This window comes from Chamaea fasciata, unplaced genomic scaffold (genome assembly GCF_029207755.1).
Source record: "Chamaea fasciata isolate MVZ Bird 193981 ecotype frontalis unplaced genomic scaffold, bChaFas1.0.hap1 SCAF_10, whole genome shotgun sequence".
Classification (NCBI taxonomy): domain Eukaryota; kingdom Metazoa; phylum Chordata; class Aves; order Passeriformes; family Sylviidae; genus Chamaea; species Chamaea fasciata.
In genome coordinates, this window is record NW_027094095.1 from 8,942,841 (window position 1) to 9,063,951 (window position 121,111).

General features: G+C 48.4%; 3 protein-coding genes across 3 annotated transcripts; 1 reads left to right on the top strand and 2 right to left on the bottom strand.

Moving 5' to 3' along the window:
• Positions 1-1,422: 1,422 nt before the first annotated feature.
• Positions 1,423-26,839, top strand: NMNAT2 (nicotinamide nucleotide adenylyltransferase 2). The gene is made up of 11 exons (XM_066192233.1): positions 1,423-1,560; positions 17,534-17,622; positions 18,392-18,459; positions 19,134-19,212; positions 20,209-20,338; positions 20,966-21,046; positions 21,158-21,202; positions 21,990-22,066; positions 23,322-23,423; positions 23,655-23,722; positions 23,845-26,839. The coding sequence occupies exons 1-11, from the start codon at positions 1,476-1,478 to the stop codon at positions 23,945-23,947; spliced, it is 927 nt and encodes a 308-aa protein (XP_066048330.1). The 5' UTR covers positions 1,423-1,475; the 3' UTR covers positions 23,948-26,839.
• Positions 26,755-39,205, bottom strand: LAMC2 (laminin subunit gamma 2). Its single transcript, XM_066192234.1, has 22 exons — positions 39,022-39,205; positions 38,716-38,845; positions 37,733-37,831; positions 37,140-37,276; positions 36,583-36,705; positions 36,282-36,471; positions 35,820-35,932; positions 35,313-35,531; positions 34,354-34,533; positions 33,658-33,891; positions 33,310-33,446; positions 32,868-33,021; positions 32,540-32,745; positions 32,189-32,268; positions 31,620-31,745; positions 30,725-30,869; positions 30,362-30,511; positions 29,803-29,917; positions 29,518-29,717; positions 28,807-28,965; positions 28,619-28,718; positions 26,755-28,413 (listed from the first exon to the last, which is right to left on the bottom strand). Exons 1-22 carry the CDS (start codon positions 39,191-39,193, stop codon positions 28,163-28,165), a joined length of 3,420 nt encoding a protein of 1,139 aa, XP_066048331.1. The 5' UTR covers positions 39,194-39,205; the 3' UTR covers positions 26,755-28,162.
• Positions 39,206-48,431: 9,226 nt separating this feature from the next.
• On the bottom strand, positions 48,432-115,048 carry LAMC1 (laminin subunit gamma 1). The gene is made up of 28 exons (XM_066192231.1): positions 114,658-115,048; positions 72,152-72,456; positions 70,414-70,544; positions 68,828-68,994; positions 67,735-67,923; positions 65,669-65,786; positions 65,472-65,570; positions 65,229-65,365; positions 64,220-64,342; positions 63,943-64,132; positions 63,636-63,748; positions 62,150-62,371; positions 61,866-62,054; positions 60,319-60,564; positions 59,875-60,028; positions 59,287-59,429; positions 58,406-58,584; positions 58,095-58,251; positions 55,561-55,766; positions 55,091-55,170; positions 54,610-54,747; positions 54,278-54,422; positions 53,787-53,936; positions 53,280-53,394; positions 52,737-52,936; positions 52,358-52,516; positions 51,828-51,927; positions 48,432-51,448 (listed from the first exon to the last, which is right to left on the bottom strand). The coding sequence occupies exons 1-28, from the start codon at positions 115,046-115,048 to the stop codon at positions 51,192-51,194; spliced, it is 4,803 nt and encodes a 1,600-aa protein (XP_066048328.1). The 3' UTR covers positions 48,432-51,191.
• Between the last annotated feature and the right edge of the window lie 6,063 nt (positions 115,049-121,111).

The window sequence follows — 121,111 nt, forward strand, 5'->3', positions numbered from 1 at the left end:
TCTTGCTTCTTCATACCACTCAGGCTGATGAGTATCTCAACACCTGGCTGAGCTGGGAGGGAAAAAGTTTTCAAGTAAAGGACTGTGAATAATTAATCTTAGTAGGACAAGGAGAAGCATAGCACATTGCTGTGGGTAGGGATAAAAGCCTCTGCCATGAGAAGGCAGAAATGAGTGTCTGTGGAGTCTCCTCTTAAGGACAGAGGAGGAAGACAGACGAAAGTAGCAAGGGAGACCTGTTGGTAGCAAAAATCTCCCTGCTGAGAGGAAAATCTGTGTGTAGGAGACAGATAAGGCCAGGACATCCTTTGGGAAGGGGCTGAAGGCAGCTGCATGCAGCTCTTCTTCAGTGGCTGTAAGCAGAGAGGGCTCTGCTGGCCCTTGCTCAGGGCAAGGAGCTTCTTTAGTGGAGAACATCAATGTTGCAGTCCTAAAAATGAGAAATTTAGAGAATTAGACAGTTGGGCAGTCTGGTACTAGTTTACCTTGCAGTAAAGACTGGGTTTTGGTGAATGCATAGCATCTATTTGACATTGGTTTCTTTCAGGCAATGAAATGGTTATATTGGGTGAAGCTGAAGCCCCACAAGTTATTTTCCCCATAGACCCCCAGAAGAAGGTGCTGCTGCAATGTTGTACTGGGGCTGGAGCAGCTGGGAAACCTATGCAGGTCCCAGGCTGGGACCACCTGAGCAGCCACCAAAGGGGAACACACTGCTGCTCATGAGCACTGAGTTGTGCAGATCAGAGAATCAGTGAGGCTGGAAAAGACCTCTGAGGTCATCAGGTCCAACCTGTGGCTGATAATCACCTTGTCAACTCTGTCATGGCATTAAGTGCCACATCCTGTCTTTCCTTAAACACCTCCAGGGAAGGTGACTCCACTGCCTCTCTGGGCAGCCCATCCCAATGTCTGATCACCCTTTCTGTGAAAAAATTCCTGCTGATGTCTGTTGGCCTAAGACTATGCCTCCTTGTCCTGTCACTGGTTGCCTGGGAGAAAATGCTGACCCCCTCCTTGTTACACCCCCCTTTCAGGGAGTTGTAGGGCTTGATAAGGTCACCCTTCAGCCTCCTCACCTGCAGGCTAAACCTCCTGCTATATCTCCTCAGTCCTGGGGATGCCAGTGCCTCCGTGCTGCACCTCTGTGAGTGCACACAGAGCGGATGTGGATGCGTGCCCACCGCTGTGTGTGTGCATGGGCGCATCTGTGCCGGGGCGTGTGCCCCTCTCCGTGCCGCGGGGATGGAGGTGTACCCGTGGGGTGTGCACATGAGTGTACACGCACACACGCGTGTGTAGGACCCCGCGGGGAGAGCGCCCCGGGCCGTGCTGGCGAGGGGCGGCCCCGGCCCGGCTCCCGCAGCCGCGGCGCCGCCCCCGCTCCCGCCCGGCCCCGCTCCATCCCTCCGCCCTCCTCCCTCCCGCAGCCGCACCGAGCCACAGACCGCGGCGGGGCCGGGCAGGGCCGCACCATGACCGAGACCACCAAGACCCACGTTATCCTGCTGGCCTGCGGCAGCTTCAACCCCATCACCAAGGGGCACATCCAGATGTTCGGTCAGTGTCCGCGGCGGCGGGGCGGGCCCGGGGAGGGGGCGGGGGGAGGCCAGGGAGGACCCCTGGGGCTGCACCCCAGGGTGGGGATGGGGGCGTTGTGGGGGTTCGGGGCGAGTTTGGGGGCGCAGCTCCGCTGCCGGGGACCGCGGCGGGGCCGGGCGCTGTCCGCGGCGGGTGGTGCTGAAGGCGCCGCGGGCGGGGACCGCCCGGGCCTCCCGTACCTGTTCTCCATTCCTGGCAGCTGCCCCCAGTGCTTTGGGGTTGTCCCCCTCGGATGGCCGGATACCCTGCTCTGCGCTCATCCTCAGGCTCCCGCCCCCGCAGCCCCCGGGGTCGGTTCTGGCGCTGTTTGTCCGCTGCTGTTCGTCCTCGGGTCTGAGAGACTGCAGCCGCTGCAGCACTTCCATTTCCTCTGACCAGGGAGGAGATAGAGCCAAGCAGCTACAGCTAGGTACAAAAGTCAACAAAAATACAGGCACTTAATGGAGATACTGGAGTACTCAACCATTAGATTGATACTAGGTTGAAGGAACAGGAAACGTTCGTGTGAGATGATGGGCATTACTGAGAGTCCCTGCGATGGTACAGATCATGGGGATGCTAGAATCACTGCTACAGCCTGCTTAGGCAAGACAAGAGGGAGGGAAGCAGGGAGAGAGAGAGGGCAGTCTCCATCAAAGGCAGTCTGACATGCCATAAATACTGTTTGGGTAAAGCTCAAAATGCCTGGAAATCCCTATGCAAACAGTGGCTCACTTGGCTGGGGAGGAGTCCTGTGAGGGTGAAGTGTCCACTGCAGACCACCTCGGAGTGCAGACAGGATTCATCCTTTATGTCTGAGAGGAGATTTAAGGCTGGGAAGCAGATACTGAAGGTCTTACGCTACCAGTGGAGATGCATCCCTGGGGTTTCAAAAGCTGTATATAAGTTTCTAAATATATAAACCGCACAAAAATAATTGAAATCAGCTTGGGGTATTTCTGCATCAGACCTTGTTTTTGTAGAACATAGTGAGTCGCATATCAGAAATGTTGCACGTTAGAAAATGATGATTTTCTAGATGCAATGGATCACATTGTTATTCCATCTCTTAGGTGCCAGCAAAATGCAGGCCTGGACACCAATATGTTTGATATTTTTTTTTAAAAAAAATCCTATTCCCTAAGCAAAAATAAATTGACAACAACGATCAAGAAGAACTATTTAAGAATAAAAACAATTATTAAATTAAATTACAGGGACTTGGTTGATGGAAGCAACCACTGATGAAAAAGATTCCTGTAATTCACATTTAGTTTTATTTTGATTAAATAACACTAAAGATATCCATGAGGCCCTTATTCAGTGGACTAACAACAAGTAACAAAATGCATTTTAGAAAATAAAGATCAGTGAGATATTAGTATGCAGTGCATGTTCTTACAGACTCACAATAAGATTTTCTTTTTGCTCAGTACTCTTCAGTATCTTTATCAAAGATATGAAAGAAAATATATAATCCCTGACGGTAAAAAAGGGTCATGATCCCAAAGTGGGCAGAATAGCAATTCCTGCTGGTAATGAGTCAGTTGTGTTGCCTGACTCGGGTTTTTTGATAAAAAGGGCTTGTTCAACAGCAAAGTCAAAGGCAAAGTCATATGTCCGGCAAGGAAGAACGCACATCATATATAAACAAAAGGCAAATGTCTTCTCCCAAACAGCCGTGGTGTCAAGGACTGAGGGGGGATTGTGCACAACCCACTGAATGCAAACTCTGTGTGGTGCTGTAAATAAAGCAGCAAATGTGATCCTTGTAGATATGAGCAGGGGAATATTAAGCGGAAGAAGAAAGGGTTGTATTATTTTTGTGTACCATATTAGCAAAACCCTTCTCTGAGGAACAGTGACAAGAATTACATTAGTTTTGGAAACCAGGTTTTGTAGCAAGAGACTAGAGAGGGTCAGGCTAGATCCATCCTTAAATATGTCAAGGGGCATCTTGATCTGCTTGTGGGAGGGATACGTGATATGTGATGAAAGTGGGCAACTTTATTCAGCAGAATAAGTACTGGTGAGATGGAAGAGTGGATCCTGCACCACTTCAGACTACACATCCGTTGTGTGGGTTTGAGTGAAGGTAATCAAGAAATATGAGAACATACCCAGGTACCTGATGGATTCTCTGTCACATGAAGGCTGTAAATGAACACTCAGACATCTTTCAGGAAGACAGGTTTTAGCTCACATAGGGTGGCTTGATGTGGAAAATTTCTATGCATGCGTCCTGTAGAGCTCCTGGAATACAATACTTGAGATACCTGATAGGGACAAATGAGAGTTCCACGAGGAAATGACACAGAATTTAGCTTCTGAATCCCTCATAATTTTTGTTTGAGGAACATTTCTCCCCAGGTCTAAAAGTGTAATCCTGTGAAGCCATAGGAATCTCAACCATAATCTGTGTTACTCTTCTAGCTCTGCACTTTAGAGTCCAACCAAAACAGTGCTCTACCCTCTAAATGATGCATTTCAAACAGCTGAATTTGAGCAAAAGTATTGTCTTTATCATTCAGACAAATATTTGAGCTTTGAGAACTTATTAAGAGGATTTTTTTCTTAACATAGAGACAATTTATCTCTTTAACATATGGCATTAATTAAACCAAAAGGAAGTACAATATTTGCTCAGGTATGTCACTGTAAACACACCATTGTATGTCAACCATCATTTTTATCAGTGTGGATTTAACCATGTTTTATTCAGACCAAAACCCAACCTTTTCCCATAAGATTTTTGCTTGAATAGGAGATTAGTTAATTACGTGGAAGTCTCTTCTAGTGGGGGAAAGATTCCCTTTGAGTTATTCTTTCTATCAGTCATATGAAGTTAAGACTCCTCATTATCACTGAGATTCCAGAAAACTGGGGTTCTTCTTACAACCCCAAATCTGCATCCCACCACTGAACCTTGTGAGCAGCTGAACTTACTGCAACAGAGCTCCCCGCTTTGTCTGCCAGTGATAATTCTGGATCACTGGGGCTCCCCAAATGATTCTGTATCCACAGAATCATGTCTGTGGATACAAAATGAATATCATACATAAAAATTAATACTTTGCCTAAGATATATAACATACAACAAAAAAGTAGGTGAGACACAGTCATGTACAGCCATCCCTACCAAGGGGTTGAGGCAAACACCCACACAGTCCTGAAGACACTCCGAGTTATTTGTGGTATCAGCTGTGCTTTGAGAGGTGTTCTGAATCATAATTTTCCGTTGTATTTTCTAGCTTTATGTGGCTGGAAAAAAAAGTTTGGGATGTTACTGTGGTAGGGAGGAAAGATGGAAGGACAGAGAGGGCAAAATTTGTTTCCAAAGCTTGACACAAACATCGGTGGCCTTTAATCCAAAGTGAAACTCCATTTATAGCCTAAGGAGGTACTGAGAAGAAAAAGCAGAGCCCAAGCAAGAAGTCTTAATAATTGAAGAAAAACAAGATTCAGAACAAAGTCCTGCATTAAAGCCACATGAAACCCCCACCACTGTTTGCTGCAGGCAGCCCACCTGCTCACCTCAGCCAACACACTCCAAACCCCAAGCAGTTCACTTTCATTTCTTGCTGCCACTCAGAGAAGCACTAGCATGGGCCACTGTTTAACCCTCCTGCCCTGCAGCAGCTCAGGAGGGGAACCTGAGACATCCCCACGCCAGCTTTGGATCTCAGCATGAAGCACTGGGACACTGCCGAGTGGCACAGACACCCAGCAGTGGGATCTGCCATCTAAAATGCATCTTCTCCATCTCAGCTTCCTCACAGTTTGCCTCCTCCTTCCTTCCCATGCAAGCAATACCACCCAAAGGACAAAAGCCAAGGCACCAATGTCAAAAGCAAAACCTAATCCATGCAGCTCTGCTAACACACCAAAGCCCACGCTGGCGCTCTGCCAGACAGTGAGCTTGTGCTTGCTTTGACAATTAAATCACTTCCCCATGTGGCCCCAGCTCAGGGAGCCCTAATACAACTGTGTCCAGAGCTTGAAAACCAAAAGGCAGCTCTGTAGAGCAAGGTAGAAAGCAAATTTTTGCAATCAAAAAAAATATAGTTCATTTTGAAGACGGTCTTGGGTAAAATACTGGGATTAAAGGCATCACCAAACAAGGTCAGAGGCTCCAGGTTCTCTGTCATAGTGTTTCAGACTGGGAGACAGAGCCAACAAATAGCTGGATTTGGAAGAAAGATGCCAAGAGTAGTTTCTTTGTAGGCTCTGCAGAGGAAAGGGCTCGTACTCTCCTGTGGATATGTGAGAATCGGAGGATTGTTCTGATGATTTCTTCGAACTGAAATTAAGGCTTTGGTGGGGTGAAATAGTATCTGGTTGAACAATGTGCTGTGAGATTTGTGTGATGTCATTCAGATGTGGCCCTCTCATAGGGAGTTTTGGTACCTGAGATATTGTAAACCTGTTTGACCACGGAGTTTCCCCACCTACCTCATTTCAAACAGTGCCCAGCACCTGCACTTGCACAGGAAAACACTGCCTGTAAATAACCTGAATCCTGAAAGTCAGCAAATCCCCATTATTCTTCCCTTTTTGTGTAATTAAATTTTCCTTAGGTCCTATGTACATCTGTTATTGAAAAGAGTTAATATCCCAACCAACAGCTGGGTAAAAACCATTTCTGGTGGAAAACAATGAAAGAGAACTCTGCTATCAAACATAAAACCCTCTTACTTGGTTCTTAAGAAAACTTGAACAATTAAAAATCTCAGCAGGCTGCTCTTTGATTATCCACTGCAATCCTCGTAGAGGAGGACACTGGGGGCTACTGCATCCCATAGCAAGGGATTTGAGATGAAAGGATGGAGTTCTCGAAGTAAAGAGGGATGAAGAGGCAGGAGCTGAGGCTTTTGTTAATGATGTATTGTTTTTACATCCTGAATTTCAAGAATCACTTTTTCTTATTTGATTGAGATGACTGAACTGCAGAGCAGTTTAATGAGAGCGTCGCTGCCTGGGACAGAGCTGGGAGAAATGCCTGAGCGGCATGACAGCTTCACCCTTTCCCCTTTGCTTAAATAGGAATACATCGGCAAATGTCCAGAAGCAAAATTCCTTCCCCCTCCATCTAACAAAAGCTTGTCAGGAGCTTGAGAGAGACTTTGCTCTGCAACATGAGTAAGAAGTGCGGGCCCCTGTGAGGCTGCCTCTTGGTTCCATTTCATCCTCGGCTGAAATCTGAATGCGTAATTAGCTGGAGGGATCGATCGATGGAACGGGAGGTGTAATGGGGCTCTGGGAGGATGTGACAGACAGGGAGAGGCTGCCTGAACTGCAGCCTGGCTCTGCACGGCACTGGAGCTCAGCAGCACCGGCAGAGAGCAGTGGGAATGACCAGGACAGAGCCAGGACAGATCTCACTTAAAACACCCGGGGTGATATATGGGACACGGAGAGCTGCGGCACAGCTGCTCATCCCTCTGTAACACAGCGGAGGAGCTTCCACTGACATCCAAGCCGCTGAAATCACAGCAAAGAGCCAAAACCTTTCCTCGGTACAAGGGCTCTAAGAAGGGAAGTTGTTCCCCTGGCTCAGCGTGGCAGTGACACCCGCCAGCTCAGCCCTGGTGCTGCTGTGGCTGGGTCACCAACACACCACCACGCCCAGCACTTGCCCCAAACACACTGAAACTGCAGATACTTGGGTGCTGTGCTGGGAGGACAAAGCAGCACTGGCAGGACTGCAGCACCCATGGCCCTTCTGAGGACCACTATGTACCAATCGATGCCACATTCCCATCACTGTACCCCATACAGACTCATTTTTCACAGCCTTTGTCATCAGCTTCCTGCATTTCAAGCATCTCCTCCTCATGACCCAGAGTGAGGAGGAGCTTTACTGAGCATGAGACTAAACTCCATCAATTACTATTCAGGGATTCTTTTAAAACATTTATAAGCTCTTAAATATTTAGCAGTATTTATTACAGTCTCTGAGACGTCACATTGGCTCTATGATAATGCCACCTCCCAAATTACCTTCTTTTACTTCCACCAACTATAAACAAACCTAGCAGTGAGAAATCCAGTCCTACAACCTCATTCAAGAAGGAAACAGGGGCTCTGCTTCTATTTAAAAACCATTTGCACTCACTGTGATGCTCTCACCTCTTGCATTGTTTCCTCTGATGCTTTTTAACAACATCAGCCTGTGCAGTTCCAAGGGTATTAATTAGCTGCATGCTAAACACCAGCAGCCCACATCTCTCATGTAACCTTGGGCAGTTCATTTAACTGCTTGAGTGGTGCAATGGGGGGAGCCACATCCTTTCCTGCCAGGCTGCTGTGGGTTGGGTACCAGTGTTGGGGGCCAGGGATAGGAGTGGGTCATGACCGTGCTGATCTTCATGCAACTGAGCAGCAACTGGGCATCCTCACCTCTGCACACTTTGGTTTCCAAAATCCCTTCTGGCAGCAAGACTGGGGGGTTGCAAGAGGCCCTCTGAGCCAAGGAAGTCCACCTGTGTTGAAATGTAGCACAAATAGCTCCAACCTTAACCCTAACCTCAACCTCCACTTCAGACCAGGGAGCCAAAAGCAGCTCTGGGAAGACCCAACAACCTCTAAAGACTGAAAAATCAGCATAAGATAGAGACAAAGCCAGGGCACCTCTGGATTTTGATGTGAGCATGCCCTCTCTGGTATTTGTAACTCCTCAATCCAAGCACTTCCATGATGCCATCAGTGCCCAGCCAAGCAGGGATAGATTTTTGGGATGCCCTGTGTGGAGAAAGTCAATAGTGCTCATCACAAGCCCAAAAATAAACCTGGGCCAGGGCACAAGCTCTCATTCCACTGAAACACCATTGCTGTTGGAAAAGGCAATCTGGCTCAGAAACACTGTTTTTTTTCTTCCCCCTTTTCAGCATCAACTAGTTTTCTTCAGTAAGCCCGAGCCACTGGATGTATCTCAGTCATAACAGCAGAAATTTGCTAAACCAATATTTGGGAACAGAAAAGCCTAGATTCTTCAGAAATACACATTTTCAAGAGCCACTGTAGGGTTTGCCTCAGGAGAAGATTAACTGAGATAAGTCTGTTTCAGGGCTGAAACAGAAAGCACAGGCAGAGGAGATCCCCATGGGGCGGGTGGAGAACCCATCTGTGAGCCAGGCAAGGAAGAACTTGCACAGCCCCTGCTACACAAAGGTTTCTGTTTCCACTGAAAATCCAACAGCCCCTAACTGAACTTAAGCCTTCCCTGAGGAGATGACATTTCTCTGTGGTTCATTGGCAAGGGAAAGCAGAAAATCCACTTTCCCCAGGACAAGCTGGGCTGGGGACACTTAAACACAAAACTGTGCTTCTGGCGTCTTTGCTTTGTGCAAAGACATGGCTGATGTTTCTTTTTGGGGAAAATTGGGTCTTGGGATTGGGTCTGCTAAGAGATAGGGTTTCACTGACACACAGCTGCAGAAATGGGAATGTGACATCCCTCTGGCATCACCTTGAGCCTGAAATCCTACCATGGCTGTCACCCCATGCCCTCACCAGCTTCCCCCCAGCCTTTCTGCCTCTGTTGGTGGGATGTTTTCTGCCTGCACAGTCCTGGTTCAGCCAACACAGATCCCAGACAAGGTCAGCCTCTTCAGATGCTTTTCCAGCAAAGGCAAGCCATGGGTCAGACACACAGGGATCAGCTCCATGTGGAGGCAGCCCAAGACCAGCAAAGGGCTGCTGGGCAAAGGCTCCTCATCCCTGCTACGTGGGGAACTGAGAACCATGAATCCTCTACTCCCAGTAGGATTGTGATCTTGCCACGTGTCAGTCCAAAGGAGCAGCACAGCACATGCCAGGACGTAAAAAGCACTGCCTTTGATGCCTACAACAGCTTGGAAATGAAAACAAACAGAGTGCTTCCACAGGGAAATTAGGGCACTGGAAAACAAGTGTGGAAATCTGTTGGAGCTTTATTTCCCCTTCATTTTTTTTTTTAAAGGCACTGTGTGACACCAATTTCCCTGACTGAGATGGGGACTGGGACCTCTCCAGGGATGTACATTAAGGTGCCTGTCCTATTTTTGGATGTTCCATCCACATTTCAATGAAAGTGACATAAATGCTTGGGAGAATAGTGAAAATCCTGCCTTTTGCTGCTACCCTTTTGCTATGTGACTCTATCCATGGGCCCAGGATAACAAAAATCACTTCAAAGCAGAGCAGTTGGGACTATGTGGAATACTCTCCCATTTGCTTGCCAAACAGTTTATTTTTGCTCCTGATATTTAGACTCTCATCAAAGTTGACATACAACCACAAAATTCCAGCTCTGTGCCAGATTCACACCACAAATTGATGTTGCTTTACTGTGGGTGGCATGTTACATCACCTTACACCAGCTGGAGAACAATTAGCCTCAAAAATCTTAGAGGAGAGACAGATTTCAGCCGAAGTAGCTCTGACTGTTTTCTCCCAGCCCAGCCACAGTGATGTTAACTGTCCTGGTTTATATTTAAATAGATCCTGGCATTCAGAGGAGCATTTTACACTGAGCACCTGCAAATCCACATTTTGGCGTATTTCTTCCTAAAAACAAGGAAAATACTACACTAGAAGAGGAAAACTCTCTCCCCTCAACCACAATACACCATGGACAGTTCTTACTGATTTGTGGGGTGACAGCTAATGCACCAGACAGGGAAAGGTACATGACCTTTCGCTTTCCACTTCAGAGTCACACATACAGAAAATCATCTCACCTAGAGATGCTTAATCCTTCTCCAAGGGCTTCTAAGCAAGTTGTTTCAGTGCTGTCCTGCAGAATAGAGCTCAAAAAACCTTCTCTAGGTGAAGGCTTCTTCTTCATCCATTTTTATAATCACAGAATGGTTTGGAAGAGACCTTAAAGATCATCTTGTTACAACATCCTGCCACAGGCAGGGACACCATTCCCTAGACCAGGTTGCTCCAAGCCCCATCCAAGTATCTGGTAAGAGTTGCTTTTACCTCATTAGATGCTTTCTCTTACCTCTTTAGCCCCAAGACCTCTAAGATACCTAGGTAGTAGCCCTGGATATTGGAAACCCTGTGGAGGTATTTAACATGTCCACCCAGTCAGCTGCCCACACCTTAGGTGAGATCCAGCATGGTGTTGAGAACATTCCTGCTCTCCCTGCAATACCACAGTGGAGATCTCCAAGCAATAAGTTATATTGCTCCTCTGTAGAAGTGGAGAGAGGGGCAGCGCTGTGCTGATCACCCATCTGACAGAAAAGTAGGTCCAGTCCCTGCCTGGAGGAGCTGGTGGCACTTCAACTCAAGAAGCAGCTCTCTGTACTTCTCCTCATGTTGCTCACCTGATGGGCATTGCCTGCTCCCTACCACTCTATTGCGGCAGGATTAGCAGCTACAGGAGGGAAAAGCATCTTATCCTGGGTTGTTTGGCCATGCTTTTCCTCAGATGCTCCTTCTCAAGGTCTGGAACCTGAGAGCTCTTCTTCCTGGAGCCCTGTGTAACTTCTCAGACACACTGACCCTTGCAATAAAAGAGGGGGAAATAGGAGGTCTTCCCTTTCAATTTCAATTATATCAAATAGGCTGTCCCTCTACAGCTTCATAGAAGAAACCCAGATTCCCTGGGACCAGCCAGGTCCCCTGCCCAGGCCCCATCTAGCTGGGGCTCCAGGAAATGCTCTGCTATTTCTAGATCAGCTTGCTGTGACTCAGTCTCCTACTTTTATTATTCTTAATTAGTTTTAAACATCTAGTTTCACCTCTCTGCCTGAAGCCAGGAGCGGTCAACAGATGGTGATAGCACGAGTCTCATTAGTCACCACCTGTGTGGCTCTGAGCTGGGCACCAGTAGGAACCTGGGTGGGCTGGCAGGGTCAGGTCCTGCAGCGTCATCTCTCAGGGTCTTTCACAGCCTCTGCTTCCACCACAAATCTTGAGGCATTGGGTGGCCAGTGCTTTTTTTGTGCTCATGAAAAGCTGATAAAACTAATGCACAGCAACACCTGAAGCCTTTCCCATATTTGTTAGTTCCACAGTGGCTGGATACAGCTATGGACTAATGGGGTGGGGGAAAGTATAACAGAGCATTTAGCTTTGAGATTAAAATCATTAAGCATTAGGGGGCTTAAAGGGATTTTTCTACCAATCATAATTCTCCAAGAATCTGACTAAAATTGTCTAAGAGGCACTGAGCATGAAGTAGGACAGGCTGTTTGGGTCACTGGGATCTCCCCAGGCTTGCCTTGGGAAGGGTCAACCCATGGTGAAGAATCACTCTCCTACTTCAACCCAAAGGAGGGACCTCTCTTGAAGAGCAGCCAGGGCTTGCTCCAGTACAAATGTCTCTTCTAGGAGCCCAGGGAAGGCAGATGCTGATAGTTTCCCCAGTTCTAACCAAGATCTGACTGTGGCTGAAGACACTGGTTGGGACCCAGAACAAGGCTCTGGGGTAGGCAGGAGAGCTGAGCTCTGGGAAAAGGATATCTCTGATACATACATTCCTGATCTGGCATTCAGGGAGCTTTTTTTAAAAAAATATATCTATTGGCAGAAGAGGTACAACTGACATCAAAGAAGGCTTCAAACATCAGCACCTTGTTATCTAAAAGTCTCTCATACCTTTTCTATGTAGCCTCCCATGGGCAGCTCTGGCTCTTTCTCTCCTTCTTCTCTCTTCCTTCTGCAGTTCCAGCTCGCTCCTTCCTGTCCCCACCACGGCCACCTAACCTTGTCTGTGCCTTGTACAACATCTGACCCTTTCTGTCCCCTGTACAACCTCCCATCCCTTCCTCCTCACAGCACAGCCAACAGACTCCAACCAACCCCCTACCACCTAACTCAGACTTTTATCACACCCATGGCTGTGAGGGCAAGGCTGTTCCCACTCTTTGGTAATAAATACAGCTGCAATATATCAGGGGCAGGATTGCCTTCAGCACCGTCTCTGACTTCCCACAATCTATCTATACCATCTATAGCTATATCTATAGCTATCTGTATCTATATCCATACACATCATTCAATTAGACTGAGAGTAACTGCTGGCTCCTTGCCCACACTGAGCTCTGGAAGCACCATTTAGGTCCTGCAAGTGCTGCTAGACAGAGAATAAAACAAAGAGTGCTGGCGTATCTGGGTCACTCTCTCCTGCAGAAGAAGGGATTTCAGACAGTGGGAAAGTGCCTCCCTCGCCCTTGGCACCTCATGGCCATGTTCCACCTCCTGTCCAAGGATGTCATAGGCCAAATTGCTCAAAATAGAAATGAGACACTTGGGAAATGGTTTTGTCTTCTCCATCACCTGTGGCTGCGCAACTTCTCTGTCCCAGCTCTCAGGGACATGCAGTGAAGGCTGTGCAAAGCTTTCTTGCCTCCCTGCTACCTTGTGTGTGTTTTCAGAGAGCTGGCACAGTGTGAGCAAGCTGCAGCTTCAATCCCCTGTGGAGAGAAGGGCATAAATCAGAGCTGGCCTGTGGCTTTACTCTGTGAGAAGAAAAAAAGAGAGAGAAAAAAGGAGGTCTTAAGGGTGCAGATGAGCCAGATACAAAGGCAAAGGAAATACAATTTGAAATTACATCTTGAAAAATTGAACATGAGGAATATTTGATTTCATTAATGTCAGCTTAGCTGATGGAGCAGTGCCAGAGGAGCCCAAACATTGCTATTAAATGTACTCAGTGAGAACCTCCAAAAAGAAACATCTCTTAAATAAGCCCTGATTTCCTACTGGGGCAGTGGGGCGCTATTTTTTTCGTTCAAACTGGACAAATCCATCACCTTTCAGTTTTGTAGCCCTGGAGCATATCCTCTGATTGGTCATTCCCTAGCACCATCTCCCAGGAAAGCAGCAGACAGAAAAAATACTTGAAGTCCATTTGCAGGGCAGGCAAGCAAAGCTGGACTGGGAAAGCAGGAAAGTGTCACCAGTGCTTGGGATGGGTCCAAGTGTCACCCCTGTCCCTTCCCTTCCCAACACAGCAAGGCTATGGTCATCCAGCAGCTGCCAGGCACAGAGCCAGGGCTGAAATCTTCCCATCCCACAAATAGACTGCCAGGGGGCTAATGCATGTCTTGGCAGGGCCATCGCCCCGAGTTTATTTATGTCAACAATGTTTAAAAGCCATCCAGTCTGCCTGGAGCATTACAGACAATTTATGCCAGAAAAGGAAAGAGCTCTTCTTTTACAAGCTGACATCCTTGCATTGGTGTGGCAGGATATAAAGTGCTCGTAGAAAATGAAAATATTGGAGGGGGTTTTCTGTGGTCTGGCGTAATCTCTGGACATCACAGGTATTCAACAGGCAAGAAATGGCCTGGGAAGCCATGACAAGGGGCTGAGCTGAAGGACAACAAATGGGCCGGACACCCAGCTAATTGTCAGAGAAGTGGAACTAAGACGGCAAAGACTTAGGACTTTACAGACCAAAATCTACTTTTACCCAGGAAAAAGTGTTTGAACAAGCAGGCAAGGAAGGTTGGGAGCTGCAGACCGGTGACCATAAGGAAGACGAGTGAGAAGAGGAATACAAAGCTGCTGCAATGTCTTTGGCCTTAGCCATGTCTACAAGGAGACCATGAACCTGATCCCCACAAGCAGCATATTTTAAATGAAAGGCATAACAAATTTTGTGAAAGAAAAAGGTCTTTTCTGAGAAAGTGTACCTGAAGGCTTGGAAGCAAGAACTGCAAGATCAAAGCAGCCACAGCATTTGAAGCAATGACCCACCAAATCCAGTGTCCTGTTGCTAGATCCCCAGAGGAATGACTGCTGCTAGGATCCAGAGCTCCAGCTTGTGCCAGGGGCACACAGCATGGCAGGAGGCACTGCACCCTCAGCCCACGGCGGGCCATGAGCCACCAACATCCCTGAGGTCTCTTACAAGAGCTAAAGCAGTTTTGTCTGGCCTTGTGCAGAGGGGAGGACTCAAGGCCTGATGAACTAACGTGTCAGGACAGGCTTAGCTACCACGATCTATTGTGCTCTCCATCTAGCCACTGAAGAGTGCATCAGTCTAAGGAGATTCAAACTGTACAAAAATAAAAATGAGCCTTAAACACAGCAGAATGATTGCAGTGAGGACACATGTAGACGCTGCAAACTAACACTGCAGTTTTAGAATCACGTAATCATGGAATCATCTAGGTTGGAAAATGCCCTTTAGATTGAGTACAGCTCTTAATCTAGCACCAACACATGTCCCCAGGTGCCACCTCCACATGGCTTTTAAATCCCTCCAGGGGCAGGGACTCCACCACTGCCCAGGGCTTGACAACCATTTATCATTTACATGAAGAAATTTTTCCCAATATCCAATCTAAATCCATTTCCTCTTGTCCTATCCCTTGTCGCCTAGAAGCAGAGCCTGACTCTCACCTGGCTCCACCTCCAGGGAATTGTGGAGAGCCAGAAGGTCCCTCTTGAGCCTTCTTTTCTCCAGGTTGATCCCCACCCAGTTCCCTCAGCCACTCCAGGTGCTCCAGACCCTTCCCCAGCTCTGTTCTCTTCTCTGGACATACCAGCATCTGAGTTCTTCTTGTGCCACCCTGAAGCCACGGTGCTCCCTGCCCCAAATCCTCTGCCACCATCCCAGCAGTAAGGACATCTGCTCCTGTCACCATGCCAGCCCTATCAGCGACACAGCGCCTCTCCAAACAGGATTTGATGTGTTAAGAAAATGCAATCCTTTTAAAGGCTTTTGTGTTGAAGTGGATAACTGTGAAGGACTGGCTTAGCTGATGGTTGTATGAACAAACGAGAGTGCAGAGTTTCCTGATGGGGACAGCCCTACAAGCAATGTGCTCTGCCCCAAAACCAAGTGAGAACAGACTGGTTTTGAATGTGAAAGGGTGCTCTGCAAGTTGTTGGCAAGACAGAACCAGGGGGCAGGTTTTCCCATTCCCTACACCATACTGCTGCTTCTTAGCCCACATTTGCCCAAATACCTCCCTTGCAGGGATCTAATTGTCAATAAATGCGTTACTTTTTTCATGCATATATAAATCATATGTGGTGTTTCTGAGGTAGACAACAAACTCTTGGAAATGCAGATCCCAGCTTAGAAAGCAGCCTCATTTTTACAGGTTTCTCTAAAGATCGTGCAGGTTAAGACCCAAATGAACGGTTTTGATGGCAATACAGAGCAGCAGCCCCCCTCCCTTGCCAGCAGCTGAGCCCTCCCTGAGTGCTGCAAGGCCATCAGCAGCCCCTCAGATCCATGCCATGGGCAGTGACACCTTCCACTAGTGCAGGTTGCTCCAAGCCTCAGCCTACCTGGTCTTTGACACTTCCAAGGATGAGGTATCCAAAATTTCTCTGGGCATCCTGTGCCAGTGCCTGTTTTCTGCAGAAGGAAGGTTTTATTAAGGCACAAGGTGGTGGATATTTGGTGGGAGCTCCTGGAGCTGGAGTTGAGATGACATGCCAGCAGCATGGGTCACGTTGCCTGAAGATGTGGTGATGGTACCAGACTGTTTAAATACAGACCTTGAGATATTGGTAGCCAGGAAAAACCTTTGGCTTTTGCCACCAAGAACTCAAGGCAAATTAATATCATCAGCCACCCTCAAGAGCTTGAAGCAGGGTTTACATGCAAAGAGTTCAGCTCCTCTGAAAGATGAACTTTATGAGGGGCCATACATGAAGATGGACAGATCAATGTTTGTAATCTTCTTTTGGCAAGGAAAATCAAGTCAGGGCAAATCAGGAAATAATGAAACTCAATGGCATCTTTTTTTGTTAAGGAATTTCCTTTTTATTTTAATTCGCATTTTAAACTGCATTATGATATAAAGGTAAATGCTGATCCATCAATCTTCACTTCTCTCTGCCTATTCAAAATAGCCAAACCCAAGCATCCTGTGTTTTGCTGCATGTGCTCTCATGGGATTTTGAGGGCAGGAAAGATAATTTTGGTGTATCCAATTCAGGCATTCAAATTTTACTCCCTGCACCCATCAAATAATTTAAGCCCACTTTTCCCTCTCTGGAGGCTGGTGTGTCCAAGGTACAAGAGCTGGGAAGGCAGCCAGAGTGAGAATTTCAGGTGAGTCTGAGGAAGAGGCTGTATTAAGGCTGGCAAATTTCCCACAGGCTGTCACAGAGGCCTGAGGCTGCTCAATGCCCCTGAGGAGGAAAAAAGGTCCATGGCAATTATATTTCCTTAATTTATTTTTAACTGATAGTAACTGAATAATATTCCCTAGCAGAAATCTCAAAATTTGGAGGAAAAAAAAAATTGCCCAAGTGACTTAGAATCCTGGAATGATTTGGGTTGAAGGGGACCTTAAAGCTCATCCTGTTCCAGCCCCTACCATGGGCAGGAACATGTTCCACTAACCCAGACTGCTTCAAGGCCCAACCAGCCTGACCTTGGACACTTCCACAAGGATGTGGCAGCCACTGCTCCACTGGGAACACCCGCCCTTCAGGTAGGACCTCTCAGCATCCCCCAGGGCAGTGCCGGATGCTAAGTTCGGTGTCTGAAGGATGTGATGCACAGTGACATCTTGGGGTGCCTGATGGATCCTGAAATCACCACCTCAGTTTCAGAAACGCTCCTTTTATTTGCAAATCCAAAATATTTTCTAGATCCTCCACTTGAAGAAAAAATGATCCTTCTAATGGCTCATCATTCTTATCTGCTTTTGTGCTTGTACCTTCCCTATCTTCTTTTCCCTTGCTACTATCTCAACAGCTGGGGTAGATATGTAGGAGTCCAGCTGAGTTGGGCAGTTTGTCACCAGCATTTTTATCCTTAAATATCACCTTTAGGAAATACCAGCCTGAAACTGAACATCTCTCAGCATAGTTGGGACACGGGCGGCACAAGGTGTTGACACAGGCCAGGGAGGAGGGGTGTAACAGCTGTGTGGCTGTGGAGGGACTGGCTGGGCCGTGGCTGGTGGCTGCCATGGCGTTGCAGGGTTCAGTGGGTCCTGCTAAATCCCCCTCCACCCTTTTCCTTGTGCTCCCCCTCCAGAGCGAGCCCGGGATTACCTGCACAAGACCGGACGCTTCATCGTCATTGGCGGCATCGTCTCGCCCGTACACGACTCCTATGGGAAAACGGTGGGGCGTCCCCATTTCCTCTGTCTGCCTCCTGTGTGAGATGGTATCTCTGAAATTAGGGCTGAGCACTGGGCAGCACTGCCTGACCTGTGGTCCCTTCATGGCTCTCTTCTTCCTGGGGCAGCTCCTGACCTTGGGAAAGAGTCAGAGAGAAGGGAGAGTATGAAACCTCTGGCTCTTTACATAAAAACTGCAGTGAGACCCCAAAATGAGCCAAAGTACTAGACAGCAAAGAGAAACATTCCTACCCAAAACAGCAGTGGTGGTGATGCCTTAAGTGGGGGTCGATGGGGTTTTTTTAGTTTGAATTATTTCAAAGTCAATTGGGGTTTGGGGTTTTTTGTTGTTGCTGGGTTTTTTGGGTTGTTTGGGGGTTTTTTTGGGGGGGGGGAAGTGGTGATCAAAATCATGCAAATGAATGACCTTTAGAAGCACTTGTCAAATTAGGAGCGGTGAGCTCACTTTTCTCCTGAAAGCTGGAGGAATTTCATCAAGAAACCACCCCTTCAGGTTGGCCCCTTTGGAGCACAGGTCTGGGAGTGGTAGTGCTGAGCAAATCTCACCACCCAAGCACGTAGACAGGGTTAAACCCAACAGACTCCTCCCCTCCAGCAAACAGGAGCTTAAATAAATTTCTGTGGACAGGAAGGAGTCCTTCTGGCCTGTCTCACATGAGTGAGCCTGATGTTCTGCCCCAGAAAGGTTTGCAAGCCCAGGCTGGCCAGAGCACAAGGCTTCCTAACTGTTCTTCCTTCACCTTCTCGTGCAGGGGCTGGTCTCCAGCCGGCACCGCCTGACCATGTGCCAGCTGGCCGTGCAGTCCTCCGACTGGATCAGGTGGGTGGCACAGCTGGCACCTGCCGTGGCACCAGCAGCCCCTGCCCCTTCCCTGCACCCTGGGGGCAAAGTCCTGCATGATGAGTGGAGATGCCACCGGCTGGTAGAGCTCCAGGATGACCTTCCCCTCCCAATCCAGCAGAGAACAGATGAGGAGGGTTACCCTACCCTTCAAGGGAGCCCTCAGGATTCAGGGAGTCATTCAAGCCCCTCACTGAGCCTATGGTGTCTGGGTGATACCCAAAGTCACTGGGCTCACTCCAGCCTTGTGCTGTGTTACCTTCCCTGTCCACACATGTAGCACCAGTCTGCAGACTTTCACCTTCCCAGTACTGCCACGTGGCATCTGGTGGTGGAAGTGACTCCAGAAGCATCTTGGGCTGCCCTCAGAAAGAGGGTTATGACACACATAGTTGCATCCAAGCCAAACAAAAGCTGGTTAGTCGGGTACCAAGCATGGAAAGATGCCCAGGCACACATTCAGGTCTCCAGAGCTGTTAGGGATGATTGTGTAGCAGGGCTGGAGAAGGGACATGGCCCATGCCAGGGCTGAGGCATGGATGATAGCTGCTCTCATGGCGCCGCTGGCCAGCCCAGTGGGGAGGAGCCGGCACGGGCAGGAGGTCCAGGCAATGGCCATGAGCAACACTGTTGCCTTGTTGTGCTTCTGGCAGGGTGGACCCCTGGGAGTGCTACCAGGACACCTGGCAGACCACCTGCAGCGTGCTGGAGCACCACCGTGACCTGATGAAGGTGAGGCAGCCCCTACACCACGGGCGCACCAGGGTGAGGGCATGGGGAGAGTGCAGGGGTGGGGGTGCTCTTCCACCAGCCCATGGCCAGCAACAGTCAAAGTGCATCAGAGACTGACAGCGAGAAGCCTTGCAGGAGCACAGCGAGATCCTGACCTGGAAGGGGTGAGACCTTTTCACAGCTGCTTTGAGGTCTGGGCCCTGATGGTGGAAGGAAATGGAGCTGGAGCCAGCAGCCATCCTGGACCCAGGAACACCAGGAGGGCAGCAGGGCTAAAGGCAGATTCAAAGCTGGGGTGGGCATAAACCACGTTATTAGTGACACCCTGCACGGGGTGGATGGGGCCTCCCCGTTCACCAGCTGAGCCACAACTACTGTATGAATCTGTCAGAGAGATTTGACAGGAAAACTCAGCATCTGGAAAGTCCCCAGGGAGCACAGCCCCAGGAGGAAATGTTTCAGGCAGGCCAAAAAGCCAAGGAGGAAGGTGACTGCCCTTGGGTGACCACGGGGACAGGGGTAGCAGAGCTGCTGGTACACTCAGATATAGGAAGAAAACCAAAGATAGGAAAGGGATAAAAGAGCATTGTTCAAGCTCACAGACAGCCCAGACAGGAGGAACAGGAGTGGCATTAGTCAGCCCAGCGAGATGTTCAGTACATCCAGGGACTGTGGTGATGAAGCCATGGAGTTGCTGGTGATATCTTCCTTCTCCTGCAGGGATGAGTAGAGAAGAGAACATGTTTGCTCCTTGCTAGCCCACACAAAAAAGTTGATACCACCTTAAACACGAGTCGTTATCCACAGGGTCCTGATAGCCTCAGGCCCGTTTGGTGAGGTCAGATGGGACTGGGCACCCTAAAGTGATCTGGGATGTACCTGTCACGAAAGATGACCTTGAACCAGGGATGCAGAGGATTGTTACAGGGTCAGAAAGGTTTTGTGAGGATGCTGGGATGAAGACACTCTTTCAACTACATCCTTGCCTGATTGCAGAGAGTGACTGGCTGCATCCTCTCCAATGTCAACACACCCTCCATCACCCCTGTGATCGGCCAGCCCCAGAACGAGTCCTCGCAGAACATCTACCAGAATAACAACAATGTTTCCAGCAAGCCCACCGCGGGTAGGTGACAGTGGAGTAGAGAACAGAGGGATGACTACTCACCCCACACCTCCCAGCCAGGGCTGCCAAATATTAGAGCAGTGCTCTGTCACCATTTTTTTGGATACGTGTCTCATCAGTCTTGGTGCGCCAAGTCCAGGGTGGGGCAAGGGTGTGATGCAGGAATCAGCATCCAGCACAGCGAGGGGAGAAGCCAAGAACAGCTTAAAATGGCTGTGAAATCTCCCTGGACTTCAGCTGGATGATGTCTAGGCAGTGAGACCAGCAAAAGGAAAGGCTACCTGGTACCAAGGGATGAACTGGCAGGAGACATGATGTAGTGGGATTCCCTACAAGACAGAGGGATGTGGACCATAAAGGTATTAGCTGAGAAGCGGTAACATTACTTAAATCCCATAAAAATGGATATCTTATGATTTTCTTCATGATTTTAGCCATCTAGCTGGTCCCTTTGAGGCACAGTGGAGCACTCTTGGGAGTTAAGATGACAAGAGGAGGTGTTGGGAGATGCTGGGAGTAGTTGCACACCTGGGCACAGGAGCATTTTACAGAACCAGGGTGGCTGAAGCGCTTGGACGGGTTAATCACACAGCCTCTCTCCCCTTCATTTTCCTTCTTCCCCTTTAGCAAAGATCTTGGGGAAGGTGGGAGAAAGCCTGAGCCGGATTTGCTGTGTTCGCCCGCCCATGGAGCGCTTCACCTTTGTGGGTATGTAGAGAAAATGTCCAGCACCACCTCTAGAGATCCACTCCCCACCCTTCCTCCCAACCCCTCTTGGAGGCTGGGCAACAGAACCTCTCTTTTGCTGCCCTTTCTCAGATGAAAATGCCAACTTGGGGACAGTGATGAGATACGAGGAGATCGGTGAGTACACGGCCCCTGGCCCCTCTCCACATTGCTCCCACTTCTCTGGGACAGTGCTGCATGACTTGGGAGCATCTGCATGACAGCTCTGGCAAATACACAATCATCTCACCTTGGTGCCAGATACTGGGGCTCAGGAATGCAACAGAAACAGCTCTAACGGGGCTGAGCCTGGTCCTGTTGACAGACAACAGCCTGAAATAAGGGAGTGTGCAATGGGGACACAGCTCCCAACACTGGCACAGACCTACCATGGCATCCTGTCCTGAGAGTCCCCTCAAGTGCCATCAAACTTGGCCTCCCATGGTGGTGTCACTTCATCCCCACATTGCCTCCAGCCCTGCAGAGCCTCACACAGCAGCAGGAGAGATTTTGGCTGCCTACCAGCCATGGTGCCCCTTGCTCTAAAGACTTTTAGGGGGCCAAAAATCACCCACAGCTCTGCATGGGGAGCTTGCTGTTGGTTTTGAGACCCTTTCCAGGTACAGCCTGGCACTACAGCCATCCTAGCACCACACAGAGCCTAAAGGCTTTGGGCACCTGGGAATGCCGAACGGAGGCATTTTCCCATGTAGCCACCTCTTCTCACTCCTCCGGGGGTTTTATGACTTTTGTCTGGCAGTTGTGCAAATAAATAAATTTTTATGGGCCTGTCAGAGCAGAAAACTCCTTCCCACAACAATTTTCTTGCTGAGTTGCAAAGCCAACCCTCAAAGTTGTGGGGGCATGGGGGATGCCAGGGAGCCCCCGTGCCCCCACCTCTGAGTTTCTCTCCTCTGTTTTCCAGAGCTTCGCATCTTGCTGCTCTGTGGCAGTGACCTGCTGGAGTCCTTCTGCATCCCTGGCCTCTGGAATGAGGCAGATGTGAGTCAGGCACCCCTCCATGCTCCTCCTCTGCTTCCCACAGCCAGTGCTCCTGGGAGCCACTAGGTCCCTCGGGATGACAGGAGCTGTGCCCACCATCTCCACTGCCTCCTCCATCCCAAACATGACATCTCCCCTACACATTTCCACAGGGCTTCCATGGTCCCAAGCCCTGTACACTGTTTACTGTTCATGCACAGGATGTCACCTGGGGTGGCAGGATAAGCCTGTCCCAGGGGGTTTCCAAAGGCTCTGCTCCCACTCCTTGCCCCTTGGAAGAAGCAGGTATCAAGAAGTTGTCAATCCCAGCAGAGTGAGGTATGCAAGTAGGAAATAAGGTATTTACAGGAGTGGTCCAGATGTTAGGAATTAAACATGTTTAAAGCCAAATCAACATCTTTCACTGCTAGTCCTTTCTGGAAGAAGCCATATTTTCATGGGAGAATACCAGCCCTGGAGAGGGCCTGGGCTACCGACCCTTCAGCTGCTCCCAGCAGTTGGAGCCATGGTGGCTGGTTCGTCATTGAAATCAGTCAGTCAGTCAACACAAACCTCCCTCCTTGAACTTCTCAGCCTTCAAAAATCAGTTACCACATCTTCAATCCTTACCTTTTTAAAGCATTTAGGCAGCAGGCATCTCCTTGGAAGGGCTGGAAAAACTGAAATGAGCCAAGCCCTGAAGCCCAGCACAAAGGATGCAGAAATGACATCTAAGCACAGGCAGAAGATGCATTCTGCAGCAGAACCTCCTCACAGCCTCCTACTGCCTGAGTTTGCTGACCCAAAGCTCTTTTGGATGAGCCTGATTTGTCTCACCTGAGATAGGCGTGAGCACTATGAGTGGTTCCCATGCAGTAGCAAATTTGGCCAAGCCACCTTGGAAGAACAATCCTCCCAGACCTCTGTCAGGAATAACGCATCCATCCGGCTCATGAACCCATCCAGCGAGGCAGAGGTCGCATTCACCTTGGGCAACTGCTTCTGCTGTGACCTCCTTCTGCCCCAAGTTCTCCTCAAAGCCTGACTTCAACATCTACTAATAGGATATAACCCTGTGCCTTTTATTTGATCTACTGCCAACCACTTGCCTGCATAATTCCATGTTTCTGCCAAAGGCTGTTGCCATAGCCTCAAAATCACTCCCCATCTCCCTCCAAACCGTGGTCCAGCTTTCAGGGGGCAGGGTGGGGTTGGCAGACAGTGGCAGGTTTTGCATGGGGTGGCAATGAAGCTCTCCACACTCTGTTGCTCCCAGATGGAGGTGATTGTCGGGGAGTTTGGGATCGTGGTGGTGCCCCGGGACGGAGCAGACCCTGAGCGGATCATGAACCACTCCTCCATACTCCGCAAGTACAAAGTGAGTGACTGGGTGCACGTGTGGCCAGGGAAGGCTGTGAGAGGACTGGCAGTCTCTCTCTGCCCAGGGGGACATTTTTGTCATGGGACACAAAGAATCTCAGGGTCAGCTGCTCTCAGCTGATGGGTGGGATGAGCAATGGGTCACCACACAGCAGGGTGGGGAGGCTGGAAGGGCAGATATCTGCTTTCAAGCCATCCCTTCGCTCCTGTTTTCCTCTTTCCCCTGCAGAACAACATCCTGGTGGTGAAGGACGACTCAAACCACCCCATGTCAGTTGTCAGCTCCACCAAAAGCAGGTGGGTGAAGCAGGGCTACTCCCACTACAGAGCGGGGTGTCCCCAGCCAGCCTCTCCATTTGCAGGGGCACCTGACCCACCCAAGTGGGCTCTGACCCCTTTCTCTCTCCCCACACCCCCAGACTGGCCCTGCAGCACGGGGATGGACACGTTGTGGATTACCTCTGCCAGCCCGTGATTGACTACATCCTCAAGAGCCAGCTCTACATCAACGCCTCTGGCTAAGTGCCCGAGATCCTGCAGCGAGACAGCCCTCATGTCCCTCCTGCCTACAGCTCTCCATCACTCTTTTCTCTCTCTCAGTCCGTGTCTCCATCTCTCTCCCCACCCCATGGCCTCCTGCCTGTGTCTGCCTCTCACCCCCAGCACCAACGCTCTGTTGTGCACGTCCAGGGAATGGTTTGGTCTCTTTTTCTGGGGTGCTGCCCTGCCCTGCGTGCATGGGGAGGGTGGAGAGGCTGGTCAGGGAGCGACATGCTCCATGTGCTCCCAGCATGTCCCTGGGAAATGGTCCCTTCAGTCCATCTTCCCAACATGCTCAGAGCAGGGGCTGCCTATTCTGCATCATCTTACACAACTTAAGCTCAATAAATCTGGGTGGGGTTGGGTTTTTTTTTAAATTAAGTAGCTTTAGTGTGAGCCCTTTGAGCCTCTCAACACGGTGACCAACCAAACCCTGGTGGGCAGCAGGCGGTTCTAACACAACCAGCTTGGTGCCCCACAGCAGGGGAACATCCTCAGGCCAGCCATGAGATAATCCAGCTAACAAAATCCTCCTCCTGCCCCCCAAAAGTCATGGAGAGGGCATTTCTAAAGGGGAGCAGAGGCCTACGTAAGTACTGCTGCCGAAGCATTACAGGGAGAATGTCATGTCTCACCTTCCCTTTGCTGCAAGAACTCAAGCCACTCCCTAGGCAAGTGAAGTTGGGGTGATCTACTCTTACTCAGTGTCAGGGGGCAGCCCCCACCACCTAGAAAGGGATCTGCTATTTATGGGGCCAAGAAATTGGGTAGAAAGAAGCAGGGGGTGAGCCAAAGCCTCTGGTGAGGATTTGCCCCAAACCTGGCCATGTCCATCCCCACCCTCTACCCTCCAGATCTCCATCTCTGCTCCATCCATCTTCTCCCGCCACTCCTACTCTCTTCCTCTCCTTGAAGAGTTCATTAAATGCATGATAACCTCCCCCTCCCAACTGCCCCTGGCTACTTTGCACATTCCTTGGGACAAACCAGGCTCCTGCTCCTGCTTGTGACATGCCCCCCGATGCCGGGGCTGGACCCTAGTGGAGATGCTCACAGTAAAAGCAGGACAGGTAACGTGGAGCAGTTATTAAAGTCTTGTGGAAAGGAGGGTTGCTGGAGCAGGGCCTTGTCCTGCTGAGCATCCCTAGGGCACAAGGACTCTGAACAGCTCCTGGGGAGGGTCACAGCCAAGAGGAAAGTTTAGCCCTCATCTTCTCCTCTCCCTTTGCTCTCTGTAACCTTATATCACTTTGGGTAGAGTCCTTCTGCCCGTGGCTGAGAATCCTCCTTGGTCTTTCAAGGAAAGATGCGAAATTTATTTTGTCCCTTAAAATTCCACAAAGGGTCACAGGTAGCTCTCAGACAAGCCCCGAAGGTGGGACTTTGTGCTAAATTTTGTGACCTGCTGGGTGCTGCTGCCATCCCTGGAACAGCAAGCTGTTTTGGACAAGCAAGGAAATCCACAGCCACAGGGTCCTTGCAGCAGACAGGATTTCAGGAGCAGTAGTTGACAACTTCTCAGGAGGGCACAGCCCTTCCCAAAAGGACAGAAGTGATGTGACCCACCCAAAGGCCAGAAGAGGTCTTTCCTTGTCAGGAATTTCCCTTTGCACAGAGAGATTTGTTTGGGAACTGTTCTAAATTTGGCAGCTGAGTCCCTCAGTGCCAGCTCTGGCATCTCCAGGTGGTTGAGTACACATCGCATAGGATGAGGAGATATGGAGATGCCAAAGCAGAGAAGGTGGCGTGTGTGTGGTGGCACTCTGCTCCAGGGAGGCCCTGAGCCAGTCTGAGCACCACCATCCACCCCACTGAGCTCCCTGATGGTGACGCCTCATCCTGAGACACCCAGTGTATGTCAGCCACTCGCTGGACTCCTCTCTGCCTGCTGTTCTCACGTTCTGTTTGTCAGCCTCCCTTCCCTCTCCCCTCCAACACACAGGTTACCCCAGACAGCAGCCTCCCCTCCTTGCCAGATGTCCCGTGTTTCTTAGCTCCAAACCAGAGAAACAGCAATGGTGGCAATCAGCCCCCAAAACACACAGAGGGACTGAACTTCCTGGGGAGCGACACCTCTGAAGTGGGAGCAAAGACGGTGGGTTTTCCCCAAGCAAAGACACAGAAAATTAATCAATGGAGATGGAGAAAGAAAGAGTCACGTCTGAGAGCCATCTCTGATCCTCCTTCCCTCCCTCTGGTACGTGGAAGGGGACGTGGGAATGCCACGGCCTCCTGATCCACGTGGCTGGGACGGTGAAGCTTAGCTGTGGTGGGGATGATGAGTTTGTTCTGTCCTACTGCTCTTACCTTCGTGTATCTGCTCAGTAAAACTCACAGGATGGGGGGAGGGACGGGGGTTTTTAATGGGGCCTTCAGCTCTGGGACTGGTTTGGAAAAATGTCTTTGGGTGGGCATGGGAAGAAAATAATCATCTGTGATGATCCATGTGACCACTGGGGAGGTGAGGATGGGGGTTTCCAGGGTGCAGGGGAGGTGTGGGAAGAAGCTCGTGGGTTTTGGTCTTTGAACCTCCACTTTTTAACAGTCAATTTGCTGAAAGTGAAATGAACTTCAAATGTCTTTTGGGGAAAGAAAATAAACAAAGGGGGGGAGGGAAAGGGGTTGAAGTTGCCATGCCACCAATTTCACCTTTGTCAAAAGTTTCTGAGCCTTTTTTTTTCTTTTTTTCTGTTGCTATATGAAAAAATGGTCATTGACGAAAAAATACTTTATCAGCAAAATGTTTAAATTATGTAATAAACAAAACAAAACAAAACAGAGATGTTACTGGTGTGACTTTAAAGCAGCCCCAAGACCAAGTCAGAACAATAGAGCAAACGCCTGCACTGCTGGGATAACCCATGGCCAAATTCCCCCAAAAGAGGAAGCCTGAAAAAATAAAGTGGTAGGCAAGATCTAGCCAAGAGTATTTATCATTTATTGACCTCCTACCTTTCAAAAATCCCAACTCACAGAAAAACAGGTCCCTAACAGCTGTTCCTGTGCTGTACAACAGGAGAAGGGACATATGCCAGGGGCTAAAATACATCTCACTTAAATAAAAGTGTAAAGCAGACATAATACTTGGTATATCATGAAGCAAAAGCACAGATGCTGCTTTATCAGAGACTCAAGAGATAAAGAGGGGTGCGTGAGTCCCCAGTGTCCTTCTCCATCTGGGACCTCCTCTTTCACCACCACGCACAGCAGGGGCTTCAGCAGAGTTTCAGCTTCCAGCACGTGGTGGCACTTATCTCCCCATTTCCCTTTTCCCCCTGCATGGCATCCGAAGGAAGGTGGGAGCAGTGCCAGAATGCAGCTGGACCCACACGAAAGCTGCAGTGAAGGGTGAAGGGAGCGCTGTGGTCTTTGGCTCATCCCAGCTCTGTTGAGATGAACAGTGGGAAACCCCTGTGGAGAGCTACCGTAGCGGTGATGGTGGCCTCTGAGAAACATACAGCACCATGAGGGAGGGACGGGGGACAGGCAGCACCAAACCAGAAGTGGAGACACATGGAAGACATTTTCAATATTTTCAAAGTAATGAAATCAGGTTACAGGCACTGCAGCAGGATGGGACAGGGTTCTCAAGTACAAGAACCACAGCACTCCCAGCAAGGGGAGGGCTGCCAGCCTGGGAAGAGACACCACATGAAGCATCACCAGCGCCACAACTCAGAATTCATCGCCCCCAGCAGCCTCTCATGCTGTTTGCTCCCTGTCTCCTGAGCTGCTGAAGGTGAGGAAAACCTCACGGAGAACAGGAGGAGAAGCTGGTGGTGGCAGTGTCAAAAGTATGGACAGAGACTCTAGTTCTTCTGTGTGTGCTGGACTGGGACAAGGCATCCACAGGTGATGGAGAACCTCTCGCTTATGAGCTTCAGGGTTTGAATTCTGCAAACTCACAAGGTTGACACCTAACCCTGCGCCTCAGAGATATATTGTAGGAATGGGCTGTTCTTCGGACAGTAGCACCTTCACAAACCAGGAGTCTCCTTCCTCCCATGAGCAAGGGACGGAGCACTTTGAAAATTTAGGGACTTTCCAGGGCCAGCGGGACACTGTGAACTTCATCTGCCACACTGATCTTGAGGGCAAGGATCAGTTTAACACAACCAAACACGGCCAGTTCTGCCAGATTTGGGGAGGCCCTCCTGCCTTCAGCCTGGCAGGTGCTGCAGCCTTTCCAGAACTGGCTCACGGCAATTCAATGGCTTTTGTGTTGTAGCATCCAGGAGGGAGACTCTTCTGGATATCCTCCAGGTTCCTAATATCGGCCAGGATGCCATCAATGCTGCTCTCCAGCATGCGCACATGGGCCTTCTGCTGCGCAGCCTTCTGCTCCAGCTCCGCCATCTCCGCCTTCAGCTGCTGGCTTCTGTTTTTGACTCTGCTGAAGTTCTCCTCAAGCTGCCTCAGGCCATCCTCATCCACAGCGCCAGGCTGGTCTTTTGCACAGAAGGAAAACAAGGGATAGGAAAGCATGCATGGAGGCTGAGGACGAGATCTTTCTAGATGCTTCTCCACCCTGCTGCCCAGCCTCTTCACAGGCATCATGTAATTTAGCTTCCCACTAAACACCCAGAAGCCCTGCCTAGCCCCCAGTGGGGACCTGTCTCTATCCACACCCCACAGTGGCATCACAAAACCTACTCAAGAGACGCAGCAGCTCTTCCAGGGCACTCAGCGTCTGCTGCACAGCTGCCTCTGCCTGGCCAGCCTTGTCATGGACCCTCTGAGCCTCCTGAGCTGTCTGAAGGAGGAAAGGCAGCAGCTGTGAGGTGAGATCAAGCCCACAAGTCAACAGGGAAGGAGACAAGGCAAGGGAGATGGGGACACACCTTCTCTATCACAGCAGCATCCTCCTCGACCTCGGAGAGTTTCCTCTCAAATGTGTCATCCACTTCCTTGGCCTCGTGTCGCAGGGTGGCCACGGCCTTCTCCAGGGCAAGGACACCATCAGCCGTCTTGTTGGCTTCCCCCTTCAGCCGGGCAATGTCCTGGATGGTGAGTACAGGAAAAGGCACTTTCAGAGGGGCAGAGCACAGCCAAAATCATTCTGAGTACACTGGAATAGGGAACTCGTAGAAACTGGTTCCCTCTACAAGGGACACAAAAGTATCACAAGCTGTCTTCATGCTCTCCCACCAATTGCTCCAGAGACTTGTTTCTATGTCCATGGCTCAATCCCTCCCTCACACATCAGCAAATCCCTGGGGAATTACAGCACACATCTGGGAGGTGAACACACAAACACCAGTTTTGGGACCTCACAAGCCTGCCGGTGACTCTGGCTGCAGGAGTGAAAAAATCCCCTTGGTCACTGAAAGGTGGCTACAGTGAGACGCCACAGAGATCCTCATGGAAGGAAAGTGCCTCTAGAGATCATCTACAGCCAAACTGGTATCTGCAGGACCCACTGTAGAGAAACTTCAGCCCAAAAATCAGCCCGTCAGGTCCACCATGAGGTTGCTAACTATCTCCTCTTCCTCCATGTTTTTCCCCCTTCCAAATCCTTTTCTGACAGCAATAGCACCAGAGTCTGTCCTCACCTCTTGGATCCCCGTGGTGATTTCCTTCACCTCCTCCACCAGGATGCTGCCTGCCTTTGATTCGGAAGCAGCACTATCCACGATCCCTTTGGCTCGGTCTGTCTTCTCCCTGGCACTGGTGACCATGCTGCTGATAAGGGGCAGCCTCCTCATGGCATCTTTGGCTTCTCTCCTCTTGTCTTCTGCTTGCAGGTTGAACTCTGGATGAAACATGTGGAAATGAAGCCATACTGCCTTTGCGAGATCCCACATGGAAAGGACAAGGAAGGGTTTCTAGGACGCTACCTCTGAGGCTCTTGAGGATCTGCTCCACCTCGTAGAAGGTGGCATTGCCAGCGCTGGCAGCTTGCAGGGCTGTGCTCCTGGCAAGGGTGGCTCGGGACAGCAGCTGTGTCAGCTTCTGCAATGTATCAAGGGACACAAAGGGTAGGTGAAGGACGTGGTATGGGAGCATCACACGCTCCCAGAGCAGTCTGGGAGGAGCTGGGCTCGAAGAGACCCATCAGTCTGTTCCCAAATGCTTGCTCGTGCCCCTTAATCAAGACTCCCACAGGCTGATCTGCCGTCAGAAGCTTGTGCTGGTGCTCCTCAACCAGCTCCAGCTATACCCCGAGTCAGCTCTAATCTTTGCAGGATCAGGTCTTCAACTCCTTACATGGAGGAGTTGTGCAGGTGAGATCCTGCACCAGCAGCTCCCTGCACACCCTGAGGTCTGGAGACCAGCCCCGAGGAAGGGTCCAATCCTGCACCAGGCAGGCAGAGCTGCCTTTTACAGCCCTGCAAGGACAGTGGTGGGGCCACAGGCATCCCCCCAAGGCTGCAGCTCCTGCTGGGGTGGTCTTACCGCTCTCTCGCCCTCTTGCCCCTGTAGCAGCTGCTTGGCTTCCTCCTCCCACTGCCCCACACGGCTCTGCAGGCCCCGGTACTGGGCCAGGGACGTGTCTGCCAGGCCCAGCAGGGCACTTGAGTCCTGCTTCAGCCTCGAGGCTTCCTCCTGAAACAGAGACACGGTGGGGTCCCCAGCATCTCTCCAGTTGCCCCCCAGGAATCAGAGGCAAAAGGGGGAAAAGGGTAGGAAGATGCCTATCTAGTGTCTCTCCAATGGGCATGGAGCCCTGGGAAGGGCTGGGCTGGTGGTAGGATAAGCAGGGAGGGCATCAGGAAGAGCAAGAGGGGATCTCCTGTCTGACAGACGCAAAGTCCTCACCTTAAAGGACCCAATGTCCATCTCTGTCAGGCGGGACAGGGAACTGAGGAGCACCAGGCTGCCCTGATAAGCTTTATCTGCCATCAAAGCCATTCCATCAGCATCAGCCTTCAGCCCTCCAGCCAGTGACTTGAGCTCCTCATACCTGTACACATGTGAGGTTGGAGAGCCTGGTACCAGCCAAGCTGCCAGCCTCCCATCCCAGCACTAATACTACCATCTACATTGACTCGTCCACATTCCCCAAGGCCCCACGCAGATTTATCACGCATAAAAAGTCATTTGCAAACATTCCCTGCATCCCAGTCCCTCCAATGAGCAGGGCATCTGCTGGCTCCTTACTGCTGCTCCAAAATTAGAGGTTGTTTCACACAGCTGAACCCTCACGGGCTCCATGGTGGCTCTGCTAATCCCTGCCCTACAGCTGCATGTTTTCTCCTGCACATCCCTGTTCAACTTTCTAACTTCCTTCAAGGCTGCTGCTCACATCCCACCCATGATGTGCAAAGTCCCAGCACCACTGTGGTGGGCTCTGGAGAGCCCAAGTCTGACCAAAGGAGCTACCATGGGCTCAAATTCACCCCTGGGCTGAACCCAACCCAGATTTTCAACCACATGTGGAAAACATCCCCAGAAACTTGTTCACACGTGTGGTGTTAAACCCCTTTGCCCCGCTGCAGACAGGACCCCAGGAGCATTGAGGGCTGTGAGGTGGGAAGCAAATGCTCCACAGAGCTGCCGACCCTCCATCTCCACCCCTCAGACACGCCAGCGAATTCCTTGCCTCCAGCTGCACATTCCTGCAGCTCAGATAGGGAGGCAAGGATTCTCGGCCATCCCCCTCCTCCTTCCCACGTCCACACAGGACACTGAGGCCAAGGCAGCCTGTGCTCACCTCCTGGGCAGGGAGCCCAGGGCAGCCTCTCCACCGGCGGCTGCTCGCAGCAGCTCCAGAGCCTGCTCCGCATCCTCCCGCGCCACCTTGGCAGCCTGGTCGATGGCATTGGCTGCCTGTGTGTGGCTGCAGAGCACAGAGGGGGCTTGTCACAAAGGGGTCCCACCCAGGTTTCCTCCACCAACTTCCTTGACTGTTGCATTCACTGATGCTAGATCACACCCCCTCGGGAAACACAGCGTGTCTGGGAAGGGAACCCGTATTTCGCTTGATCCTCCTGCATCTCCCAAGGACAGAGGAGCATTGGGGAGGGCAGAAATTCTCTGTTCCAACTGGACATCCAAGGGCAAAACTGATCCCAAAGATGCTTCCAAATCACATCCAATTACTTCCTCAAAGACAGCTGAGGACAACTCTATAGGGCAGCAAAGACAGCCCAGCAGCTGCATCTTCCCCTGCTCCAGGGCTGGCAGATGTCAACTAGAACTCTCTAGAAAGGATCTTCTGGGCACCTAGTAGGACCTCAGTCCTCCTCTCCTCTCTCTTGGCTAACAGTGGGAGCAACTCACCTGTTGGCCAGTCTCAGAGCCTCCTGGGCCAGCAGCAAGAACTGATTTAACCCCCCGGGAAAGCTTGAAACAGGAATGCTCTGAGGAGGGAGGAAGGAAGAGAGTTGTGAGTGCTCTTCCCTGCTCTCCACCCCATTAGGCAGTAAAAGAGGCAACTACAGCACGTTAAACCTCCACCGCCCCCAAAGACCTCTGCCAGCTCCTCTCAAGGTCCCAACTCCAAAGAAAGGACCATCAGAACACCTACATTCACAAAACAACACCTGTAATTCTTCAAATCCTTGCTTTCTCTGTTGGTTTTCTCCCCAGCCCTGAGCTGGACTAGGGGCGTGTCCCACGGGATGCCCTTACCACCCGACGGAGAGCGGCACCGCTGCGATCCAGGTCCAGCCTGGCCCTCTCCAGCAGCTGACGGGTCTCCTGCACCTGCCTCTCATACTGGCTCCCCAGAGACCTCAGTCTCTCCACCGTTGCCTTGACCTCATCCAAGCGACCCTGGGAGCTGGACCCTTGCCCCTTCATCCTGGCCACACGGCCTTCCAGAGACCTGTCGGAGGCTGGTGAGAAGGAAAGAGAAAGGCTGAAGAGAAACTCGCTGCTGTGCAAAAAGGCCCAGGCAGCAAAACCCTCCCTGATACAACCCAGACGGACCCAACAAAGGCCAGTGGGCAGGTGGTACCTTGAAGGCTCAGGGCTTCCCTGAGGATGGTCCGCAGCATCTCCTCAGCCACCAGCATCCTCCTCTCCAGCTCCTGACTCTCAGTCCCACCACCAGCTCGCACCTCTGACAAGAGCAGCTCCAGCTCTGCCAGCTGCTGCAGGTACAGCCCCACCTGCAAGCACAGACCAGGCCATCAGCCAGCAGGACACTAAACCCACGGGGAAAGACCAAGGTGGGAACCAGGGCCACAGTCAGGCCCAAGAACAGAGACCAAAATGAGGGCTCATTTTAAGATGGGGCACAAAGGATCAGTTGAATCAGGTACAAAGCCAAGGTTTGAATTCACATTTCACTTGCACCAGGAGTAGATGCTTGAGGAAGACAGGAGGAGACACTGAGCGTGAGTGAATCACTGCACTCCTTGCTGCTCAGTGGCCCTGGGGCTGGCACAGATGCTCACCTGCTCTTTCACCTGGCCATAGCAAGCTGGGCACTCACTCTCCTCACAGCGGGGCCCCTCAAAGCCAGGTTTGCAGATGCAGCTCCCGTCACTCCTGCACTTCAGGGGCTCGGCACCAACTGAGTCGCAGTCACAGGCTGCAGGTCAGAGCGACACGGATTCAGGGGGACCTGGCGCTGCCTCAAGCCACAGCACATCTCTCTCTGCTTTTCTGCCACCATTTAGCCCTGTGCCTTGGTTCCTGCCCACCATTCCCACCTTCCAGCATCCTCCTTCCCATCCAACCACTCCATCGTCAGTCATGGGTTTTCTTACTCATCCCCAGCTCAGACAGTGCCCGGCCCTCACCTTTGCACTTGTCAGAGGGGTCGGGGGCCAGGGGGTTCCCGAAGAAGCCGTCCTTGCAGCGGTCGCAGTAGAAGCCGGCGGTGTTGTAGAGGCACTTGAGGCACTGGCCGGTGCGCCGGTCGCAGTTGCCCACGGCGTTGGGCTCCACATTGCCGTTGCACCGGCACAGCTGGCAGGGCTGGGAAGCTGCTGGATCTCCAAAATAGCCATCAGCACAGTACTCACAACTGGCACCTGGGAAAGGAGACATAAACAGGAGTTAATGCTTGCACCCATGAGGCAGAGGCTGACTCGCTGCTTGTGCCCCACAGAAATGGGGGTGTTCAGCCCCATCGGGGTTGGCACAACAGCTGCTCTGCTGTCATCACCACCACGGCCAACACACAATGCCCCACACACGCTCTTGAAAGCTGGGTGCCTCAACTGACCTTCTACAAGCCGTTTCCAATTTGTTTTTTCCTTATTTTTTGTTCCCCTCTCTTTCCCACCCGTCCTTTCTCCATGCATGTTACATTTAGATGAGAACTTTTCCCAGAGCAGGACATGGTGTGTTTACCCAACCCCTGGGGCCCAAACACCCCACCGCAGGCAGGAGTGGCAGTGTTGCAGGCAAGCCGGGCTGAGAGGATGGTTGCACCTGCCCAGCTGCAAGCACAGCTGTAGAAAAAGGCAGAGCAGAAGCAAGAAGGGCTTTACCAGCAGCTCCAGGAGGGCAGTGGTCACAGACAACCTCCTCACTGCCCGGCCCCAAGGAGCAGCCCTGGCCGGGCCCGCAGGGGCAGGTCCTGCAGCTGTATGGCTGCCGAGGGTCTCGGTAGGAGCCGAAGGGGCAGCTGACAGCATTGTCCACATTTTCATCTCCTGAGTAGCATTCACCTGGAGGAGCAAGGAAAGGGCTTAGGGCAGTTTATTCACATTCCCGGTGGGACATCCTCCACCCCACCAGCCACATCAAAACAAGTACCCATGGTCCAGCAACCTCCACAAGATCTCTTCAGACCCTCACCATGCCCACATCATGTACCACATAAAATCATGAAATGGTCAGCATTGGAAAAGATCTTTAAAGGTCATTCAGTCCAGCTCCCCTGCAATAGGCAAGGACTTCTTCAACTAAACAAGCTTGCTCAAGCTCTGTCCAACCTGAGGCATTGCCATGCTTCACTTTCAAATAATAAATCAGAAGTGAAGAAATATTGCTACCTGGGTAGCTGGAGATGTTTTTTCTCTCTCTAACATGCATCCAGTTTGTTCCAAATGCATTTGACTGCAATGCTTCTAGGCTCTGGGGAGTTTTGTCTTGGATGGTCCCCACATTTCAGACCCAGGTCACAGAATCATGATCACAGACAGGATCTCAGAATCACGGAGTCATTAAGGTTGGAAGAGCCCTCCAAGACCATTGAGTCCAATCTGTGGCAGATCCCCACCTTGTAAACCAGCCCAGAGCCCTGAGTGACATGTCTAGTCCTTCCCTGGACACCTCCAGGGGTGATGACTCCTCCCTGGGCAGCCCCTTACAATATCTAATGACCCCTTCCATGAAGAAATTTCTGTGAAGTCAGTGGTCTCGACTCCCCACAGCTCCATTCTCGGGACACGGGCCGCTTCCCGCCATTCCCACGCAAGCACAGCGTGGTGGCGGCTTCTCTCACCGGTGTCAGGATCACAGATTCCTCCCCCCTGGCAGTTGCAGGGCACGCAGGTGCTGAAGGGCCCCTGGCCGGGGCTGTCCCTGCGGTATCCAGGGGCACAGCTCTCGCAGAACTGGCCACGGTACGGCGCCGGGCACTGGCAGCGCTCCACCCAGGGCGCGGGCACGCCGGGCACGGGCTGTGCTGACACCAGGGTCACGTTGTCGATGTAGCCGGTGCCTGCAGGGAAGGACGGACTGTCACCTACCTACAGGGGACAGCAGCGTCACCTGCGTGACCCCCAGAGCCAGGACCTGCGCAGGTCACGTGTCCTATTGCAATGCCCATGGGCAAACGGAGCAGCCAAACCAGTTGCTATCCTGCTCAATCTCTTTGCTATTTAATTTTGCCCCCTCGGAGCACTTGCTATTTTTATCTTTTAATAAACTTTAGCAAAGGTGCATCCATCCAGAGACTTGTCACCAACAACTAGGAGAAGCGAGCCTCCCAAGCTCTCTGTGCACTCACTGTATTCCCCAAAGGTGGCTCGGATCCGGAGGGCTGTCAGGTTTCCCAGCAGCCTGCGAAATTCAAAGTGATTCAGTCTCGGGCTCCACTTGCTGCTTGGGTGCTCATCCAGCCTGCCATGGGAGAGGGGGAAGTGGAACTGATATCACAAAAATGATACGCCTCCTTCAAAACCACAACAGCTCATCCACCTCCCTCCTGGGAGCTCAAGGCTTTGGGCAATGACCTCCACGCATGCAACTGTTCCAGAGCCGAGAACTCAACCCAACCTGAAGCCACATCTTCTGCTGCCCTTCTCACAAAGTGACCTCCTTATCCAGGACAGAAGCGCCTGAGATGCATCCAGCCCAGACCAGGCAGGCATTTGCCACCTCCAAGGAACCATGGCTGAACCCAGGACCTCCCTAAAGCCACAACCATTCTTGCTCCCCCTGCTCCAAACACCCCAGCTCCCCACTTTACCTGAACGTGTACGTCTGGCTGATGCCACAGGGCAGGTCCTTTCCCAGGGGCAAGAAGGGGGCAGTGACTCTCAGGCCATGTCCTTCCAGGACCACATCGTGTGGGGATGGCTGGCGTCCCCCTCGGTCCAGGCGGTAGTCAAAGGAGAGCGTCTGCCCATAGCTCAGCTGCTGGTTCCCAAGGAATTTTGCTGCAAAGGGAAAACCCAAGGCTTAAAATCTTTCCTTCCTCCTAAAAGCTCAGTTCATGGGATCCGAGCAAGCAAAGGGTTCACTCTGCCCACCACTGACCCCACACCTACCAGGTGCCATGAAGTATATTGGCTCCTCGCTCCTGGCTGCTATGAAGGCATCCTGGTGGCGTGGGGACCACTGGAGCTGGGCTGGGGAGCCACTTTCATGGACACCTCGCCAGCCCTCAGTACCTGGAGCACAAACAGGGAGCAGACAGTGTGGACAGGGAAGGTGTTTCTAGGATTCCAGTAACCTCCCTGAGATGTGTCTTATCAAAACTCTCCAGCTTCCTACTCCGACCTCTGAGGGGGCAGCACAGTTATCCCTGTGCTCACACGTCTGTAAATCAGCCTGGCTGGGCACAGAGGCCTCCTTCCAAGAGGCAGGAAAGACATAAGGTAGAAATCCTAAGCCCCCCTCAACCCTTGGACCCTCCTTCTGCCTAGGACCAAGCCATCCCATCAAAGCAAGGTTGCTGCAGCCACAGGCAGGTTGGATGAGCGCCCAAGAGGCAAGCACAGCCCAAGGCTGACTTCCAGCACAGTTGTGAACCACGGGGGTCCTCCAGCCCACTGAAGAGAAGGGATGGCCCAGGAGCCATGGGGAAGTCCTGCTTGGGCTTCACCTTGCTGGAAGGTAGAGGTGATGTTGTGGACACTGTGGTTGTCGGCACTGATGCAACTGGCTGAGTGCCCGTAGCAGAAGCAGGGGGAGCACCCTGCAGGGTTTCTGGCATCCAGGTTATAGAAGTGTCGCTTGCACCTGGGAAAATGCAAGAAGGTGACAATGTTCAAGTTGTTTTCTCCTTTTACTGGCCTACACAACCATCCCTCTGATGCAATACAGCCATCAGCAGGGTTCAGGGTCATCACTGGGCTGGGATGGCCAGATGGGCGTGAGTAATGGTTCAACCTGACAGAGGGCAGGGCCACACTGAATACTGGGAAGAAACTGTCCTGTGAGGGTGGTGAGGGACTGGCCCAGGTTGCCCAGAGAAGCTGTAGCTGCCCTATCCCTGGAAGTGTCCAAGGCCAGGCTAGATGGGGCTTGGAGTAACCCGGGGTAGTGGAAGGTGTCCCTGCCCATGGCTGGGGGTAGAATAGGATGAGCTCTAACATCCTTTCCAACCCAAACCACTCTGAGACTTGGTGAACTGCCAGGGAATTGCAGAGAGGAGGCTGTGCCAAGCAGTGCCCAGCACGTCCTCCCGACACCCACCTCTGGCACTGCTCTCCAGTGGTGCTCTCCTTGCAGACGCAGTGGCCGAAGTGACAGTCTCCCATGCTGCCTGCTGGGTCACACTCACACTGCAGGCTCCTGCAAAGGTACACCAGGAACCTCTACCTGGAGTTCCAGCTTGGCCTGGGAGCTCAGTGCTTCCTGCTACTACACAAGACAGTGGAGAACCCTCCCAGCTACCATTCCCGTGCAAGACGTGGGGAAATAATCTGCATATCCACCTCTTTCTGAAATCTGCAGCACTGTGGGTGCCAGGTTGAGCCAGTGCCCATTGCTACTGCTCCAGGGCATCCCAAAGCACCAGACCTGCCTACAAGTGCAAAGTGAAGCTCCACTGAGCTTAATAAACCCTGGCTGAGTTTAATAGACCTTGACTGAGCTCCACCAAGCAGCAGCACTCCAGGGAGGCCTGGGCAGGGGGCCAGACCCAGCAGCAGGACTGCAGGCAGCATCTCTTGCTTGGCACCCTTTGCCTGCCAGCAGCCCCAAAGGAGCAATGTGGGGGGTGAGGTGAGGAAAAAGAGGACACAGCTGAGGAAGTCAGATCAGAAGTGTTTCTAAAGGTGTTTAAACAGGGCGTCATGAAAAGGAAGGGGTTGATTTTTGCATGCACATCTCCTTGTGAGTGGCACCAACATGAGGCAGTCCCACAACTGGCAGGTTTGTTTTACACGGCTGTCGCTTGTGGGGAATTATCTGGGTAATGAAACCATCACCTCAGAGTGCGGCTAAGTTCAGATTTTGATGGTGTTGCAGGACACCAAGCCCCGCAGGTTAGCACAGAGGTCCAGCCTCACTCAAGCCCACTCTCTCCTAGCATGGTTGGCTTAAGGCTGTCCATGAGCTGCCATGAAACCGAGCCTGCCTTTGCAGGGGGCGTTTTCAGCCAGCACAGCCCCAGGAGAGCTCTGGAGGCTGGCCCTCCCACTGGCCCCATGCCACTGATGGTGGCCAGCACTCACTGCCCGCTCCTCCAGCACCCAGCCTCGGACAGGGACTCGAAGCCCGGCTGGCACTGGTCGCATTTGTCCCCCATCGCTCCGGGTTTGCAGCTGCACCGGCCATCGTTGTCACACTGTGTGCTGAGGGAACCTGCAGAAAGACAGGAGGGAGACGCTGGGATGGGCACCCTCCTACCCCAATCACTCCGTGAGTTTGTGACGATTTCAGAGGGCAGGTGGGTGTTGAAACCTGTGGTCTGGTATGTCGGGGCTCAGAGCCGGGCCCGCCCAGGCACTCCCTACCCCAGCCGGCAGCCGTGCACCTACCCCAGGGGTGGCAGAGGCAGGGCAGGCAGCACTGCTGTCCCTGCCGGCGGAAGAAGCCGTCCTTGCAGCGCTCGCAGCGCACGCCCTCCGTGTTGCCCAGGCAGCCGAGGCAGCGGTACCCGTTCCCCGTCTCCCTCAGGAGCTGCCAGTCAAAGACGCACTGCCTGGACATCCCATTGCAGTCACAGACTGGGGAGAGGAGAGCAGAGACACATCTCAGATGATGCCTAGAGATGAAGGCACCAGCAGCAATCCCACCCTGAGGGGCAAGGAACAGGGGGCAGGTGGTGTGAACCTCCCCTTCCTGCTCTGCTAACAGTGAGCTGCTCCCCACATCCCTGGGTTTGCCCCCATGTCCGTGTCCATCAGCCACCCCAGTGCCACCAGTGCCCACACCGTGCCCTGCATCCCCACACTGGGGAGGAATGCCCCACTTCACTGCTGAGGGTGGACAAACCCAAGCCAAGCAGCCGCAATCCACACAACAGTATTGCCAGGGCTGCTCCCCGTTCTTTCACAGGTCTTGCAACACAAACAGGACATGGAATAAGCAGAGATGGTTTAAAAAAAAAAACCCAGTCTTGTCCTGAGAAAAGCATGGGTAACTATCCCATTACACCGTAGGTTGGAGACAGACAGGACTCACTGAGGGTCAGCGACAAACAGCCCAGATTTATTATGGCCACCCCCTTTTACAGTGGGTTCAAAACTCCCAGGCTTAGACAACTGATTGTTCGGGGTCCCAGCACCACCCAGCTCCCTGAGCAGTGATGTGTCTGCATTCGGGATTGAATAGGATTGGCAAGGATCCCTGTTTGGGTTCAAACATATCCTATTCTTGCTCACCCAGGGACTTGTTTAATTCTAGGCTGGTGGAGTTTGGGGATCTGCTATGGCCAAATTTATCTTTGCAGCTACAGCCCAGCTACAGCTGCGAGAGGTAACTTTACTGGAGACTTTGGGGAAAAGGGAAAGTTTCCTGAGGCTATCCTTTGTAACACTCAGCCAGGAGTGAGTTGAGTAGGAAAAGCTCAACCAACTTCTGTTGCTGGTAGGGACACGAAAGAACTACACTCACCCAACAGGTTGAAGCGAGGAAAGACAAGGGACGTTTATTGTCGTTTTGGGTTTAAATAGGATTTGGAGTTTGGTCCAGGATTGGAGGACAAAGGGGACACCCCTCTGACTCCAATGGTCATCTCAGAAGTCCATCACACATTGGTATGTGAAAACAATCTACTTGTTTATGTGACATCTGTGAGAAACCCCACTAGAAATATGTAAACAGTTATCAGAAGGCTGAAAATCAGAGCGACAAACTTCCACCAGGTCTCCCCACCCAGGTCTGCAGTGCAGGGTGATGAGGACTGGTCTGTGATCCAAGGAGTTTGGCAGAAGTGTGCTGGCTAAGAGGGGGATTAACAAAAAAGGTTTGGGCGGAATTGGACAGGTCACCTCACCCCACCCTCCCTCACTGTGAAGAAAAGCTGCAGCTGCCCACAGTGCTGCATGAGGGATGGCAGGAAGAACAGGCATGAGATTCTGCATTCCTCTATAGCCAAGACAGATGAACCCTATAGCCTCGACAGCTCCCTCTAAGGAGCTCTGCTCACTGCTGGCCTCCGTGGGACAGGAAAGGCCATCCCCAGTTACCCAACCTGTGCTCATGTCACCTCTGAGAGCACGGGAGGTGGAGGGAGCCCAAAAATGGGCAGAAGCCTGCTGCATGGATGCAGACAGTGCCTTGTACTCACACACAATGAGCCTCCTCCTTCCCAGCTCTCTTCTGGCATAGCTCAGCCCCAGGGTACAACGTCCCTGTCCTCCGCACATGTGATTCCTGGGACCAGGCAAAGCCTCCTGCTCCGTGCTCACACCTGGGCGCCGCCCTCCCACACACCCATCGGCTCCCGCATTCCAGAGGGAGGCACTCAGTGCAGCCTCTGCCAAGAGCAGAGATGACCTCATGCGCCAGCAAACAGGGAGAGAGATTTTTCCAACTCCGGCAAGCACAGCCTCGCAATCTGGCTCCTAGGAGACCAAGACAGAGCTCAGGAGATCTTCTGCCACCCTAGCCAGCTGGGAGGGGATCTGTGGGCACAGAATTCCTGCCTCTAGGGTCTGGGAAAGTAACTCCAGCCTCAGAGAAGGTCAGCAGTGACCAAAGGGCATGGACAACACAAAGGACCAATGGAGAACAGCAGCGTGAGACTTTCTTCAAGTATTTGTGCCCACCCTCACAGCAGCAAGATCTCACTTGGATTGATCCCACTCCCCATGCCTTTACACTCCAGCTAGATCTCAAGCTGGAAGTGACCCGTAAGGATCTTTGAGTTGAACTCCACCCATGCATCACCCTACGCAATCTAGAGGATTTACTGGGTTGCTAAATTACAGGCATGAGCACCATTCCCCCAGGGAATGAAAATCTTTCTTTGAGTGTTGCTCTACTGCTGCAGCATGTTAGGAACCAGCTCTTCAGCCCTGGAACAAATTCCTGTCTTGCTCATTCAAAGCCATTTAAGGTGCTGTGCAGGTTAGTGCCACCGCTGCACTGGTATGTGTGCTCCTGGTCATCTCCCAGAAACTCAGGAGCTCAGGCAGGATAGTCCTTCCCAAGAACAAGGCACTGGAATTGATAATCAGATGGAGCAGGAAGGACTGCTGGAGGATGAGGACCAACTGAGGACAGGATCACTTCTGTATCCAGGTGCCCTGAGGCTCTGCTCTGAGATCATCCATGGAAAAGAGCAGGTTCCATTGAGGAGAAGCTTTGCGGCTGGATTTTTTCAGCACTACGTCAGGATGCAGGAGATCCATGGCACATCCAGCAGGATGTCATTCCCCCAGCTCCCACCAGCAGAATAAAGCACGAAAAATGCTTGATGGCTATGCTGAGATGAACTCTCACATCAGAAAGGCTTGGAGAAGAAGACAGTCAGCTTCAGGGTTCTTAAACTGTCTCCCTGAATTCACAAAACCAGACAATGAGGGTGGCCCTGGGTCTGTGAGGATCCAACAGCCCTGTACGCGTGAGCCAACCTGCAAAGATCCCTCCTTCCATCAGGAGAACAACAGAGCTTTGCATGCAATGAAGGCTCCATGTCAACAGAGGCCATTCCCTGCTCTGTGCTCTTGGGACAGTGACCCACAAGACTGTCCCATCTGCTGCTCCACGGCTGGGTGTCCCCATTGCCCAGCTTCTCATTGCAGGAAGACCTGCCTGGGGCTTCTGGGCCTCCATCAGCAGGCTACGTTACACCACTGAACCCACTCAAAGTCTGCTGCAGCATGGAAACAGCCCTTATCGACCATCGGCTTTACATACACACAGAAACGGGTTCAAGAGTCCCTGGGAAAGCAGCACTTTCCCACACACTGCCAGGAAGGAGCAGAGGAAGAATCTATACCAGTATTTTAAAACTTGCATGTAATTAAGGCTGATGTAATAATTAACCCAAGGAGCATGTAAAGCAAAGCAGATCTTTTCTTTCTTTTGAAAAAAGCCCCAACAAAAACATTATTCAGCACTTATTTCCCTTTGCACCAAACTTAAAACTGATAAAATTCAACTTCAAGCCCAGCAAGCTTATTTCAGAACATCAGTACTGGAGACAAAAAAAAAAAATTAAATCATTCAGTATTTACAAAATACATGCGAAACCCTGATTTTGGTCAAACTTACCCATCTCCAGACTATAGGCCAATGAAACTGAAATTCAGATAGCTGAATTACCACTGGGCTGAATACATTTAAATCTCCCTCCATGACACTCTCCACTAGGTGAGATTTGCATGTGCAAGAGGATCTGCTGGATTTTTAAACACGTGGACTGCAGGAGACTCCGGTCTCCCATAGAGCGGCAGGGCTGCGGCACCTTGTAAGCCCCACAGACTCACACAAAATCCAAACACTGCCATGTCATTACAGCAAACCGCGTCCTGGATGCTTCCAGCTCTTCTTCAGGCTCGGGGAAGGTTTTGGTTCCAGCAGTGATGGGCAGATCAGCCACTGCCTGGGCAATGCTTGTGCTCACACCCGCATCCCACCCCGGGAGCAAAGCTCTACACAGACAGCAATGAGGTAATTGCATATAAATACGTTATCGAAAGGGGATGCCAGTGGAAAAACCAAGACCAACTCCTCGTGGCATATTTAACCTCGGAGGGAAACTAAGAAGCACCTACAGATCCAGTATCAATCCCGAAGGCAGGAGGGGAAGAGTGCCCTAGCAGGATGCCACGCTCCCGAGTTACCAGCACTTCCAGTTACCGGCGCTCTCCAGCACAGGGGAGCGAGCTGCGAGCCAATCTTCCGGCGGGACGGGAGCACGAACAGCCGCCCCACCCGCAGCCTCACCTTCTCCGCTGCGTGTGCTCCGGCCCGCGGGCAGGAGGGACGCGGCCAGGCAGGCGAGGGGCAGCAGCCAGCACTCGGCCATTTCTTGTGCCGGGGAGCACCAGGCGCCCGTCCCGGCGGGGCTCCACACCGGCTGCCTGGTGCCTTTTTTTGGTGCGTGTTTTATCGGCTGCTCCACCTGAGTCACTCCCAACAGGAAGAGCGCGTGTGCCGTGGGCTGACTCACAGCGAGACCCAGCCCAGGGAGCGCAGACAGGCGCCTGCCCCATCCACAGACAGGCACTGTCGAGGCACAGCACCCCGAGGACCTCCTGCATGCGCCTCTTAGGGAAATAGAATTTATCTGCAGCTCCTGAAGACAGCCCTGCTGCCCGTCCCGCTCGCCCAGCTCCATCTCCCCGGCCGCCGCTGCCTCCACAGGCCGGGCAGAGGTGCGGCTGGGGAGAGCCGGGCTGTCCGGGCACGCCGGAGGCTTGCAGGGAACAAAATGCAACAGGATGAGCTCACAGGAAGCCTGGGGAGGGTGGATGGGGGCCGCCTGCCCGCAAGCCAGGTCCAGCCAGCCAACCTGCAAGAGCAAGGCTCGTTTCAGGTGACTAGCAGGACTGGGGATGCAAAGTGACCCAAGGTCAGCTTGAATAAATGCCCAGAAAGCAGATCGATTGGGATTTACCAGATAAGCATCAAGTTCAGGAAATCCCCAGACCTAGAGATGAGGTGGAGGCGGAAATCATCACACGTTTGCCTGCCTTTGCTCCTGAGATGGAAAACAAGCTTAGATGCGTCCTTGGCCTCACCTACTACGTCATTTTTATGCCCGAAGAAGGATGAGGAGTGGGGACAGAGATGGGGAAAATGCTTGTCTGAGGCTGCTGATAGAGCCAGGAAGATGCCAGGCTCCACAGCCCAGGTCCATCACCACTTTTTTCTCAAGGGCAGCTGACAAGCCACACAAGGCATGAAGGCCAGTTCCACCTCACTCCTTGCCTTTGCCTTGCAGGATGACATGACCATTTCTACAGGGGCACAGAGGCTGGGGTTCTCCACATCCTGCACACACCAGGACAAGCAGGACTCCAGCATATCCACCTGCCCTGAGGAAGCAGCTCATCAGAGGGGCACAGTGAAGGACGGGCCCTCATGATGAATCACAGCACCTCCCCTGCCTAATGCCATGACACTCCTAATGCCACAGGGACTGCGGGTAATCCAGGAGCACCTTTAAATAGAAGGAAAACACCTAACAAGTTCATGCTTGACATGTCAAGAGACACAAGTTGCCTATAGGTCCCCTTCTCCAATTAGGGATACAAGCTCAATCCAAGGATTGACATGCTGCTCACTTCAGGCCTGACAGACCAGGGTGATTAACACTGAGTTCCTTGTCTGAGCCTCTTACACTCCCCAAGAGCCTCCAGACACTCCAGACACCTGGAGCTGACTCACAGGGCTTTCCTCTGTAGCTCCTGGTGATCTCATGGGCGCAGCCAGCCCAAACTCACCACAGCTCTGCACCTCCCTTTGCCAACTGTACCTGCCTCTGCTGATTGAGTCAACTCACTTTGCTAAACAGGAGGTTTCCTTTTCATTTCACTTGCTGGATCTTAATACAGCTCACAACAAGGAACACAGCATCCTAGACATGATAGTGGCATGGTGGGTTTGGCATCTAATGTTGTTTTACCTGGTTTTCATTACTGTTTTTTTAAGTGAGATAAAATTATTTGTGGTGTTCCCACCAATTCAAAAGCTCTTAGGATCCACTCATACCTCTAAGGAGACACAATCCCTTCTGCTCTTGAGTACATCACTGGCCCACAACACCTCTGCTGTGTCCTTCCTACCTGCTGACACCCCTCTGCTCAGGAAGGTCATCTCCAGCAGCTTGGTCCTTAACAGCAGTTCCCTTAGATCTCACCCAGGCCACATCCTCGGCTGACTTCTCTCTTGGAAAACCAGCCCTCCTCATCAGGAAGCTTTTCCCTTATCTGTCTCCTCCATGTTATCCCTTTTATCTCACTGTTGCCACCCCACCTCTCACTCCACTTGTGCAAACAAGGCCGTTACTCAGTCATCTCTGCTTATTGACTCAGATTACTCTCACCTTGTCATCTGCCACTATGCTTCAAGATGACCTCTGAAAACCACAAGCCATGAGGCTACCAAAAATGTATTTCCTGGGGCCCTGATTTTCTAAACACATCCGATCTGGAATGAGCAGCTGACCCCACCCTCCACAGAGTCATGTCCCACTGCAACCTGTCGCTGTGGCAGCACCCTTGAGAAAAGGTCTCACACCAACATGATCAACAGAGATGTTTCACCTCTTAGTAAACAGAAGTGTGAGCAAAGAGAGGCATAAAGAACAGCTGTGCTCCTCAGACACCACAACAAAACAGTTTTGTTTTACTGGAAAACCCCTCTCTTTTACTCTGCAACACAAGAAAAAGTCCTTCTGAAGATGTTTTTTGTTCACTCACAACAGAGCCAAAAAAGCTGTTCCTGCAGGCAGACCACTGTGGCTCACAGGTTCATCAGTCCTTGAGGATGTGGTCGTGGCAGAATTAAGTGCTCCAAAATCAGTCTGAAACAACATAATAACCTAAATTTTGATGACAGTTGCTGGTGAAAAGTGATGGATGTGTAAAAAACTCTGAAGTGATGGTTTCATTAATGCAAGCAAGGGAGGAAACCCATTTTGGTGACACGTCAGATGAACACCATTGATGCTGTGAGTCCTTGCAGCCCAGGTCAATCCTCGCATCCCCAAGCCTCCTTCTGCAAGGGGCCATCTGATCTGCCACCTCCTCCAGGAGGAAATCCTCTGGGATTTCCTCAGTGTGGAAAATCAGTGATCATGATGTGCTGGTATCACCAACCACCAGTGCAGCAATGGAGCCTGGACTTCAGTCTCTCCTCTCACAGTTGGGTGCCCTGGGAAAAAGTCCTTGTGACAGCCAGAGCCACCTGGAGCAGAGATGGTTCAGGCAGCAGCTTTGCTGGGATGGGCAGAGGCAGGCAGGGAGCAGGCAGTGAGCAAGCAGGGCAGGGCAGGGCAGCAGCAGTGGCACAGCAAGGAAGTGCTGTCATGTCCGGCCGTGCTTTGCCTGTGCCCTGCCCGGGCCAGCGAGGGGTGAGACAAACAGGGATGAAGGAAGAAGACATTGCCATCCCACTGCATTCCCCTCTCATCCCCATGCCCAGCCTCTATGGGGTAATTTTACATGGCATTCCTGATGTTTCTGGGATGGGGGCACATTGAAGGTGTCAAGCCAGCAGCCAACTAGAGAAAATAACTCACCAGAATGTGGTCCAACATGTCATGAGTGTAGATGGGGAGCATGGGACACTGCCAGCTCAATGTGACAGCTATTTGACCTCCTTCACTTCCTCTGATCCAGGCAAACACAGCAGAGATGTCTCCTCCAGGCCGCTGTTCCCAGCACTTTTTAACTTGTAACAATATCCTGTACTCCCCACAAGTGAGAGGGAACCCAGCTCAGCTCTGTCCAAGCCCACCCCACTGCTCACCAGACCCCTTGCCCCCTGCCAGCCTCCTGCTTCTCCAGAGAACACAGGAGACATGATGGGGTTTGAACCTGGGCAGTGAGAAGAAACGCAGGGAACTGAAGAATAAAGGCTGCCAGGCTTGGTCACTGCTCAGCAAGGTGCCTCCTCACCCACCTTGATGTCAGGTACTGGGCACACTGAGCAGATATCCGAGGAGGGCATCTCTACTTGGGCTTCAAAATATTGGTAGAACAATTTGGCAACCTGTAAGCCATTATCATGGTCCCCTGGAGCTGGGTCTGCTCCTCCCTGTTACAGATTTCTGAATATCTACTTAGGTTACTCTTACCCCATCACCCTCCACTATCCTCCAGCATTACCTCTGAAAACCACATGAATGCGAGGCTCACCCTCCTTCAAGATCACCTGTGAGACACATTTGCACAATGCCCACAAGAAACTTCTGGAGATAAAAATCCTGAAGATAAAAAAAAAAGACACAGCTTCCTAATCTAAGCATTTTAAGACTTGCTTCCTAATCTAAGCATTTTTGCCTCAAAATGGTAAGAGGCTCCATGTCAACCTACAGCCCATACAAGACCAGAACTGTCCCACCACCCAACAGATGGCTCCCTGACTGCTCCCCACTGAAATCTGTTTCTGAGGTTTCTGGCTGAAACCTCAGCCAGATTTTAACAGCTGAGATTTGCTTCATGAAAACACTGGCAAGAAAAAAAAACCAAACAACCAACCAAACAAAAAAAACCAAAAAAACAAACAAAAAAAAGCCCCACCACCAAAACCCCATATTTTAGAAAACAAATCCATTAGTGACAACTGAAGAATGAAAAACTGAAGTGCAAAAATAGTAAGAATTTACCAGCTGAGATGGGATTAGCTCTGATGCAAGTTAATGAGACCTGTGCGTTTTCCTCTGCTGAGAAAAATAACAGAAATCCAGCTGGAGCTGTAAAACAAGTGTGAATGCTGAACAGCCTAGTCTCTTATCACTACAGTATGTCCTTAAAAATTTGCTTAATTTAGGCCAGGCTCTGGGAGACAGGACCCAGGAGCAACACAGAGCACCCAGATGTGTGGCAGTTGCCAGTAATTTCAGCTTCTTTATTCAGTCTGTTTTTTTTCCTTTTCCCAGGAGCCCCATCCTTTTCTACCTGTTAAGTGAAAAGGATTTTACCCTTACAATGTAAATAAACTCCCCCCAGTTCCTCAGGGCTTTCCAGGAAGACAGTGCCACTGTCAACAGCATCAGCACCAACAACACAGTACGTTTTTAAGTCCTGGAAAACCAGCAGCTTAAGATCCATCACAGCCATGGACGTGGAGCAGTGCACACAAGGAAAAACCATCATCCTTGCCCTCTGTATCCCACCACATGCATTTCCGAGTTTCTTCTCCCTTTTTCCCATCCCGAACCAGGTTGTCTAAGGAGAGAGCAAGAGGTGAGTCTTGCAACTGAGACACATCACCATCAACATCCTACCACCAAAAATAAAGTAATACTCAACAGAATACCCAGGTATAAGGGGTTACAAATATTCAGACTTTATTATAAATAAGAAATACTGTTTTATACATAAAAACTGCAAGTGTTGCATTTTGTTCACCGCCCCAGACAGCAAGACCACAGATTAAGGCAAAAAAAGCTGGAGTGAAGGCACATACTGAGGGGGCCACAGTCAGGAATAAGGTGATGAAGGGATGTCACATGTCATCCATGACACCCAGCACTCCACCAGCAGCTGTCACATCATCACATTATGTAAAGAAATAACTGGACTTATACAATGAATAATGGCTGTAATGCAGTACTGATTAACAGATCGCTTATAAAGATTCTTTTTTATTTAAAAATAAAATTCTGTTAAAAACGGCTTAAGAAAAAAAAAAAACAAAACCACAAGAAAGCAGGAAACCTTAGGCCTGAGGTCAGCCAGGGCATGAGCACACCTTCGCATCTGCTCTTCTCACAGCCTTGGCAGAGGTGATGTGGTCACAGCTATCTTCCCAGAGCAACCCAATGTCCCTGTGCGTGCAGGCACAGGGAGCTCTCCTCCAGAGGTGTTTCCAGGCAGAAGGGAAATCCCACAATCATTAAGGGAAGGGATACAAGAGCCATGCAGAGTTTGGGAGACCAAACAGCCCCTGCCCAGCAGCACTGTGTGCACCAAGCCTCCTGCCATGCACAGTGGTATCAAGATGTCCCCAAATGCAGCTCTCTGAGCACCTCAGCGCTGGTCTGGTGTCCCAACAGTGCTACAGCTCCTCACGGCCCAGCTGCAAAACCACAGCCCCTGTTCCACTCCAGGCACAGCATCCCAGGGGACAAGGGACACACCTGGGTGCTGCAGGCATCGTGGGGGGCAGGGCTGGCTTTGGAGACAGGGCTGGAAAGCATCCACCAGACAGGCAAAGTGGTTATGGATGGGTGCTGGGGATACAGCAGAGGGAAGCAAGCAGGAGCCCAGCCAGGAGAAATCCCAAGTTTGAAGGGAATGATACAGAGAGAAGCGATACACGGTGCACATGCCCCAATGGCTACAGGGGAAAGCACATAGAGGAGGCCAGGCTGTGCCACTCTGGAAATATGGCTGAGTATATTTACACACACATACACACACACACGAGAGACTTCCTCACACTATAATCATGATAAAAAAAAACTGGAAAAAAAAATCACATTCACACAAAAAACATAAATTTGAAATAATTAATAGCACCAGTGTGTGTCAGATAATAAGTTCTTCCCCGCTACGCAAACGTACAAAGTTGCATAGTGTTTAAGGATAGATATATACTGGATCTCAGGGAAAGGGGGGAGGGATGCCAGGCTGGAGGCAAGAAGGAAAATGCAGAGGATACTCTGGTCTGGGAGAGAGGGGCTCCCCGCCACTCCCCCCAGCACCAGGGAGCACTGCCTGGGGAGGGAGCCAGCAGGGAGGCAGTGGGAGTGGTGTAAAGGCAGAGCTGCCACCTGAGCCTGGCCTGAGGTCCCTGTGCTGCAGTAGCTTTATGGTGACTGGGAGATCCGGAGGGAAAAAGGAAAGGAGGGCACCAGGAAATTTCAGCTCTTCCTCCCAGCTTTAAAATTGGCAAAAGGCCAGAGCAATGGCAGGAGAGATAAAAATCCCACGGCCCACCTTCAGAAAAAAAGATGGGGAGAAAAAAAAAAGATCTTTCCATTTCCACTCATGTGCTCCCTTCCTTCCCCACCCAAAGCCATTCAGCATGGAGGCCAGTGCAGCTGTCAGAGCTCTCTGGGTGGCAGCTCTCCTCTTCAGCAAGCTTGTCCCGCTTCAACAAACTCATCTGTCAGCCACATTCCAAGCATAGAAAACCAGATCCTCTGGAAATTCAGTAGCAACAGATGGGAATGCAGCTTGGGGCTTCCACACTCTGGCAGTCTGGACTACCCAGCAGGGAGCAGCTTTCAGACTAGACCCAAAACTTCTCCAGAGAACAGAAGTGGGGCTGGCAAGACCCACCACTCCACCAGTATCCCATCTTCCCAAAGAGTTCCAATCAGAGGCTGCCTTTTTCTCACAGCGATGCATCATCACAGAAAGCATTTCAGAAAGAGGCTTCAGCTATTTTGTCAAAGGCTACCAACACTGTTGGATTGGCCACTAGGTAATGATGAAAAAAATAAATTCACAGGGTTAGAAGTTGGGAAGAAGGATCTGAATTGAATGCAGCTATACTGGCCATTACAGTAATACTTTGGTAGCCATCCCCTTCCTTCATAGAGACAAAGAGCTCCAGGACTGAGGATTTTACAGTCAAAGGGAGAAGACAGGAGAGAAAGTTGTGTTAGTTTTGCCTTGCTGTATACAGCTCACATGGTTATTTCTGAACCACAGTATAAAGAGTCCAGAGCATCTCTCATCCTTGCGCTAATCAAAGGGAAACTGTGTCTGAGGAAGGGGCAAAGGTGGAGTGCTCAGAAAAACAATCTATATAAAAAAACCCCTTTGATGCCCAAAGACGGATATTTAATTAATTTGCTTCTCAAAAAAAACCCCCAAACAAACCAACAAAGAAAACCAAAACGAAACAAAAAAGAAAAAAAAAAACAAAATAAAACAAAAACCCCCAAACAAAAAATGAAACAAAACAAAAAAACACCAAACCAACAACAACAACAAAACCTTTCAACTTATCCTGATTTGACAAGAAAACAGTGGCTGCGAGCAGCGAAGAGTTGGGGATTTGGAGAAGGTAATGTGTGTTAAGGCACTCCATGGCCGAACCACCACTCACCAGGGCGATTCCCCCCACCCCCTCAGGGTTTCTCAATGGACGGGGTGTTGAAGCAGCCAGATGGCAAGGTCTTCCTGATGTCTTCCAGGTTGCTAATGTCCTTCAGGATCTCTTCAATGTCCCTGTTGTAGGCCTGTATCGCATCATCTTGCTTCTTGGCTTCTCTCTCAAGGAAAGACATTTTCTGGTCCAGGTCACTATCTTTCATCTGGTCTTTGGCACTGTTCAGGCTACCTTCAATTTCATTCAGTTTGTTCAAATCCACTGTCTCCAGTTGCCCTGAAAAGCCAGAAGCAAACAGTGAAGTGCATTAAAACCTCTTTGTCACCCTGGGTGCTCACGTGGCTGAACCCACAGCAGACCTCCATCAGGTCATCTCTGCAGCAGAGACAGCATCTGAAACAGGACCAGCCATAGGGGTGACATCTCCACTGCCTCAGGAAGTCTTCAGTTTGCAGAAAACCAACACAGAACATTGCCCACCAAGCTCTGAGGCTACTTGGGAAAGAAAAAAAACCCGAAGTCCTTGCCAAAACCACACAAACCCCATTTCAAGAGATCAACGGATCCATCAGGTTCCTCAAACAATATTGGGAGAAAAGCCAGCACACATCAGGAAAACACTCAAAGGCATAGATTACACTAAAGACAGTCCTACCTAGTTGATCCAACAGGTCATTAATGACAGTGAGTAGGCTGTTCACAGAATTCTTAGCTTTTCTTGCGTTGTCTTCCGCCTCCTGGGCAGCCTGTGAGGCCTGTAGGATATAAAAAAAAATAAGTGAGAGCACAAAAAAGGTGCAGGGATAACAAAACTTTTGCCTCTCCTCTGCACTTAGTCACTACATCGCTGCCTCCTCAGTCCAGGATAACAACCCTGCACAAAGATCTTTATCACAGGGCTGGGGAGAAGACTGACCATCTTCAAGTAATCGGTTTTCTGAATATTTCAGGATGGGGATCCCTGAAAACTGAGCAGGATTTTGCAGTAAAAGCCAGGATGGAATCAATAGGGCTATACAGTCAAGTTTCAGTCAAAATAAAAGGAGAAGTAGCTCTCAAATTCCAGCAGGGAGCCGAGGCTAACACACCAGAACTTGTCTCCTTTTCAGTCCCACTTAAAACTTGGAGGAGTCAGAATACTGGCTGGACACAGCACTGTCTTTGCAAGAGGACAACAGAACTTACCTCGCCTGCCATCATCATATCCTGCTCAGCATCGGCCTGCTTCCGCTTCAGCTCTTTTTCTGCATCCTGCAGCTGTTTCATCATGTCATCCACTTCCTTGGCCAGTCCTGCCACATCAGCAAAGGTCTTGTCGGCTTCAGCTCTGGTAGCAGCAGCACTCTGCAGCCAACAGGTGGGAGAGGATGGAAGAAGGTGGTGAGGGTGCAGAACTCCCTTCAATCCTTCTCATCAAAATGCACTGACTTCCTATCTTGCCGTATTTTGCAATTGCAGCGGGGAATACAGCAGAGAGCACACGGGGCTCACCAGGACATACTGTAACAGGAGTTCATGCAGTCCCACAGCAGGACCTCAGTGGGGTGAGCTGCAGCAGACCCACCTTCTGAACGGAGCTGGCGATTTTCTCAGCATCATCTGCTCTGGCCTTGGCGTCGCGGGCGTCGGCAGCAGCATTGCCCAGGGCCAGCTCTGCCTGGTGGGTCTTGTTGTTGGCCTCTGCAATGGTCTGGCTGATGGCAGGGATCTTCTTCAGCGCCTCCTCTGCCGCCGTCTTGTTATCGTTCACCCGCTTATCAAAGTCTAAGGGAGCAAAGCAGATCCTTATCACGTGCTCCAGCAGAGCCTCGGGATGCTCCTTTGACCAAGCTACCCAAGGTTTTGCTGCCCTGACATTGGAGGATGAAGAGAAAACTGGGATCAGCACTCTCTATTGCACATCTTCTGATGCTAAATAAGGAAGTTAAAAGGAAATTTCCAGTCCCTGAAAACACTTGCATTTTTGCCTTGAAGGAAAACGAGCCAAAGGAACACACCCAACGCTCAGGTTAGGGCAATAGCAGGGCCTCTCTAACCAGAATATTCTACTGCCAAGTGACTGGTCACACTGGAACTGAAGGATTCACTCCAAGTGCTTCCTCTTTACCTTTCAGGTTGCTGAGAATGGTATTGGCCTCCTGTAGTGTGCCACTGCTCTTCCGAGCAGCTTCTTCAGCCAGGGCCTTCGCTGCATCTGCTCGAGCCAAGAGCTGGTCTGCAGTCTGAGGAGACATGACATATATCAATGTATTCCCACTTTCTGAAGGACAATCATGTAGGTGTATGAAAAAGCACTGTTAAGCCTCAAACAACAATGCCATCCGCAGCAGCAGTGCTTCCTCTGAGACCAGATGAGTGTATGTACTTTGGGAATACTGTTCTGAAAACAAAGTTGGCACCATATCTGGCAAATATCTCCTATTCTCCCATACAGTGTCAAAGCCATTGCTTCCAATAGCTTTCTGCATCTCCTTTCTGGGGCCATTCTTCAGCATTCTTATAATCAATAAGTAACACTGAGTAAGATGAAATCATTTGCATCTGGCAAGTTACTTGTCTTTCTTGCTGGTTTTTTTTTCCCAGGGAACAAAAGCCTGCACAACACAGAACTGACCTGCTGCTCTGTCTTCCCTTTCTCCAAGAGGTTCTTTACTTCTAGCTCCTTTCCTTTCATATCTTCTCTCAAGTCCTCGTAATCTTTTAGCTTCCTGGCAATTAGTTGATCCAGTTCCTCTGCTTCCTTCTTGATCTTATTTGCTTCATTCTGCAGGTGGAAATCACACACACAGATTCGTGAAGGTTAAAGAATTCCTGAACAGGTGGTAAATTTTTCCACTTCTACATTCAAGCCAAGATGATTGGCAAACATTTCACTCAGATTTCTGTCCTTCAGAAACTGGGGGAGGTGGGGTTTTTGTAGGTGGTTTTCTGCATTTAAATCTCCTGCATAAATGTTAGAATTGCATAAAAGCTGGATTATGCCTAGATGGACAAAAACCCCACAAAACGTTCTTATGCAGCAAACATTAGCAGAGCACATGTAAGGTATGCCAGCCAGCTAGCAGTCTTCAGGAAATACCATCACATGATAGTGCCCAAATGTACCTCTAGCCCCGTGGAATCCACAGTAGGCAGGCTGGTGAGATTAGCATAGATCTGCAGGGCTCTGTTTCCAGCTTCCTCTGCCTCCGCAAGTACCTTGGTGGCCTGTTTCTCTAGGTCTCGAGAAATATTCCTTGCCTGATTGTACCTAAAAAATCCCCAAGGATCCAGTTATGTAACAGTATTTTTTGTAGAACTGAACTTAGTAAGAGAGTGCAGAAGCTAAGAAATTGAAAATCACCTCCCGCAAAATCCAAAGCATACAGAGGGTTGTCTTAGTTTTAAACAATGCTCTAAAGTCAGGAAATAAAAACAGCTTTCTGTTACTGACTCACTTCTGGTTGAGCTCATCAATATCGATTGCAGTTTGGTTTTCTCCAGCCAGGGTCTTCAGCAGCAGCTGATATGCTTCCGTGGAAGTATCATTTGCAGCCTTGGCTGTGCGAACAATCTCATCAGCTTCTTTTTTGTGCCTGGACAAAATGACAAAATTAAAATAATGCCATTAGATTTGTCAGCCAATGGTTTTTATCCTCAGTTCTTGATTATATTCTCTCTTAGTTTTCCTCTTTCCTTCCCCCAGATTTACATATAGGAGATACTGAAACATTTGCAAAGGAAAATGGTTGCCACATCTGTCATCCACATCAGTCATGCTTGCCCCCAGTGCTGCACAGCCATCATCCCACAGCACCAGTCTCCTAAGCAGCAAAGGCTGTGTGTTTCCTACCCAGCAAAAGAAATTCTGTTTCCCCCTTGTAGGGAAGAGCAGGGCCCTGATGTAGGCCACAATGAGTGTGTCTTGCCACAGCCTACCTTTCTGCCAGCTTACGGGCCTCTTCTGCCAATAGAGTCATGTTGTTGGGGTCCCCACTTTGCTCTGGAGGTGTAATGGACTGGAAAAGAAAGGAAAAAAACAACTCCTTAAAGCTCTTCTTTCATTTTTTATTCATCTTTGCTTTAAATATTTATTGTCATGATCTAAATGCTTAGAGATGTATCTAAACTACTTCTTGCTTCTCAGTATGTTTTTCTTAAGCCCATGCAGTTTCCACCACTGGTTATCCCTTGAAAAACAATAGTGCTAATATTTATTTAGGACTTTTTATGTTGGTTTGGGCTAAGATACAATCTGTGACTGACAGTGGTGAACTTCATTGATTTCCCATGATCTTGATGCAAATTTGCTGTATGAAGGAGAGAGCAAGTGGAGAAACACACCAGAGGCACAGAAGGAAAGGCCCTCCCCCTCTCCCAGCTGTGTGGGACCTCCGCAGCACACTCACCACGTTGTCAGCTGCTGCCTTGGCCTTCTCCAGCATATCAGAAGCCAAGCTGATCAGGTCCTCAGTGTCCTCCACCCGCACCCGGGCCTGCTCCGCCAGGTTCTCTGTGTCCTGCACTGTGCCCTGGATGTTCCTCAGCCTGTTGAGTTGACTCACTAAGGTGCTGTTGATGTCTCTGAGACGATCCATGAGGCCCTGATCTACGTCTGAAACACACGACACAAAAGAGAGGAAGCCAAATTAATTAGAGCAGGAAGAGAAGCTGGAGCAGCAGCTTACCACTGGAGGCACCATGTTGGTAGGTTAATCCCCGACTGAAAGGGAACCAGGCAAAGCCATTTCACAACTCACTTAGCTTGAGATCAAAGTCATAATCAGAATGAGCACCAGGAGAAATGAAAAGCCATTAACTGTTAATAAGACAATCCCGCTGGGTGCTGGAACTGACTCTGATGGGAGATTTTGTGTTCAGAATCACGTTTTACCTCTCATTGACCTAAAATGACAACAGAGCTGCTCCTCAATGAGTGCGAAATGTCTGTTTTGTGAATTCTCTTTAGCTTATCTCCTAGAAATTAAGCAGAGATGCAGGAATAGTGCAGACATGCATTTTTCCACACTCAGGCTATTCAGAAGAAAGACAGAAGGTGCTCCATATGGAGCAGCTAGGAGCTGCTGTGGAATAGTAAACCCACTCCAAACTCTCCCCAAACCAAAGGGCTGACAAAAGCTGACAGGATAGAGCCTTGGTTCTCGCATATGTAGGATGTATAAGGCACCCAAATTCCACCAAACTTCTGGACCATCAGGTTAACTCCCCACAACAGCATTTAATAATGGAGGCATCACAGCACAGGTATGTGCTTCAAAACCAAGGCAAAAAAACCAAAACAACCCACCTTTTACTTTCAAAAAGCTGAGAATGTTACCAAGAGTTAAAGTGCAAGCAGAAGCTCACAGAACTCCAAAATTAAGATTAATAATACCTTGGACCTTGCAGCACTCCTTAAGTATTGAACATGAACATTTGACACATTTCAAAAACATACTACCACAGAGAAACAAAAATAACTTCTACAGGTGTGCACAGATTTTTGCAAGGGTAGTTTTTGTTTCATTTACCTCATACTCTTAGTAAGAGAAGAACGTGGAGCTGGGAAAGGGTCTGGAGCACAAGTCTCATGAGGAGCAGCTGAAGGAGCTGGGAAGGGTTGAGCCTGAAGAAAAGGAGGCTTGGGGGGACCTTCTGGCTATCCTCCCTTACAGGAGGGTGCACCCAGGAGGGTTGGGCTCTGCTCCCAAGGAACAGGGACAGGATGAGAAGAAACAGCTTCAAGCTGTGCCTGGGGAGGTTTTGGTTGTATAGCAGGAAAAATTTCTTCACTTAAAGGGCTGTCCAGCCCTGGCACAGCTGCCCAGGGAAATGGTGGAATTACCATCCTTGGAGGGATTTAAAACCTGGGTGGATGTGGCGCTTGGGAACATGGGTTAGTGGTGGCCTTGGCAGTGCTGTGGGGCAGGGAACAGTTGGACTTGATCTTAAGGGTCTTTTCAAATTAAATGATTCTATGATTCCAAGACAGAGAGAGATATCAAAAATTCCACCACAAAACCAAATCTATTCCCTCATCTTTCTCCAACCCCCACCCTGCTACCCCCTTATGTGGGGCTATTATCCAGGCACAGATGCCAAGCAGGCAGTATAAATGTACCTCAGCTAAAGCTGAGAAAAGCTTAAACAACCGTTTCCAACTGGCAGGAATCTTCCCAAGCAAATCCCAGCATTAGACGCACGTTAGCTTTTTCCCAGCTTCACACAAAGAGGACAAATTTTCCCAAAGTGGCCTGAAATCACTGAACCAACTCCCAGGGGAACATCTTTTACCGCTAAGTCAATAGTCTTCTTCAGGGCTCTCTTTTCCAAAACATGCATCATCTTATACATTAAAGAGACCCTAAGGGCAAACCACTGCCACAGACATGACAAACATCCTGCTCACAGACATCCTGTGGTAGGGGGTGACAACACAAGAATAAATTCGAAACAGAGGTTAACAGGAAAAATAGCACTCTTCAAAATATGCTACTCTTATGCTGGGATAATTAAGTTTGACATCAGGATTTTGAAGCCTTAATTCTGATTGCTGATGATATCCCAACAAGAATTACCTGATCCTAAGATGTCTGAGCAAATTTAAAGCATAATAGGTATTCTGCAAAGTTTTCTGCTTTTTTAATAAAACCCTCCTTTGCATCAAGAAAAGAGGGTAACACATAAAAGACTTCCATCCATACAGAGCCAGAGGCAGATCTTTACTTCCATGTACAACAAAGACCGCTGGTAGACCAGCATGGATAAAAGCACAGCCACTATTGTTTTGATAAAAACATTCACTGACTCAATGCTGCCTGAAATTGCTGTCAATCTTGCAGCACAGCACTGGTTTGAAATAAAACATGCTGTCTCCAAAGGGAACAGGAACATCAGGCAAAGAACTCATTTACTTGGTCCATGTCTGATCAGGTCAACTCACCTTTGCTCTTTTGTGCTTCATGGAGCAACTCCATAACTTCTCTTTCTGCCTGCCTCAACCGCTCTTCGAAGGCTTCATCAGTTACAGTGTCTTCTCTGGTACCCAGATTTCCTATAAGATTTTCCAGTTCCTGCAGCCTTTGACGTTGCTCTGCCACCTACAAGGGAGGAACAGAGCACAGCTATGACACAGCAAAGCGCCTTGAGCCTCTGTGCTTTCAGTAACCACCAACAGCCACGGGCCAGAATGCTGCACAAGTGGACATGTGCCACCATCTCCAGTGGTACCAACAGCAGTGTCTGTGGCCTTACCTTATCTTTCACTAATCTGTAACAGGCTGGACACTCCTGGCAGCCTGGCCACGAGCGGTTGTAGAAATAGTTCTCCTCACACTGGTTGCAGCGGCTCCCCACGAAGCCTTCCTTGCACTCACAGTGCCCATTCTCCCGGCACTGCAGGGACCGCGAGCCCTCGGGATCACAGTCGCAGGCTGCAGGGAAGTTAAACCTCAGTCAGACTGCAGGAGAGGCAGAAATACCCTGAAACTCACAGGATAAGAGGATATCCTTAATACCCTAAAACATCTGCAAGAGCAATGGGGCACAAACCCACAGCTAGACTCGCTCCTGATCGCAGTGCTTCTACTCACAAGCAGGATCCAACATTCACTGTGTGTGTTCAGTGTTGCTATTACCTCTCCCACAAAGCACCATTCTACTCCACTGCACTGTAACCAACTGCAGTTGGTTTTCCTGCTCTTTACAGGCAGGGATATCAATAAGGAAAGTTTGGATCATCCTACTTTGCAATCATGAGGAGCAGCTGCTCTTGTAAACAAGACAGAACCTGTATGCTGACGACACCTGCAGAGTGACTGTGCAGGAACACATTAGGAAACAGGGCTGCTGGAGGCCAAGATCCAGAGAATATATTTACACCAAGGAGAAGTAGGCATCTACTAAGTTGGATATCTAGTAAGTCAGACAAGGAAAAGGTAACAAAAGAAGAAGGGAATAAGATATAGTACAGAAATCAAACTTCGTCACGCACAGTGCGGACATAGAAGTGCCAACTTCTGCTGTGATGAGGAGCGAGGTGACAAAGTACCTTCCCAGAGGCAGAAGGAAAGCAAAGGCAAGGCTGGGTGTGCAATGTCCTTCCCATCTGCCTCGCCCTGGCCCCTCAGACTTACGTTTACAGCCTTCAGAGCCGAAGCCGAAGTGGTTGCCCTCACATGTGTCACAGTGCTGGCCGGTGACGCCTGGCTGGCACTCGCACTGCCCAGTTCGGATGTCACACTGCCCGCTGGTGGAGCCCAGAGCGTGGCAGTTGCACCTGGGGGAGAGGCAGGCACACATCAGATGTGACACAGAAGGGACACGTGGGGCAAAGTGCCTCTCTGAAGAGCACAGCTCGAAATTTCCATTTGCCAAAAGCCGCTTTTCTCGCTGTGAAGATGCAGCAGGAGAGGCACTGAGCTTTTGAACCATGGAAGGTCACTTGCTGTCTGCACTAAAAAAGGAACCCAAGAGCCCCAGCTACAGTCACAAAGTCATGCGGCAGTTTTCTATTTAAAACCCTGATTCAGAGCTCTTTATAAAGCTATTTATAAGTCAGGCTTTTTTGTACAGCCTTAGTAGCTGCTCCTTGACCACTGCTCTTCCCCAGCCACAGCAGCAGAGGCACACCTGTTACTTGTGACAAACATCACATTCCTGTGCAATGTAAGCACAGACCCTCCAAAACCAGGACCTCTGCCCCAAGCCAAGACAAACCTCACCTCTCACAGCCACGTCCACTCTGGAGGTTGAAGTATCCAGGCTCACAGGCACTGCAGTCTCTCCCAGTGACGTGAGACAAGCATTCACACTGCCCAGTCACTTGATTGCAGATCGTCTGCTGATTCACTGTGCCATAGGGATTGCAGTGACAAGCTGCAAAAATAAAAAGGTATGAAAAAACATGCACAAAGTTAGAAATCCCTTGTGATGTTGGTACTTACCCTAATGGGCCTGGATCCAAACCACATGGCCACTCAGCCCCTGCATCACACAATGCTTTTGCTTTGATAGCACTAAGTGCCCACAAACACAAGGAATTCAGCAATCTCCAACCACCAAACCAGGGTAAAGCCACACATTGCTGCTGACAGGCACAAGTGACAGCCTGACAGCAGTTCTTGGGGACAAAACCATTTTTAAACGCAAGAAGCAGCAAGTCTCACCTCTGCACTTGTCAGAGGGGTCGGGGGCCAGGGGGTTCCCGAAGAAGCCGTCCTTGCAGCGGTCGCAGTAGAAGCCGGCGGTGTTGTAGATGCACTTGAGGCACTCGCCGGTCTCGCGGTCGCAGTTGCCCACGGCGTTGGGGTCGATGTTGTTGTTGCACTGGCACAGGCGGCAGGGCCTCACGGCACCATTTCTGCCCAGCGGGTCTCCGAAATAGGCATCATCACACAGCTCACACCTCTTGCCTGGGACACAACACAGACACAGGTGCTGCAGCAGAAAGCCCCTTGCTGCCATCTCACATGGATTCCCTTTGCAGTCCCTTCTTCCCTTTCATCCTTCTGTTGGCAGCAGACACAAATCCTTCCTCATCTCTAAATTCAAGCTGATTTCTCACTTTGCATTATGAACAATTTCCATTCTTCCTTGCCCTCCTATCCCTTTAAGCCAAACCTATTTGCCACAAGTTCTTGTTAATTTAAGAATCTGAATAGGTAGAGTTCTGTGGGGCATCACTGCGCCAGGAAGCTCCTCTGCCAATGAGACCTGCCAAACCTCTACAGGCAGCCACTGAAGCATCCAATTCAGCGGCTTCCTACATTTACTGCAGATCTGACTTCCCCAGCCAGTTATGAGCTCCATTCCTTAGGCAGTTCTTGCACAAACCCCTTTTTTCCTCACATCCCAAAAAGGTGGTGTGAGACAGGAGGAACTCTTCTGCAATCACATAGCTAGCTACAAGAAAGATCAGCTGCTACAGACACCTGAGCTGAAGGGAACCTGGGGCCTGGACTCTGCTTTGGTTCACAATGCAGTGGCACCCACAGGAACCCCCATGAGCTGTCATGTGCTTGGTCAGAGGCTTTCCTAAGCACTCAAGAATTTACAGGTATTCCGCACTTTGGACTCTGCCATGTCAAGCATAAAATCAGCAGAGAAGCATGAAGGCCGCAAACCATCCTATGGCTTCCTTGCTGTTAGCAGGCAGAACAAAAGTTTCTGCTTAACAACTCATGCTTGGACTTCACAGCTTATTGCTAAGAAAAAAAGATCTGTACCTGTTCACATATTGCTCCTGAAAATTGCTGAGCACTGGTTTGATCTTGTATTTTTGGGCAGTGTTCATGAGTCACTGCAGCCTTCCTGCTCTTCCTAGGAAGCATCCTGTAGTGCCTCACTTGCTGGCAAACTGCACTTTCTAATTTTATTTCAGTCTGGCCTGCCTTCCTGGCTCTTTTAAATCTATTTTCTGCCCAACACCAAGCCATCATCAGAGCTCTACTGGAAGGCAGCATGGCTCTCCTATACAGCACACAAATGGTCAGACTTTGCAGATTAAGCCTTTTGTTCTCAAGAAACAGGCATGAAAAATATGTGACACCCCAAGCCTCACACAGGACAAGTAGGGCTGAGGAAGGGAGAAGGATTTGAACCTGAAGACACAGCAGCTTTCAGAGCTACTCACTGCGGATCAGAGAACAAGAACTAGCAGGAGACACATTTCCACAAGCATGTGGATGTAGAAAAAGATGTTTTGTGTACATACCTGTAGTGCCAGCCTGACAGCTGGTGCACACAACCTCCTTGGTGCGGGGCACGATGGCACAGCTGGAGGTGCCTGGGCACGGGCAGGGCTGGCAGTCCGAGGCTGTGCCGGCCGTGGCATCACCATAAAACCCATCACTGCACTTCTCACAGTGAGTCCCCGCCGTGTTATCCCTGCAATTGCACATGCCTGGAATAGAAAGGGACGTGAGTTTTGCTTCATTGCCCAATCCACAAAAGAAGAACCGCCCTCTTGCTGCTCCCTGTTTGCTCAGCCCCTCTTACCTGTCTCGGGATCACACGTCTCGCTGTGCCCGTTGCACGTGCAGGGCACGCAGGGGCTGTAGGGCCCGAGACTTGGGGTCTCTCGCCGGTACCCAGAAGTGCAGCGCTCACAGAACTGCCCCTCGTATCCCACTGGACACGAGCAGCTCTCCACCCAGGCCACAGGCACACCAGGTCCGGGTCGAGCACTTGTGATGGTGACATCATCCAGGTGACCGGCACCTAGAAAGCACCAAGGGGCAAACCCTGTGTAACCACAGAGGCTGTCATCCCCGCTTCCCCAAACACAGCTGAATGGTACGAGGGACAGACAGGCGGGTGCTTGCAGGTGGTAAGGTGAATCAAGATGTAAAACCCTCCAGGAAGGTTTAGAGAGATGAGAAAAGATGCACTAGAGCTCAGCGAGGGAACATGCAGGACAGGAAAGCTGAGAATGACAATGTAGAGGAGAATCTGAGAACAGCAGGTGAGCAAGTACAGTCAATTAAAATTAAGTTATATTTTACATGTGCATGGTTTCCATTTCCAAATCAAATACCAAAACCAATTCCTGTCTTTCAAGACGGAACAGACCGTGTGTCTAGCAATTTTAACACACTGTCTGCAAACCACACCTCGGGACAAACTCTTCAACTATTTCTCTCAAGCCATTCCTTCCTCTGGCATTTCAGCACTTCCCTCCTCTACTCCCAGCCCTTTCCCTGGAGCAAAACATAGCCCAGACACAACATAGCTGGCTTTTAACTTATGCCATTGTGTTTGCAGCACTGCAGCAGCTCCAGTGCACTGAGCAGAGCCTCAACTCCTACATATTAGCAGGGGCTACAGCACTCAGAAATGGTTTGCTCCACACCTTTCTTCCCCTCCATTTCTTGCAGTTTTCCCACCTTTCCCAAATGCAGATTCATCCTTTGCATCTTTCTGCAAAAATTCTTCATTACACAGGGCACTAAGCTGATATTTTAGCTTGTAATTCATGCCTTTTTTATAAATCTTCATTATGAGGAACTTTCAGTCAGGTTCTGCACAGGCAACACTTTACACCTTGTCCTTTCCATTTCTCATGTCAAGGCAAGACCCAGAAAGAGGAGGGATGTAGCCATTTCCAGTGTAGTGAAACTTAAAGCCAAGCGTTGTAAACTTCCTACATCCTACTGTGTCCTTCAATACTCTGTAGTATGTATTTTTACCAATAGGAGAATAGTGGCTATAAAACAAAGCAAAATTCCCATGTCTAGAGCAAGGAAACAGCAGTTGATAAGTGTTCAGCTTTCAGACATTCAAAGACAACACTTTTCTTTCCCATATCCTCTTCAGAAGGCCTGGGAGAAGATGCTACACAGGAAAGCCAGGTGGAAAGCTACTGGCACAAGCTTTGCCAAATAAGTTGCCACAGCTGTTTACAGCTGGGCCCTACAATGAAGGAATCCAACACTAGACAAATGAGTTTGCCCCCTCTTCTGTGACCTTCTGCTCAGAGACTTACTTCTCTCACTGTATGTCCCACGGATCTTGATGGAAGTCAAGTTGTGGAGAAGCTTTTGGAATTCAAATGTTGTAAGAGCAGGCCTCCAAGGGTAATCTGCAGCCTCATGGAGCCTGGGGAGAAGAGTCAAGCATCATCAGCACAGCTTTCAGCTGCTAACAGCTGCACCCTCTCAAAAGCTCCCTTTGCAACAGCGCCGTGGTATTGCAACATCACCCACAAAAGTTTAAATCTAATGATCTCTGCTTCCTCAAGAGCTCAGAGGCCAAAGGCAGCCCAGGCCAGGTGACAGCTGCTGCCACTGTACCTGAAGGTGTAGGTCTGCACATTCTCACTGGGGTAGGAGTTGCCCTGGGCAATGAGAGGCACCGACACTCTCAGCCCAGCCCCTTCCAGCACCAGGTCCTCTGCAGAGAGGCGTGTGTCCCGCCTGTCCACACGGAAGGAGAAGGTCAGGTTTTGCCCGTAACTCAAAACCTGGTTGCCCAGGAACTTGCCTGAAAGGGGAAGAAATCCTTACAGTTAGGGAACAGAACACAAAGGGCACAAGCAGCACAGAAAGCCATGCTGTTAGAATGACCTACGTGGTGCAACGAAGTACATGGGGAAGTAGGTGTCTGAGATAACGGAGATATCCTGGGTCTCGGCGCTCCACTGGAGCAAGACTTCCGAGCCATCACGCTGCTCAGCACGCCACTCATCCTCTCCTGAAGAATCAGACAGGCAAGAATTAACACCCTTGGGAGATGAAGATTTGCACACACTTCTCGCGTCATGTTGTTCACATCTCAGTTAATCTAATGTGCATGGGCACTGACAGGCTGCAGAAAGCAGCTGTGCAGAAGAATTCAGATAGTAAACACCATCTTTCCAATTTAAGCCCCTAACTCAAGTGCTGACTTGAAACCTCTGACGACTACTTGTCCAAAACCTCCTTTTCTAAAGAGCTTAAGCAGAGATAGAAAAACCTACAGTTTTTCTAAAGAGCTTAAGCAGAGACAAAAACCTACCTACTTGCAGTCCCCTACAACTTGTTGAGAGTTGCACCCTTTGTATGAACTGTTCTCCAGTGGAATTTTAATTAAAAAGATGTTCTTTTCAGACTGTGCAGCATGAAAACATGCATACACATGAAACTGACTGCATGAAAAAACAGATTTTTCCTGGGCTTACAGACTCATTGGAAACACAACTGTGTTTTATTCAGAGCCATGTAAACCCTGAATCTAAAGTGATTTTGATCCTCTCAATCAGAAAGTTCTGATTTGGTTCTAGAACTGAAGAAACTCTGCTTTGTCAGCACATCTTTCAGGCTAGAAAAGGTTTCTATTTGCAATTCCCACTTGCACCTGCACAGCGTACAATAACTGTGTGCCTGAGGCCAGAGCTGTGAATTCATTCCTCCCCATCTGAACAAACAAGCTGCAGACATGGAAGCTCCAGGTAGCTTCAGCACTTCCAAAAGAGGGATCCTAGACTTGCCTGCCCAAGGTTTGCAGTCTTGCACAGAAAGGAAGGAGTTGGGTTTTTTTAATCACTTCTGACTCAAGTCTACAACCCAACCTGAAATAACAAAGGAAAACTCAATTTTACCAAACTCAAAGTTGGAGGTGATGCTATAGATACTGTAGCCCACAGCATTGGTGCAGACTGAGGAGTGTCCAAAACAGAAGCAGGGGGTACAGCCTCTTGGATTGGAGGAATCCAGATGGAAAAATCCAGGTTTGCATCTGAAGATGCGAAGGAAAGAGAATTAATTTCCCTGATGCTTAACCCCAGGTCCTCACTCAAATGTTTTTCATTCTTGAAACAAAGCCATGGGAAGAAAAAACTCACCTCTCACAGTGGAATCCTTCCACGTGGTCCTTGCACGCACACCGCCCTGTCTCGACGTTGCATTCCCCTGTGCTGCCAGCAGCATTGCAAGAACAGGGCCTGGGAGAGGCAGGAGAGAGGTTAGTTCAGTAAGAGCCACATAGAGAAAGCTTTAAAAAAAACTAGTTTTCCTTTCAGAGAGCTGCAATCCTCCTTACCTGCACCCAGCTTCGGAGAGGGAGTGGAAGCCTGGCTGGCACCGGTCACACTTGTCCCCCATCACACCGGGTTTGCAGCTGCACTGGCCATAGCTGTCACACTGTGTGCTGAGGGAGCCTGTGGGGACAGCAGGGACAGGCACCTCAGCACTCACGTATGGCTCCATCAGCTATTCAAACTTGACAAAACGGCCAAGAAATAAGGATGATGAAAGAGGGAAGCACAGCCTCTGTCTGATGAGAGACAGCTTACCTAAAGACTGCCTCTAGTTCGCAGGGATTTTTCTCCTGGCAGCTCTAGACAGATGAACTGTTATCTAGTCTTCCCAAATTATATTCAGCCTTTTATTCCTACCAACCTACCTTTTTATATATAAAATATAATTTTAACTTCAAATTGCTTTCTCCTGCTTCATCCTCAGCGCTACAATTGCATGCCTCCCATTCCACATCTGTTTTACTCTGCGAGAGGTAATTTCCAAGATTTTATTCCCTGAATCCCTTGTATTCCACCTAATCAGCATCTCCCCTTTCCCTGACCTCTCCCTTTCACACTTCAATTTCCTTCCTTGATTCCTAAGCTGCATTTGAAGACTAAACTGCCTCTTTGGAGTGAGGCTGCAAATGCCACTACGAACCTAGTAAACTCTTGGGCAAACCCCTCATTTTTGGAAGAATGCCTTCCTCACTACTGCTCCATTAAAGTGGTCTTGCACAAAAAGCAGTAGTAGGTCTCCTTAATCCACAGCGGACAAAATGCTTTCTCCCAAGCATCCATGTAGCTGCCAGTCTCAGAGCTGCCAGCACTTTAAGAGTTAACTATCAGGAGAAAAATACTTTAATATACAGAAATAGTTGCTTGTTTCCACTTCAATCCACACCAGAAGATTACAGCAAAGTGAAGAGTTATAAGATGATTAAGCTGGACAGAACAGAACAACTCACAAAACTTTACCATATACAGCCGAAGTCCAAATCCCCTTTGCAGTCCCACTTAGGATTATTTAGGAAGAAAAGAGTACTTGACAAAAACTACCATTCCAAACATAGCCAGGAGATTCAAATACAGCCTGGGTGTCAGCGAATCATGGCATACAATGGCTAAGTTATAAAGGCCTTTGAAAACTGTCCTTAAAGACCTGAGAAGTCACCTCCCTGCATCTTTTCGACTGTCTCAGCTGACACCGACCCTCAACCCCTCTTAAAATAAGGCCTAACACAAGGACCCAGAAGAAAAAAGGACCTTTATTGGTCAAAAGTTTCACAACTGAATGACTCCCTGACAAAATTAGATGGGAGATGCATCCTGGCAGACCTCTCCCTGGCTGCTTTTAGGGCATGCTGCAAGCAACGACTTATGCCAGCTACTCTTTTGAAACTCACATCATATCCTACTCTGTATTACCCTTTCCCCTCCTTCTACCTTACTTGCTGTGGGCTGGTGCAGTTATGAGATCACTCCTTACAGGTTAAGTGGTTCCCTTCACAACAAAAGATTTATTCTCCTGCCGTAATTACCCCCATCCCCCTTTTTTTAAAATGGAGTTTAACTACATATTTTGAGTTTACTTTGTTTTATCTCACCCCACCCCCTTTTGTGTTTAATGTTTCACTTGTTTGTATTTATAGTGCTTGGATACTCAGTAGGAGAAACTGATGCAGCAGCTAAAGTTCACTACAATTTCTCAGCATGAACAACTTCCAGAAATATCCACTCACATCATCTTGGTTATTAAGAATTTAAATGAGTTCTTTCGTACTGGGAGCATCCAGGGCAAGACATACACAGTGGAAAAAGAGATCTATTTCAGAATATATTTGAAGAAGTGCGTGCTTCAGAGGAGACCCATCTGCCCCCTGCCACCCTAACCCCATTTAGATCCAAGGATAACTTAAAACAAAACAGAACCCAATAAACATTTCCTACATGTAGGGGGAAAAAAAATAAATCCAAACAACCCCTCCCTCTTTTTAGCGCGGAGTTTGCAATGAGCTGCACGATGGAAAGGAGAGGTGGTTTCTGCGCGCGGAAGTTTGCAAGCAGCCCTGTCTGCAGCAGTGCTCACCGACGGGGTTGCAGCTGCAGGGCAGGCAGGCCTGGTCGCTGGCCGGGCGGTAGAAGCTGTGGCGGCAGCGCTCGCAGTGCGGCCCGTCCGTGTTGCCGGCGCAGGCGGTGCAGTGCCCGCCGTGGCCCGTGGCGCGGTACAGCTCGGGGTCGAAGTAGCACTCCTGGGAACGCCCGTTGCAGTCACACGCTGCAAAAAGAAATGTCAGTGACCAGCCTGACCCCACAGCACAAAACCCACCCTGCACAGTTCAGCGTAGAGGAGTTCGAGTAGGAGCTTTTAACCACTCCAAGACCTGAAACAAACTTGAGACCATTCTCATCAATGCCAAAAGAAAACCAGCATTTTCTACCCCGCTTCTTTCAATGTCATCCTCCCACACAGCACCACCAATCTCTGTCATCCAAACAAGCATGAAAAGGTAACATGAGGCTACTCCACGCTGTAATGAGAGATTCTCCCCTGGATTGCAAATCCCTAGACAGGCAGACATCCCAATTTCACCAGCCCATTGAGGGAAGCCACAGACAGCTGGGACCTATCTAGACACACAGAAGTCAGACAGGAAGAAAACTTTTCTGTCTGAAAAAGCTTCCCCATAAAGTAAACTACCAGGAGCTGTGGTCGGGACAAAACACCAAGCAAACTGGTGCTCCGTGACAGAAATCTGGATCTGTAGTCCAGATATTAGATTAAATAATCAACAAGTAATTGTAAAAACCAATAACCCAAACACAAAAATCAGCTGATGCTAAATGAGGAGCTTTTGAAAGGGCAATTATCCTCCGGCATAGTAAACAGATTTCTCTTCCCATGAGTCTCATAAAGTACAAGCCAGTACATTTTTGCAGGACACCTCTTTCCTAAAGGTGGTTTCCCATCCTTCTCCAGAAAGGAGATGCCCATTCTTAGGGATTTACCAGAAAGCTCCCACAGGACAGGAGCGGAATGACCAACAGTCCCATGAACAGTGCTTAATGCTGGCTAACCGTAACTAAGACAAGTTAAAAGAAGGCAGGGCCAGCCCGTGGCTGCCAGCAGAGGGAGGGGCCCCTGCCCCAGAGAGGCTGTCCCCGGGTGCAGCCGCACATACGCAGGCACTCGTTGGCGCTCTCCGCGGTCGCTCTCCTCCACGGGCGGTCATTGAAGAAAGGAAGGCACTTTTCGCAGTCCACCCCGAAGGTGTTGTGCTTGCAGTTGCAGACCAGCTTCCCAAGCTCGTTCTTCACACACTCACTCGCGTGCCCGTTGCATTTGCACCTGGTTCAGGAGAGGTAAGGAACAGGTATTAGAATTCCAGGGCTCCAGGTCACTCACAAAGCAACACCAAAACATAGGGCCCAGATCTCAAAATCTGAGATGGGAGAAATTTGAAGGTAGATGACTACAATGAAATCGACAACAAAAACTGCTGTCATTCAGCCTGCAGAAGAGGAGGCTTCATGGTTATCATATGGAGGCCTTCTAATATCTAGAAATGGTTTATAAGACAGAGAGAAACTTTTATCATCAGGGCCTGTAATGATGGGACAAGGGGCAAAAATTTAAACATCTTTCAAATTTTAATTTGAAAGATGATGGGATTAGATTGGACATAAGGACTCAATGTTGTACGGTGAGGGTGGTGGGACACTGGCATAGGTTCCCAGAGAAGCTGTGGCTGCCCCATCCCCAGAAGTGTCCAAGGCCAGGCTGGACAGGGCTTGGAGCAACCTGGGATAGTGGAAGGTGTACCTGCCCACAATGGGCGTTGGGTGATCTCTGAAGGTCCCTTCCAAACCAAACCATTCTATGAAACAAAGGAGGTGCAGCCTGCTCTAGGTAAGCATTTAGAAAGCTAAGAAAGTTAACTAACTCCTTTGCAGTCTTCAGACTAACCTGAGTAGGAGAAGCAAAGATTTAGCTGGCTTTAAGTTAGTAAATTTTCCACAACTTCTCTCTTGTGAGAGCCCAGAACACAGTGTGTTCACCGGGTGTGGGCTATTGTGGTATTAGTAGGAAATTAAATAGCACAAAGGTGACTAATACAGAAGCCCAGGGACCTCCAGACTGGTGGTGCAGCCAATGCAAATCTCCATGTGGCCAAATCCCAGTCTGAGGACCACCATATGCAAACAGTCCAAAACCCTGCAGTGGTCTCATCTCTGTTTATTAAAACATTTTATCATCAACTACTTGAGGTTTAAACATTCTACAACAGACTTTGGCAAGCGGAATGGACAGCCACAACCATGTTGTACCATGTTCCAGACCTCCAAAGGAGATAGCTTCTTCAATATATGTGAAATAGAGGGACTGAGATTTTCTACTTACAGTTATTCTAGAGTACAGATATGGGCAGAGAACAATTTAAAAACACATTAAAAATGCACAAACCACAGAGCAGAAAAAATTTTCTTCTTTTGTTACTCTTTTCACCATTTAGCCTCTCAAATCACTTAATATTTCATTTAATCAAGGAAAAAAACCGATCTCTTCTAGCCCTGAAGTTATAGTCACAAAAGCTTATACACAATATTTGCAAATTATGTAGAATTCATTCTAATGCATTCTTGATTTAGGACAGTCAGTAAAGACCAGAGCCTATTGGTATCATGTGAATACAATCAGTATCTTTAAAGATGTCTAGCAAAACTAACCAAAAACTTTAGTAAGCACAGAGTTTTATTGTCTACTCACCTACCACCCACAGCAAAGTCAGAAATTGCATAGTAGTAAGACTTGAGAACTTTTGGGTCATTGAAAACTTCATCTCCAAATGTGTTCAGACGATTGAGGGTCACTCTAATATCTGTAGCCGTCACCCATTCCTAGATCAGACAGAAATCCCATCAGATGAAACACCCTCTCCCTGAGAGAGTACCAGTCATTAGCAGTTCCTTTAATGAAATCATTCAGCAGCAGCTGGCTCCTTCCTCATTGTTTTCCCCTTTGCACCTCGGGAGCTCACGCACTCCAGCCCCAGAAACCTGATGCCACATCCTCTTGGCTGAAATGGGTTCTCCTGACCTTTTCTACTCTCTGGAGACCCTTTCCAATGCCTCTTTGCATCCTGACTGCTTTCAACTGGGAAGCACTGAGCAACCTCTTCAGCACAAAGTGCAAGGCAGGCAATTATGCCAGCTTGCTAATTGTACATAACAGTCTGGCTGTAGTTTTCCTGCAAAGCTATGCAGCACCAATGGGAAAAGCTTTAGGGTACATTTGTCTGCAGACATATTGCACCAGACTGAAAGATACAGACAGACAAAGGAGTGAGGCTGGGGGAGGCTGAGGAAGACAGGCAGATCTGACTTGCAATACAAGAGTTTTTTATAATACTTACACAGTGCCTGTAACACACTGCTCTGCCCTCATGCAGCAGCAGCCAGCACACACAGCCTGTTGCCAAATTCCGTATCACCTTCTTCCAGCCACTACCTCGGCCCCTCCTTGGTTTTATTACACCCTTTACAAAGCTACTTTCCTCCAAACACCATTAAAAAACACAAAGAAACATCCCTGTATGTACAACTGTGCAGCACCTGTGTCACTGCTCAGCCAGTAACATAGTGTTTATTTACTGAATTACAAACACTGATGTAAATACATGGAAATACCAACTACAATATACACATTTGCTTCAGTTCTGAAAAGCAACACCAGGGGTTGGTACGTATTTTAGGAAACTGGTGGTCAGATCTCTATTCCTTACATAGAGAAGTTTATCAGAAAATTGTACACATTGCTAACTTGAAATCTCATTGTTCACTTTAACGATAAGGCATGGTTTTCTGCAAGGGTTAGCTACACCAATGAGGTGGCCAAACTGGTTCTTTTCCACTTCAGAAGTTCTTTGTCCTTTCCCATTAATCTTATTTTTTTTTTTTTCATTTTAGTTTGCCAAGCCACTTGTAAGAGGAAAATATCAAGGATAAAATCAAACTTCTCTGCTTCAACACACATGTAAGAGAACAGGGTAGGGATTCCTGCAATGCTTTATGTAATTAGAAGAATCTTACATTTCTTACTTTTTTCTGCTTGAAATATACATGCAGATGCCTCAAATACTAACTGGACTAAGACTTTACCTTCCTCTGTCCTTGTATCTGAAACAACAGCAGAATATCCACAGCTGCTTTCTAAGCTGGCAGAGATTTACATTCATCCTCCGAAGACTTCCATGATGCCTACTGACAAATCACCCTTAACGCCACCGGGTTTGCTTTTTTGGTACCATAAACTTACTATCAATAGACTCAAGAGTTCAACTCTTCCTTCCAAAGCATCTCTGTGGACTGTCCATCCCAACCTACGTGTGCATAGGGCCTTTCACTACAAGTCAGGGCTGTAGTGCAGCCCAGTTGGCACCATCCACAGTGACTCCACAGGAAGACTCAACTCAGACCCCCTGACCGACATCGTCCTGCTCACATACCTGCAGCACAGGGCTGTTGTCAAAGTTGTAGGCACTGGGACGCCCCTCCAGGGTTGAGAAGGCCACGTTGCCCCCGGTGAGAGGGGAGATGTCGCTGAACTCATCGGTGCAGAGCGCCTGCTGCTCGTCCTCCCCCGTGCGGATGAAGCCGCGGTTGGTTTTGTGGTAGGTGCTCTCACAGGAGCCGCTGTAGTACTGGTAGGGCACCCAGGGGCCGTCCTCCTGTGTGCGCTTGTAGATGGCAAAGCTCTCGGGCCGGCTGGTGTGGAACTTGAGGCGCACGTACGTGATGTCAAAAGCTTTTCCTGCAGGGGAGAGGAGGCACGTGAGAAAGACTCGAAACTGAGAAAAAAATGGAAAAGAGCTGCAACTGCATTTCTCTCTCTAGACAAACATCCTCCCAGCATTATCCAGAAAGATGAGCATGCCCAGCAACACTAAAAGTATCTCTTCCAGTCCAGTGCTGTGTCTCCAAGAAAAGACACGGTGAAGGAACTGAAAGCAGAAGCTGAGGGTAGGCTGAATAGATAAATAAAGAGACCTACAAGCTTCTGTGCAATGAAACGTTTCAGAAGCTGCAGTTCTCTTCCACATGCATCCCTAACAGATGACAGTCTACATCAGACACATGAGTAGTTTGTGTGTATTTAAGGCCAGGCCCAAGTTAATCATGATATTTGATATTTCTCCCAAACATATGCATGGGAGAAACGGTATTAACCAGAGAGGAACAAGTCACACTGTAGAGCCTGGTCTGTACCTCTGCTTCCTCTCTAAACAGACAATACCGCAATCTCTTTTTACAGCTCACAAAGCTTTTCCTCCAGCACTGAACCTACCAACTACAGCCCTCTTCTATTCATTCCCTGGGAAAAAGTTTCCCGCATCACATAACTAAAGTCACCAAGGCATTTTTCAGATCAGAGTGCAATGATTTACATGCTACCCATGTTCTCCATCTCCTAGAAGGATGAAAGAAAATCCACCTCCTTGCCCTCTGTTCCCCTCCTAACCAGTCTGTGGCAGTCAGCACATCATCCTCCCTCATGACTCTTCTCCAGTGACTTGAGAATCTACCCCTGTGCACATAAACCAACTGCCCAGGGGAGTCACATCCCCGAGAGAATCTATTAGGAGAAAAGGACCGCAACACACTTCAGCCACCTTCGTCTGCTGTCCCCGCTGGCCAAGTGTTCCCAGGAGGAGGCATACAGCTGTGTACCAGCTGTTCTTGCTCCACCTCACCAAGCAGACTGTGTACAATCAGGACACCATGGAGCATGTAGGGAGTTCGCTAAAACAACGTTGAGTTTGTTTGGAATAAAACTCCGGGTGTTTAGTCCTTGCCACGCTCTTTTATGCTCCCACCACTTCCAAGAAAAACAGTGCTCTTAGCAGAACTTGCAGCCATCACCAGTTCTTTCACTGATCAAAAAAAAAAAAAAGCTACTAGAAGTGTTTCAGCTGATTGAGACACAGGATTTTTCAGCCTGCAGAAGTCACACGGATTTAACCTCAACTTGTAAAACGAATGGACTGTACCACGTTAAATTTTAACATGAGGCTTGGCACTCGCTGAAGTGTTCACCTCCTTCACAAGTGAGAGCAGACCAGACGGCACCACGCACCAAGAACAGAGTGTCCTCCAAGGACACACGCACAACCCCACAGCCATGAATTAGGTCACGAATCAGGTTCTGCCCTGCAGGTCCCCCAGCGATTAGGCCGGGGGCCAGCCTGCATTGAGCACGTCACACCCAAAGCCTGTCTGGCACCAGGGAGGAACCAAAGTAGCAGGAGAAGACAGCAAAGGGTCCAGAAACGAACATACCTGAAAAAGAATTAAGTAAAAATCAAGACATACTGAAAAATTATGTCCCCCAACATGTCTGTTTGGCACAGCCTGGCTTCTGGTAGCAGGGGGGCCCACAGGGGTAGTTTCTGTGAGAAGCTGCCAGAAGCTTCCACCATGTCCAGCAGAGAGCTGATGGTTCTGGAGATGGACACACTGCTGGCCCAGTTACAGAGGCTGGTAACGCCTCCGTCATGACATATTTAAGAAGAAAATCAAAACAGCACGTGCACAGTATTTTTTTCCAGGGCTGGAAAAGTGCCGCTGGGGCCATCCCTGGTGCAGCGGGTGGCAATGCGCCGCAGCCGCCGTCTCGGGGCGACCCCACAGCGAGCCCGGCCTGCCTGGCCACAGCCGGCCTGCCTGGCCACAGCCGGCCTGCCTGCCCGGGCTGAGAGAGGGGCCGGGGCGGCGGCTTCTCCTTCCCGGGCCCCGCACGGAGAGGGGCATCAAACAGCACTGCTGCTGCCGCATGGAGAGGGGCATCAAACAGCACTGCTGCTGCCGCACGGAGAGGGGCATCAAACAGCACTGCTGCCGCACGGAGAGGGGCATCAAACAGCACTGCTGCCGCACGGAGAGGGGCATCAAACAGCACTGCTGCTGCTGCATGGAGAGGGGCATCAAACAGCACTGCTGCTGCCGCATGGAGAGGGGCATCAAACAGCACTGCTGCCGCATGGAGAGGGGCATCAAACAGCATTGCTGCTGCCGCATGGAGAGGGGCATCAAACAGCACCGCTGCCGCACGGAGAGGGGCATCAAACAGCACCGCTGCCGCACGGAGAGGGGCATCAAACAGCACTGCTGCTGCCGCATGGAGAGGGGCATCAAACAGCACTGCTGCCACACGGAGAGGGGCATCAAACAGCACTGCTGCCGCATGGAGAGGGGCATCAAACAGCACTGCTGCTGCACGGAGAGGGGCATCAAACAGCACTGCTGCTGCCGCATGGAGAGGGGCATCAAACAGCACTGCTGCCGCACGGAGAGGGGCATCAAACAGCACTGCTGCTGCCGCACGGAGAGGGGCATCAAACAGCACTGCTGCCACACGGAGAGGGGCATCAAACAGCACTGCTGCCGCATGGAGAGGGGCATCAAACAGCACTGCTGCCGCAGGGAGAGGGGCATCAAACAGCACTGCTGCCGCACGGAGAGGGGCATCAAACAGCACTGCTGCCGCAGGGAGAGGGGCATCAAACAGCACTGCTGCTGCCGCATGGAGAGGGGCATCAAACAGCACTGCTGCCGCACGGAGAGAGGCATCAAACAGCACTGCTGCCGCACGGAGAGAGGCATCAAACAGCACTGCTGCCGCACGGAGAGGGGCATCAAACAGCATTGCTGCCTCGCAGCCACCACAACCCGCCAGTGGCAATGGGGCCACATGGTAGGCGTCAAAAACATGGTGAGTGACTGCCCGAAGCGGAACCTGGACGAGATCGACCTCTCAGCACTGCAGGATCCCGCAGGAATCTTCGAATTAATGGAACTCGTTGACAATGGTACCTACAAGCGGCAGTTTTTCTTCCAGTCAGAGAAGAGAAGGAGGTGAGGACACGTGAGGGAAAACAACATGGCAGCACCAAGGTCAGTGGAAAAGAAAGAGGGGGAGAAGGCACTTCAAGTGTTGGAGCAGAGATTCCTCCGCAGGCCGTGGTGAGGACTGTGGTGAAACAAACTGTCCTCTTGTCGTGCATGAAGCCCACGGGGGATGCAGAAATCCACTCGCAGCCGGTGGGAAAAGCGGAGCGGGTGGATGGCAGGGAAAGCTGTGATCCAGTGGGAGACCCGACTAGAGAAAGAGAGGGCCCCGGCTTCCAGAGAGAGAGAAAAAGTCCTTGCTTCCAAACTAGAGCAGTCTATCCTTAAAAGACTGCGCCCTGTGGACAAATGGCCCACACCACAACAGTTTGGGGATGATTGTCTCCCCATGGGAGGGACCCCACGGCTTAACAGAAAAAAGACTCCTCTCCCTGAGTGAACAGAAAAAGACGTCCAATGACAAACAGACCAAAACCCCCATGCCCTGTCTTCCTGCACTGTTGGTAGGAAAGTGGGAGGGCTGAGGGAAAACAGGTTTATTTATTATAAAAGCTTATTTTATTTCTCATTATCCTCCTCTGACTCTGTTAAAAATAAATTTATTTTATAACTTTAAAATTGAACCTGTATTGCCCGTAGAGGGTTTCTCCCAGTCCTTATCTCAACTCATGAGCCTTTCATTATTTTTTTCCCCTCTCCTCTGCTCAGCTGTAACAAAAGAAAGTAAGCAAACGACTTTCATGGATACCTGGTATTTGGCCAGTGCCAAACCATGACACCCCATAATAGAAAAAGACCAATCTGGTGTTTAAACCACCCACCAAATATTATTGTCTGTGTGTGACATGCAGCACAGCTGGGACGTTCTACAGATACAAGCCCCCCGACACGTTTTAGTAAATACCCTTTCCTATTTATATCATGTGTGCAGTTATGGATGACCTAAGCACAAGACTGGAAGCCAGACATTCACAATCATGGCTCTTGCTCAGTACCTGCTCACTGTTGGTTTGGGGTTGATTATTTAATGAGATTTTCTTACACAGAGAAAACAAGTGAGAAGCAAGCACCACGATAAATGCCAAACTGCTTTCTTCCAACAGAACAACACTCAGCATTAACTTAGCTTAGGCATTCCTTCCCCTTCCTGCCCAGTCCAAGAGATGAATCCTGTTTCCATGTATTTGGAGGGTTTTTCTCCTGAATCCTAATGAAGGTAAGAAACAGGCATCCTGTGTACAAATCAGATCCCCCCAGCTTTTCTGCTTCTCTTACTACATGGGCTCTTCTCAAAGACAGCTCCTCACTGAAAGCAAAATATACTTGAGGTAGGAACAACATGCACATGCAGGAACTCAAGACAGACTTAAGACAATAGGCTGGAGACACACAAACATCTTTTTCAGGTCCCTGGTAAACAAACTCAGGACGTACTTCACTTCTTTTCCAGGTAAAAGGCAAGGGGTCCAGGAAGCAAATACTTCCTCTTTCTTCTGCAGGGCTACCCCAGTGTGTTGACCTGCAACTTGGCAGACTATCACAGAACTTCACCAACATGGATGGAGAGTAACTAAAAACCACAACTACTATCACAGTTTTATCACTAGTAAAAGTGTCATCGGCTTAATGAGAAAGTTTTCTTTGAGCTCACATGGTAAGATAAAGCAAAATCTAATGCTGAAAAGTCAGTCCTGGTGGGATTTCTTTGGGCAACTTCGATGACAAGTGAAAACAGGAAAACATCAGGCAAGAGCAGCCATTGCCTAAGTCAAAAGGGAAGCCAGAGACAACAATGAAGGTCACTCCATTAAACTGTGTCAGCTGAATTGTCAGGAATACTCTGCTCTTTTGAATTGGGGTGGTTAGTTTTCTTCTACTGGTACTGCATTCCTCTGGTGTGAAGCAAAACCCCTGTGTTCAGGCTTCATCAAAATGGGGAGGAAATACTTCAAAAGAATCCTGGGAATGATGAGGGGGCTGAGCATGTGCTTTCACTCACACACACAACTTTCTGCTCTAGATGAAAGGCCAGGTCACAGGCTGCTTGCCCCAGAAAAGAACTTTTTTTTTTTTACTCTCCAGTATAACTGAATTATGACCCCTGTTTCCTGATAAGGTCTCCCACAGCTCCTTGTGAAAGCCCCAGCTCAGCTAAAGGCACAGCACACGCCAACTGTGCTCTGGGCAGCATGGAAACGTTTTCCCTGGGAACTCCTGCTAAATGGCAAGGACCCTCCCTTTTTCATCTCCAGTTTTACATGGCACGCCAAGAAAGTGCATTCAGACCCCTCCCAAATGAGCAACCCACGTGAAAAAGACATTGATGGCAGCTGGCAGCGTAACTCCTTGAGCAGTGCAGTTAATGGCATTAAAGAGGAATGCAGTTAATGCACAGAGAGCGGCTGTGCAGTGCCTTGCTGGGTAAATACTGCTGGAACAATGGAGTTTACCCAAGACCAGCTGACACAGTGTGGAAATGTGTTTCCCCACTGTTCACACTGAACGTAAATGCTGTGCTTTACAGCTTGGCAAGTTCTTTGAGGTTGGAGAGCCTTTTTCTAGCAAAGATAAGCAACCCAGGTTGCTTTCATGTCTTGCCGGGCTGAACAAACATATACAGCTATTACGCTAAGAAATGGTGACAGGTGAAATAACTAGGTGAAAGGCGGTTTTAAACATTACACTTAGAAGACAAAAAGACATTGTTCTCCTGTTCCTAGAAGCCAGTACTTGAGCTCGGTTTGGCTTAGAACTGTCTGATAGTGTCAAGTGCCAGGTAGTATGTCCCTGTGTGTATTGAGAAGTGGCAGATCTATTTTGCAAGAGGAACTCCAGATGCTGGAATCAGTGACCATGAGCTTAGCGCTTCACGAGTGCAACCTGACATGTGTTCAAAGCACCCAGAGCTCAAAATCATGAGCCACGCTTTTAAAAACTGCATCTTTTCTGAGGCATGGAGCTGTTCACCGGCAAGTGACAAGGTGACACAATAGCCAGTCCCCTCCGACAATTCAGGATGATGCAGAAAACCTTTAATCCCTTTCTCTACTGTAAGCAAGCACACATACAAGCCCTCAAGACAATATTGCAAAAAAATGTTCAGCATTGTTTGATTCAGTGGATACTGCCCCAAACAACCTGCTCGCATAGTTTGGCTTGGCCAGCTGTCATCAGCAATTACAGCTCTCTCTCAGCTGGGTCATCGCCAACCTCAGTATGCCAAGGTCCACCAGGAAATGCGCCATGCTGAAACCCATATAAACAAATGCCATTTAGATCTTCAGAAACTCCTCCCTTTTCCCTGAAGTTGGGAATTCGTTCTACACACAAAAGACCTCCTTGTATTCAGGCCCCTCAGAACGGATGGATAATTTACATCAGGAAAACTGTCTCGCCAGCTGGCACGATGACTACAAGTGTTGAATTGTGAGCAGATGCCTGGGTGAGATAAGCCCAGAGGACACTCAGCCTCCTTCATTATCGGTCCACTCGACTACCCTGCACATGGGACTGGCCCATGCTACCTCTCCAGCACACAGCCACTGAGTTTTGCTGAGGGAAAAAAAAATCCACCTGAAAAGACTGCACTGGGCAAACCTTTGCACATTTGTTTTCCACAAAATCCACTGAGCAGTAATGAAATGGTTAAACTTTACTGTTTCTTTTTTGGTTGGCACCTGGTTCAAGGCAGCTTTTCTCACATTGGTACTTGCTGACAACCTATGTCTTAGTAAAGGTTAAAAGACTTGAAAACAAACCCAGTAACAAATAGAGCCCACTTAGTACTTCTTGACTGGATTTCTTTTCCATTTTGCAGTGACAGGGCAGAGAACAATAAAATACACTGACATTTCATTTTGCTTTTTTCTTCTGACCTGTTTCTCCATCATTCCCAGGAAGATATGCCAGCTTTCCCAGTTACTAGACCGAAATGTGCTCCATGCCATTCACCCTTATTCCTGCCTCAACTCTGCCCTTCTTGAACCATCAGCTCTGCCAGCACCCAGCACAACGCTGGACCAGCCATGGGCAAAACAGACTGGCTCTGATTCTTGCAGACGCACAGATCCCAGAACCTCACACAAGCAGTGTGTTCTTTGCAGGGGACAGAAACCTGGATGTCAGCAAGTTGGCAAGGTCTTCTTTAAGACCACTTGCTGCATCTTGAGCCAACCAAACACTCCAAGTTCTCACCTTCTGCAGTATTTTGTTCAGCCTCTCATGCTAGAAACCCCACCAGAGCCTTCCCTCCTGGATCACAGGGGCAGCAAATGAGAGGGAATATTTAAGGAGAGTGAGGTATCCCACCTAATGGAATGGGATAGGATTTTTCAGCATGCAGATGGGCAAAAAGAGCAGGACAGAGTTTATAAGGAGGGGAGGAGAGTGAGAAACACCCTGAGACACTTGTTCTTTTTGGAATAAAGTACTTTCATTAAACAACAACAGCCCAACACCTGCAAGATGCGTAAGGATTAAGTTATGTCGCTTGCATCACGTGTACATGAAAAAGCCACACTTAGGACCAAAACCAAGAAATTTCTGTAGTTCTACAGCAAATGTCCTTTACAACTAGATCCTAGCTTTTCTGAGAAAATCTGGAGAGGAGGAGGAAGATGAGAGCACTGGTATTGCACAAGCAAATGGAATATCCAGCATCTGGAAAAGGAAAGTAAAGGATTTCCACTTTCTGAGGAATTCCACTAGGGAAATAACTCCATGCAGAAGCACAGACAACAGTTCTCACATGCCAAGCTGTGGCCCTTATAGGAACACAAACTAGTAATAATAAATCTTAGGTTTATTTTCTTGCCCTCACCTGAAGAGCCTCAAGATTTATGTGCATATATCACGAACAAGAAAGTCCTGAAGGATTTTAGCAGTCTATTCTTAAACCATGCCCCACCAAACCAAAGATTCTGGCATGTGGAGCTCCACCACAGACGGGTGCTGGGGTTTTAAAAAAGTCTGACAGATACAAACATAGACTGTTTTTTCTGGGAGCCCGTTCTAAGACAGGGACAGAGGAAGGAAATGTGTTTGGGACACTGGGGGAATGAGCACAGCCTGGAGCATGCTGGAACGAAGGCAAACTCCCACCACCCCATTAGATCATGCATTCTTCCAGCACTCCCAAACAAAGGCATCATTGACTCCTGTGCGTGGGCGGCTCTGGACAGCCAAAGGCTGCCCAGTAAATTATTGCATGATAATCCAACACTGATAGGTCATCAAGCCTGCTTGTTTCAGTCATGTTTCCAAAGGGGTAAGGCTTATTTCCCCCTGCTCTGGGCTGAAGGCAGCCCTGCAGAAAATGCGTTTTTTCATTTGATCACTTTTAAGTCAGTGTAAAAGTTAAAAATGCTTATCCATTAATTCAGTACAGCTTGATGCCTTATTTGGACAGCTTTGATGCAAAGATGTTAAGTCCATTTCCCAAAACAGCCAGCTGTGTTTATTCACTGGGGACTGGGAAGATCCCATGTCCAACACAAAAGTCCGAGCTGCACAGGAAGCCTCCAAGTCCTTTTTCAGCACAAACTACAAAAGCTCATTTTAAAAAGGCCCTTTACGCTTGGCTAGCACAGCAGATCACAGATGATCAAGGATGCCATGGGCAATTTTAGGGTGGGCTCCATCTCATTTGTGTATCTGGACTGCAAAGCTACCTCCTGCCACCAGTATCAGCACCAAAACAAGCTGGATTGGTGTTACTGTGGGTTGGGATCCTTGGAAAGTTCATTTGCTTGTATCAAAGGTCCAGAAGCTCCTCCACAACCCATACACAGTAGGTATGGGTGAAAACAGGTCATTCCCACAACTGAAGGAACACAGGAAAGTGGGAGTTTACTCTCTCAAAACAGGAGTTTCACCCAAGAAGCAAAGAAAAAAAAAAAACAGAAAAATTTATGGATGCAGAAAAGACAAAACTTTTATTCTTGGCAGAAGAATGCACAGTTATTACTTTCCTTTCATTACTGACAGTCCAATGACAACACCAACAGTGAATGCAGTAATAACAATCCTTAAAAGCTGACAATTCTCACCCATTCCAAGTCACTGTGGGACCTTGGTCTCCAAACAAGATTACATTTTCCAAAGAGTTTTTCTCATGTTGGAAATAGAACTACCATCCAGTAAAATCTGAAGCAAGAAGCCAGCACCACCACCACAGCCCCACTAAGACCAGAGCTTGTGGCAGCAGCAGGCCAGAGAAGATGCACCAAAAAGCTTTCCATCGAACTGGATACTTTTCATCCTTGATCTCTGGCAACACGGGAATGCATCTCTCATAAATGTTTCTTGTGTACGACCGCATCCCCACAGGAATCACAAGTCTTACCCACCTTCAAGTCATTCTCATCGTCTTCGACTTAAGGAGCAAATCCCATTTTGACAATTTCCCCTCAGAAATTTTAATTTGACAGTAGGAGGTGTTGGAGGGAATATTCCTGATGTTCAGCTCCAACCATACCTTTTCAGAGGTGGAGATGTGGAGATGGAAGAATGACTGAGAAGAAAGATACTAAAAACTACTTTCAAACTCCAAAAGTTTAAATAGCTAAAGAAAACTGAGGTCACAGCTTCTTTAAATATGATATTTGGCCAATTGGCAAAAACACGATTTCCTGTATAAAGAAAGTAAGTCTGTTGGACTGCAGTGCAGTACCTTTAAAGAAATGTAGTATCAGATAATCTGGCGAGAATTGCGAAACCGCAAAGGTTTCTTTAAAGGACAACTAGATTCAACTGACTTTCGAGGGGAAAAAAAAAAATCTAATAAAAAGCATTTTGTGAATGCTGTTAGCGCAGGAATGTCAGCAGGTTTTCCTGAGGCCTGTTTTCCTTCTGCATGCCCTCCCAGGAGCCTCACCCTCCAGCAGCTCAATGTCCTCCCCCTGCTCTTTCAACCAGCACACCTGAAGTCAAAGCAAGTGTGATGCTTCAGTTTCAGAAGTTCAACAAACCCAGAGGATCAGAGCCAAAGATGTCCTGACCAAAGGCAGCATGAAAATGATCCTGGATGGCGCCCATATGTGTGGGTGAAATGCCCCCTGCTCCAGGCCCAGCACTCCTGAAGGTGGGCACACCAGCTCCCACTGGAGCACTGCTGCTCCACCCACTTCAATGGCTCCATCACTTATCATAATCAGCCGCTAATTTCTATTAAATAACATTCTGAAGCCTTTACCCCTGTCAAAAGGCAGCACTTTCCCTACTCACCCCTGATCCACATGTGCTCACAGCCTGCAACAGCTCTAACACCTGGCTTTGCTCCTATCTGAACTAGATATCAAAAACACACAGCTCGTATTGTTGAGCTTAATTAAGAACAAATTAAGTGATATGTCTGTATACAATGAGTGCTCTAAGTAGCAGCAAGTTCAGCAGCTCTGGGAGTAACATGACCCACCAGACTGACTCACACACCGCTGGCTGTACAGCCACAGAGAGGCCAGAAATGTTCCTTGCACAGAACACTGAATTCTTTGGAATTTTGGTGTTTTACTCTCCCTGCAGCCTTTCCAACTCCCACTCACCAGCCCCAGATTTTTTTCAGACACAGGCCATAATTAACAGCACTGTTATTTGGGAATAATACTGTTGCTGTGAGCATCCATCACCTGGCCTGATGCAGACTCAACAGCTTTCTTTTCTCAAGTATTTAGGTTTTGCCTTCTTCAGTAAACATTTAAGAAAACTAACTTTGAGCACATTTGAATCATGCTGTTTAATGCTGCACAGTTTACATATCTCCTGCCTCTCCATCTTCCCCTCCTCCCAAGAGACGCCAGCGATGGATTTTAAGCAGCAGTTGACCTGCCTTCATGCTAACTTTTAATGCATTTTCAGTCAATTACAGGCTTATGCACAAGCTACCATTATTTATGAAATACAAATTGCAGCAATATCCATAGAGCCCATTTTCAACCACCCACACACACAATGATTTTACTTTCTCAGCCTATTAAGCTGGGGAAGAAATCAGGATAAACAGACTTGACAAAACCATTGCTGGAGTGAGGCCATTTCCAAAACAAAGCTTGCCACTGAGTTATGTTTCAAATATGTTTTGGGAAGTCAGAAGCAAAGTTCTTCCAAAATTTTACTGAAGCAGAGGAGGAACTGCACCCCAGTTCCCAATTCACAGGGAACAGTCAGCATATGCCTTCAACTTTGCCTCTGGAGAATAATCTGTACACACCGCCAGCGCTTGTGGAAGTTACAAGTGTGTGAGTTCATGTTCACCCACAGATCCCATCTGGAGACACATGAAGGACAAAGTACTCCTTAATGCAGTGCCTATTTCTGAGAAAAGAGTTTAGCAAAAAAACCACAAGTACTCGAGAAGGTAGCATGGCTTAGCATGAAGGGACAGAAGCAATTCTGTAAAAATTATTCTGGAACACCGTGAACAAAGAAAATAAAATTGGATGCTTCCTGCTGACATTTCAAAGGTAATGTAAGTCCAGACTTCTTGATACGTCCAGCTGCAAAATCTGCAGCTCTTGATTTAATTGACAGATTAGAACAGAACCAGATGTGCTTCACATCAGGCACCAAAACACCTCAATGTATCCACACCATACCTCAATTTGGAAAGCTACCTATAGATCAGAATTCCTTCTACAGGCTAAAGGCTGCCCATCCAGGAAGAGAGAAAACTGGGGGGGGGGGGGGGGGGGGAGAATTGGCACATGAACAGTCTCTCCTTAGGGTTTTCTATAAGTGAGGTTTCTGGACTGAGATATTACTTTGCTGCTTTGTCAAGGAAGGATTGAGAAGGTACCAACAGAGTTGCTGAAGTGGGACCAAACACCACCTGGGATACTGCTGAGACAGTATAATGTCAAGTGAGTTTCGTGGAAAAAATACATCAGCCCCAGCAGATACAAGAAAATTAAACATTAATGCATTTAAAAGACCTTCCACAGGAACTCCTAATTTTCTGAGCCTATGTGGTGGTGTTGAAACTTGGGCCATACAATGTGGTAGGAAGCTAAATGTTAGCACCTGGTTCCCAGCAGCAGGAATGCAATGGAATCCTGGGAATTCCAGATGTGCAATTAATTCACCTTGTTAGCAGGCTGTGCTGCAGAGAACAGGCTGAGCAGGCTGGTGGGAGCTATGCAGAGAAATGCATTTAATTCCCAGATGCTTCAGAGCCTCCCAACAAACAGCAAGGACCATCGTGCACACAGGAGGACAAACTTTGCATCCCCAGCCCGGTGTTGAGAGGCACATGCCACAGCTTGTTAGACCACACCACACCCTCCCCAGTCCTGCACACCTTCTTCAAGCAGAGTATCAAGCAGGGATTTCCTCGGGTAACAGCATTGCCCAAGAGGGTCATGGCACAGAAAAGTGAGTTTAACCATCTCCAAATGACAAGTGATGAGATTTTCTTCAGGCACACTACGCTGCTGTGAAGCCTAAAGGGACTCCACCAGAGAGAAGATACTTTTCTCAGGAGAGAAACTTAAAACTTCATTTTCTTATTAGTACTGCTAAGTACATTCGTTATAAAAACACTGAATCTCTAGGTTGAAAAAAAGCTTTTGAAGTCAGATGACAACTCTCCTAACTCAGTTAGTAATTTCAAATATCATGCACTAAAACTTCAAGTAATTTGTACCCCATCAGTAGAAGCCCACAAAACAGGGGTCAAGAGAAATCTTTTCCCCTCTCCTTTCAGGGTCCTTAGTTTGCACGCTGACACTTTTGATAGTATTTTTTAAGGACAGGGAAAGAAACAGCCACTTAGGCCTATCTGTAAAGCCTCTGCCTTTGTGAAGTCTCCAACAATACAGTGCTCTCAAGGCTAAATTCTTAAATACAGAAGGAGCCCTGGGAGCAGAGGAATTAATAACACAGGGCTTCTTCCTATGTGTCAGCTTCTTGGTTGAGTTTTAGGAGGGAAGTCTTGCATTTTCTCAACTCCACAACACGGATATCTTCAGAGTCACATCTGACTGCAGAAGCCAACGCTGTGAGAGATGAAGATGCATGTTTGAATCCCAGTTCCCTCTTTGGCTGACTTTTCCCCTAACACTAAAAAGCACCGCTATGATTGTGGAGAGCTTCTTCCTTCTATCCATTCAAGCAGAAGAGCAAAGGGTTCAGAAACTATGTAAGACATGACAGGGCACAGACCAAATTCTTAGGTGAGTGTTACTTCCACAGGGCAATGCATTCCAGCAAGAGGAACACAACTGCCTCCTGTTTGCAAAGAGTCAGCTAACAGCCGTGCCTGAGTCACTGCAAATAACTCCACAACCCTCTCAGGGGCACTGGCAGGAAAAAAGCTTTAACATACAAAGTTATGCAGCAGTATCAGATAGAAAAGCCTCCCCCAGGATGAGTAAATGGACAGTGATAACCTTCTTGGATGTCTAACTACTCCAAAGACCTGGAGAGCAGTTTTACTGAATGGATTTGTTACCGGTTTCCAAAAAGCAATGCTTCAAGTTCTTCAAATGCATGGACAAGCTGCATGCTCAGATTTCCCTCCACCAAGGTGTGATGACCCTGTACTTGCTGTAGATTATTTTTATTACTACAAAAAAAAAAAAAAAAAAAAAAAAAAAAAAAAAAAAAAAAAGGTAGTATTTTACCTCAAAAAACCTTTTTATGATATAAATATTTTATTTTCTTTTACAAGTCAGAAAAAAAAAGTAATTCTTAAGCTCATTCAACATTTCCACTACCAGCATATAGTACCACCCGATCCTTGCTGAATTTTCTTGACGCACACAAAAATACTCAAGTAGAGTCTAGTTTCGTTTCAGGTCTCCCTATACAAGCCAATGCAAAGAAAAGCACTGCTATTAAAAAAAAAAAAGAAGAAGAAGCAGCTATGGGTCAATGATTAGATACACTAGATTTCACACATATGACAAGAAGAAAGCCTTATATCAATACCAGCAATGATCTAATCACTTCCAGATCACACTGGGATACTTTTACAAGAAGTTTTTTGAACTTTTATTGCAATTACTTTTTGCCAATCTAAGGATAGCAGTAAAAAGCTAATTTTCAGTCCATTAAAACCTGCAATTAACATTTCTTTTAACAAGTGTAGAAAGAAATCAAGATCTGCACTGCTGATTTCTAAGGACAGTGATGACGGTGGAGAGACAAGAAGTTGAGAGTGTTGACAATTTAGCAGGGAGCATTTTCCTGGAATAGCTGATTTTGCTGAGGATAAGGGAACAGCTTTCCACATACTTCATGGTGCAGTATCACTCTGGTAAAATACTGCTAGACTAAGCAGAGCTTCATCTGGATAATGTGGGAAGAGACCTTCACGGAGTTTTAGGATGCATTCATGCTTAGCCTCCTACCTCTCACTTCAGCTCCAAGAGTGGAATTTCCTTCCTCCTCTCAGTCATCTTTTATCTAGACCCCTAAGTACTGAAGATAAGTAAATATGAGCGGGGGAAAAATAAAGGAATCATAAAAAAAACCACAAAATATGAAAGTTGGAGAGAGTGCAACTAAAATTTTTTTCAAAGTTTCAATATTTGCAAAGTATTTTTCATCCATGTCAAGGTCACTGATAAATAAGTCACTATGCTGACCACACATTTCTTCATTTCCTCAGGTATTACTGACCTGGTCACCTAACCATGTCTGGTTAGTTTTTATGCCAAGTTCTGTTGCAGAAAGACAAGGCAGCTGGACAGATTGGCTTTTGAGGGACATTTCAATCTCCCAGGAACATTACGTACACACATTATCCACTGCTTCATTAACCAAGAGACTAGATAGCAACAGCGTGCAAATTTAAACCACATTGCCCAACATAAGCATATCCTCCTCCAGACTTGCTGGTTAAAGAGTAATCTATGTTCCCCCTGCTCAGTCTCCCACAGCTCCTGAGAAAACACTTCCAGGCTGTTCCCAGCCTTTTCATGGACATACCAATGAGCTTTAGAATTAAGACAAACTTGAACAGGTAAATCTGTGAGTATGAGGATGCAGAGGAAAATCATTGTGCAGGCATATATTACAGAGCAATTCAGAAAATAATTGTGTTGCTGTAATCAGCTCTTCTCAAGATTCAACTCCTTCCCTCCAAAACATACCAAGCCTCCAAGGTCCCTCTGACACAGACACTTTTAGAACTGAAAAAGGTGGATTTGCTAAGCAAAGTTTCCTAAATATTTGTATTGCTGTAGCAAACAAACACGGAGCTGAGCCAATTCTATTTGCACAGGACAGTCTTTACATAGTGTTTAAATGAGCATTAAACTAAAAAAATATTTTTAAGTCCTAGTTATGAGATCTCTGAGCTTGTTCTTCAGGACAGTGTGGATGCTGAGTGCCAGCACAGAGAGGAAACTCACAGCTCCCCCTTTTCTCACACTGCTATTAAATCCTTTTATAAGCAACTAATTCACCCGGTTCCCACCTCTGAGGCTAACAATGAAGTGCTCCAACAGCTCTTTGGATAATCTCTCAAGCCTAATACCCGCCACTAGCCACGGATCTTAAAAGTGTACTCAAACAAAACATCATTCAGGAGGCGGGGAAAAAAGTACCTTCAAAACTATGTAAAAGGAAATTATAAAACAGCAAAAACTTTATAAAGAACTTGCAGGCAAAGAGCTGGTTTAATCTTTGGTCTGCTCAGACAAATCACCATGAGTCCTCAAGACAGTCACCATTCTTCCAAAGGGAAAGTATTAAAAACTTCAGAAGAAATGAGTACTATTCAGGTTTGCAGTGTAGTTCAAAGGCAGAAGCTTAATGTCCTGCATTCAGCTGAGTGTGCAAGCTCAAGAAGGACTGTGTTCCACGACCAGGGCTTCCAAATCTGCTCAGACACACCACATCTGCTCCCTTTTGATCACTCACCGTCTGGACAGCCCAATCCAGCACAAACTGTACTAACGTTTTTGGTTTTCCTCCTGTTTACCCCTTAAACTTGCAGCTGCAGTGGGAAGTCTCTCCTCCTCCTCCTCACAGCAGCCCCACCGGGCCACAAGTTGCAGAACAGCACGTAGAGTAAATCCAGCATCTCCGCTCCCACGCGTCAGCTCCAAATCCACAGCTCACCACACCCCACCGAGTATAAAATCCAAATGTTCCCAGCCAAGGGTCCAGAACCCATCCTGACAGCAGGACCACATTTCACAGGGCAACTGCCAAGTGCCATGAGCAGCAGATAAATCACTTGTGCTTCAAATTTGGGGATTAAATGAAAGAGGTGTCACCATAAAGGACGCGCCCCATCCCTGTTCTGCACATGAGAAGCACTTGCTTCTTCCCTTCTCCTCTTGCTTCAGCTTGCAGGTCCTTACCAAACACACAGGGAGCTGAAGCCAATTCTGGCTACGGATCAGGATAGGAAAACAGTCAGTGCTGTAGTCAGGGTGTGCTCAAGTCTTGCACATTTCCCACAAGGAGTGGCAGGACAGCCAAGAGAAATTTCTGTCCTTGACCTCATGGCCATCTCCTTTGAACACAAGTGTTTGTAGGGGGTAGTGGTGGTCACTTTTTTACTCCCAAAAAACATCAGCAGAAAACTTTGTATTCATTCAAGCACTTTATGTTTAGCATTAGGACATTATCCAGCAAATCAGAGCATCATGTGGCTGACTTAACAGCTGGAGCACTTCAGTGTTTTGAAATGTTTTGCTCCTTTCAGTGAGTTACTATCCACTCCATTCCAACTTCAGAAAAAGGTAGGAAGGAGTTTTGAGACTGAATAGGTACATACAGTCTCTCAAAAAAATCAGTCCAAAGAGGTTTAACTGATATTCCACATAAAGTCGGCAGAGTTTAAATGATCTACAGCAGTGGTCCTTGAGAAATAAGGTACTCTGCACTGGGTACTCTGCCAAATGCTACCAGAGCCCCATAACATCAGAAGTGAGACTCCAGTGATGTCCAGGATCACTGTGGTATTCCCAAAAACATCCAAGATGCCATTTCCTACATCAACTTTTCCATCTCAGGTCTTTCCACTGCTCTAATTCTTCCCCCCCTTTCTTCAACTTCTTTAAATTTAATCCATGCTGTCAACCCCCTCACTTCTCCAAAAATCTTCTTAAACTCAATCACCAAATCCAAGCAGTAGAGAGCTGTTGAGAGTTACAGATTCCACACAAAACTTGTGGAGCAGTCACAGTGGTACTGGTGTTAGGAGCCATTGGACATTCCCATTCTCATTTGGAAATTATTAAAATTAGAGCTGAGATACCATTAATCCCACTTGCCCTTGGAGTTACACCAAATAATGCATGGCTGAGTGTTTCTCCCAGAGTTAATTTAGATTTCATCAAGAGAAGTGAATGACTCCAATGTTTCTTTTCCAGCATGCCATACAAAACACGTCCATGGGGTATTTTTATCCACTGAGGTGCTACTGAACAATCTGATCTTGCTCCGGCCTTTTGTGTTCCTCAGAAACCAAGTAACCAACTTCATTAGCAGTAACTTCAGTAGCTATATTACCTGAAAACATCACCTCTTCACTTTCTAGAGAGATTAAAAACCACAGATGCCAACAGAGGTTCTTGAGAAACCTATTTCTAACCTCTAATGAAAAAGCAACTGCACCCGTTTTTCACTCCTCACCACAAGCAAAACCTGGAGTGTAAAATCTTTCCAAGCCTATCCCATGCTCAAGCAAGTGATCTCTTAATTTTTTTTAATCCCAGAACACACTTTTGGCAATTTTTTGGTTCATTAATTTCACTGAAAAGGGGCAAATTAAGTTTAGAAGCATCACTGCACTGATCTACCCTATACTGTACTCCCAGTGCAATTTGGCCATAACCCTCTTCCCTGCCTCTCCTAGAAAATCTGCTGCTCACCAAAATACCCTCCTGGCTGCAGATAAGGATTAGAAAATAAAGGCTTTTTCTTTTATTTTAAAAATCCTTAAGATCACTGGAGCAACTATGAGGTGATACTACTGCTGCCCCAGGATGGATAACTGTGCCCAAAATCAGTTAGATTCATTAGGACAGTGACTGCCCTCCCTTGGTAACACTTGGCATCTGGCAGAATTTACCACCAGCAACAAAGAAAACAGCTTTTGCATCACTTGCACTGCACCAAGTCAAGTCTCCAACTAGACGGTCATCAAAGTGACCCAATGTCTGTCTCCCAACACTTGTAGTTTTGAGTGGCACAAACCCATTTAACTGATGACATCCACTCTTCAGGAGCTCAGCATCACCAGCTATAAGCAAAACATCAGCAAAAACAAGGATGGTGACCCGGAAAGGGAGACTAGCACACAGTGACCCATCCTGAGGATGCTAAGGCGGGAGATGAAACAACGACCAGGGTTCATTCCAGCTCCATCACAACAGGCCATTTATGTTCCAGGCTTCAAAAGGGCAGATGGGCTTTAAGCCTCCCAGCCCGGCTGAACCAGCTGGGGTGACCCTGCCCTGGGTAGCAAGGCCTGCCACACAGACCAGCTCAGGGGGCTGCTTTAGAGGAGGTGGACTCGAGCAAAGATAAGGGGTGCATGCCTGAGCTCTTTCTCCCACTCCTCCTCCTCTGCCCCGAGGTTGGGAGCAAAGCTTTTGTAAAACACTGCTCCCAGACACGCAAACCAGAGCAGATCAAGTAGATGTTTACACATATTTACGTATTCTGTTTACAAAGGTCTATGGAATTAATAAGGGAAGTTATTTCATATGTCTGCGGGAGGGGGGGGGGACAGAGGAGGAAACACTGTAACTTCAGAAATGAGCACCATCTGTTCCTCCGGGCCGCTCAGCCCACCCTTCCAGCTTGGGTGAGCTCTTTGAACCAGGCTCCGGCCATGTGAAGAGGCGCCTTCTGCATCACCTTCACCTTTACACACACACACAAGAAGTATAAGCTTGTTCAGCCAACACTCCATACATATCTCCTACTTGTCTTGTACTTCAGTTTCTGCTTTCCAAAACAGTAGAAAAACTGAAATTCAGAGATCAGCTTGCTACTAACCGTAGTAGAAATCAGCCCAGGGAGATGTGATGTGCAGAGGGCTTCTAAACTGCCTCAGGGGGAAATCTCATTCCAGGCTTTTTTCTACCCAAATCTTTTTACTTTCAAACATTTTAAAACTTCAAAGCTCTAAAGAAAGACTCAGAATTAAGGCTTTTTAGGCACTTCAGAACAGCTCTGGGCCTTTCCAAGCTCCAGTAACAGGATGCAACAACTGTTCCACTACGCTCACCTGTGAGAAGGGTCAACCTCATCTACTCTTACTTAACACTCAGTTGTGCAACACTCACCTTGCATGTTAATCTCTGCCATGTCAGAAGCAGTCCCTTGCTTCAGGGCCCAAACACCACTGTTGTCTTTCAGATGTTTCATAACCCTTTGAAGAGAACAGGACAATTCACACCTTTCATTTACTGCTACAGTTACTGCAACTGAGGTTAGGGAACACCTAAAGAGAAGATCACTTCTCATTTCTTACTGCGGCTTTGTAAACTCATCAGTTTGGTATTTGCTCCTTGAAAGAATTCATGAAGCTCTGTAGAAAATATAAACTGACAAGAAAGCCTTCAAGTAGGAAAGCATCAAGCCTGGAGACCTTCAAAGCAAGCACATCCCACCAAGGGGACCAGCAGGGGCACCAAGGCATCGCTCAACCCTGCCCAGCACATGCTTTGCACAACCACTTAATGACATTTGCCGAAGCAGTCAGCTACAGAAATAAGTGACCCAACAGAGAGGTCACCAATTCAACTTCTTTTTCTTCCTTCCAGTCACTTAAGTGTTTGTTCTGAAGGCAATATCTCCATGTCAAACAGATGTAAGCACCCAAACCAACCAAATCTGAAAAGTCATCTTATAATTGATGCTTAACAAGCAGGGGCTCAGCAGTCTGCTTTTTGATTGTTACCTGGAAAATCAGGACTGTGATGAACAAGAAATTGTACAAATCCAAAGAGGCACAACTGCACAGGGAGAAGCCCTTGACATCAACACCAATGTGAGTTACTGTATCACTGCATGAACAAACATCGGGAAAAGGACTTGGAAGTTTCCAGAAAGAGACTGGACGAATCCCTGGGTAACCTGGCCTGAATTCAGCATTGATCCTGCTCCAAGCAGAAGTCTGGATTAGAACTCCAGAAGGGTCTGTGGTCCTTCATAGAACAGACTGTTCAGGTCTGATTTTTGAAGATACATACCTACCAGCCATACATGACACTGTACCCCACCAGCAATGGCAAGGGAATTCAGCATTGAGTTTATTTAAAGGTTTTATTAATAGAGCCAAGGGGAAGACACTTTTGTTTCATAGCAACCTCCAAGGTTTTGAAGTTTGTTTCTGTTCTTTTTCTGGGACAGAGACAGAATGTCCCTGACATTTTTCAGGAACAAAACTGTAATGAGTTATCACAGTTGTAGATCAGCACCTTGCTCCTTCCAGGGGCATCACCCCGTGAGTAGGCTGGGTAGAGGTACAAAACATTTCTCCCTCAAGAAAAATAATTTGGCATTTTCCCTACCGGTTCACTTCAGAACAAGAACTTAAAACCCTGCATCTGTAATCCAGGCTTGTGCTTTAAAAAAATAAGTACATAAAACTGTTATCCTGCTACAGTGTCCAGACCAACTTCTCTTCCTAAGGCTTTAAAGTCAGAGTCATTCCTGGTGATACACTGCTATTAAATAGGAATGCTTATTTTGGCAAAACTTCATATAGCTGAGAGTGCTCTACTGAAGAGGTTAGGAAGGAAGCATCTAGCTGAGAGCCCCCAGCTATCTCGGCTTGCTGACAAAACCCTCAACTTCAGAGCTGACTGCCACTCCCAGATCCCAAGAAATTGCAACCTTCTCCTCACCCACACAGACCAAGTGGATCGGAGGGGCAAAGGCCAGTTTGATAGTCAGTTACTAGACAGCCCTAAAGGACGTTGAATCTTGTCCATTTAATCTTCTACTTCTCCATCGCCCATTGAACTTCTTTAGAGCAGGGTCAGGCAATGAAGCTGTATGTCAATTCCCAATACATACATACAGAAGACTTTATATATTTCAATTTTTATAGCATTTTAATACACCTCAAAGGTAGCAAGTCGCCAGCAGAAAAGCACAGTAACAATCAACACCTGGCAAGTTTTACCTCTGCAAAGCCTCCTTTCAAGGGGCTGTGCTGTCTCTAGAATACAAAGAAAAATAGAAGGAACTAAATACTGGTTTGGGTTGCACTTTACTTCTAAGCAACAGGACAAAAATTTGAAAGCCCAGCTGAGTAGACAGGAAAGCTGCAGATCCCAGAAACAATAGGATCAGCCAGGTTCTTTTCCTAGGGTTTTGCCCCTAATTGTTTCCCTGTGTTTTTGGAGAGAATTTTAATGCCTATGTGCTTAAGAAATCCTCAGGAAAAGCCTATTAGCTTCCAACAGTGTGCTGGAGTACCACAGGGCAGTTGGGCTGGAGAACAGATCCTTGGAACATACCCTACAAGCCTCTGAGGGTGATGGTGAGCCTGGGAAGGGGTATTGGAGCTAACAGCACTTATGCCACTATGGATTAAGGGAACCTAGTTTGGGAGGGTTGAGTGCTTTTTTGTTCAGGTGTCCAACCTGGTGCTAGCAGCAGCAAAATGATGACACCTTCAGAAAACCCAGGAACAACTAAAACATGTAAAGGACCTTTTGCAGCACACTTGAATTTCCAACACCATGCACTTTGGGTACCAAGCCAGAGATGGTGGTTTTCCACCCACCATCTACTCGTAGCATGGACCTGGCCTTGAGGTTTCAAGCTGGTCCAGTAGCATTTCTACTCTTTTCACCAGAGCAGTCCCCTTGAAAAGATCTCATACTTGAGCATCCCCGGTCGCTTGTGCTCGGACCACGTGTCACCTCCAACGTGCCCCAGCTGGAAGCTGTAGCCCAGCCAACCACTGGTCACTGAGTGTCCTGCATGACCTAATCTGCAGACCCAGTGGGACACATAGCCTAATGTGTTGAGCAATCCCTTCTGTCAGCAGCATTTAATTTTGGGAAAATCACCAGTAAACAAAAGAGGAAGGCATGAAGAGCAGCTTGGCTTTTTACTGCACTTTAGCAAGAGAAACCACGTAATTTGCCATCGCTGTTGAAGTCCAGGCACTTCAGCAGCCAGGTGAAGATCACTGATCTCTGGGTCTGCCTTTCTTAGTTTCAGTCCTTTTAATAAAAATTTGACTAGCTATAATACCATAAGGGGAAAAAATTAACATAGTGTTATTGGTTGGGTTTTAAGCGCAAAATAATCATATGCAAAAAGCTGGAAAGAAACATGGAAAACCCCTGGATCTCTTTCACAGATTTTCATCGCTTCCTACACTTTCACCTTCCGCACAGTTTTGCTTCTATCACACACTGAAAGCAGAGAACAATTATGTGGAGATTCCCAAGCTGGTACAAAGCCACAAGCAGGAAGCAGCTCTGAAATACAGGGGTTTGGCAAAACACAATGAGAAACCACAAAGAAGAAAGGAAGTCTTGGACACGAGAGGCAAGACAAAGCCCTAAAACCAAGTGGCTGCAACAGCTTTACCACTTCAAGTCTCAATGCCCTCCACAACTATTGAAAAGGTAGTGAACAGAAACGCACTGAAAGCACAAAAGAAAAATATTAACAAGGAACGGAATGAAGAACCTCTTTCCCCCCAACAGCTAAGGAGCTAAAGCTTGCTGTACCAACCTGACAACAAAGTTCCCAGGGAAAAAACAAGCTGCCAGTTATATTCCCAAATTTAGCACAGAAATATCATGACCTATGGCAGTGACTATTTCATAACTTACAACCACAAGGATAAAAAGAAGCTTTAAAAAAAGGCTTACAGAAGCATGCTACTCATTTGAACTCCAAAAAAAGCCTCAGCGTAACAGCATTTTCTCATTAAAAAAACTGTAGTTCCCACTTTTTTCAAGAAAGTTGAACGCTCTTTAACTAAAAATCTCCAGATATATTAAAATCATTTTACAATTAACTTCTGAAGATGGAAAGTACATGTATGCACTCACTCTGAACACATTTAGCTGTGCTCCATGTGAAATCAGGAAGCAGTGCTTCCCACTAGCTCCAGCCTCAGCACTGCCACACACCAACCACAGCCAACAAAGCAATAAACTTTAGCACTTCTGGAACAAAGGCACAACCAATAAGTGATGGGAAGCAACCCAGTTCTTTTTATCATGTTTTTTCATGTACCCTTTTTAAGATCTCTTTACATTATTAAGACCATCTGATGCACAAGTGGCAAAGCCACATGGAAAGGAGCATCCTCCTCATGACATATTATCTGATGATCATTCTGAGTCTGGGTGAGGAAGCACCATTAATTACTTCTTATCAAAATACACACTTCCCTACTGAGCTGGGAGCTGGAAGATTAGATGATCAGAGGGAATCCTCATCGCACAAGGAGGCAAAAAAAAAATCTGTTTTTTTGCAGGCAGTGCAATGGAAGGCAGAAGGGAGCAATCACTATAGTGCCAAAATCTGAAGTTCAGAAAGCCTCCCCCTATTCCTACCATTTTAGGAAGGCTAACAAAAAAGAAAGGGAAAAAAAAAAAAAAAAATAAAAAAAAAAATCGCAACCCCTCAGCTTGTTTACCTTTCCCTTATGTTTGCTCCATGTCCCAGTTTCCCACAGAACTGCAATTGCACCCAAGTTACAGGTGACTTTCACAGCTGCACAAGAGACAGACAGATGGATACAGGACAATACCTGGCAAGTGCCCACGCAGGCCTGACATAAGGCTGCTCACACCATCAGACACAGTGCAATAAAAGCTGTGTGGCCACTGTTAAGATTTCCACGATGACAAAATGCAGATATTAACAGCTGACAGCTGTTGTAAAGAAAACAGCTTGGGATGGGAGAACCAGGAAAACTGCTCTCCATCATCCCATGCTCTATTTACATCTGGAATCTAGTCTCTGTAACCACGATGGCCAGAGATACTTGCGGTTCAGGTTTATGTTTGGGGAAGTAGCTTCATAGTTAAAGAACCCCACCAAATAAAGGTCCTGCCTGCCTTTACTTTCTCATCTGAAAGGCACTGCTTTGGTTTGGAGCAAGCTTGGCAAAGTTAGGGAGCCTGAAAACAAAGAATTAGGTTTTTACAGCAGTTACAACTACTTGGGAAAGGGAAACTGCAAAAACTTATTTTCTGTATGGTACAGATCATTACATCATCATTTTTTCCTCTGTATCATCACTTGTGCCTTGTTCCCTTATATATTGCCTGCACAGCAATTGTCAAGCAAAAAAATCAATTTTTCAGAAATCCCAGTCAATTACTGAAAATAATCACACAACCTAGCGAATAACAGCACACTAAACCCCAATTTAGCCAAGAGACAGTCTCTTCTCAGCTCAGAAAAGCAGCTCCTTAGGATGGGGTCAAGAGGACATCAGCGAGCACAACTCCTCCCAAAACCTGGTGCTTCTTAAAATACAAGACATGCTTCAGCTTTCAGTGAACCTGTCAACACCAACACAATAGCCCCGCCTTGAGTGCTCTATTTTTAGCATTTTCCATCCATGCAAAAGACAACTATTTAATAAATCTAAAGGAAGTATAACTAAATGAGAGAGCTGAACAGAACTTTCTTCAGGGCCAGCCCAAATAACGTGAGCACAAGCCTCAACCATTGGCAGCCCAAATGATTTGCAGGGATTACTGAATCATGAACATATACTGGCCTCAAAGACAGGAGAGATGCCAAAAACCGATGCCTGGTGCCCTGGGGGCACATGGCAGAGCTGAATCTGATGCAAAGGTCAGTGCCCCACATGCTTATATGATGCAGTGTCATCTGGTACGGCTGCCATTGAGAATAGGTGCTATAAAGGATAAAGCTGACCTTAAATGGCTCATTATCTATTGGATGCATCTGATCCCGTTAATTTTCCTGAGGATGTCTAGGAGACTGTAAATCACAGTGCTTGCAGAGCTCTTTAACCCCCCCGTGGCCTGTGTACATGTGTGCATGCTATCTTTAGCTAACAAGCCCTTGCTTGTCTTCCTGGCAGGATTCAGCTTGCGCTGGAGCTGGAGACACCCTGCTCCAGAGCAGTCACAAATTCACTGCCTTGGGAGGTAAGGATGCATTCAGCATCAAAAATAGAAAGATCCAGAGATTTTTCAGTCTCTCCCAGCAGGAAGGAAGGGCTCAGCACTCCAAAAGCCCCAGAAGACTGCAGCTTGTATCTTCCAGTGACTTCACACTGCTTCTGAAACCAAGCCCACGCTGGACAGCCTTCAAGCATTATCTGGGGAGGAGGGAGCTGACTCTTCACCATCCCTCCCCCAAATGTGAGCAAGAGAGAAAGACGAAGTCGCACTGCAATGCTGTGCCTGGCCTTGCAAAGGAGCTTTCCCTGATCCGATGGAAGAGCATCTGTCCACGTGCTCCACTTCCAAATAGGAATAAACCAGAAATGTCCTTGGCGCACACTCTGCACAAGCACCCCACAACCTGCACACCCCCCTCGTGATCTCAGAACCTCTTCCCAGCACATCAGAGGCAGCTCCAGGTCAGCACGTGGGCTGGATCTTTCCAGCAAGAGTCAACTGGGCAGGAACTGCTGCATATCCATGCAAAAATGCGTTGCTCTGGGGGTTTTCTTGCTCATCTTTAGCGCTGTGTGGGCAGGACGCAGCAATAAAGGGAGACCTCAGCAAGAAAAGCCCTCAGGTATGCTAAACTTGTTTTCCATCCCTCCAGGCACCCAGAAGACTAAGCAAGTAGGTGAAAGTTGCATAAAAACCCTCAATCCTCTCTTTAGGACTAATAAATACAGTTTGTTTGCAGGATCAAAGAACGCTTTTTTAGTCCCCAAAACCAGAAGGCATTACTATTTTTATAACTATAAACTGCAAAGATTTATCCCCATTCTTTGGCTGTCTCTGTCTGAAGAGCAGCTCTGTACAGGTGGCAGGTGATTTGCAAGAAAACCTCCTCCTGGGAGACACACATGCCAACTTTTGGTAAAAAGCTCCCTGAGAGATGAAAAGAAAAACGCTGATGCAACAGCACGAGCTCTTTTAGTAATTAACCCAAATCACTTCAGTCTCCCTCTCTCCTTATGTTTAACTCTTAGATATGCAATAAATATCTGAAGTGCAAAACTCCTTCATGGGCTTTATCTCATCCATCACCATGAGAACTTCGAACTCACAAACCAAAAAGCAAGTTACTAATTACTTATTAATAAATTAATTAGTATTAATTATTTAATTCTAAAATGAATATATTTCTAATTACACTGGAATGCACTATCTCCATCTTCAGAATAATTTATGGGAAATTTTTACTTTCACATTATTTTTTAATAGCTCTTTGTGATGAAAAGCTTTAAAAAGATAAACAAGTGGACCGTCTATCATGTCTTTTTTTAGTCTAGATCCATCTGTTGCCTTTGAATCTGCTTCTAGGCTAGTCAAGCAAATGCATAAATATCACTTGGTCCACTTAGTAGGTTATTATTTTAAAAACCATATCTCATTATTGTTCCTTATGCAAAGTCAGCTAAAACATGCTAGGACAGCTCAATCTCCAAATAAAGAGGTTCTGCGTAAAGTAAAACTCTACAAGAATTCAGTTTTTTAACTTAAAGTCAGGCATGAATGTCTTTTCTATGAAAGCCCTCCCCCAGAAATGTTCTCTGATCTCTCTCAACCTTTTTCGCCTGTTTCTTGCTTCACCTAATGAGCAGCTCCCACATGCAAGACATAAAAGTGGAAATTTCATATTGCTTGTTTCTTTCCTTTTATAGAAGTCTGAGGTTTGAAAGCTCACAGTAGCTTCTCATAATCTAAAGTCCACACTTTCGAGTTTGTCTCAGCATCAGAGAATCCCTGAATGGTTTGAGTTGGAATGGACCTTAAAGCTCGTTCCACCCCCTGCCATGGGCAAGGACACTTTCCACTAGCCCAGGGTGCTCTAAGCCCTGTCCAACCTGGCCTTGGACACTTCCAAGAATAGGGCAGCCACAGCTTCTCTGGGCAACCTGTGCCAGGGCCTCCCCACCATCACAGGGAGGAATTCCTTCCTCAATTCTCATCACACAAGTTCTTCTAAAAAAAGTTTTAGGATGTTTACAAAATTATCTGTGACTACTGCAAGTATGTCCTCCGTTCCTGGGCTGTGCATCCTGGTGCCTCTCTCCCACCAGCCAGCACTTACACGGCCCCAGGCACACCTCAGTATCACCAAGGCCACCAAAAGGTTATCTTTTCATCAAATTAACTGCTGGCACTTAAGCAAGCAAACTGATCCAAGCAGCCAAGGGCTGCGTGGTTCCTTGCCCCCCAGCTGCAATAAGTGGACAGGGCTGAGAAACACCAGAGTAACTTGAGAGGCTGTGAAGTCACACCTTCATTCCTTGCTGCCCAGATTTCCAGCACTTCCCCGAGCCTGAGGACAGCAATTCTGCAAGAGCACTGGGCGATTCATGGACACAAAATGCTTCTGCCTTGCATTCTCTTGTCACAGCAACTGAACACAAAGCACGACTTGTCATCATGAAAGCCTTGGGTGGTGGAAGAAGAGAGAGGGGAAGCAGCAGACGTGCAGGACAAAAATGGTCTGGCGATACAGTACAGAGTTACACGGTGAGTCTTTCTGACAGAAAATCCAAGCCTCCAGCAGCTCATCCTTAGGGCATATACTTCATTCTGGAGAATTATGGAATGGATTGGGTTGGAAGAGATCTTTAAAGGCCACACAGTCCAGCTGCCTGCAACAAGCAGGGACATCTACAGCTGGAGCATGTGGCTCAGAGCCCCATCCAACCTGGCCTTGCATGTTTCCATCCACCATCCCTCTGGGTAACCTGCTCCACTGTTTTACCACCTTCATTTCTTCCCTATATCTAGTCTGAATCAACCCTGCTTTAGTTTAAAAACGTCAGCCCTTGTCCTATCACTACAGGCCCTCTTAAAAGGTCTGTCCCCACCTTTCTTATTAGTTCCCATTAAGTACTGAAAGGAAGAAGTTTAAAGATGACTTGATTGTTTTACTTTGATAACATACTTCAAAAAACAGTGGCGTGCGTTCTTTAGGCACAGTAAATGAAGACGTTTCAGGAATTCCTTACCAATCATTTATTGATCTTTTTTTTAATTACTGATTCAGAATGACCAGTAAGCTTTTCCAATAAGGATATGAATCTTCCCCCTCAAAATCTTTAAACATGCCTTTCTAAAGGATGCAAAGAAAGCACACAGACCTAGGAGTTACACACTCTTTTAACTACTAATGCTTGCTTACACTTCAAAGCAAACCTCTGCTGCTAGAACTTCATTAATTAACCATTACCTCTATGACAAAAAGCACATGACATTCTACTCTGCAAACCATGGTCACTTGGCCTAAAGGCTCTTTCTTCTCTACAAGCAGATGCAAGAATAAGGAAGTGGTTTCAGCATCTACCTCAGGAAGCAAGACATGCAGAAAGCCATCATGGATTTTTTGTTTGTTTGTTTGTTTTTGAGGCTATTCTTATACAAGATGCAGTGTAGTACCACTGAAGCAACTGCCACTTCTTTCCCAAGAGTAGCCAAACATCATGTAACTTGATGAGGAACATATGACACCCTTAAAAGGCTCCATGCCTACTTTCCAGCCAAAACCTTTTGCAATCCATAACCATTTCTGGAGTCACCTCTGCTGAAAATCAGCTTTAAGACATCAGCTGGGGAAGTGCAAAAGTTGATAGATTTCAACTGTACGCTTTAAAATAGGCTTCCCTTGAGCACAGGTATCTGAACAAAGAGAGAGACTGCTACAGGAACACACACTTGGTTTCTCCATCCAAATTAGTGTTAGTTTAAAACAGTCTGGGGGTTTTTTTGGTGGGTGGGGGAAGCCACTGAGGCAGCTTCTGAGAGAGAAGCTGCTCAAAGCTTCTACTAGGTCCAGCAGCACCAGTCCCTGAAGGCTCTGACCACGGACATGCTGCAGGCCCAATTACAGAAGTCGGTAACACCACTCTGATGACATATTTAAGAGGGGAAAAAAACACACGCAGTTTTTTTCTTCTTTTTCCGAGGGGTGGGGAGGCACCCGGATCCAGGCCCTCCCGGCACCAGCACCGGGAGCGGCCGTGTGGCCAGGGCCATGTAGCTGGGACCACGTGGCTGCCGTCACCTCGGCACAGCTGGCAGTGAACTTTGCCTGCTAAGCTGCTTTTACCCAACCATGCTGCGAGCACAAGGGCAGAGGTGGCGGCAGCAGCTTCTCCTTTTCGAAGCCCCGCACGAGGAGAGGCACTGAATGGTGCCGGCGCCATGGCAAGCAATTCCCCCATAAGGAGCCCGAATGAGGTCAACCTTTCAGCACTGCAAAACCTTGTAAGAACTTTTCAATTGGTAGAGCTTGAGAACAAAGCAACCTACGAACAACAATTTTTTCCCAAGACAGAGAAAAGGAAAAGGTGAAGACATGTGAGGAGAACATGGCGACACTAAGGTCAGTGAAAGGAAGGAAAGGGAGGAGGGGTTCCAAATGTTGGAGCTGAGATTCTTCTGCAAGTCGTGGTGAGGACTATATTACAACAGTCTCCCTGTAATTCATGAAATGCATGGGGAGATGCAGAGAGATCCACTTGGATCCTGTGAGAAAAGATGCTCACCCTGGAGGCGAGTGGATGCTAAAAAGCTCTGAGGGCCAGAGAGAGAAAGGCCCTTGCTTCCAGACATAAAGGACCTTTGCTTCCAAACTAGAATAGCTCATCCTTAATAGACTAGACCCCATGAACTAAAAGGATCCATGCCATGTAGTTTGGGAAGAGTATTGTGCCTGTGGGAGGGTCCCACATTACGGCAGGTCAGCCAGGACTGCTACTCATGAAAATTAGAACCATGTTGGAGAAGTTCACAGAAAACTGTCTCCCTTGGGAAGGACGCCACAGCATAGCAAAAGACACTCCTCTCCCTAAGTGAACTGAAGAAAGATTTTTAGAAGTGACAAACTGACTGAAGACCCCATGTTTTATTTCCCTGTGCTGTTGGTGGGAAGGAAGGAGGGGCTGGAAGGGGGAAAAAAGGTTCATTTTATTTCTCATTACCCGGTTTTAATTTTGTTTATGATAAATTTTCTTTGTATTGTTTAAGTTTGAACCGGTTTTGCCCTTAAGTGTTTTCCTCCTAATTCTTATCTCAACTCACTGAGCCCTTTGGTTTTTTTCCCCCTCCTCTGCTCAGCTACAGCAGAGGAAAAGAAATGAATGATTTTTGTGAGTGCCTGGCTTTCAGCCAGTAACAAACTACAACATTTCAGACTTTTACCAGCAAATTTTTTAAGCAAGGCAGCACCCTGTGTCACTCCTCAGAGGGGTGTGACAGAACATTTTACCCTGTTATGCAGATCACACACAGCAGAGATGTAAATCATACTCTTCGTGCTTTCACGTCCTCCGTGGGTCCAATGGCAGCACCAATTCATTTCCTGGAGGTTTCTTCCCACTGGCCTCTTGCAGTTTCCCTGAAGCCAAGAGCAGCTTTCTGCAGGGGGCCGGAGGAAACAGTGGGGTGCTGAGCACCGGGGATGCCTGGCCCAAGCAGCTGTGTGTTTGTTTGCAGGAAGGACAAACGCCAGCGGGCAGCCAGCACTGCTGTGAATTTCAAAGCCTCGTGCGATTTAGCCAGGCACAGTTCGAACTTTCTGGTACACAGCTCTAATGAAGCAGATTAACAACTCCAAATTCTATCGCCTCGGCTGAACCACCTCTCTTCCCACAGCCCATCTCTGTACCCCAGCATTCAATACCACTCCCATCCATGGGATCATCCTTTCAAAACACTTCATTCCCTCCCACTGCTTTCAAGTCAACTTCGACTTTTTCTGGGTAATAGCAATAAAGAAAGTCAGGATTTGTAGGACAGAAAGCCTGGAAGACAGGGTCCCTCCCACCCACCAGAGCAGCATGTTAATGTTCTAACACACGGTTCACAAAAGAACATACCACAGCCCTGAAGTTACAAAGGAGACTGAATAGCTGATATGAAAAAGGTGATAAATTCATAGACAAATTAACAAGGAGATTTATTCAGTACAAGGTTTCACAACAGGAAGAACTGAAATTCCTAGGAACATTTTTAACCTTTTCCACATAATAGTTAATGACACTGTCCAGGCAGAGATCAGTGTCAGACCACAGCATTAACTGTTCCAACGGCATTTCCAAATCCTTGATTAATTAACCATTATTTTGCTGAGTAACTACAACAAAACCAGAGCCAACTGATTCAAGTACACCAGAAAATTAGCCCAGTGCCTCCCCTATCACAAGAGTTTTTACAAGGGCTGTACCCAAAGTTCTCAGTCTCTGCTGGTGGCTGTGGTGCTCATGAGGTGCCAGTGCCACAGCTGCATCATAGCTGCTCCAAGCAATTTCCAGCACCATGGGGCTATGAATTATGAGCAAAACATGACTTATGATGGTAAAAACCATGTTACTGCCATGTTTTTGCTTGAACTTGCAGAAAATCAAAGCACAGAAAGGCAACAATCTGGGCTTTGAGAATATTGTGATATTCTTTCCCAGGTCTACCCTTATACGTTCAGAGCCACAGACAAATGCATTTTCCTAGAGAGTTCTAAACGTATCACTGGATATCAAATTAAAGATCTTCTAAGAATGCCTCTTGGATTATTTTTTTACGAAATTGTGTGCTCCGTACTCAAAAACTGGTGGCAGTCTGCCAGAGAGTTGAGAGAACCAACATGGGGTGCAAAGGACTGCCCCAAGCTCATGATTCACAGCCTTTCCAGCATCTCCCAAAGAAGTTGTGGGCTTCTCCTGACACAGCTCCTACAGTTTACAAGGAAAGAAAGTATAGGAAAACAAGGCTACAAGGAAATATGTGCCAGAGAAAATACATCTTAAGTTGCTAACAGTAAAAAAGGCCTTTACTTCCTAGAGGTGCTACAAAGCTTTTGGAAAAGCTCATCTCTGTATCATTACTTCCAAAGTAATCTGTACTTTGTTCCATAAGGAAACAGGGTTTAGCTGCCCCAGGACCAGCCCTGCTCACCCCCCTGCAACGTGGGCAGGCCCTTGGGAGGGAGGGTGTGAGAAAGGGGCAGCACATGGATGTGTGCAGAGCCACTCTGCTTAGAAAGCAGAAGGGCAGCGACTCGTGTAATGCCGCTAATTTGATCAGCAAACTCACGCCTGCAGAACATGGATGGAGGGCACAGAAGAGCCACCCCAGTGCCCAGCAACCCTCCCAGCTCCTCCTTGCCCAGAAGAGCAAGGCAGGGACAGGGAGGGCAGGTAGGGCAAAAACTAGATTTCATTAAGTAGACATTGCACGCTGATAGTGGGTCCTCGCTTTATTCAGAGTTCACATTTCACTCCGGCAGAGTCACCGGCTGCAGCAGCTGCCCCATCCCTCAGCCCCAAATCTTCACTCCAAGCTTTTAATATCTTCTTCACAACCCAGCTGGGAATCAACAAAGACAAACATTTGTTTTTATGACAAAAAACAAGGCTTCAATTGAGGAAAACTTGTAACTGCCCTTTGATGAGGGGCTCCCATGCCCCCAGTCCCTAACACGTGCAAGATGAGAAACTATGGAATAATACTGAGCATTTAAGGATTTTGAATTTCCATTGTATTTCTCAGTCTAACCAAAATGAAACCATCAGCACCTTGTCTGTGCACATGTATAAAGCAGTGAGTGTACGAGGGCAGTGACAATGTCACCCAGGCAGGACAAGGCCGCCGTCAGGACTAAAACTGTGGGAGATCTCAGCTAAAAAACCCCATCCCAGGAAGAGAGTTATATTCCCAAACTGCACAGCCCAGGGACATCTCAGTACCAGGAAGACAGGAGTGGGAAGGAGGGGAAACCCAGGAAGACTGCAAGGAGCTTCAGGAAGGAAAAGAAGGGGCGAAAGGGACAGAAAACACAAGTAAAAAGGAGATCTGCAAGCTTGGACCAACCACAGACTTCAGCAACAGCTTAGTAACAAGTTCATCAAGTAGATTCACTGTTGCAAAATCCCTTGTCCTATGTAACTCCAGCGAGGATAGCCGGAGCCATGAGACCCAGGAAAGCAGCCAGAGAAAGCAGAGGAAGCAGCAGCTGGAAGGGAAGCGTCAGCTGCTGTCACACAATAGCCCAGAACCTTGACAGCCACAGCCAGGAACAGGAGAGAGGGAGACACGCTGGATCCTCGCAAATAACTCACATTTTTTTCAGAAGCTGAGAGGCAAGGGTAGCCTGACCAGGGCAGCCTGACCAGGGCTGCTCCCCAAGGACCAGCCCCGCAAGCTGCTGGGGAAAAAAATCCCATTGCAATATCCTACCAGATGGGAGCATGCAAAGGACTGCAGATGAAAGGACTATAAATAATCATCACAATCAGAGCTGACCACACAGGTCCTAGGACAAGAACATTTTCTTTTCTCTCAGTCAAACAGTCTCACTTAAAATTGACATTAAGAAGCATTTGATGGTACTTTTTCCAGAAGAGACTGATTTTTCATTCCGCTAATCTCAATAAGAGATACACCCAAAACAAACTGAGCCTTTCCAAAGCACACGACTTATACTGTGTTTACAAGGCTGTATGAAAGGACCAAGAAAACAGCCCCTTCATCCCTCTTGAAGACGTTCAATGCAACCATTTCCTTAAAAATACTCCAAGATACATTATCTTCTAATTCAAAGATAAGAAAGATTCATCTTCCTGAAACAAAGTATACAGGGAAGGGAAAGAACATATTTTTTAGAAGTTAAAAAAAAAAACCTGTTGAGCAACTCTGATATTTTCCCCCCACCAAAATAAACCAAACTGGCCCAAGTGCAACATGCTGCACAAACAGCTGCTCACTGCGGTCTTTTCTGATGCCAAGTAGATTGAGCTATAAAGCAGACTTTGGGGAAAAAAAAACAACAACAACAAAAAAACCCAACTTGTAAGAAGAAAGCAGAGTGCTTAGAACTGGGCTGGTGCCAAGCCCAAACTCCACAGCGTTCCCTCAGCCTTGGAGTGCCCAAAGGAATGAGCATTTCAGGCAACCCACTGGGAAGGCAAGGGCTACCATGTTCAGCCAGCCACTGCCCACTTGAACACACATGTGCTGAACAATCTGTTATCAAGCAGGTTTTAACATTAAGGGGCTTTGGGGTTTTTTTTTGGTTTTTTTTTTTAAGAGGTGATCTGATTACAGAGGGTTAAGAGCAGTGGAAGGGCCAGGTCTGCCTGCTTTCCACTTCAGGCCAGGTGCCACCCCTGAAGCCATTTAACAGTTCTGCACCCTGGCCTTCCCACAGGAGCATCTCAAGCCCCCGAGGATGAAATAGCCATTTACCTTGTTCTCCTGTAAAACACAGGAGCCACTACAAAGCCAAGTCAGATAAACAGCTCTCCAAGCACACCAAAGTCTCTAGCAGAAATGAGAACACTGCAGAAAGCAGAGCCAAGAACCCAGAAACCCTGCGTCTTTTCAAGTTCTCAATATATCATCTCTACTAACATCTTAAAAGTCTTCACCTTCCCCCACAAAAACACCAAACCCCCAAACAACTGCACAAATAAGGCCTCAAGCTCCCTGGAAATGTACCTCCCACGGTCAAGATGGTACTAGCTTACCTACAAAGAGAGGAAAAAAAAAAGAAAAAAAAAAAAGTCCAGTAATAGGTTTTGGATAGTTTTTGGATAATATTCCTAAATGAGAAAATTTTGAAATTCTCCATTGCTGAACACAGCTGTGTTGTGTCAGAACTGCAGGCATGATTACCACTGGAAACAGCTCTTTGATGACTATCACACTAGAATATCTAAAACAAGTAGAAGCATGGAAACAAAATGTGCTTTGCCACCCAGTTTCAAACAGAATGCTGAAGACCACTGAATAATATATGAGGGGGTTGGTGGGGATTTGGGGTTTTTTTGGTAAAAGATCTCTCAAATAGGGCTGGGCTGGTAGAAAAAGACTGAGGCTTTCTTTAAATTTAAATAAAATTACCTTGCTGTTTCAGATGCTTTTGTAGCTGATGAGTTTTCACCATTTTTCAAGCTTCTACATGAGAATAATTCCTAGAAATTATTATGTTTTACCTCAAAAGTACCTAAAAGCCTACCAAGGCTACCAGCAGCTTGCACCTTTGGTCTGGCACACTACAAAAGGCAACTAGCTTCTCCTCTCAGTATTCCTGGTCTGGTTTGACAGCTGCACATGTCTACCAGCAGCAGCTCTCTAATCTCATGGCACAGCTGGTTTCTTAGCAGCTGTCATGAAGGTCTCATCAAGGCTGATGTGACAACCAACATCACACGGCTAAAACCCCACTGTTACTCATGGAAGGCTGTGCACAACAAGAGCAATCCCCAGTACACCCTTTGGAAATGGCTCAGAGACTATCCTAATACCACAAAGAGTTTCAAACACAGTTAGTGATGTCCTCAACACAAGCAGCCGCGTTCATCCCTGACTTAAAGGCTGTAAAGGTTGATTTGTGTCACACAGGGCTATGCCATATCTGGGGGTGGCGTGGGGGGGAACATATTCCTTTCTGGGTGGTGGGACAACAGACCCAGCAAGATTTGTGCAATTTTATTGGAAAACTATGAAACTCATGTTATTTTCTAATCAAAACAGACTGCGGTAGCCACCAACAAGCAAGATCTCATGGTTAAGAGATGTGTAATGGCGGGCTAGAATGGTTCTACGAATGCTGGAGCTTACATGGGGCACAGCAGCCCAGGCTGAGCTTCCAAAGGTTATTACAGACCAGAGATGGTGACTTTAGATGTGATGTTTAACATGCCAGATCTCATATCCCAGTTAGCCCACAGGAAGAATATGGAGCCAGACAGTAAAATCACTCAGCATGGCCTCAGCAGAGGCAGTGAGCGCTGAATTAGGGCCCCAGGACACAAGCGGGAGGTCTCAGCCAGACAAAGGTGGGAAGCATAATGCTCACAGCCTTTCTTCTTATGGTGAACCCAAGATCCGAGTTCCCCATCCCATCCATCGACACTGGAAATTCTTTTCTCTGAGCGTTGTTTGCATAGCAATCCCATTTCTCATTTCCATGGGAAGCAGCAGCCTGGGATTTTCACTTACAGACTCCGAGAAGCTGCAAGAGCCTCAGGCTACAAGAGAAAAGGTACCTAACAGGCCAAAAGCTTTTCAGCACGCTAACAGCTCTGAGCAGCTAACAGTTTTGAAGGTTTAAACTTACAAAAGGAACTGTCTGAGTGTGTGAAAACCTGCGACCAATTCTACCAACTCGGGGCAGGCACCACAAATAGCAGCTGGTTTTGCAGCAAAATATCACACAGTTCCAGCTCTCTCCACCCCCCAAAATAAGTGCTCTGCCATGTAAAGTATTCCCAAAGGCGTCATGCAGAGGCATCAGCATCCCGAGACAGAGCAGGAGAAAAACTTGGGAATTTGAAGCATATGCAGGAAGTGATACCTTTATATAAGTGCACTGAATAACTGCTGGTCATTAAAAGCCCTGATCTCTTCAGTGCTCGTGTTGAAACCTGCAAAATGTAAATCAAGCCTTTGCGAGACCAACTAAAATAGTGTCTCCCTGAGGGCTCCACAAATACCACGGCAAAGCCCAGGCTCCCGACACACCCTGAACACCAGCCTTGGAGCTGGAAATGCCCTCCCAAGGCCTTAATTACGGCGGAGCTTTTAAATCGCAGCTACACTAGGCAAAGCTTCACGTGCATACACCCTGCCTGCTTGCACTTGGTTTTACCACAGTGGTTCCCAAAGGAAAGCAGCAAACCACAGCCTCATAAAGTTTTAATGGGATAACAGGCAAACTGAGGGCATTGCTGCACTGAATAAAGCAGAGCAACTGCATCCCAGTGGTATGAACTACCTGCTTGATTTAAGTCACATCTTATAGCTCTCCCTTCTGAAAAAACCCCACTGTTTTTCTGCACTGACTCAAAAAAAACCTCGTCTGCTGAAAACAACGGGCAAATCAAGCCAGGGCTGAGCACAAGAACTGGCAACTCGCCTGGGTTTCCTTGTAAATGCCTTCAAATGGCAGTCATGCCCCAAACCACGCTTTGCCGGCAAAGTATATATAACCAAGCATCATCGCTCTCCTCAGAGCCAAATAAAGGACTGAGCGGGCAGAAAAGGGGGAGGTGAAGTAGAAGGGCAATTCATTTCTTTAGCAACCAACAGCTTTCACAAGTTTTTCTTTATTTCATATATATAAGATACCATCCAACTTGGTGACATGAGTTTCCAGGCTGGTCTATAGTAAGGATTCCAGGAGCCGACATGTTTTTAACCAAGGCAACCAGCAATTTCATCTTTCTCCTTGAAAGGCAGCCTACCAGAGGGCTCCTTCCAGCACCAATCACTGCCTCTTCTTCTGAGGCAATGACAGAAGAGGCAGGAATTACTCTTTACTGCCTTCCGGATAGTCCAGAATTCATAGCTGAGGCCACCAGCATCATCGGTCAGGCACATCTGGATACCATCCCTGCTGAGATCAGTGAGCAGTCACCTGCCCCAGGAACACCAGACTGGACTGCTCCAAGCTCACAGGCTGCTGATGAAAGCACGGCTGCTCTCAGTGGAGATGGAGTCCCTCCACTATGGAACAGCCACCAGCACGCTGAAGAGGCTGCCTCTCTGTCCAAGGGACAAAACACTGGGACCACAATAGCTGAAATCAAGCAGATCGGGCCAGGAAGTAAAAGTGGTGGGGAAAAAATGGAGAGGTGGCTCTAGCAGAGCTGGTTGGGAAGGGAACACAAAGGCACATGTAGAAGTGGATAAAAAAAAAGGTGTAGAAACAACAGAAAGCACACAGCAATTAGAGCTGCAGAAGGAAAGAGTGACAATCTGCTCTGAAAAATGATACAGCCCCTGAAAAAACGAAAACCTTTGCCCCAGCAAAAGCACCCAGCACCAAAAATAGTCCATGTACCTCAATGCTGTCTTTTCCCCTTCTTCCAGTGTTCAAGGGAGCATCTTCAACACACAGCTTTCTTTCTGTGTGTCAGGGATCTAAACAGCAAGGCTGTGCTCAAGCATATGCACACAAAGCACTGGGGAGATGCCAGAACTATCCAACGCTCCCAGGACAAGCAAACAGCACAGATAGTAAAAATAACGTGACACCCTGGCTTCAAAAAGAAGCAGACAATGCGCTGTATGGCCTTGGCTTCCATATTCTATTTGAAAGCTGGCACCACTGCCGCAAAGTTCCTTTATTTGGGAATATATGGGAACATGGTGGGAGAGCAGTAAGAAAAAAAAAAAAAAAAGACTGGCTGGATCAAGTCTGAATCAGTAATTAATTCTGAGGAAAACAGGGAAACCAAGGGATACTTTTAAGAAAAGTGGAAGAAAGGACACAGCAATGCTCTCCCCTCTTCTCACCCACTAACCTAATTATCCAGACACCACTCTGTGAACAGGTTCAGCTCCCCCTTCTCCTGATTTACAGCTGGAAATTCATGTCTCCAGGCCTCTTACTTATCCTTACTTAGGCTAATACGCTCTCATACAAAGAGAAATTGCCTTTACAACTCCAGATGCTCCTGATGCAGGGAGTGGTAATTACCCCAATTCTCCTCTCCCCAGGGAGCACCCTAACTTCTAGACAGAGATGTCATCTCCAAACACTCCCGGGATTCGAGCCTTTAACTCAGTAGTAGTGACCTGTGCTGTATTTTTCTGTATCAGGCTTTCTGCCAGCACCTAGTCCCAAAACCAAACGTTTTAAAACTTGTTTTGAACGGCAAATTGTAAGGAGATTAAAAGAAATCCACATGTTGGCAACAGACCTGCAGTTCTTACTGACCTTTCCAGGCCCTTCTGAAATGTTAGTGCTGTTCTACACAGACTGAACATCGCGGGATGTTAATCAAGACGTCTCAAACTGCCAAAAAACGCAGCACAGGGCAGCATGTACACGAAACCTACAGTCAATGCAGCTGGTCCTGCCCAGGTGCAAAACAGCACTAAACATTCAGGACACCAATGCTTTCAGAAATGAAGGCAATTGCAGCATCAAATAAGGATGCAGGTCTGAGCACAGAGCTTAATCCTCAAAGACGGGAAGAACTAACTGCATGAAAGGGCTCTGTGCCCCAGAATGCCTTTACTCCCACCGAGTACATAAATACTTGTCAAGCTCTTTGCCTCTTTCTCCTAGTGATGCCAATAATTAAGTGTCCCGCAGACCATAGTGCCTGCAGGCACACAGAACCCAAACCAAGCACCCAGCAGCTCACTCAAACAAAGACGGTTTTAAGACCTCACAAAAGTAGGGAAGAGCAATGCTGCAGAACCGTTTGGGGCATTTCAGGCTAAAAAGGCATTGTCAGTACTCGACGGCTCTTCAACCTGCCACAAACTCAGAACAGCAGTCACACAGCCCATGTGCACAGTGCTTAATGCCTTGCTGTTGCCATCTTAAAACCAACTTCACCACCACCATGCCCACAACAAGCTTCTGATTCTTAAAAGGCTTTATCCTAAAAATACTCCACCCAAAAACCTAATAAGGATAATCAGACCAAAAAAGCCCCTCAAACACATCAAAGCCAGTTAGGCAGCTTCTGCTTTAAAGTTGTACTCTGCTCGAAAAACACGGCAAAGCAAATTCCCAAAGCTCCAAGAACCTGCAAACAAGCCCGGAATAAAAGTGAAAGTGTTGCAATGTTACAGTATTTCAAAAATGCAGTTGTTTTCAGCAAAGAAATGTGTGCATTTCTTCAAAGCCCAGGACACAGCACACTGCTCCCAGTATTTTAGAAATAAACTGTTTTTCAAAGAACACCCATATACACACGGATGTGCAAAACCAAGGACAGCAGTAATACAGACGGGTCTGTAAGTTTTGCCTTGATAATGAGAATTACAATGATTGTTATTAAGAAAGAAGTTGAGATCAAATCTTTGCTTTCCAGAAGTCTTGAAAAAAAATTTCCTAATGTATAAAGAAAAGAAGGTAAAGAGGGCCTAGAAGATACGCTTATGTGGTATGTTTATGTTGAAGCTCCAAACGCAAGGAAACACTTTGGGCCAGAGTGGCACTCCAGGCTTCTGGGACACATGGATGTGCTCATCAGGTGACCCCTGGTACAGGACTTGGTGCCTTCAACTACATCCCACCAATGCAGGTGTGAGCTCTCACAAGATCCAGCTCTCCAAGCCCCTTTTTTCCCCCTGAATTACACTGTTATTGATACTAAACTTAATGCTCAACAGCTGCTCTTGATTAGAAGCTGTGAATGGCTGCAGTGGGGCTTTCTTTAATATTTACTTGATTTAATGACAAGAGGATATATGTTGTGGTTTCAACTTTCTCTCAACTAGCTTGTCTTCCAGTTCTTAATTATTACCCTTCCTCCATGTCATGATAGCTTGAATAACTGAAAAAAAAAAAAAAAAAAAAACCAGAAAAGAAAAGCTTGTCCACAAACCCAAGTGAAGGCTAAATTACTTTATTCCAAAGGAACCTCTGGAATTGACAACCAATCAGAAAATTCACCTTTTTTTGACTGGCTGTTACAGTTCAGCAGCAATGCTGGCTGTTGACACGCCTAACCCACCCAGCAATTAAAAGACAATGCTGCCCCAGGAATAAGAGGATACACGGCAGATGAGCCCTTACACACGTGATTTCTAACAGCACCTGCCACTTTTCAAATCAACATCTCCCACCTGGATCCAAAGCTTATTGTCCAGAAAACTCTGTGATCCAATCCTGAGCTTGGCTGAGTCAGGTTACCATTTGGACTTAGTCTTAAAGGTCTTTTCACAGAATCACAGAATGGCTTGAGTTGGAAGGGATTTTAGGCTCATCTCATTCCAACCCCTGCCATGGGCAGGGACACCCTGCACTGGATCACACTGCTCCAAGACCCATCCAACTTGGCCTTAGACACCTCCAGGGATGGGACATCCACAGCTTCTCTGGGCAAACCTGCGCCAGTGCCTCACCACCCTCACAGGGAAAAATTTCTTTCTACTATTTTTCCAACCTAAATAGCTCTATGATCCCTGGTGCATGGGGTGAGACACAATCACTGCAACCTGCTCCACTTCCAGCTGCCTCTGGCAGCACAGCCTCTCCTCTCACAAACCAACAGCACCTCCAATGCAGACTGCAATGGAGCAACCCCTACAATATTCAACTGAAGAATGCTGAAAATCAAGTTTACCAAGCACTGTTGAGCAGATACAAGTAAAACATCAGCTGAGGGGTGAAGAACCAGCACAGGGCCAGACCCCTGGCTGAGGACATCCCAACACAACCGTGGGGTGCAGGCAGCATTAATTTGGACCTGGTGAACATGGCTGGGGACCTGTAGAGCGGGGATTCAATGACACCCCCTGCACACCAGACCACCCAGGGCCTGGTTATCGGCACTCACCCAGACAGGGCCCCGGCAATGCCCAGAGTGTAGGTGGCCCGTGAGCCCAGAATCACAGAATGGGGCACTTGGAAGGGACCACAGTGGGTCATCGGGTCCCACCTCCCTGCTCAAGCAGGGTCATCCCAGAGCACATGGCACAGGATTGTGTCCAGACAGGTCTGGAATACCTCCCAGTGAGAGAGACTCCACACCCTCTCTGGTCACTGTCCCAGTGCTTGGTCACTGCACAGGAAAAGTTCTTCGTCATGTTCCGGTGGAACTTCCTGGGCATCCATTCCTGCCCATGGTCCCTTGTGCCATTGCTGGGTCCCAGAGAGCAGTGTGCTGTGTCCAGCCTCTGAGCCCTCCCTGCAGACAGGGACAGACAGGGCTCCTCTCAGCCATCTCCTCTCTAAGCTGAACACTCCCACCTCATGAGAGAGATGCTCAAATCCCTCCATCATCTCCTCAGCCTCTGCTGGACCTGCTTCAGGAGCTCCACATCTCTCTTTTCCTGAGAAGCCCAGACCCGGACACAGCATTCCAGATGTGCCTCCCTAGGCCCGAGGACGAGGGCAGGACCAGCCCTGGAGGAGCTGGCTATATCGGTCCCGGCGCACCCGAGGCAGGGCACGCTCCTGGCTCGCGGACTGCTCGTTGTCCCCAGGACCCCCAGCTCCTCTCCGCAGAGCCGCTCTCCGGCAGGTCATCCCCAGCCTGCGCCGGTGCCCCGTTCCCCTCCCCGCTGCCCGTCCTTACCCAGGTGCAGGGTGAGGTTGACGGCGGTGGGGTGCTGCACGCCGGCCAGCATGGTGCGGCTCTGCCACCAGGTCGCGTCGGCCGGACTGTTGTAGTCGGTGAGGAAGGCGGCGCCATGGCTCAGGTGCGGCTGGGCGGCGTCGCAGAGGTGGCAGGACTGGGTGACGCCGGTGACCCCGGTCTGCACGCAGTACTCCTCGGCCGGCGTCCCGCACGTGTGCGTGGCCAGCACCGTAGCGTTGAACGCCGCGTTCACGAACTCGGGCATGCAGCGCTGCGCCCGCCCGCTCCGCTCCTCGGCGCACTCGTCCATCGCAGCGCCGCACGGCGCGGGCGCCCACAGCCACAGCGCCCACAGCCACAGCGCCCAGCGCTCGCCGCCGCCCCCCATGGCGGGGCCGCGGCAGCCGGCGGGGGCACGGATGGGGCTCGCTCGCTCGCCGGGTGCCACCGCTCGGCGCCGGCCGCGGGCTGAGACGGGCGAGGCCCGGCGGGGCGAGGCCAGGCGAGGCGAGGCGGGGCGGGCGCGGAGCAAGCCGGGAGCGGAGTCCCGCCGCGTAGCGGGGCTGGAGCTGCCCCCGCCTCGCGGAATGCGCCGGCTTAAAGCGGCGATGGCGGCTGTGGGCCCGCTCGCAGCGGGCGGGGAGGCTGCTTGCCCTCACGGCAGCGCGGGAGTCGGCGCGGGTGTGAGCACGGCAGAGCGCCGGGCCCGTCAGCGCCTCCGCACCGGCGCACCCCGCGAAGCCGCGCCTTTTACACCATCACAGAATCGTTCAGGTTGGAAAAGACCGCCAGCATCATCGAGCGCAACCTTTCACCGGTCCCTGCCTTGTCAACAACACCAGAGCACTGAGTGCCACGGCCAGTCCTTCCTCGGACGCCTCCAGGGATGGACACTCCAACACCTCCCCGGGCAGTCCCTTCCACTGTGTAATCACCCTTTCTATGAAGAAATTCTTCCTAATGTTCAACCTGACCCTCCCTGTTCAGCCCAGGACTACGTTCTCTTGTCCTGTCACTTGTTTACTGGGATAAGACATCGACCCCCCCGGCTGCCCCTCCTGTCAGGGAGTTGTGCAGAGCCACAAGGTCCGCCCTGAGCCTCCTTTTCTCCAGGCTCAGCCCCTTTCCCACCTCTCTGAGCTGCTCCGGGTGCTCCCAGACCCTTCCCCAGCTCTGTTCTCTTCTTTGGACACACGCCAGCCCCTCAATGTCCTTCCTGAATTGAGGGGCCCAAAAGTGGCCACAGCACACTCAAGGTACCTCAGTAGTGCTGGGTTTAGGGGAGGAGTCACTTCCCTGGTTCTGCTGGTCACACTGTTTCTGGTTCCAAGTGCCACTGGCCTTTTCGCCCACACTGGATCATGTTCAGCCAGCTGTTGACCACCACCACTCGGTCCTTTTTTCATTTAAATGCTTTTCATGGGGAAAAAAAAAAAAAGAAGTTTCTTGAGAAATGCGAGAAAATTGGTTGTGGGTTCCCAGCTAGGCTATGCCAAACCTGGCTGGTTTGTGCCATCCAAGAATATGATCCTAGGCAGATCTGAGGGGACCCACCTCAGCTACTGTAATTTTTAATGAACTTTTGGTTATTTCCCTGCCATAACCCAGATCTCTCTGTTGCTTAGAGGCATCAGCTCTGTCAGACCTGGCATAGATTCTGTTATGCCTTTTAGCTATCCTAAGATCTCCCTGCCACTTTTCAGGTTGAGGAATTGTGTAAAAATTGTGTAAAATCAAGAAATCCCGTAAAGCCAAAATGTCTCTGCCCATGGCAGGAAGTTAGCCTTGGTGACCCTTAAAAGGTCTCTTCCAACCTAAACCATTCTATGAATCTATAAAACTGCTTTTACAGGAGAAAGTGCCTCCAGAAGCCTTCTCAGTAAACAGGAAACTACTCTGTCCTGGGTTGAAGTATATTCTATCACCATCTTCAAGAACTGTTGAAACCAGGTGAGGCAGTGCTCCCTGCCTCCTCCACTCTGGCTTATCTTCTGTTAATGGGCCATCAGCACCTTTGCTACACAGCTCACAGATAACCCCCTCCTGGACTACCTCCTGTTAATGGGCCCATCAGGCCTTATCACATGACTCACCATCCCATTGTGGGATGCTCCGCCCAGAGGGAGAAACCAAGCATTCCAGCCTGGATATAAGCTGAGACTCTGAACACCAGAGGGGCGCTTACCCACTGGATTCCCAGAGGACCCAAGCTACCAGACCTGTCTACAGGATCACTGCTTCAGGAAGACCACCTCATCTGGACTGCTTCCATCACTACGCTCAGGTTGTATTCTGACTCTGTCAGTGGTCTTTTGTATTATTGCATTGATTTTATTTTACTTTCTTTCCTTTTTTTCTTTTTTTCCTATTAAATTGTATCTCTGACTTGGAGCCTCTCATTTGTTTTGCCTTCAAACTACTACATTTTTTGGCGCCCAACGTGGGGCACGAGGCACTGAGAAAAGTCAGAATTACAATTTTGTATTGAAGAAGACACCTGTTCGCTATGATGCTCAACATGCTTACATGTGTCTTATATCTATCTCTCTATATTTTTCCACAACTGGGGTACTATCTGCCAGTCTTAATGCTCCTGCGTAGACCAGGGTATGGTACTAAAATTGCTTTAGTAGTCTATTATGTCCATTGCTTGATAAACTCTGAGGCAATGAACATTATTCAGAATATACACCCAGTTTTGTTTTCTTGTTCTGGTCTAGGATGCTACATCTGGGGCCTCAACAATCTCACCCAGCCCCTGTGGGGAGGGGTGAAGAATGATTTTTTCCAGCTTTTCAGGCATGACACAGCAGTTTTTGAAAATATGGAATACCCTCTGGATGCCAAGGACAGCATGATGTTGTTGTTAGTCCTGCTTTGTCTTCTCTGCACGGCCCGCACCATGCTTAGAATCAAAACACTACATGGTGTGATACAGCGTGTTCTGAAGGAAGAGGAAGAGGGAAAAAGAAGCAGAGCAACGATATCAGTGTCTACACAGAGTGTCACAGAGGTGAAAGGAACCAAAGGCAAGGCAACAGTGTCCTCATCTACACAGACCGTCACAGAGGAGAAAGAAGCCAAAAGTGAGGCAACAGTGTCCACATCTACGCAGACTGTCACAGAGGAGAAAGGGACTAAGGGTGCCATCAGCATCTCCACACAAACCATCACCGAACCAGAACAGCCTAAACCAGTAGCAGTTGCCCCCGTTCAGAAGAAGAAATCAAGGACCAAATCAGTCCGCATAGTGACTGATGAGGGTGCAGCAGGACCTTCACAATCAGCAGAAGAGACAGAGCCAGAAATCATCACTCGCTCTCTATCTCTGGGTGAGCTGCGTGACCTGCGAAGGGAATTCACCCGCCAGACCAACGAGTCCATCCTGACCTGGCTGCTCCGCATCTGGGACGCTGCAGCCAATGACACCATTCTGGATGGAAGTGAGGCCAGGCAACTGGGATCATTGTCCCGGGATGTGGTCATTGACCAGGGGATTGGGAAAAGCCAAGAACCTCTCAGCCTCTGGCAGCGACTGCTAACAAGTGTGAAGGATAGATACCTTTGTAAAGAAGACCTCCAAGTGCACCAAGGAAAATGGAACACAATAGAACAAGGTATCCGATGCCTGAGGGAATTGGCTGTGTTGGAAATCATTTTTTCAGAAGATGAGAGATTTCCTAAAAACCCAGATGGTGTCCAGTGCACATCACGGATGTGGTTGAGATTTGCACGGCTTGGACCCGAGATGTACTCACGTTACCTGGCAACACTGCAATGGAGGGAAGGTGAGGACAGGGTAGGTGTCTTGGCTAATAAACTAAGAATTTACGAGGACACTGTCACTGCTCCAGTTCGTACCCATGTCTCGTCTGTGGAAACAAGACTGGCTGAGCAAGTCCGGAACTTGATTGAAGAAGGCCATCAGAAACTGAAAAAAGAACTTAAGGAAGAAATTTACCATATCCAGCCAGAGCCAATGAGAGTCTCTGCCATTAGGAGCAGGCGCTCCCCAGCCAGGGAGAGAGGATACACACCCCGAGGTAACCTCTGGTCTTTTCTTCGGGAGCATGGAGAAGACATGAGGAAGTGGGATGGAAAACCCACCTCCTCCTTAGCAGCCCGGGTACGTGAACTGAAAAGAGAAACACCTACCACAAAGAGCCCATCTAGAATCAATGTTGCTCCGGTCTCTCGTGCACAGAACTCCAGACGGTACAGGAATGACGATATGACTGATCCTCTTGAAGGAACCTCAGAAACATATTTACAAGAAGAGAGCAATGTATGCCATGACCAGGAATAGGGGGGCCCTGCCTCTAGCCAGGTAGAGGAAAGGGACAATCGGATCTACTGGACTGTGTGGATCCGATGGCCTGGAACATCTGACCCACAAAGATATACGGCTCTGGTTGATACTGGTGCTCAGTGTACTCTGATGCCATCAAGGTACGTGGGAGCAGAACCCATTTCCATTTCTGGGGTGACAGGAGGATCCCAGGAGCTGACTGTACTGGAAGCTGAAGTAAGTCTAACTGGGAAAGAATGGCAGAAACACCCCATTGTGACTGGTCCAGAGGCCCCATGCATTTTGGGCATAGACTATCTCAGAAATGGGTATTTCAAAGACCCAAGAGGATACCGCTGGGTTTTTGGCATAGCTGCTCTAGAGACAGAAGGCATCAGACAACTGAGTACCTTGCCTGGACTCTCAGACGACCCCTCTGCTGTGGGACTACTGAAAGTTGAAGAACAACAGGTGCCGATCGCCCGAGCAACAGTGCACCGTCGGCAATATCGCACCGACAGAGACTCTGTGGTCCCCATCCATAAGATGATTCGTGAGCTGGAGAGCCAAGGGGTGGTAAGCAAGGCTCGTTCACCCTTTAATAGCCCTATATGGCCCGTGCGTAAGTCCAGCGGAGAATGGAGACTGACAGTGGATTACCGTGGCCTGAATGAAGTCACACCACCACTGAGCGCTGCCGTACCAGACATGTTGGAGCTTCAGTATGAGCTGGAATCCAAGGCAGCAAAATGGTATGCGACCATTGATATTGCAAATGCCTTTTTCTCCATTCCTCTGGCAGCAGAATGCAGGCCTCAGTTTGCCTTCACCTGGAGGGGCGTGCAGTACACCTGGAACCGACTGCCCCAGGGGTGGAAGCACAGTCCCACCATTTGCCATGGACTGATCCAGGCTGCACTGGAAAAGGGTGAGGCTCCAGAACACCTGCAATACATTGACGACATTATCGTGTGGGGAAACACCTCAACAGAAGTCTTTGAGAAGGGAGAGAAGATCATTCAGATTCTCCTGAAGGCCGGCTTCGCCATCAAGAGGAGCAAAGTCAAGGGACCTGCTCGAGAGATCCAGTTCCTGGGAGTGAAGTGGCAAGATGGACGGCGTCAGATTCCCACTGAAGTCATCAATAAGATCACTGCAATGTCTCCACCGACCAACAAGAAGGAAACACAAGCTTTCCTAGGTGCCATAGGTTTCTGGAGGATGCACATTCCCGAGTATAGCCAAATTGTGAGCCCTCTCTACCTGGTCACCCGCAAGAAGAACGATTTCCACTGGGGCCCAGAACAGCAGCAAGCTTTCGCCCAGATCAAGCAGGAAATCGCTCATGCGGTAGCCCTTGGCCCAGTCAGGACGGGATCAGAGGTGAAGAATGTGCTTTACTCTGCAGCCGGGAGCCATGGTCTGTCATGGAGCCTTTGGCAGAAGGTGCCGGGTGAGACTCGGGGACGACCACTGGGATTCTGGAGCCGAAGCTACAGAGGATCCGAAGCCAACTACACTCCCACAGAGAAGGAAATCTTAGCCGCCTATGAAGGAGTCCAAGCTGCCTCAGAGGTGATTGGTACTGAAGCACAGCTGCTTCTGGCACCTCGACTACCGGTGCTGGGGTGGATGTTCAAGGGAAAGGTTCCTACCACACATCACGCCACCGACACCACGTGGAGCAAATGGATCGCCCTGATCACGCAGCGCGCCCGTATTGGAAACCTTAATCGCCCTGGGATTCTGGAAATTATAACAAACTGGCCTGAAGGTGAGACCTTTGGATTATCCTCTGAAGAAGAGGAGGAGCAAGTGACACGGGCCGAGGAAGCCCCACCATATAACGAGCTACCAGAGAGTGAGAGACGATATGCCCTTTTCACCGACGGTTCCTGCCGAATTGTAGGTGCTAACCGGAAATGGAAAGCTGCTGTATGGAGCCCCACACGACGAGTTGCACAGGCTACCGAGGGAGAAGGTGGATCGAGTCAGGTCGCAGAGCTTAAAGCTGTCCAGCTGGCTTTGGATATTGCTGAACGAGAGAAGTGGCCAAGGCTCTATCTCTACACTGACTCATGGATGGTGGCTAATGCTCTGTGGGGATGGCTGGACCGCTGGAGAAAGGCCAACTGGCAGCGCAGAGGGAAACCCATCTGGGCT

Coding starts and splice junctions, on each gene's coding strand:
- NMNAT2 (XM_066192233.1), top strand. CDS start 1,476: ATGACCGAGACCACCAAGACCCACGTTATCCTGCTGGCCTGCGGCAGC. Junction 17,623..18,391: donor ACGACTCCTATGGGAAAACG/GTGGGGCGTCCC, acceptor CTTCTCGTGCAG/GGGCTGGTCTCCAGCCGGCA. Junction 21,203..21,989: donor GATGAGATACGAGGAGATCG/GTGAGTACACGG, acceptor TCTGTTTTCCAG/AGCTTCGCATCTTGCTGCTC.
- LAMC2 (XM_066192234.1), bottom strand. CDS start 39,193: ATGTCCAGGCAGTGCGTCTTTGACTGGCAGCTCCTGAGGGAGACGGGG. Junction 32,746..32,867: donor GGAAGCCCTGAGCCTTCAAG/GTACCACCTGCC, acceptor CCTTCTCACCAG/CCTCCGACAGGTCTCTGGAA. Junction 28,719..28,806: donor ATGCTGCTGTGATAGAGAAG/GTGTGTCCCCAT, acceptor TTCCTCCTTCAG/ACAGCTCAGGAGGCTCAGAG.
- LAMC1 (XM_066192231.1), bottom strand. CDS start 115,048: ATGGGGGGCGGCGGCGAGCGCTGGGCGCTGTGGCTGTGGGCGCTGTGG. Junction 72,457..114,657: donor CAACCTCACCCTGCACCTGG/GTAAGGACGGGC, acceptor TCTCCCCTGCAG/GAAAAGCTTTTGACATCACG. Junction 65,787..67,734: donor CTGCAGCTGCAACCCCGTCG/GTGAGCACTGCT, acceptor CTGTCCCCACAG/GCTCCCTCAGCACACAGTGT.